Source organism: Artemia franciscana, chromosome 19 (genome assembly GCF_032884065.1).
Source record: "Artemia franciscana chromosome 19, ASM3288406v1, whole genome shotgun sequence".
In the NCBI taxonomy this organism is placed as follows: domain Eukaryota; kingdom Metazoa; phylum Arthropoda; class Branchiopoda; order Anostraca; family Artemiidae; genus Artemia; species Artemia franciscana.
Genome location: NC_088881.1, coordinates 23,058,067 through 23,170,986, shown reverse-complemented (window position 1 = coordinate 23,170,986; position 112,920 = coordinate 23,058,067). Strand labels below are relative to the sequence as shown.

The 112,920-nt window shown below is 35.6% G+C and overlaps 1 protein-coding gene and 1 long non-coding RNA gene across 6 annotated transcripts; one reads left to right on the top strand and one right to left on the bottom strand.

Annotated features, from left to right (window-relative positions):
• Positions 1–32,045: 32,045 nt before the first annotated feature.
• Positions 32,046–93,942, top strand: LOC136039441 (S-adenosyl-L-methionine-dependent tRNA 4-demethylwyosine synthase TYW1-like). Of its 5 annotated transcripts, none has more exons than XM_065723192.1 (13): positions 32,046–32,111; positions 38,513–38,824; positions 44,777–44,878; positions 46,762–46,956; positions 49,651–49,935; positions 53,807–54,061; positions 57,199–57,427; positions 59,648–59,825; positions 73,337–73,472; positions 76,752–76,862; positions 77,832–77,999; positions 80,659–80,763; positions 93,721–93,942. In XM_065723192.1, exons 2-13 carry the CDS (start codon positions 38,531–38,533, stop codon positions 93,835–93,837), a joined length of 2,175 nt encoding a protein of 724 aa, XP_065579264.1. In that variant the 5' UTR covers positions 32,046–32,111; positions 38,513–38,530; the 3' UTR covers positions 93,838–93,942. The 5 variants fall into 5 exon arrangements, with proteins under 5 accessions (XP_065579264.1, XP_065579265.1, XP_065579263.1 ...); XM_065723193.1 differs by having other exon boundaries at positions 32,083–32,352; XM_065723191.1 differs by having other exon boundaries at positions 32,091–32,209.
• Positions 93,943–98,944: 5,002 nt separating this feature from the next.
• On the bottom strand, positions 98,945–104,163 carry LOC136039442 (uncharacterized). The gene is made up of 2 exons (XR_010620449.1): positions 103,117–104,163; positions 98,945–99,114 (listed from the first exon to the last, which is right to left on the bottom strand). It is a non-coding gene; the product is annotated as an uncharacterized LOC136039442 (long non-coding RNA).
• Positions 104,164–112,920: the final 8,757 nt, after the last annotated feature.

Sequence of the window (112,920 nt, the reverse complement as noted above, 5' to 3'; positions counted from 1 at the left end):
CTTTTAGTTTTTTAGACTTTTTTACCTTGTGTTTTTTTTCTTGTTTTTTTTTGGGGGGGGGGTGTGTTTACCGTATAATGAAATCTGTTTGATTATAGCTAGCCTTTGTGTCGAGCTTAGCTTTTGCTTATGTATTTCTATTTATTTATTCTCTACGTATTGAATCAATAACATCTACCATTATTTTTTATAATGGTATTTTATTATAAAAAACCGAAGTAAAAAATCCTTAACACTAAATTTCCCCTTACCTTGAAACTGGTAGGCAATCCAGGCAACACTTCATTAACTTTGAGAATGATCTTTTCTTCGGCTTGATAACTATAGGGAACATTAGTTTAATAGCTTTGTCAATTCCTCTTATTCAAGCTCTATAAATGTTTTTTTTTGCTTTATTAAATAAAGACAACAAGTTTTTTTAAATGAAAGTAAGGAGCAACATTAAAACTTAAAACGAACAGAAATTACTCCGTATATGAAAGGGGCTTTTCCTCCTCAACGCCTCGCTCTTTACGCTAAAGTTTGACTCTTTCTCTTAACTCTATTTTTAAAATAGTAAGAAACTTTAGCATAAAGAGCGAAGTGTTGAGGAGGAAAAGCCCCTTTCATATACGGAGTAATTTCTGTTCGTTTTAAGTTTTAATGTTGCTCCTTATTTAATTTCTGGACGTTTTTGAATTAATGCATGTTTTGATCATCTTGGCTCTCCGTACACAAATAATTAAAACGAAATTTGCATATTAATTAATTGCAATTAATCGGTAGATTTTGAGAAAAAAGTAGCGAGAGAGGAGGCCTAGTTGCCCTCCAATTTTTTGATTACTTAAAAAAGCAACTAGAACTTTTAATTTTTTACAAATGTTTTCATTGGTAAAAAATATACGTAACTTAAGAATTAATTTAAGTAACGAACTTCTATATTCGTATGTTTTTATTGCGTATATGAGGCGGTTCAACCCTCGTCGATACCTCGCTCTTTACACTAAAGCTTAAACTTTGTCCCAATTCCTTAATCCAATTTTTGATTTTCTGTTCAATTTCAGTTGAAAGTGCCTTTTATTATATTTAATCCTATGTACAGAGTACAGACCTACGTAGGAATTGCGTCAGATTACGATTACGTCAGATTACGATTCAGATATGTTTTTATGAACAGGATGGACGAGGATGTGTGTTAATTGTTTCTTTTTTTCCGGAATTAACGTATTGGATGGGTGGTCATGGAATATTGACAGCATAGCATCCTTGCAAGATTTCTGTGAACAGAGGTTTAACCGAAATTGTAGTTTTTAAGCTACATCTACATCTAGCTACATCTACAAGCTACATCTATAAGCTACATGTAGCTACATCTACAAGCTACATCTAGGCACTAAAAAAAGATGATGCAGCAGCACAGTGTGGATTTTTGTCATCTATCATTTTTGTCGTTTTGTCATTTTGGATTTTTGTCATTTTGGCGGATTTTGTCATCAGCGGATTTTGTCACGGTGCGGATTTTGGCAAAACAGTAATTTTGGCTAAATAAAACCAAGAAACTATTGAAGGAAATTATTATACTGACAGTCATTTTAGAACTACCAAATAGCCGGTTATATAGCCTCTCACTTTCCGAAGAAATACTACCGCAAAGTTGTGCACTCGTCCTGAAAATGACAGTTAATCCATAAAAAATGAACGGTTTTTACGGCCCGTTTTTAAGGAGCATTTATGTTGCTGCGCTCCAGATATTGGGAGATCCGTCTGATTGCCCGTATTTAAAACAGTAGGCTGTACGAAAAATGCGGTGCAATCCCGCTTCCAAGAGCAGTTGTGAGAAAAAGATTGAAATGGCTATGACACGTTCTACGGATGGAGGATTACACATTGCCTGGGATTATCCTTTTTGACCACCATTCTAGGGCTAAACAGAAAACGGGTCGTCCGTTTTTGTGGTGGGATGATGTCTGAACAAAATAAATTAGCGAGAAATTAATAGAATCAAGAGCCAATGATAATAATTCTTTAATTGATTCAAGGCTAAAAAGAACACAACGGACTGGAAGGACGAGATTAACTGGCAATATACTAAAAAATGTATATAGACTCTCGGAATTATCAGGTAGTGTCGATGGGGAAGGAAGGAGTGCTTTTGATGTAGTAAGGGCATTATTTTGAAGAAGATTTAGTTTTAAGCTGATAAGCTGGTAGCTGACCCGATTGCCCCCCCCCCTCTTTGTACGGCTCTGGTGTTACCTTCCTATTGGATTTAACACTCTCCCATAGCCTTTGTTCCGTTCCCTAGGAAAAGGTCCGCCAAAATAATCCATTGTTTTATGTCTCTCATACATATTAAATATCATTATTTAATTTTCAGGGAATAAAATTACCCCCCCCCCCCCCGATGTCGAAAAATACCTTTGAATTAATGCTTTGTTTTTTCTCAAGCGAAAATTACTATTAAAATTTAGAAAAATGCAGTTTTGCATCTTTATGCATAGAATAGAACAAAATTCTTGCTTCCTCCCTGTATTTTCCCGAATTGATATCCTTGGCTTATACCCCAGTCACTAAAAAATTAGTTATCTGTTATAAAATCAAAATATTTACTTTTTCTCTTTATTTTTTCCTTGTTGATTCAAAACCCCAGTTTCCATCCCCCCCCCCAAAGAAAAAGATTATTTTCTTTTTACTGTAGTTGAGGTAGCATAATTATTGGAACATCAGCGAAAATTTTGAAAATGTCCTCTTTATACATTCATGGACAAAATTTGTCCCACCCTTCACAAATTTCAATAAGCATCGGTTTTATTGCTTCTTTTAATAAAAAAAAGCGGTACTTGGTAATTACACGGAACACACCCAAGAAGTAAAGATACGTTAAGCCTAATGAACATGACAAAATGTGATGAAAATATAGACTTATACTTTAGTTTATATAATAATAAGGTTTGGGTTACATATTTGCACATTAGGGAGGTGTGGGATGTAAGCAACGTAATTTAAACCAGCCTTACCCCTTCCCCCCTAATGCATAGGGGCCTTGAATCCTACAGTAGGGTTCTCTGATACGCCGAATCTACTGGTTTGATTTTAATGAAAAGTCTTTGAGTTTCACTGGGTGTTTCCTCCCTCTTTCGAAAATCAGGCAAATTTTCGCTCTTTTTTAGCCTTTTATGGGTGAAACTAAGCTCAGTGAATCTTGTATATTTGGAATCGGAATATTAAGCCGGTGGTATATCGTTTATTATCAAAATGATTAACATCTAAAGAGATTTAGTTACTATTGAGCAATTAGTTACTATTCCATTCTTACAGTTCGTTACCACAAAATGTTTGATAAAATCCAAAAACTTGTAGAATAGGACGTTATATGCGCTTATTAGCATGTCAAATACAGTTAAAAGAATTTGAAGAATTATTGAAGTTTCGATTACATATTAGAAGTAAAAATTAAAACCATTAGACAATTCCCAGAGTAGATAACCCCCCTTAGCTTACTCCCAACCGACTTCAATCATCAAACTACAATCAATTTGATCTATCTAGCTAGATTGTAAATCCTATTATAAAAAGCATTAAGTCCTATTTTCTTTTTCAATGATTTCTTTTTCTTTTTTCGTTTAGAAAATTATATTTAATGCATACCAAACTTTTTATTTTTCAATGACACTATTTTAGTTCTATTTGCAGATGTAGAGGGTGTATTCATATCCACCATTCCGCCCACCTTGAATGATTTTAACGGAAGAAAGTCTAGTTTAGAACCAGGGGCTTAGCTACAAAACACACGTTAAACAGTCATAGATATAAGTTCTGGTCTTTGGAATTTTACTAGAATTAAATAAAAAAAAAAACATGTTTTTTTTTAACTGAAAGTAAAACGAACAAAAATTACTTCGCATATAAAAAGGGCTGCTTCCTCATCAACACCCCGCTCTTTACGCTAAAGTTTGACTCTTTCTCTCAACTCTGCTTTTTAAAACAGTAAAAAACTTTAGCGTAAAGAGCGGGGCGTTGATGAGGAAGCAGCCCCTTTCATATACGAAGTAATTTCTGTTCGTTTTAAGTGTTGATGTCGCTCCTTACTTTCAGCTAAAAAAACTTGTTTTTTTTTATTTAATTCAAACAGAAATCAATGAAATATTGATCGTTTTTTCTGCATTACCAAAAGTCTTGTACACATGAAGCTTTACAGTTTCATGAAATGCGTTTAAACAAATAGAAAAGGTTTTTCAACTAAAGTAAGGAGCAAGTTTAAAACTTGAGACAAATATAAATTACTCCGTAGGGGGACTGCCCCTTTCTCAACACCTTGCTCATTAAACGAAAGTCTCTTAGTGATTCGAAAAATCTTATCTTTCCAATTGTAAATTTTTCAATTTTTTTTTAAAGAGCCAAACTTCACAGTAAAGAGTAAGGAGCTAAGGTGGGGACAATCCGCTTCATATAAAGAATAGTCTGTTCAAATATGTTTCAAATCTGTTCTTTCTTTCATTTGAAAAGCTTTTTTTATTTAATTTTTTATTGTTTCCCAAATCACGCCCAAGCCTAACCAAGATATAATTCGAGGTACCGGTCCCTGGTTAATCCCTGGTTAATTACTTTTATATTATCTAACTAATTATTTGAATGTTGACTCGTACCGTACTACGTTTAAATTTGTAAAATCAGTTTTGGATAAAATTTGAATACATTTAAAAAATTAGCGGTGAATAGTAATTTCGGTAAAAACTCCTTGTTAATATTACTACTCAAGAATTTCGGTTGGATGAAAAGGAAAATTAGTGTTTGTATGAATGAAATTCTGTGAGACTTTTGATATTCTACATAACTGAAGCCATCACGACTTCTACAATAGGATTTCCTTATCAACAAATACATTACAGGCATTTCTTTATATACATTAAAGTTCTTCATATAAATAGAAAAAATAGCACCATTTAAAATTGCTGAAAACTAAGCTCCTAGCAATATTTGCCGTAGCAAAGAAGTTTCATGGCAGGGCTGGGTGATGACCTGCCTTGCTTTTTTACCTCTCTGCTGGCAGATATGAAAATGTAACACTTTAGTTGCATAGCGAAATAATTTAATGAATTCTTTTTCCCATCCTAGCTTTCTCAATATTTATCTGAAACCTCATGAAGAGCAAGCAGTTTGTCCACTAAAATTTACTTTTTTAGGAATCTAGCCTACCTCACTTAAACAATGACTCAACCCCCTTCCCCCTTATAGCTGATACGCAATTACAGGTCACCAAACGTAGCCTAATTCCATTACAAATGAAGCGAATCAACTTGGGTGAATCCAGTACTGCCACCGTGAGGCATTACTTCTTTTGCAACTGGTAAGCCTTAAATATAATTATTGATACTTTTATATTAATTAGCTTCTCCTAATTTTAAATTGATTACAAATTCGCCTTCTTTGGGGTAAAGCCGTAGTTTGGATTCCCTTGGATCTTCGGTTATATACAATCACCCCTGGGAGCAAACCAAAGAAAATAATACATGTATTGACCATGTTTCTTCTGAAAAAATATCCCACATTTTGAAGTTTGGAGCTTGAAACCTCTATGGTAGGGTTCTCTGATATGATGTATATTTAATAAAAGGGATTTCAATAAGATCGCTTTTTTTAGGGGGTCTTTTCCCTTTTTTAAAAAATCAGGCAAATTTTCTTAGATTTTTGGTTTTGGATGGGTAACATTACATGAAAATTCCATATTTAGTTCCGGTGAATATTGGTCAAAGTCACTTTTTTACTTCCATTTTTTTAATCACAAACTATTTGACAAAATTCTTTTGTGACCAATTTTTTTGAACCTTTATTTATTTGAATAAATAAAAACAATATAAAGAAAGATGGTTAATTTGACAGCCGGATAGTAAGTTTAAATTTTGTTTTTCTTTCGCCTTTCTATTTTTTAATGTCTGAATGACTAAGGGATTTAAGTTCGAGGGTGAGAATTCTCCTGTCAATAAAGAGGCAAATTTTATATGGCCACTACAAAATCAAAACGTGGTATCTATGCAGCCAGGATGATATTTGAACATCTCTATTCCTTGGGTAAACTATTCTAAACCGTAGAAAATTGCATAAAGACAAGTCTACATCTGTGATATTCTACGGAAGCAATAAATCTTTCTGTATATTTGACTTGAGTTTGATTATCTTTTAAAATTAAATGTTTAATAAATAAATACATTATTGATTAAATAAATTGATCCCTTAACCAGGAATCCGTCTCATATAAAATTTACTGTATTTTGTATCATTTGCTAAAATATTGATTGCTCTTTTTATTGAGAGTTTTTTCCTAAGAGTATTTAATAACAAACTTATTCCTACAAAAAAATATTCTGAAATATATTCCCTGTCACCAAACTACCACTGATACTTTGGCGTTTGCCTTCCCTACTCTGGAAAATTTTCTTCCGATGCCCCTTGGCGCTGTCTGAGTAAAGACACATGATAAGTCAAAATATTACAACACAGATAGTGTAACATTATATAGCTACAAATTTCCAATATTTAAAATTTTGAAACATTCGAAAAAGTTGAAATTAAAATTAGAATTATTAACTTATCTGTTGGGCATTGCTTAGCGAAGATAATCCAGAAAATCTGAAAAATTCTTGGCACCTGTGACAGAAACCTTAAATTAACTAAAAATTGCCAAGGATACCAATTGTAAGGGAAATTTGACTCCTAGAGTTTGAAAATCACCTTCCGCTTTGTGTCTTTGTTTAAAAAAAAACGAATTCTATTAAAAATATGCAAATACTTTTCTTGTGTAAATCAGGGTGTGAGGGTATACAATTCCGAGGGGTGGGGGGATTACACTGGACACTGGATATTGTTTTTACGTCTACAATTACCTTTACAAGCAAAGCTCGTGCTGCATGATAAAACTGATAGTAGTAAACAAAAGAATGGGTTGGCACCGCTTATACTTTCGAACAAAGTTTCTAAATTGTGTGAAAAATATACAAATTTTGTCTAAATTCACTTTATTCTATTCTCAGTAGAGATTTCTTACGGCATGATGATGCGGAGGTAAATATCCCCCAAGTTGTGCCAGTCTTGTTCCAAATGCAACTAATTTCAGTCTTAATTCTTATCACATTTATGTCTATTGTTTTTTTTGGAGCTGGCTAAAAGAAACAGTTAGAAAAGCGATAATAGCGAGAAGTGAGCATAATATTGTACATAGAGAGGCAGTGTTACATTTTGTGGGTTAGTATGTGAATCCAAAACATAAGCATTAGGATGTTATTAGCGCTTATCAGACATTTCAATTACAAATAAGACAATCCGTTTTTCAATTAAATATTGGAAATAAAAATTTAAACAATTACCTAATTCCTAGAGTGGATCCCTCTCTAGCAAATTGCATGACCAAACTACAACCGATTTGACTTATCTAGATATAGCACAAATATCATTATCAAAGCACTAAGTCTTGTTTTCTTTTTCAATTATTTTTTTCCATTTAGGAAAATATGTTCACTGTATATCTTCCTTCTTATACTTCGGTGATTCCATTTCTGTCCTATTTGCAGATTTACGAGGTGTATTCATTTCCACCTTTAAAAGTTTTAAAACAAGAGAATATAAAGTTGAACTGAAAGATTTTAGGAAATGAAGCACTTTAAACGTGAGGGAGAAAAACTGAGTTGAGCAAATGTGGCGAATCCGAAAACATGGAACAATTTTATTTTTGCAAATAACTAGGCTCGCATTTATACTTGATGATAAGGTTTCAAAGGCAGTATATTTGGAAAAACGTTTATTTGGAACATATTATGAAATGTAATGGACTCCAATTTTTCATGTTTTCCTTATGTTCAAAACGAGTTTGGTCTAATAAAAAAAAATCTGATCAAATTAAAGAGCAAATTTGACACTTGAAACAAGCAATAGTTTTAGAGCTACTTAACAAATGATAGATTTTTTTAAATTATTGGGGATCAACTGCTCTCCTTCCCCCCTCCAAACGAAGCCAATTCTTAGAACTGATAGATTACAGAAGAAACAAGAGCTAATAGCTCATATGGCACTTTTGACGAGGCAAAAAGAGCCAAGAGCTCATATGGTATGAGCTCTAACAAAATTCTAAGAATCAATAGATTGATTTAAAAGGAAAATCAGAGGCTTAATGCCGGTCAGAATTTAAAATAAGAGCTCTGAGTCACGATGTCCTTCTAAATATCAAAATTCATTAAGATCCGATCACCCCAGTCGTAAGTTATAAATACCTAATTTTTTATAAATTTTCCTCTCCCTTTAGCCCCCCAGATGGTCGAATCTGGGAAAACGACTTTATCAAGTCAATTCGTGCAGCTCCCTGACACGCCTACCAATTTTCATCGTCCTAGCACGTCCACAACCACCAAATTCGCCAAATCACTGAACCCCCTCCTCCCAACTCCCCCAAAAAGAGCGAGCCCAGTACGGTTACGTCAATCACGTATCAAGGACATTTGCTTATTTTATCCACCAAGCTTCATCCCGATTCCTCCACTCCAAGTGTTTTCCAGGATTTCCCCCTCCAACTCCCCTCAATGTCAAAAGATCTGGTCGGCAATTGAAATAAGAGCTCTGAGACATGAATTCCTTCTAAATATCAAATTTCATTAAGATCCGATCACCTATTCGTAAGAGAAAAATACCACCAATTTTCGCGTTTTCCAAGAAGGAGGGGGAGTTTCCCCCTCCAGCTACCCCCAATGTCACAGGATCTTTTCGGAATTTAAAATTAGAGCTTTAAAGCACAAGATCCTTCTAAATATCAAATTTCAAAATTACCCCCCCCCCCAACTCCACCAAAGAGAGCAGATTCGGTCCGGTTATGCCAGTCACGTATCTTAGACGGTTTTTATGGCACTTGGTATTAACCAAGTGGCATATAGCAATCGCCAATTCTGTCGGTCTGTCGGTCTGTCTGTCGGTCTGTCTGTCTGTCGGTCCCGGTTTTGCTACTTTAGGCATTTCCAGGTAAGCTAGGACGATGAAATTTGGCAGGCGCATCAGGGACGGGACCAGATTAAATTAGAAATACTCGTTTTCCCAATTTGACGATCTGGGGGGAGTGGGGGGCTGGTTAATTCGGAAAAAATAGAAAAATTGAAGTATTTTTAAGTTACGAACTGTTGATCAGATCTTAATGAAATTTGATGTTTGGAAGGATATCGTGTCTCAGAGCTGTTATTTTAAATTCCGACAGGATCTGGTGACATTGGGGGGGAGTTGGGAGGGGAAACCTAAAACTTAGAAAAAACTTAGAGTGGAGGGATCGGGATGAATCTTGGTGGGAAAAATAAACACAAGTCCTAGATACATGATTGACATAAACGGATCCGCTCTCTTTGGGGTAGTTGGGGGGGGGTGTAATTCTGAAAAATTAGAAAAAATGAGGTATTTTTAACTTACGAACGGGCGATCGGATCTCAATGAAATTTTATATTTAGAAGGATATCGTGTCTCAGAGCTCTTTTTTTCAATCCCGACCGGATCTGGTGGCATTGGGGGGGGGGGGATTTGGGAGGGGGAAACCTTAAACTTGGAAAACACTTAGAGTGGAGGGATCGGGAAGAAACTTAGCGGGAAAAATAAGCACAAGTCCTAGATACATGATTGACATAACCAGAACGGGTCCGCTCTCTTTGGGGTAGTTGGGGGAGGGGTTAATTCTGAAAAATTAGAAAAAAGAGGTATTTTTAACTTAAGAACGGATGATCGGATCTCAATGAAATTTGATATTTAGAAGGATATCGTGTCTCAAAGCTCTTATTTTAAATCCTGACCGGATCTGGTGACATTGGGGGAAGTTTGGGGTGGGGGAACCTAAAATCATGGAAAACGCTTAGATTGGAGGGATCGGGATGAAACTTGGCGGGAAAAATAAGCAGAAGTCTTACGTACATGATTTGCATGATTGGAACGGATCCGCTTTATTGGGGGGGGGGGGGGGTTAATTCTGAAAAATAAGAAAAAATGACGGATTTTAAACTTACGGAGGAGTGATCGGATCTTCATGAATCTTCATATTTAAAAGGACCTCGTAACTCAGATCTCTTATTTTAAATCTCAACCGGATAAAGCGAAATTGGGGGGGGGGGCAGCTGGGGGGACCGGAAATCTTAGAAAATGCTTAAAGCGATGAGTTCAGGATGAAACTGGATGGGAAGAATAGAAACCTGTCTAAGATACGTGACTTACATAACCGGACCGGATCTGCTCTCTTTGGTGGAATTGGGGGGGGGTAATGTTGAAAGTTTAGGTATTTGTAACTTACGAAAGGGCGACCAGATCTTAATGGAATTTGATATTTAGAAGGATCTTTTGCTTTAAAGTTCTAATTTTAAATTCCGACCAGATCCTGTGATATTGGGGGGAGTTGGAGGGAGAAACTGGAATTCTTGGAAAACGTGAAAATTGGGGTTTTTTTATCTTACGAATAGATGATCGGATCTTAATGAAATTTGATTTTTAGAAGAAATTCATGTGTCAGAGCTGTTATTTCAAATCCCGACCAGATCTTTTGACATTGTGGGGAGTTGGAGGGGAAATCTTGGAAAAACACTTGGAGTGGAGGAATCGGGATGAAGCTTGGTGGATAGAATAAACAAATGTCCTTGATACGTGATTGACAGAATCGTACTGGATTCGCTGTCTTTGGGGGGAGTTGGGGGCAGGGGTTCAGTGATTTGGCACGTTTGGTGCTTCTGGACGTGCTAGGACGATGAAAATTGGTAGGCGTGTCAGGGAGCTGCACAATTTAACTTGATAAAGTCATTTTCCCAGATTCGACCATCTGGGGCGCTAAAGGGAGAGGAAAAAATAGAAAAAGTTTGGTATTTACAACTTTCGAGTGGGTGATCGGATCTTAATGAATTTTGATATTTAGAAGGACATCGTGACTCAGAGCTCTTATTTTAAATCCTGACCGGCATTAAGCCTCTTATTTTCTTTTTTAAATCATTCTATTGATTTATAGAATTTTGTTAGAGCTCATACTATATGATCTCTTGGCTCTTAGCTCTTCTCGCCTCGTCACAATAGCCATATGAGCTCTTAGCTCTTGTTTATTCTTCCCATCCAGTTTCATCCTGATCTCTCCACTTTATTTATTTTCTAAGGTTTCCAGTCCCCCCCCCAACTGCCCCCAGTGACGCTGGATCCGGTTGAGATTTAAAATAAGAGATTTGAGTTACGAGGTCCTTCTAAATACGGAATTTCATGAAGATCCGATCACTCCTTCGTAAGTTAAAAATACGTAATTTTTTTCTAATTTTTCAGAATTAACCCCCCCTCCCAATAGAGCGGATCCGTTCCAATTATGTAAATCACGTATCTAAGACTTCTGCTTATTTTTCCCACCAAGTTTCATCCCGATCCCTCCAATCTAAGTGTTTTCCATGATTTTAGGTTCCCCCACTCCAAACTCCCCCCAATGTCACCAGATCCGGTCGGGATTTGAAATAAGAGCTTTGAGACATGATATCCTTCTAAATATCAAATTTCATTGAGATCCGATCACTCGTTCGTAAGTTAAAAATATCTCATTTTTTCTAATTTTCAGAATTAACCCCAACCCCCAACTACCCCAAAGAGAGCGGATCCGTTCCGGTTATGTCAATCATGTATCTAGGACTTGTGCTTATTTTTCCCACCAAGTTTCATCCCGATAAATATGAAGACAAAAATTCGACTAAATCAAATACCAAGTGCCATAAAAGCCCATAAATATGAAGACAAAAATTCGACTCGAGCAAATGTTGTTAAATATGAAGTATAGAATATTTTTGCAATTTTGTGATTAACTAGATTCACCTAGTATCTTGATGCTAACAGTCTAGGATCTAATTTGGACATACGGTGGGAAATTGAAGTTTCAAAGGCTGTATATTTGCATAAATGCTAATCTGGAACATATTAAGAACTGTAGCGAATCACCATTTTGTGTTTTTGTTTATTAATTAGCTTCTTGTATGATTTATTCAGTCGAATCATGACACTACGAGCTATATCGTGAAAAATCACTAGATTTAGGAGAAAATCTCTAGCTTTAAGACAAAACCACTATAAGTCACTATGTAGAAGAAATCACAAGGCAACATAAAAAAAATCATTAGAAATAGTGATAAGTCACTAGGGGTGGCAACCCTGCATTACTGGTGGAGTTTATTTCCCGTCTGGAAGATTATAACAAAGTACCATATGCTAATATCAGGTATGAGTAACTTCAAAATTAAAACATTTTGTATATTTTGACTCAACATGAATGATTTACTACTTATTTCTTGTATTTTAATCACAACTTTGTATTAAGAGTTTTGGTTTCCATTGGCGAGGGTCACTATTTACTTGCAGTTTGCTATTACGAGCTGTTTCATCAAAAGCCTTTTCTATATATGAAGAAGGCAGCTTCTCCCTCCTTCCACTCCCGTTGCTCATATCCAATTTCCTAATAAAAACATTATTTTTAGAGATTTGGTTTCTATTAGCAAGGATTGCTCTTTACTTGCAGTTTGCTACTACGAGCTGTTTGATCAGACTTTTTTATATGGGATGGAGGCTACGACTTCCTCCTTCCAATATTGTTGTTTACAAGTAAGTTTAATAGTTGTTCAGCAATGCTTTGATATTAATTCTTCTTCAATCATTCTTGAAACATGTATCCCTCCAAAAATTAACTAGAAAGGGGGTCTGAATGCTTGGGAATTAGCTAGAAGGTCATTATTTCCGCCATTTTCAAGGATAGTTGTTCAAACATAGCGCCCCTCCCATTGGGCAAACATTCTGGTGGTACTAACCATCCTCCCTTTCCATCTCTTATGCCAGTAAGCACTGAAAAATGAACTTTCATTTTACACAGAAAAAAACTGTCTACAACAAAAGGGCGTTATTACCTGGGTTTATATGAGTATATAAATCCACTTTTTGATATTCGAGCAAACTCCCTCAACCTACCAAAAGATCCACTGTCGATTCTTCATAATGGGTGATGTGCAATTACACACCATTGTACATAATCTTAGAAATCCTCAAATGAATCAACCTAGATAAAGGAAGCTTCAATAAAAGGTTTATCAACTATTGATTTTGAATGGACTGCGTTCATGTTTACAAAAGAACGCATCACCGTACAGCATTACTGCATCTGAACCTGCTGAATCAACCCAGATAAAGGAAGCTTCAATAAAAAGTTTATCAACTATTGATTTTGAATGGATTGCGTTCATGTTTCCAAAAGAACGCATCACCGTGCAGCATTACTGCATCTGAATCTGCTGAATCAACCCAGATAAAGGAAGCTTCAATAAAAAGTTTATCAACTATTGATTTTGAATGGATTGCGTTCATGTTTCCAAAAGAACGCATCACCGTGCAGCATTACTGCATCTGAACCTGCTGAATCAACCCAGATAAAGGAAGCTTCAATAAAAATTTTATCAATTATTGATTTTGAATGGACTGCGTTCATGTTTCCAAAAGAACGCATCACCGTGCAGCATTACTGCATCTGAACCTGCTGAATCAACCCAGATAAAGGAAGCTTCAATAAAAAGTTTATCAACTATTGATTTTGAATGGACTGCGTTCATGTTTCCAAAAGAACGCATCACCGTGCAGCATTACTGCATCTGAACCTGCTGAATCAACCTAGATAAAGGAAGCTTCAATAAAAAGTTTATCAACTATTGATTTTGAATGGACTGCGTTCATGTTTCCAAAAGAACGCATCACCGTGCACCATTACTGCATCTGAACCTGCTGAATCAACCTAGATAAAGGAAGCTTCAATAAAAAGTTTATCAACCATTGATTCTGAATGGACTGCGTTCATGTTTACAAAAGAACGCATCACCGTGCAGCATTACTGCATCTGTACCTGCTGATTTGATCTGATTGCTGAGTTTCCCTAATTTAAAACAGATTGGCTTTCTCAGAATCTACATTTGTTTTCCTTTCAGCACTTTTTAGGCCGAAATCCTTCATTTAAAAAATCAGAAAATTCTGAAAAATTGCAGAAAACGTCACTCTGTTGTGGCACAATCGTTCTTGCTACTTAGAAAAGATACTGTTACTATAAGCTTCGATTTTCGTTTGGATAAGCCTGTATGATTTTCTAAGACTGCAGGGTTGAACGATTAGCCATAGGGAAAACAACACCGACAAACGAATAAACATGCATCCGTTATCTTTCTTATTGGAACAAATGAAAAATTCCACATTTTGTATAAAGGATCGAGAAACTTCCAAATTAAGGTTTTACAAAGTATTGAATTTAAATACCTAGTCTTAATTCACGCTTTTGGGAGTATCTTGGCTCTTTTAGGAAAATGGAGTAAATTTCCTCATGCTCGTGACTTCCGGTGATCAGCTTTAAACTCAATGAATTTTACATATTCGAAATAAACATAAGAATCCAACTATTTCTATATGCATAAATTACCATAAAATCCCTTTTTAAAGTGTTTATTATTATTAACCCAAGTCATTCTCTGCTTAAAGCTCATTATCATGTATTATCTGTGTTAAGTTGAAATTTTAAGAATCTGAGGAGCGAAACTGCAAAACAAAAAATATTGTTAAGTTCATAATGGAAATAATCTCAAAACCTAAGATTTTAGGGGAGGCGCAAATCAGAAGCCTCCCATATGATCTCGTCTATTCTTACTTTCTATTTCTCTCTTTCTCGCGGAAAATCTATCTTGTCGATTAATTCCAATTATTTGTTACTCTGCTTAGTTTCCGCTCATGCGGATTTCTAATGGACCGTCAGTTCTTGTCTACTTAATTACTACCTTTATAGGCAGAGCACCTGCTTTATTACTTTTGGGGGCATCTTGTTAAGGCTTGATATGTATAGACATGATGTGGGAATTAAGCAGCTTGTAACTCTGATCCGTCCACCATGAATATTCTAAATGACACGACGGTCTTGACAATGTATAACTTAATATAATATAGGTAGCAACCAGGCTAATCTTTAAGTGAACCTTTTCTGGTTTCATGACTGCATTGTGTTTATCTTTACATTTAAATCTAAAGGAGGATGCCATTTGAGGAGAGGAAGAAACTTGCTGGATATTCCTGTTGATCCTACCCCTCCCCCTTTCTTGAACTTAGAAGGTGTCCAAAATCTAAAATCACATTTTTGTTTGTGTTCGTAGAGTTTGAAAGAATGGAAACAGTAAAAATGATTGGTAATTTTTTGCTTACTATAGTATTATGTAAGACCCAAGTGCGCGTAATAACGTCTTAAAGAATATCAATAACACCTGATGGTTTCTAGGGACTCAGAATTGGTTGGTATGTCCACAGAATCCACAATGCCCCCAGTACTCTCATTTAGTTGAAAAATTAGAAGTTGTAGATCCCTTTCAAGAATCAAAAGTAATAAAGAGGAGCTATCCCCCATTCCCCAAACTACTCCTCTTCACCAAACGAATCTGATTAAAATTGTGAAAATGCGATTTTGCTAAAAAATAGTCCAAAGAACATATAACAATGCCTCTAGGGTTGAAACAAACCACACCCCACACCCGCACCCTGGGCAAATAAGGTTTTTATAAAATGGGTGTCACATAAACCGCAGATGGGGCTCAAGTGATTTGAAATCTGAAATTATATTGCCCTTTTTAAGAGTCAAAGTGATTCGAGACCAACCATCCCCCCTACCTCGCTCATCATTTCACCAAAGACAGCCAATTCCAAAATGGAGATAGTAATTTTGTTTGATATAGTTGAAGGGCCCAGAAATTATTTCTTTGAGGAACATACCCCTGCCCCCACAGCTCTTTGGGCAAGGGTTGTAGATTATTCCCCGGGGCATACAAGATTTTTATAGAAAGGATAGTCGTACATACTTCAGGTGGGACTCATTGGATTGGTAATTTGGATTTCTAGTGCCCTTTTTAAGATTCAAAGTGATCAGAGAGCAGATAACTCCCGTTCCCATCCCAACACGTCATGTTTACTCAAAATGAATCGGATAAAAATAAAATTTGAGACAGTAATTTTATTCAAAATAGTCCAAAGATCATATAACAAGGCTTTTGGGGTTGATACAAACCGCCAAAGCAGGGGGCGAGGGTTATAAGTTATGCTGCGAGGTCTTTAAGGTTTTTATGGAAGGGATGGCTGTTTAACCTAAGAAAATGCTCATTTGGTTGAACGTTGGAAATTCTAGTTCCTTTTAAGCGTCAAAAGTGATAGAGGGAATCTAGCATCCCCCCTCCCCGACAACCCTTCTTTTCACCAACGTATCTGATTGATATTATGAGATAGCGATCTTGTTCAAAATACTCCAAAGATAATATAATAATGCTTTTAGCGTTGACACGACCCCCAACCGCCATAGGGATAGGGTCGTAAGTTATGCCGTTAGGGCTTATAAAGTTCTAATGGAATTGGCGGTCGTATAAACTTCGGATGGGGCTCATTTGGTTTTAAATTAGAAGTCCTAGCGCTTTTTTAAGAGTCAAAGTGCCTTAGGAGCAGCACCCCCTGCTCTCATCATTTTTCTCAACACCTCCAATCAAAATTTGGAGATGGCAGTTTTGTTCATCATAGTCGAAGGGTCTGGATATTATGTTTGTGAGGATGATACCCCCCTAGAGCTCTCAAGGCAAGGGATATAAGAAATATCCCGGGGCATATAATTCTCCTATAGAAAGGGTGGTGGTATATGTCTTGGAGGGGGCTCACTGGATTGGTAATAAGAAGTTTTAGGCCCTTTTTAAGAGTCAAAGTGATCAGAGTGCAGCTATCTTCCTCTACACACACAAATACGTCGTGTTTTCTCAAGACACATCAAAACCATGCTTTGAGATAGTTCCTTTGTTCAAAATAGTCCAAAGATCATATAACAAGGCTTTCGAGGTTGATACAAACGACCAGAGCCTGAGGGTGAGGGCTGTGAGCTATGTCTCTGGGACATTTAAGGTTCTTATGGAAGGGGTGGCTGCATAAAATTTAGAGGGGGCTCATTTGGTTGAAATTAGACGTTCTGGTTGCCTTTTAAGAGTCAATAGTGATGGAAGTCAACTAGCTCTCCTCCCCCCCCCAACTACCTCCCTTTTCACCAAATATATCTTATTGAAATTATGCGACGTCAATTTAGTTTAGATAATCCACAAAAGACAAATAACAATGCTTCCAAGGTTGTCAGAGCCCCCCAGAGCCCAGGGGCGAGGGCTTTAAGGTATACCCGGGTGTATATAAGGTTTTTATGGAATGGGTGGTCGTAATAAATTCAGATGGGTCTCATCTGATTTTAAATTGGAAGTTATAGTGACCTGCTTAAGAGTAAAAGTTATTTCAAAGAACCCCTCACGCCATCATTTTCTAAAACAAACATCCAAACAAAGTTTTAATTAATTTATTTATTTATTTCATAACCAATCAAAAAGACAAGGCATGACGGTGGAGTATAACAAAAATAAAGAAAATGCTAAGAAACAAGCACATACAAAAACAGTAGGAAGTACTTACAAACTAAAACTTGAATAAACAAAACAATTGGGAAAAGTAAGCCACTCCAAGGGTGATAAACCTCTTTAAATAAAAGATAAAAATAATCAAAATATAAAATAACAATAACCTGGCAAAAAAAAAAGCTAGCTAGCATTAAAGCATAACATCCTTCCAATGGCTTTGTAAGCTTAGAAAAATGCTTATCAGCAGAATTTGAATGGCAACCACGGCTGCTACCATATATTGCCTTGAAAACGCTGCTGCGCCACATATTGGAGGGGAAAGCCTTGCTGGCATCAAATATTGTAATGGAATGCCTTGCGGTTGCCACTACTGTTCCGTAAATATAGAGTATGTTAGTACCATTTTACGGTATACCCTACTCCAGGGTATGGCAAAGTGATCGAACGATCAAATGGACAAAACCTTAGACCAAGGGTGGACCCAACCTGGCTCACCACTAATATCTCTAGCCATCTCTTTGGAGGGTAAACGGGTCCCCCTGTCGATATACTAGTGACAATATTTCTCGCGAACTCCTTTCCTAACCTTACTGGTTTCCTGGAAAAATAATCTAACACGGCTAACTTGTATTCTTCCAAAAGTCACTTGACAAAAAAATATACATCAACTCCCTGAAAAATAGACTCCCTGAACAGAGTCTCAATGTAGACTAAAAAGCAAAATACCACTTCTCTACAAAAGCACTTTCTTTAGGTGTGGACCTTAGATTGGCCTTGGCCAATCTGCTAAGTTAAAGTTCAAATCTCTGGATTCTTTTGAATAATTTTATCTTTCAATGGCCCAGAACAGGAGGACCAAAATATAATTTAGCTTGCAAGCTTACTTATTGCAAGACAATAATAGCTTAGCAACGAGATTTTAACTTATCATTGAAAATTGTATTATAGGCTAATTTAAGAAACTGTAATTAGGGAAACGAAAACAGCTCATTTATCTGAAAAAGAAAAGAAACAGGGGTGAAACCCCAACACTTCCCCTTGTAAGATAAATGACCATCCACGCGCTGCGCTGGTCCACCCTTATAAACTAAACACTGAATTTCAACTTGACAAAATCTAGTTGTCCTCTTTCTTTCCCAGTGTCGGTCACAGCTTAGATACCAATACAGTTATGAAAGCTTGATTTATTTTTGGGACACAGTGCGCGGTAGCGATGCTAGCGGACAACCGCGACAGAAAACCGGCTGCACAGCTTAGATACCAATATTGGTATCTAAGCTGTGTATGCAACAAAACAAAATTGCGTTCCCCTACGGTGTTGTAGTACGATCTACGCGTCGGAGCGCGGGCTTGGAGGAGGCGCCAAGTTCAGAGCTCTGTACCGAAAGCTAGGAGTTTTCATAACTGTGTATTGGTATCTAAGCTGTGGTGCTACTGCTTTAACTATTATTATAAAGGCACCAAAGAGAAATTATGTTGTCAAATCAACCAATCTAAAATTAGATACGTTTATAAAAGTAAATGATGAGTGAAAAAAAGTTAAAATCCAAAAATACAGCTTTATCATCAATGACCTAATAATTTTGGATAATTGCCATCGTCCTTTTAGAAATTACAAAAAAGTGTGAGAAAGTAAAAAAGGTTGGAACCCAGGCAACCAGACTGTCAACAAATCTAATAAAAGACAAATTGGACAAAGGGATAAATAATTCAGATCTTCATAATTAATTCCTTAAAAGTCTTTGCAATTGCTATGTCGGTATTGGTTCATAATCTTGTAAAAGCGATATGTCATGTTCAAAGAGCATGGCAATAAGACTGGAAATAGTAACGAAATACAATTGAGCTTAAACTGGATATAGAGCTTAAACACATGAAGAAAAAAAGCTACTGGCAGCAAATACTCAGCAAGCAAACCATGGCAATACCTTTAGGCCTTCCTCCCCTCACCCTCCTATCTGTTGAAGAGACAAAAGAGTCTGAAGATAATAGCGATTATAAGCTACCGTGTATGTTTTTATGAATAAAAATATGAAAAAAATTACCTTTTTAGTGATTTTTTCCGACTCTCATCGTCCAATAATAATCATATGCAACTGTCTGCGTCCCAACCTGGGTACCATTCAACAACTTAAAAAGTGACCAAGATACAAATGCTGTCCGCATAATTATGAGCAAGTCACCGTTGCGAAATTATTACCTGTTAGAGTAAAGGGGAGACCGTTCAATCTGTTAGTGATTACTAAGCAAATTAAACTCGGAGTACCTCAAAACCTCTTCCCTCCCTCTAACACTCTTCTTTAGATGAGATACAAAGAGATATGCAGAGAATCGATAAAGGGATCTAGGATTATATATTTCTGTGTTTTTGTGTGCATTTTTGTGCGTACTCCTGAACCTCAGTTCCCCCCCCTATATCCTAGTTTTCTCACACCCCCTCAGCTGAAACTTAGCTTCTCCAAAAATCTTGTCAAAATTAAGCTAAGTCTGCATATTTCAAGTATCCACAGAAACGGGTCTGTTTTCTATATTATATCTTTACCCTCTTTGGTAAAATATGGCTGATTTTTAGTTTTCACTATCATTTTCTCTCGATTTGGGAAAATTGGCTATAACTTTACCCCCAGCCCCCCTCCCGCCCATCCCCAGGATTTTGGTGAAATTAAGCCACTGCCTTAGGAAAGACTTTGTAACTCAAAAATTTACAGTAGAACAAATATGAAAAAAATAAGCGATCCTAAAAAATATACATTTTAACTACTGGATCCAGGTGCTGCGAGTTGAACACAACAATCCTATAGAAGTGAGATATTTCAACAACTGGCAGTATATCTTTTTCTTCATATCAATCATCCATTGTATATCCTTCCCAGATCCAGCAGGGAGTATAAATAAGAAATTTTACCTTGTTTAAAAATACTTAAAAGACCAAAACCCCTCCAAAGTCTCTCTTTGAATGGATTATAATCAGTCATTTGTCACGCTAACAAATCATTCCGCGTGCGACGCTGGCCGGTCTCTTAAAAGTACCTAATAGTAAACTGAATCGATAATTCCCAGGTATTTTGGGATCTAATATCGTGAGTATATTCAATTATTCCAAGTCAGTAAGCTGAACTAGAGGAAAATGAATAGGAACAGGTTAAAATGATCTCAGTTAAGGATTTGTATGTGGAGATATTAGGGAAAAAAGCTTAATGTAGAAAAATAACTAGGAAACTGTCTAGAAAAATACGAGATTTTTATAAATAGAAATTAGATAAATGGTTTAGCTTTCTATGACTCGGCTATTCTAAACCAAAGCCGCGTTTACGGTCAACAAACTTTTTTTTAATATTCCACGTTATATAACGGTACGTATGAGAAAAGTAATAGATGTAGTTTTTTATGGCATTTGGCATTAACCAAGTGACATATAGCAATCGCAAATTCTGTCGGTCTGTCTGTTGGTCTGTAGGTCTGTGTGTCCCGGTTTTGCTATTTTAGGCACATCCGGGTAAGCTAGGACGATGAAATTTGGCAGGCACATCAGGGACCAGACCAGATTAAATTAGAAATGGTTGTTTTCCCGATTTGACCATCTGAGGGAGGGGGAGTGGGGGCGGTTAATTCGGAAAAATAGAAAAAGTGAGGTATTTTTAACTTACCAAGGAGAGATTGGATCTTAATGAAATTTAATATTTAGAAGGACCTCGTAACTCAGATCTCTTTCTTTAAATCCTGACCGGATCCAGATTCATTAAAGGGGAAATTTGGGGGGGTTGGAAATCTTAGAAAACACTTAAAGCGGAGAGATCAGGATGAAACTTGGTGTGAAGAATAAAAAGAAGTCCAAGATACATGACTGACATAACCGGAACGGACTCGCTCTGGATCCGGTGACATATGGGGGAGTTGGGGGGGAACTAAAATCTTGAAAACGCTTAGAGTGGAGGGATCGATGAAACTTGGCGAGAAAAATAAGCAGAAGTCCTAGATACGTGATTGACATAACCAGACATTTCGCTCTATTTTGGGGAGTGGGGGAGAGGTTAATTCTGAAAAATTAGAAAAAATGAGGTGTTTTTAACTTACGAAGGAGTGATCGTATCTTAATGAAATTTCGTATTTAGAAGAACCTCGTAACTCAGATCTCTTATCTTAAATCCCGACCAGATCCAGCGCAATTGGGGGGGGGGGGCGGAAATCTTGGAAAACATTTAAAGCAGAGAGATTAGGATGAAACTTGGTGAGAGGAATAAAAACATGTCCAAGATACGTGACTGACATAACTGGACTAGAGCCGCCCTTTTTGGTGGAGTTGGGGGGAGGGAGTAATTCGGAAAAATTACAAAATATGAGGTATATGTAACTTACGTACGGATGATGAGATCTTAATGAAATTTGATGTTTAGAAAGATCTTGCGCTTTAAAGCTCTTATTTTTATTGCCGACCAGATCCGGTGACATTGGTGGAGCTGGAGGGGGAAACCAGAATTCTTGGAAAACATAAAAATTAAGGTATCATTTTCTTACGAATGGGTGATCAGATCTTAATGAAACTTGATATATAGAAGGATCTTATGTCTCAGATGCTTCATTTTCAATTTGAATTGGATCCAGGGACATAGGGGATTGGAGCAAGGAAAAAGAAATCTTGGGAAATGCTTAGAGTTGAGAGATCGGGATGAAAATTGATGGGAAGAATAAGCACAAATTCTAGATACGTGATTGAAATAATTTGAACGGATCTGTTCTCTTTGGAGGAGCTGGGGGTTGTTCATTTGAAAGAATTAGAAAAATTGAGGTATTTTTAACTTAGAACGGGTGACTGGGTCTTAATGAAATTAAATATTTAGAAGGAACTCATGTCTCAGAGCTCTTATTTCAAATCCCGACCAGATCTGTTGATATTGGGGGGGGGGAGTTGGAAGGGAGCCGGAAATCTTGGAAAACGCTTAGAGTAAGAAATCGGGATTAAACTTGGTGGGTAAAATGAGCAAATGTCGCAGATACGTGATTGACGTAACCGTATTAGATCCACTCTCTTTAGGGGAGTTAGGGGGTGGGGTTCAGTGCTTTGGCGAGTTTGGTGCTTTTGGACGTGCTAGAACGATGGAAATTGGTAGGCGTGGCCGGGAGCTGCAAAAATTGACTTAATAAAGCCGTTTTTCCTGATTAGACCATCTGGGAGGCTGAAGGGCGAGGAAAAAGTAAAAAATTGGGTATTTATAAGTTACGAGTGGGTGATCGGATCTTGATGAATTTTGATATTTAGAAGTACCTCGTGACTCAGAGCTCTTATGTTAAATCCCAACCGGCATTAAGCCTCCGATTTTCCTTTTAAATCAATCTATTGGTTCTTAGAATTTTCTTAGAGCTCATACCATATGAGCTCTTGGCTCTTGGCTCGTCTGGCCTCGTCACAAGTGCCATATGTGCTCTTAGCTCTTGTTTGTTTGTTCAGTGCTATCAATTTTTTGAGAAAGCCTCAGTGTTATTACACCACTGCAGCTCAAGAGATTAAAAACGTAAATACGTAAATACGTAAAAACGTATACGGAATTTCGGGTTGAATTTCATAATTATAATAATTTGCTAATTTACTTGCATATACTATAGCAAAGACTAAAGGAATTTGACTCCTACTAAACGTCCGTTTGATCTCCCAGCTCCCCAAACATAAACCTCCCATTGACTAGAAAAACAAATTCAAGTGAGTTCAGGAAGATTTAAAACAATTCAAAGAACAGCCAAAAGTCCCTGGAGGCTCTAAGAAAAAAAAAATATTTTCACTTCTTATAACTTTAATAAATCAATAATTATTAAGGTTTTAAGGAATAATTATTAAGAACCAAAAATAATTGGGATTTTAAGGAATACTTCTTTTTTTTAGGGAAGTGCAAATTATGTTCTGGCCTTGAGAAGGCATCGAGGTTGTGAGCCCTATTCATGTTAATTTCTGCTCGTGTTAAGCTCGATTCGGTTATTTATTGTAATTTCTGTTTATTTGGGTTTCATTTATTTATTGTGGCTGATTTATGTAAGTTTTACGCCTGGTAGATTATTTATTTCTATTTTTGCTCGTTTTTAGTTGAATGGAGTTCTTTACTTTTCTCAGAAAAACTTTTTTCGTGGAAAAAGTTTTTTCTGATTAATTTCTGTTCGTTTTTATTGACATAGTCTTTTTCAGGAAAAACAAGACAATAATTTAAATCCAACTAAACGTCTCCTAAAGGTTTCAACTTAATACCCTTAGTATAATTAGTTACAGTAAGCGTATATAAGTAATATTAAAGTTATACACATAGTGGAGGAAAGATACGGAAGAAAATGGCCAAACCTCAAGGAAATTGCAAAACAAAATTTTACACCGAAATGTTTAGAAAAAAACAGCTTAATCACACGAACTAAATCCACCCGAATTATGCACAAGTGTTCTAAATATGCCCTTGAAGGGGGTAAATGAGGGGTAAAATCGATTTTTGTGTTTATAAATATTTTGGAGTTAAATAGTAGTTTCCTATGAAATCGAGAAAGTTGACTCCAAATCTGACTTCAGGTTTCCCTTCTTTCGTACCCATATATCCATTTCTACCCCAAATGGACGAGGAGGGGGTCAAAACTTGAAATTAAGAGGTTGTTGTATTTGATCTATCTTACGAAACGAATAGCTGCGAATTCGAAGATGAAGTTAAAAACTTGATTTGGCGAAGTCAAGGACCTCATCAAACAATTCCTGGTAATAAACATGTAGTAAGGAGTGACCCAACTCAATAGTAATCGAAACTCTAAAAAGCGGAATTTCGACACAATATTTACATAAAAAAAATATATTTTTATGCTGATTTTAAATATATATGTTTCATCAAGTTTAGTATTACCCATCAAAAGTTACAAGTCTGAGAAAATTTGCCTTATTTTGGAAAACAGGAGGAAACACCCCCAAAAACTCATTGAATCTTAACAAAATCACATCATCGGATTCAGGGTATCAGAGAACCTTGCTGTAGAAGTTTCAATTTCCTATCTACAAAAATGTGGAATTTTGTATCTTTTGCCAGAAGGCATATCACAGATGCGTGTTTATTTGTTGTTGTTTTTTTTTCCCGGGGGTGATTGTATCAACCTAAAATGTCCTAAAATTTCACAAGAGAGCTCATTCTAACGGAATTTCAAAGTTCTAGTGCCCTTTTTAAGTGCCCAAATAACTTGGAGGGCACCTAAACCCTCCCGTGCTCATTTTTCCCAAAGTCACCGGATAAAATTTTGAGATAACCATTTTGTTCAACATAGTCGAAAAATCTAATAACTATGTCTGTGGGGACGACTTAATCCCGCACGGTCCCTGGGGGAGGGGCTGCAAGTTACGAACTTTGACCATTGTTTACATATAGTAATGGTTATTTGGAAGTGTGCACACGTTTTCAGGGGGACTTTTTCGTGTTGGGGGGTTACGTGGGAGGATCTTTCTATGGAGCAATTTATCATGAGGGAAGATAATTTCCATGAATTATTTGATAATTCCTTAACATTATTAAAAAAAAATCAGAAAATAAATAAATATAAAGTTTTTTTCAACTGGAAGTAAGGAGCAGCATTAAAACTTAAAACGAACAGAAGCTATTACGTATATAAGAGGGTTGGTTTCCTCCTCAATACCTCGCTCTATATGCTATTTTTTCTTTGTAATTTCAACTATTTATTCTACGACCTTTGTGATTCGGGGATAATTCTTAAAAAAAATGGGACAAAATTCAAACTTTAGTGTAAAAAGTGAGGTATTGACGAGGGGAAGAACCCCCTCATTTACGTAACAAAAATATACAAATATAGAAGTTCATTACATAAGTTAATTCGTAAGTTACGTATATTTATTACTAATAAAAACGTTCGTAAAAAAATAAAATGTTCTAGTTGCCGTTTTAAAAAATGGAGGGTGACTAGGCCTCCTTCCCCATTCCTGTTTTTATCAAAATCATCCACTCAAAACTATGAGAAAGCCATTTAGCCAAAAAAATGATAATAAGCAAATTTCGTTTTAATTATTCATGTCCCGTGAGCCAAAATCAAAACATGCATTAATTGAAGAACGTTCAGAAATTAAACAAAAAAACAATTTTTTTTAATTGCAAATAAGGAGCAACATTTAAACTTGAACGAAAATTATTCCATATATGAAAGGGGTCGTCCCCTCCTCAACGCCTCGCTCTTTACGCTAAAGTTTTTTGGTTTTAAAAAGTAGAGTTTAACTTTAGTAAACTTTAACTTAAAAGTAAACTTTAGCGTAAAGAGCGGGGCATTTGATTTGTCTGAGGGCAAAGATCTTTTCTTTGGTTCATTTATTCATTTGAGTCATTTGAAAATTGCACACTTAAGTGTTCGTATAAAAAGTTTCTACCTCTTTGGTCGTTCTGTTATTATGCCTTACAAAATTAGTTCTACCAATATTGCGAATGCGTAGGATAATCTTTCCATGGAGAAATTTCCTGTGGGGGAATGAATGTTTCCTCGGAGGGGTAAATGGATTTTACAGCACTATTTAAAAAAGATCAGCAATTACATAAATAAAATAAGATTTTAAACTTAAAGTAAGGAGCAACAAAAAGAAAATATTAGGTATTTAAGGTGGTTGCTTTTCCTCAATAGCGTACTCTTACGCGATTTTTTTTTATACTTTTAAAAGAGGTTATTATTCGAATTAAACAGCCTTTGTAATTCAGGAGTCATTCTTAAATAACTGGAACGAAAATTAATTTAAGTTATCATAAGGTTATTACTAGTTCAAAACAAGTAAAATTAATATGCAAATTCCATTTTAATTCTTCATGTAGCCTGTGATGAGCAAAAACTGAAACCTGCATTAATTCAAAAACGTTCAGAAATTAAATAAAACAAACAAGTTTTTGAATTAAAACTTAAAACGAACGGAAATTATTCCGTATATGAAAGGGGGTGTCCCCTCTTCAACGCCCCGCTCTTTACGCTAAAGTTTTTTATTGTTTTAGAAAGTAAAGTTGTGAGAAAGAATCAAACTTTAGCGTAAAGAGCAGAGCGTTTAGGAGGGGACATCCCCTTTCATATATGGAATAATTTATGTTCGTTTTAAGTTTTAATGTCGCTCCTTACTTGCAGTTAAAAAAAACTTGTTTTTTTTTTCTTACATAAAACGGCAGTGAAAATTGACCTATATTAACTGGTCATTCTAATGATTTGTGGTCGATTAACCGTTTCTTATCAAGCTAGGAATGGCCCTTTAGAACATGAGTTTCGAACAGTTTAATTTCAAATTTGGTGAAAATGGAGTATTTTTACGAAATTGCTGGTTAGTTTATTAGCTGGTCATTTATATTTTTCTTATTTTCTTCTTAATACTGTTTTATTTCTAAATCTTTTTTCATGAATTACTGTTGCTTATGAAGTGATGTCTAAAAGGGTAAATTCTAGTTGCAGCAGCAGTATTGATTAAACATTTCATATCCAAGGCAATCGGATTCCTTTAAGAAAAACTAGGAGAAGAAATAAAATATGAATTTGGTCACTATTTATGCTTAGGAAAAGAGACCATTAGTAAATTAAGTTTTTAAGTGAAAAGAGATTATACCGATTATAACCGCCTTGCAAAAGTGTCTTAAATAATAAAAACAAAAAAGTGTCTTAAATAATTAATTAAATAAATAATGCAAAAGTGCTCTTAAATAATAAAAACAGTTTTTGTCAACTAAAAGTAAGGAGTGATATTAAAATTTAAAACGAACAGAAATGTTGTCTTCAGTCCTTTCCTAGTCTCTTTTTCTCTTGTTCAGAAGATTACAAATCTTCTTTGGGCACCAATCCTAAAATTTTCTTCTCAGAAAACTAATATTTCTGAAAATTTATTAATTATAAAACTTTAAATAATATGATAAATATATAATATATAATAATAAATAAATAGAATAATAAATATAAATAAATATGTAAATAAATAAACATATAATTATATATAAATAAATACGTATGACACATAAATCAATAAATAAACATATATATATATATATATATATATATATATATATATATATATATATATATATATATATATATATATATATATATATATATATATATATATATATATATATATATATATATATATATATATATACAATAGATAAAATAAAATAATAGATAAATAGATAAAATAAAGTAATATTTCAGAAAATAAATTATATAAAATTAATATTTCTATTAGTAATTAAAATTAATTTCCTGACGTACTATTCACCATACACTCCCTTCTTCCAAATTTGCCAAAGTTTTTTTTTACAGAAATAGTTACCGTACGGGGCTTTACCGCTATTAGGAGTGAAATCCACGCCCAATCGTTTTCTCTTTTCATTTTTTGTTTGTCGTTTAAGCCAATTACATTATCCTCCTTTTAAATAATTTGAAATTGGGACCCCTTTTAAAAACATATTTAGAAGGCTTTTATTATCATACAGAACAAAAGTCAAGCCTTAATATTCCCTCAGTAAAACTCTCATTAATGCTTCAAACAAGAGAACATCCTGTTCAATGCACAATCTTATTCTTGACTGATAACTAAGAATCCAGCCACTCAAGTCAACAGTTTTTGTTTGTGTGGTTACCATAGCTAACTAGATCCTTTTGATGTAAATATGGTATGGTTATCCTTGGGATCAACCCAGGGAACAAAAAACAAGCACGACTTATAACCTATTTTCATAAGAAAAACTGTATTCCAAATCTGGAAAGTTATCTTTCAACCCATGCTATAGCCATAGTTGTGGTAATCTGGGTTATATCGAACAATAAGCTATTCAAAAGTTAGGGTCAGTACAAATTTCTAGGATTGTAATAAAAGGAGCTTTACGATTACTCTGCCGGGTTTAACCAATTAAAGCTGATATAATGCCAAATTGTGATAAGAGAAGTATTTATGATGTTTATTTTATCCTGGTTTTAATGTCAAACTTGTCACACGGAAGCAAAATATTTATTGACAAGAAATTAGTTTGACCAGCCTCATCATCGTTGATCTGTTCGTATTATTGTCCATTAATGCTTTGTATCTTTTGACACATTCAACCCTGTAATTTCAGCCCTTAAAAACAGCTATGGAATCGTTAATTTTTTTTATATGATGCACTGAATCAATTCAAAGCTGAACTCATTACTCCCTCCCTTGAAATACCCCTCCCTATGACCTCTTTTCACTCCATTCGATACTGTCCTCTTTTTATTTGGGAGCAGGTTGATGGTCTAAAAGTATTACATGCAAAGTCTACAGGATGTTCAGATGGGTTTTTCTGAAGAACGTAAAGCCATGCTTTGTTTCTACGAAAATAGATATGTACTTAAAGTTTAAAGTTTAAAGTTTAAAGAGAAACCATCAGTTAATTAGTTGGAAAAGTGGGAAAATGCCGTTGCATCCTTCTAAGTTTTTTTTTTTAATTCAAGAAATTTTCCTTCTTATCTTCATACTGATTTGTCAGTCACAAAGGTTATATTCCAAAGTCGAACATGGCACAATTCTCAAAACTAGCTATGGGAACGTTGTTGGCAATGTATTCGAGAGGATCTGGTATAAATATTCACTTAGGCCTAGCTTAGTTTGGGTTTTTGAAAATTTAAATCTCAGTATTTCAGTGGGATTTAAGGCCTTATCAAGGGTTTTTTTCCTAAGTTTAGGAAAAAGATTTATAGTACTTTAAGCCTTATACATTAGGATTTAGCAAAGCTATGGGGCTTAGAATACTCTTTTGTAAACACGGGTTAAAGTAACCCTTGGGTTAAAGTTCATTTCTGACATAAATGGATGCTATCCTTGGATTCAGGGTGAAATTCTTATTCAAAATGTATGTTTATTTCTTAGTACTGGAATTATGTTAACCTCATAGTAAATGGAATATTTACAAGTTTGTTTTTTCTTAAATATAAGATTTGGGTTCACAATAAACAAACAAACATGACTTCCGAGCAAAAACAAAGACGTTTTAAGTTGTCCAAAGACTTAAATTTTGTCGAAAATTTTTTGAGGAATAAGCTTCCATTTGACATTTATTTTTCTCTGGATTCACTAATATCAAAGTTGTTATAAACCTGGATTGAGAAAAGATTTTAAACTTGAATAGTAAGCAGAGTCTATTTTCCAACATCTTACTTGTGTAGCCATCTGCTCGTGTGCTGACGAGTTCACCCTACGCTATTCTTAAATGAACAAAAATATTAACAGAATTTATTACATTCCCTGTGAGTATTAAGGCAAAACAGGGTGACATGTTTTTCATATTAGAAGTAGAGTGACAGAATTTGTTGAGTTTATTCATATTTTTTTTTTTATTTCTTTACTACTTTCTTTCTTATGAAAGTTCTTTATTCTGTACCTTTCTTTTTATATCGGTTTCACTGTAGGCTCTCTTTCTTAACCATACCTCTTTTAGGTCTGTGGTAAGATAAATTTAGAAGAAGACTTGTCAGATTTTTCAGATTTTCAGAAACTGAAAAAGAGAAAAAATACAAACAAAAATATGTAAAAGAATGGGAGAACGACAAAGAGTTTACTGGTTGGTTAACGAAGAAATCTAAAGAAGAATCGGCTCGGTGCTTAGCATGCTCAGTCAAATTTTCATATGAAGAAGTGAAGACACCTTAGAGAAAACATTTCGAGTCAGAGAAAAAGACCTCGAAGCTTCAAATTCAGTTCCAAAGCCTGTAACTTTGCTCCTGGGGTTTGCATCAAAGCTTCTAGTACAAGATATAGAGGCAAAAATGCACCATTTCTCAATGAAAATAATTTTTCATTTTTGCTTATGCTTATGCATCTTATGCTTGTAAAAAGCTTCCAAAAACTTTGGAAGATCTTAATCATTTTACAAACACTGCAAAACGAGCCAGCACTTTTGGAGAGTTCCAAAACTTGCAACATGGACTGGCTGAAAATTCTTGCACTTTAACAAACAAGATGGCTCTCAGCTCATGCGTGTGTAAGACAGATTCTTCAGCTTTTGGATCCCTTGAAGCTTTATTTCAGGAATTTGGAAATTGAGGACCCCGTTTATGGAAATGAGCTTGTCTTTAATGCATTGCGGGATCCGCTTATGAAAGTCATGATGATATTTATGGAGTACATCCTTGGACTATTAACAAAGTTTAATACAATATTCTAAGCAGATACCCCAGTGTTTCATGTTTTGAAAGAAGAGATAGCAACACTTGTAAAGACTTTGTCACGAAGTTTCCGGCCGCCAAGTATGTTCAAGAAAAGGAAATGACCGTCGATTCTTAAAATAGTTTGCAGTACCTCACTCTGAAAACTATTTACCTCGGCTTAGATGCAGCAGAAGAAATTACCAAGTTGACCAGTGTTGTGAATATTAGTGATCAACCTGACCACTATAAGGAAAAGTTAAAAGCCGAGACTGAAAAAATGTATTTGTCAGCTTACGAGTTTCATCAAGAGGCTACCATTCAGATACAGAAAAGATTCAGTTTTGACGATGATATCTATAAGGTGGTTAGTTTTATTGAACCCGAAAACGTTAAGTCACGTAACCCACCCACCCTTGTCCCATATTTAAAACACTACTCATTGCCAGGGTGGTCAGAAAGTGCTATTGACAAAAAATAGCGGAAATATTCTGATAGTGCCAATGATGATGAAACAGTGACTGTGACAGCCGTCGATTACTGGAGATCAGCTTTGAGTGCAAGGGACCACTGTGAAAACAAGCGGTATCCAACTTAGCAAAGTTTGTACAATACTTGTTCCCCTTTCCATTTTTGAACGTAGCTTCAGAAAGACTGTTCAGATTACTCAGGAAATAAAGATAGACAGAGCTATCATTTGCAAAGTAACTCTGGCTTCTACGATTCAGGTTCACTGGCTTCAAGAAATTTGGAATGAAACGAGCCAGAGTTACAGCAGACACACTGATGGTTGACTAGGCCCCCAGAAAGAGGCTAAAAGGAATAGTATTGTCTGCCAGTATAGGAGAGTTACTTCATGATCAGAGTGGAATGCTTACATAAAAAGCCATGCAATAAAAACAGATTATGAATGCAATGCGGCATATGTATTTGAAAGTTTTTCTAATTTTTATACTTTTTTCAGTTATATGAGCATTAACAAGCTGCGACTTTGCGTTTTTTCTTTATTATTTGTGAATTACTGTTTGAGGAGGGTGGCAAAAAAAAGTTTCTCTAGTTAACTCAGACTTAATGGTTAAAGGCCTGGTGTCCGTAATTTGTCCAGATTTTCTGTCCCCGTCCTGAACCTAGTGGGCCGTCGTGTGGAGCCTGAAAGGGTGAGAAAAAGTAGGGGTAAATAAAGAAAAATGGCTTAATTAAACAGCTTTAGATACTGAATGAAATATGACTGCGCTTAGTTTCAAGTAAAATACATTCATTATAGTTTCAAGCTTCTAGCTGCTTCCCTTTGTCATGGTTGACTAGGTTGATCGAAAAAATCCTGTTTTTCTTTCCAGAATCGCAGCGAACAAACCATAAATTAGAGATAAATAATGAATCTTGGAATAGGTCTGGGACAAGAGGTGATTTTAGGGGGACTATTTTATTGCCTGACATAGAAAAAAAATAGTTCTTCTCTAAATAGAGAAAAGTGCCATCTATTTTAATTATTTTCTTTTTAACAAATCCTTAATTGGGTAGATAAATGTATTCTTGAAATTCTGTCAAGTAGGAATTTTGGCTATCTATAGTGTAGGATTTCACACCCATTTGAGCAATTTTGTTGACAGAATGTTGTTTCCAAAAGAACTAGTAACCTAAGATAGGTCTGGTAAAAAGCAGTTTTTTAAAGTGTCGAATTAACTTTTGGGATTAAGCAACAACACTAGGATACGCTGTAGGCAGGGCTGCTTGGAGAGAAGAGGTGAATCTAGGGGGACGGGACAACCCCCCTGGGGATAGAGAAAAGGTATTTTTTGATAAATCTTGAGCAGTTCAGATTTCTGAGCTACAAACAAATTGAACACAACACTCAATTTCTTTTTATGCTCTTTCTGAATAGCCTATAGGCTAATAATTGTATTTTGCACAAGTTTAATTTAAAAAAATTCTAATCTTAACACAAACTACAGTTTATATTAGCCAATATAGGTTTCTTGTGTGTTTTTCTACTCTTAATTCTGTCATCATTGACTTAATTTATGGTAGGTTAAACTGGATTTAACAAGAGTGATGCTATCAGAAACAGATACCATCTTAGAGGATGTGTAAAGGGTAAATATGGAGCAATTCATGTAATTAAACTTTGAATCAAGTGAATATGCCATGGGATACACATTATTTGCACATTATGGGTGGGGGGGGGGTTAAAGTATATTAGGTCTGTATGCCTAATGTGTTAGGTATTATTGTTCTGCTTATTATGAAGTAAGAATTGTTTTCTAACTTCACTGTCCAGATATGTTACGCCCCCCCCCCTAATGTGACAGCATATAGCCTAAATTATGTATTTCTGATATATTCTGTCACTTCTTTGTTTTATCTTATGCTAAGCTGAAATAAATTAAAAAAAAACAAGCTCTACAATACATCAATGAGTGAACAAGTGGTCAATGCTAAATCCTACAAGTATAATTGATGCTTGTGGATTATATAACTTATAAAAAATAGATTTTATGATGAAATAGTAAGTTTGAAACTGATGTTTTAATCCTTTTTATTCCATAAAACATTGAAAAAACCTCAACTTCCAGGTTATGCAATCCACAATATTATCTATGATACAGTTAATTACCTGTGAGGCAATTGACCAACCTTGCCTGACTCCTGTTATTACTGGAATGAATTTGCTATGACTGTTATTCACTTGCACACAGTTCTCAGTCTCTTGATGCTTGTCCTTGAGTAGACAGACATATTTTGACTGGAGGTTGGTATTTGAAAGGATGTTCCAAGGTTTAAGGTTCAATTAGGCTTAATTAAAAAAAGGAAATAACTAAACTTAAAGTACACTGCTCTGTGACAAAACTCACATTGAGACCCATAAACATAAAAGATTCTTCACTAACATGCAGTACAGCCCCACTTCACTCTTTGACACAACCACACACCTCCTCATTATATAATTTTTTTTAATCTTAACCATAGGGTTCCTCCCTCCCTCCCTGGACATACAACCACCTCACCTGAATATACTAAAAAAATATGAACTTCATCTAATTTAATTTATCTCTCTTTTTTTATCTTTCACTTACTGAGCTTTAACTAAATATTTATTTAAATTATTTTTGAAAGACTCAAGGGAGCTCCTACATCTCAGCTCTTTTGGAACATGTTCCACACTTTAGCATATGTTATATATGGGGAAAAATCTGAACATACTGTTGGATTTGTCTCACTTGAAGGTCAAAGGCAGAGCATGTGTTTCAATTATGTTGTTCATATATCAACCAAAACAGATTGTGGAAGGGAGATGGAAGTAAACTGGATAAAAATTTAAAAGCAAAAACTGAGCACAACAGACAATAAAGGGAACCAAGGGACAGATAGTCATCCACATTTCCAATAATTTTCAATGCATGCTTGTGGATTGAGTCAAGTCTCTTCAGGTGTGATTTGAAGGTTGACTGCCAAATTATGGCACAATACTGCAGGTGAGGTTACAGAAGTCCATTGTAAAGTAGATGAAGGGTTTTTTGAGGAAATACGTGCTTCAGTTTCCTGATGATGCCAAGATTGCGAGAGAGTTTCAGCTCCACAGCCTGGATGTGGTTTAGGAAGGAGAGGTTTTCATCCAAGAGTACACCTAGATACCTTGCAAAACCCGTTTCTGGCCGCCTGATCATTCCTCTAGAAGTTGTAATTCCAGTTATATCTGGATGAATAGTTCCAATCCTTGAAAAGACTAGCACACACAATTTGTTGACATTTATTACAAACCGATTTGCATCCATCCAGATCTAAGTTTCTTCTAAGACAATCTCTAGTTTTCTCTGGAGTGATGTCATGCCAGAGTCACAGGAGGCCATTGTAGTATCATCAGCGAATGTCAGCAGCTCACTAGAGTTGTTGTCATTATTTGAAATGTCTTCACTGCAGCAGAGTTTACAGCACCATGAGGTCCTGAAATTTGGGTTCAGAACATGACTTAGGTCATTCACATGAATCAGAAATAATGGTGGACCTAGGATCGATCCCTGTGGCACACCAAAATTTACCATAATATTGTTCAATGGATCTTCTCCTATGTACATGCGCTGATTGCTAAGGTAGGACTGGAACCATTTCAGTACCTCTCCTTTAGCGCTGAATTGTTCTAGTTTATCTAGTAGAATTCCATGATCCATACTGTTGAAAGCTTTTTTGATATCAAATAAAATAGCAGCTGGCAAAAGTCCCAGGTCAAGAGCTTTGTTGATAAATAAGCTCAGTGACGTCAGTGCATCTTCAGTTTAATGTCCTGGTCTGAATCCAAATTGTCATTGGTTGAGGAATCCCTTTGCTTTGAGAAAAGAGTAAAGTTGATTCTTCATAGTTTTTTCAAAGACTTTGGAAAATACCAAGAGAATTAAGATGGGTCGAAAGTTTGATGGGTCATCTTGAGGGCCACCTTTATGGAGAGGTACTATTTGTACTTTCTTGAGGAGTGATGGAAATACCCCCTTCTGCAATGAGAGGTTCATCAAATGTGTAATGGTTGTAATACAGACGGCAACACTGCTTTCAACACTTTTATGTGAATGCAGTCAAATCTGGACACAGATGTACCTCTCAAGTTTTTGACAATCATTGAGATGTCATGGGAAGTTACGGGAATGACTGTCATTGACTTAACACATGCTGGACCTAGAAAATCCTTGTAGGATTTTGCTTGGGATGTTACTGTGTTCGCCGTTTTCCCTCCAATTCTGACAAAGAAAGTGCTTTTGCAAGTTCGGTTTGTTCAGTAAAGGTTTTCCCATCAACATTAATTTTGGAGGGTAGTTCAGGTTTTTGGTTGTTGGGTTGTAACAGTGAATTAATTGTCTTCTAAACTTTCCCTCTCTGGAGTGATGTCATGCCAGAGTCACAGGAGGCCATTGTAGTATCATCAGCGAATGTCAGCAGCTCACTAGAGTTGTTGTCATTATTTGAAATGTCTTCACTGCAGCAGAGTTTGCAGCACCATGAGGTCCTGAAATTTGGGTTCAGAACATGACTTAGGTCATTCACATGAATCAGAAATAACAGCGGACCTAGGATCGATCCTTTTGCAACTTCGGTTTGCTCAGTAAAGGTTTTCCCATCAACAGTAGTTTTGGAGAGTAGTTCAGGTTTTTGGTTGTTGGGTTGTAATAGTGAATTAATTGTCTTCCAAACTTTCCCTCTCTGGAGTGATGTCATGCCAGAGTCACAGGAGGCCATTGTAGTATCATCAGCGAATGTCAGCAGCTCACTAGAGTTATTGTCATCATTTGAAATGTCAATGACTGTCATTGACTTAACACATGCTGGACCTAGAAAATCCTTGCAGGATTTTGCTTGGGATGTTACTGTGTTCGCCGTTTTCCCTCCAATTCTGGCGAAGAAAGTGCTTTTGCAACTTCGGTTTGCTCAGTAAAGGTTTTCCCATCAACAGTAATTTTGGAGGGTAGTTCAGGTTTTTGGTTATTGGGTTGTAACAGTGAATTAATTGTCTTCTAAACTTTCCTTCCATCCTTACCACTTTCAGCTAGTTTTGTATTAAAATATTCTCTTTTGGCCTTTCTGAGAATTGATTGGAGGCATTTCTTATAAGATTCATAGATTTCTATGCTAGCTATACTTGGTTGGTTACAGTATTCAGCCCAAAGCTTGTTCTTCTTATTAATACATCTGAGTAAACTCTTAGTAACCCACAGATAAATTGTTGTATTTTTTCTCCCATGTTTAGTTGTTTTTTTTTTTAAATAATGTGCTTTGTATAAAGTTGTAAGCGTATTATGGAATGCTTTGAAACCTTTTTTCAAATCTTCTTTTTCCAGAACACTATCCCGTGTAATTTTCTTCAGTTCATCATTTAATGACCTTAAATTTTTTTCACGTAGGTCAATAATTGGTACCTCTTCTCTTATTCTCAAAAATAATCTTGCTACTTTTGATGTCTTGAAGATGGTGAATAGGGGAAAATGATCAAACATAGAGTATTTTCTGTAACTTTTGTCAGGATAGTGATTGATGGATAGAGGGTAGATCCAGACGTCAGCGTGAGGAGGTCTTTGGCGTTACCTGTAAGGGGATGGGACAGGTTGATATTGAAATCACCCATAAAGACCACATCATGATTCTGTTTCTACAGCAGCTGGAGTGTGTCCGATAGTATATCCACAAAAGAACAAACAGAGCCTGATGGGAATTGGTAAATTTCTCCAATGATTACTTTTCTTTGTGAAGGAAGCAACATTTCAAGGAAAAGTGATTCAAATACACCCTCCACATTCCGAGTCAGTTGGTTATTTATATAAACTGGGTATTCACTCTCATTCTGTCTTGTCAGGAATGTTTTGCAAAGTCCAAGAACATCAGGCTGTACTTGCTGACACATAGTCATTACATCTGTCAGTGATGAACATAATCCTTGACAGTTCAGTTGAAATACACTGAGCTGAGATTTGGAGCATCCTTGGGCCATATTTATTATTTGAGTATATTTAGTTTGAGGAAACTTACTACTACTAAACAAAGAATAATCTGTTTCATTGCTTATTACTTGACCAAAAATGTCTTCCAAATTCAAAAACGATTTTTCTAACTGTTCTAACCTATTCTGAGCTATCGGCAAGGCATTACACCCCGGGGACAAAGAGTGGGAACTCAAAACTTACCTAAATCTTTTGGAGGAGTACGGTCGTATCTTGAAGCAAAGTGAAGAGCCGTGAGAAAAGTGCACACTCGAATGAATTTCTTCCAAACTACAATAGTAAACTAACGCAAACAAACATGAATAACTAATTGATGATAATGATCGATTAGCCAATTGGACTTTGGCTAATCTATACTAGCCCTATTTTCAGCCATTCACAATGCTAGTAGCTTATCTTGGCCTATGTCTATATTAGAGTAAACCATTTATTGTTTCACCACTTTCTTTAATATTTAATCAAACTCATATTGTAAACCAAAACAAAAAAGAACTTGGGAAAAGATTTATATACTCCTCAGTATACTAATCTGTAAACTTGTATACAAATGAGTGAATGAACAGATTTTATTTTTGTTAAAAAACACATAACTAGCAGAGTAAGAAGACCAAAAGATAACATAGGGAAGATTTGTAAGCATAAACAAATCATAACAAAAATTGGATTCCAAAAAGAACAAGAGCTAAGAGTTCATATGCCACTTGTGATGAGAGATTGGATCCAGTCCAGTTATATCAATTATGCATCTAGAAATTGTGCTTATTCTCAAACTTGCCAAAGCACTAGAAATCCCCCCAACTCCCCCAAAGAAATCAGAACTGGTCCAGTTATTTCAATCATGTATCTAGAACTTTTGCTTATTCTTCCCATCAAGTTTCATTCCAATCTCTCCACTGTAAGTGATTTCCAAGATTTCCCATTTCCAAGATGTCAGTTTCCCCCCTCTACCCCTCAATGTTCCTGGATCCAATCTAAATTGATAATGGTGCATCTAAGACATGACATCTTTCTATATATCATGTTTCATTAAGATCAAATCACCCACTTGTGAGATAAATATATCTAAATTTCCAAATTTTTCAAAACCAGGACCAACAGACAGACCAATGGACAGAAATTGCAATAACTATATGTTACTTGGTAAATACCAAGTGCCATAACAAATTAACAATGTAAAAAAAATACATTTTCTAGTTTTTTGTAATAATAGCTAAAAGTAAGGTATTCAATTTTATTCTTGAACTTATGTAACCTAAATCTTACATTTTTTTTCTTTTTGGACTTGATCACTTCAATGCTTAATCCTCCATATATTCTTTTTTAAAATAAAGGATAAAATTCTTTGCCAAAAATGAAAAAAAACTCATTGGCCATCCAAAATTGAATCTTGTTGTGACTTTTAGACATATGATATAAAGTGTATCTTGATCTTGGGCTACCATTTTTTCAATTCTAATTTTTTTTATCAAGACAGAAGTTTGGCTAAACATGGATCTTTCAAGGCAGATACCTCTGAATGGACGTTTATTTTTACCAGCTGTTGGAGTATCAGTAATTGTTGGACTTTTTGTTTACATCAAAAGTAGGAAAAGGGCTGATGTAAGAAAGGAAGAAGTACTATCCCTTTATGACGAAATCCAATTAGTGAAGAAAGAAGAGACACTGCAGACTGGGTGTTGTTCCACTACTGATAAAGAAGGCAAAGGATGCTGCTCCTCTGAGCCTGGAATTACCTCTAAAGTTGTCAAAATTTATTTTGGAACACAGACTGGGAACTCTCAGGTATCACATAAGTTTTGATGTTATTTGTTTTATTAAATGGCTTTAGTTACGAGAATTGGTGAAATAATCTGGATATTTATCAGAAAACCTGTCAGGCTGTTTACCATAGTAGGTTGGGATTTTCTTTGTTTTTTAATCTGATTAGAACATTTTAGAATATTCAAATTTAAGTTAGATAATGTACCTGTTGCTGGCATGCTACCATTTCCAGAAACTATTGTAAATGTGCTACATATCAATATAATATAAGAGAGTTAGTTATTGGACTGGAAGTGAGTTGGTGTGGAAGTGGACTGGGAGATGCTCCATTCTTTTTTCTTTTTATTTTGTTGGTTTGGTATTGTTGTTTAATAGCTAAAATAAATAGCATTCAGCATTGCTTCTTATAAAAAACTTTTATATATTTAAAAGGTTGTGAGATAAAACAGGATTGAAATTTGGCTGTGATGTTCCTGATTCATCCACTAGAATGGAAAAATATTCAAAAAGTCCAGTATTTTGATGCATCCATTCAACTTTATCTGTTTAGAGAATCAACCCTTTTTATATCAAAATTTCAGAAAACCTAAAACTCACATAGTGGTTTGGTTTATCATATAGAAGTACCTATGTCAATAGATTATTTGAATAAGGGGTAGAAATAGTCCTGTTGTACAGTTTTTGTGCAAGATTTATTTGGGATAAAGAATGAGATGTAAAAGAATTTACTTTTTACTCCTAAACGATTTACCAAAGATTAAAAAGAGCTCAACAAAAATATGAAAACAACCTTTTTTTTTACCAAATGTATGTAAACCTTATTTTCTAAGACTAAGAATGTAACCATTGGGAGATACAAAGCTGTGCATAAATTCTTGCCAAGGGGTAAAAACAGCTTGATTGTTTGCTAGTATTTGAACCAGAGCCTACACTTTGAGCCGATTTGGAGTTTTATAGTCAATATTGGAGAGAACTGTCTGAAGTTATGCTCTTAAGCTTATGTTCCATTCAGTCACGTTTTTGCTTTCAATTGAACGCTTGACTTTAGCAGGCATGCACGGGTTCCAAATGGAAGCTGGGAGAAAAGTGCTTAAGCTGTGTGTTGTTTACCTAGCACTATTGCTCAAGAAGTTGGAGCTTTTCTTTGGCCCCTTTATAAGTAGTTATGTTAGAAATTTTGCATGCAGCAAGAAAGTATACTTTTGCCCCAAGATTTTTTTTCCCTGTACTGATCAATATTCCTTAATATCAAAGTGTGTGATATCTGTCTGTTCTTATAAAATTCACTCATGCAATACATTATGCATGTTAAAAATTTTGAGGGGTTGACAGCTTCTGTGTTGTGGTAACCATGAGAAAAAAATCTGGTTCAAGTTTTATGACAAGCAAAGAACATCTAAGAAGTAATCAGCCACTTTTTTTTACCATCTTTGTCATAAGGGTTTGGCAACTTTTGCTAGTTGGTGTATTTATTATTTGCTTTTGATGCATATGAGGGCACAAACGATTTGGTTTCATATCCGCTACGGAAAGAAACCTGCAAGTAAGAATAGCTTATCAAACCCCCAGTCATCTTTTTGATGAAGAGACTTAAAGCTTCTGCAAATTAGTTTACATTTTATTTATCAAATGAATTGGGAACAGAATTAAAAGACAAATTAGGGATCTTTAATTCCAAATTGGTTGCTGGATGCCAGTTGTCGTCAGGGAGAAGTGGTTATGTACTGGCGAATCCTTCTTTCCTTTTTGAAACATCTATCTATAATAGTATGATTATGAAAAGCGACGGATAGCTTTGTAGTATGTACTAGGTTGAATCAGACTATATTACAAGTTTTGAGGTTTTTGATGAGAATCTAATGATGAGATATACCATTTAAGAGGTTCCAAGGGTTTAGCAACTTCAATTTTATTTTAATTTTATTTTATTGTACAGATTGAAAGAACAAATTTGGATTAAAAGGGCAAGGCAATTTGGAGAATGAGAGTAACATTTGGCTGTTGGTAATCTCTATTGACGAGGGGCTTTTACGTTTCCTTATTTATTGTACCTATTATTGACTCGTGGTATGCATTTAAGGCTAAGACAAATAATTTGTGTACATTTTCTTTGTTTTTCACATATTTGAGGGTAAAAAAAATCTCCATGTGGAGACAAACAGCGACTGTGTAACACAGCGATTATAAATGAAGTGTAAGACAATGTCGTAATTTCGCAAATAGTATATCAAGGAGCAGCTGCAGCAACATGATTTAGTGAAGTTAAGGATAGATGCATAATAGCCTACTAATTAGGGAAGATGATATTATAAGTTTTAGTCTCTACTGATGCCAATGATCGAAAAGGATAACGTTGACTACAAACTCAGTTTGTACTTTTTTTAATTCCTTTTTATGCCATGGTCATATTTGGTGATGAGGGGTTGGTATTTTTTGTTTGCGGGTGTACCTCTTATTGGCTTCTGATACATTTTGGGGTACTAACAATACGGTTTCATTTCTGCTACGAAGAGAGACATCCAAGCAAGAATAGGCTATTAGAGGATGGTCATCTTCAATAGCGCCTCATCTTCAAAGATGGGATGGTAGAAACTGGTGCAATTTAGTCTACTTATTTCTGGTGTCCTGGCTGGATTTGGCCTTGGTGGCGGGAAGTCTGAGGGAGCACCATCTTGTCTTCGAATAGAAACTAATGACTTGTAAAATCTTAGGCCCCAGGTATCCTATTTATAGGTAATCGATAGTGACGAATAACTCCAAAGTATTTATTAATCGTTTGCCACAGGTGGTTAAGAACTAGTGCTTGTTTTTTTTTACGCACTTGAGGGTAAGAAAAATCATTGTAACCTAGAATTGAGTGTTAAAAACAATTATAAAACTTAAAACACATATTAAATCACAATGATATATTTCCTGAGTATTAGTAGTTCATTTACATTGCATGATTCTGAAAAGGCTGGCTGGCCTTTTCACAAATGGCTGGCTGTCTTCATGGACGTCACTCGGGAAATTTCTGAATTGATTGCTGAATAGTCCAACAGTGATATTAATAATTGATAATCATGATATGGTGCACTAGCTGGTTTTGGAGCTGTCATCCGCGCTCTTAGATAAACATGTGCTGTGAAGATACATACATCTTGCAGCACAGATTATCTTTGACAGCCACCGTGCATGGTGTGTATCTCCAGGTGCCATGAATCGAATTCCTCTCTCAGGAACGAAGCCCAGAAAGATTATAACTAGCTCCAAAAATTCTCTATAATCATCCCTTGGTTGACTTTCTCTAAGGTAACCCTTAGCAAACTCAGTGGTACTCTCCTTGATATCTTGAACTGACGTAGATACTGCATCGCTTGACATTCCTGTTTCAAACCTGGATTGATCAACAAACATTCAGTACTGTTGAAAACGAGTGAATATTGGCACTTGAAGAGCAGATTGTTGATCCAAGACAAACTTGAAATACGGCACCGATGAGTAGCTCCATTAATTGATGCCTGCATGCAAGGGACGAAAGCTCCTTACCAATCTTCTGTTCCAATAGAACACATGCTCCAGCCAGTCGACCGGTGTTAGAGCTGGTTTTGTCAAAGCACATTGCATGGATGTTTTCTGTGATGCCCCAGTCTTCTATTGGAGAGTATACAGCTGATGCCTGGGCTTCACCTGTACCACTAGTCAGTTTTGCAACTGTCAATAACTAGGAGACCCCTTTTTCTGAAAATATGACGGGTAGTCGATCAACTTGCTCCAAGCTTGTTAAGTCAGCAATGAGCTTGCCATCTTAGTGAACTACTAGTGGTACGTTACCTCGAAACTCGGCTTTCAAGGTGGTTGACTGTACGGACTGGTGTTTTATTCTTAATCCAAAAATTTAGTCACGATTAAGAGCTAGATCAGTGATGATATGTCCCAAACATTTGGCAGTTTCACTAATCAAGAACATTGCTTATTTTGGTTCTGTCTAACGTTGCTGCAAGTTGTGGATTTATAACTAATTTTCTACCTCCCTTTCTTTTTTCTTGTGTTGGTCCTGCCCTCGCAGTATCATCATCACTATTGTCTGTATCTTCTTCATCACTGTTAACTGGCAATATCTCCTCCATCGTTTTGCTGTCATTTTGTCCGTTTTCTCCTTCTTTGCTAGTCTATTGTCTCGCTAATGTCTTTTCTAGCCTTTTAACAACTTGTTTCTCCTTTCTGGCTAATTTTTCATCCCTACCAACCATTGCTCCCTTTCTAACTTTTTCTCTTTGAGCCAGTAAAAGCTGTTTATCTTCTGGTATTTTCATTATGTTCATAGCGTTTGCGTGAGCGATGTCAAAAAGGTTGTCCAGCTTACAGAGAAACTCTGTTTCTCTTGATTGTTGTGTGACTGACTGCCTACCTTTGTTCTTTTTCAATAAGTGCCATTCTTCAAATAACTTCTCTAGTTTAATTCGACAATTCTGCACATCTCTAGTTGGAATCCTGGCTTTATACCAAAATATAGCTTTATCTTTGATAGTTAAAGTCAAAGATCGTCTAATTGTTTCATCCTTTTCCAGGTAGTTATGTAGAAATAGACCAAGTGCCATACGTATGGATGGTAATTTACTTCCATTTAGTTCAGTCACAGTGCTGCCAAGGAGACTCGCGCCTGAGACCTGGTTGATGGTGTCATTTGTCATCTATACTAGATCAATCATATTTGTAAACAGCATGTCAATGGCAATGGCACATGAAAATATGTAATTTAATATCAAAAATATCAATTGATTTTTTAAACACTGTTGAACTAGTCTAATATTATAAAATGAGAAGTATTTAACACATACCAGAATTCTGATGGTAAGAGCTTTGTAAATACAATATATAGATTAATAAAATGTTTCGTAATTTAAAAAAAATCTATGCTATTGCAAAGAATATTAAACTAGTTTGAATTTCTTCAGTTAAATAAGTAAGACTGAACCAGGCTAATAATTATTGCTTACATTGGAAGATGGACATAAATTGTGTTTTTAAAAAATATGTGAAATCATTGTATTTTGGTATTCAAAACATTAATGTCATTGAGCTACTCCTAAATATTCAAATATAAGGGTGAAATTTTGCATGGTGTATTATTTTATGTACCTGAACAAAATTTAGGGGTAAGAAGGTGATATTTTCAAACTTGAAAAATAAGCCCCACTCTAATATATATATATATATGTATATGTTAAATATATATTATATATAGTATATCCTCGACCTATTAATCTCCTCGGATCGCTGGCCAAAGTTTTCCTCCTACTACACTTTTTTTTTGGCAAAGTCAACAATGGGTTGCTGCAACACTTCACGTTGCCTAGACAATGATGCTGTAGTTTAAATGTATATCATTTTTATAAGCTAATTTGAGACTCACTCGACTTAATATCATTTTTCTAAGGGAGAGAATTAACGATTTTGTAACTCGCATATAAAATTTTGGTTGGTTGGTCTTATTCTATTAATTTTTTTTTTTTAATTTCGAGTAAATGTCAGCTCCCAAACTGACATTTTCTATCAGTTTGGTTATGCTGGATTTTCTCTAGCTTACTTGTTTAACTTGATCTCTATATGCAAATAATAGTTAAGGAAATATTAGGGTTTCAGGGTAGGTTCCTTTGAAAATGTGGAGGTAGCATATAAGTGCTGGAAAGTTTTTTTTTTATATTTTTGTAATCTTTTAAGAGTGTTTTTTTTTAGACTTTTAAGCAACAATAACTTGTAAAAATCGTAATTCAATATTTGTTCCTGTATCTCACTCATTTGTCTTGAATTTTGTTCTAAAAATCTGCATGTGGTTAATAACTGATATTTTGAGTGAGATAACTAGCAAAACCTCAACATTTTTTACTGCTAAAGATTTAACAGACTCAAATTTAATGGGTTTATCCTTTCTATTTTTAACTAACTACTTAGTTTTTAAATCATGATTAACAGTCGTTATATTTATTCTAGAAATTTGCTTACATTCTTCAGAATAAACTTCATGTTTTGGGCTTTGAAACAGAGGTTAGCAATTTGGCAGATTTGGATCCTGAAGATACATTGACTGAAGAGGTAGGTTATATAATGATGGTTGTAAACACACACAGGTCAACCAACAGACACTTTAACTCCACCTTTTTAATTCCTACTTCATGCCCAAAACTTCACTGGAGGGGGCTTGGTGTCAAGAGTTCTCGACTTTGCCAAAATTTTGCTAGAATCCTTAATCTTTAGGAAGTTTTACAGAAAAAAATCGCTCTCATCTCACTTCTAAAGATCGGTGGGGAGCCTTTCAAATGGAATTAAGACTAATTGCCTATGAGCAAACGAAGATGGTTAATTTGAGATGGGACAAATATGTATTTTGAGCACTAAAATTTACTTCATCAACAAATGCATGAAGCCATGCAACAACCGAATTATTAAGAACCCAGGATTTTCAGTTTTAAAGCTCTTAATACATCACATTCTGTGGTGTTATTGTCAAGTTATTGTTTTTGTCCTTTTTTTTGATAAAAAATTACTACTACTTGTTGTAAATTCCATCATGTTTTGTTGTTATATTCCTTCTTTCTTTTTTTTATATTGTACTCCATTGGTCGTTTCATTTACAGCAGATTATAAATAAATTCAATTTAACTTTAGCGTTAAAGTTGCCATTCGAGAAAATTTATATTACACATGGAATTATTATTACGTTTTTTGTGGTTAACTTCTATTTGAGGTTAAGCTGTTGGGGAAGGCAGAAGGAATTGTTCCAAGTGTAGGTTCAATTCTGAAAAGTTTGACTTGTGTTGACTCCCAAAAACATGAGAGAAAGGCAAATGGCTAGGTGAACCCTGGTTGGTCATGGCTACAGAAAACCACGTGGGTAAAGGTCACTGTGCCTTCGAAAAAAGAAGTGATAAGAAGAGTAAGATAGATAATTTGAAGAAAGGATAATGTACCGTGGGGTTGGTGTTCCTATCCCCTCCCCTGTTTGCAAGTACGGCTAATATATAAGTTTTAAAGAGTGAGCAGGCCAGGTGAACCTCTATTGCGGGTCTTTAATGCTGTTGCGTCAGCACTTTCTGCAATATTTTAAAAATTAGGTAAATTCTTTCCTAGTTCCCTTCTAATCGCTTCACTTATTTATTATTGTTTTAAGTTTTAGTATAACTTTATGTTTAATTTTCTTGTATATGAAAAACGAATTAACACAGTTTGGTAAAAAAATTACAAGACGAAGAAGTTTTGATGTGATGTTATTGTACTGTCATCGAAAGTGCATATACGGATAAAATTAGGAAGTAATTGAACATTCGGAAGCGATCAAAAAATTGGTCACCCTTTTGACAAACAAAGACACCAGAGAGTGAGTTAAAAAGAACAAGCTAAAAAAACAAAATATTTTGGTCAGTTGACAAAAGCCGCTTAGGTCCAATATGAAGCAAAAGCATCAACCAATCATTGTATTTGCTTGACAACACAAGGGGTCTCTTTCTTTCTTTCTTTCTTTTTTTTTCAGGGATAAACTTCAGTTGCCTCTTATCAATTTCTCTTACGGCTGTGATGCATTACCTTCAAAATTACGAATCAAACTTGAAATTTCACCAGGCATAAAAAAAAGAACTATACAAATTGGCTAAAAGATTTTCCTTTAAAAACTTGTTTACCAGATGTGATTCTATGTCTTTTACTCTCATCTTTAAACAAACAGCAAGACTTGGAACTGACCCATATTTTTTTTTCTGACATTTAGTATTCCGTATGAAAAGTAAATGACAATATTTGGCTTCAACATTGGGTTGGAACAAGACAACAAGCATATGGAAAAAAAAATAACAGTTTCCAGAATAAAATGCTCATTAGGAGCAAGAGGTTTTCATGTCCCCATTGGTTATTTTTAGCATAACAACGTAAAAAGTTGCTCTTTAAATGTGATTATGTTCAGTTAAATTGGTGTTTTATTTTAGGCCAAGAATGGACATCTATGTGTTTTCATTGTATCAACTTATACAGATGGCTCTCCCCCTGAATCAGTAGCCTGGTTTTGTAAATGGCTCGAAGAATCTTCCACGGATTTTAGGGTGGGAAGAACTTTTCTAAAAGGACTCCAGTATAGTGTTTTTGGACTAGGAAATTCTCTATATGAACAGAATTATAACACGGTAATTTTCGCTTTAATTCTTTAGTCAAGATTTCCATTTTTACTTATTAGGTCGAGCTAGGAGTCTTTGCTTTATATTGCTATTTGTAACAAACTTATATCGATTGACTACTAACTTTTGCAACATGATAATATTGAACAAAAAATAAAGCTTGAATAAATACATACAAAAAAGAAGTATTAAAACCGAAGTTTCTTCTTGAGTTGTAGTTAGTCAGCACTTGAAAAAATATTTACAGTCAAAGTTCAGTCTATTGACAGTAGGCATCAAATTAGAATGTGAAAACTATAAAAGTTGGATCTTTTGCTGCAAGATCCAACTTTTAAGTAAAAGGGGAAGTCCCTTCCATGTATAGTCTGTTGACAGTAGGCATCAAATTAGAATGTGAAAACTATAAAAGTTGGATCTTTTGCTGCAAGATCCAACTTTTAAGTAAAAGGGGAAGTCCCTTCCATGTATTTTTTTTTTCAAGCCCACTTCGTATGGAAGGGGTGGTCACAGAAACATCGAAGGGCTCATTCAATTGGAGATAGAAAGAAAAGGGAAATAGTGCCCCTTCTAAGAGTCAAAAGTGATTGGAGGGTGACGAGCCCTCGTCCCGTGCCTTTTTTGCTACCCGCTCTAGGCAAGGACTGTGACTTATGCAAGTTGCTCATTATGCACATATGGGTTTTCTAATGGAAAAAAGGGGTACGTCTGAACATGGGTGTCCAACTTTAGCTCAAAACTTTCAGAGATCGTCCTCTGGGACGTGAAAATCACACGGTTTGTGGGAATCGGGAAAAAGTGTATGTTAGGGGACCCAGAAAGGGTACAAGAGCTTCTTTTTCCTTATTAGCTCTACTTTGGGCAAGCGCTTATGGATACAAGGTTCCTAAGAGAACACCCTGGAAATAACACACCTACCCGAGTAAATCAACATACTTTATGTGCGCCTTATTTTTCAAATTATTTACAATGTTTTGGGAGCTTAAGGGATCAAGTTGAGACTCTGAAGAAGAATTAACCTGGGGAGATGGGAGCTCAATCGTACTTTCAGTTTTGACTTGGGGAGGGAGGGGGAGGAGTAAATCGAAAGACGCTATCGTTTTTGTACCCGGTTTATCAAGACACCTTTGCAGCCAAGACTTATTTGTAGCACTCTGTTCGCCTTTTATATAGCATTCAAATCGGGTAAGATAAATACCATAAGAGGCATTTTCACTGAAAACTCTCTAATAAGTTGATAATTCTGGACTTTATATATGCATTCTGCTGACAATCTAGATAATGAAAGTGCTATTCAACTGACAGTCGGGATGGTGAATTCGACATTTTTGGAAACTATTGACATGTCCTGCTTAAAGTAGTTGTCTTTTTCAATTCCTCAGGGAGTTGACCTAGATGGAACGGTACTTTCAGGAATGAGACGGTTTGTCCTTTAACAGCTTGTTTTGTCCCTTGTACTTCCATGAGTTGTTTACTCGCAGTTGATGGTCGACCCTCGCTGACTCGAAATCAAAAACTCATCGAAAGTATAAGCCATCATATGTTAAAGGTAATTTTATTTTACTTCATGGTAAGAATTTATTGAATAGAACAACACATACAAAAGGCTCAATTGCCTGTTTGACAAAGGAATTATTAAAAAAGATTTAACAAGAGTAATGTACACTTGAATAACCAGAGCCCCCCCCCCATATTGAAAATAAATAAAAGGCATCAGACGGTAAAGAAGGCTTATAATACTTACTAAGAAACTGTTAGCAAAATTCACTGAAAAACTATGGCCACGCTACCAGCTGATTCGAATATTTAGTCGCGGAAGGTGTTGGTTTGCCTTTATCTCACTTAGACTTAGAACCTCCAATGCCGAAGTGGATTTTATTGGGTTTTGGGTCAGTTTTGTAAATTTGGCTGTTACATGTTTTGCAATACATTATTTTAGTTTTGAAAACCTGTTTTATAAATGTCTTTGTTACTCTGATACTTCTGAATTTTGCTTTCAGAACCTCGCTCGTCTGTGGAAAATCCCTAAGATATCTACTAATATAGCTCACTGCAGGACCAAGCCGCCTGAGGCCAACACAGCTGTGAATGTTCCCCCCTCCCAATCTGTTCAAACCTCCCCTCTTTAAATCCTTCCATGAAGTTCCAATTCCCTTTCAATTCTTTATTACGACCTCCTCTCATGCCTCTCGGAAACGACTGCTTTTCGCTTGGCCCGAGAGGGCCGGCTGAAAAGAACGATCTTTAGCAATCTGTCACTGTTCACTTGGAGAACGTGTCCTAGCCACCTCAACGTTTGTCTCATTATACCCTTAGAAAATGGGATAGTACCACACTTTTGGCATAGCTTATTGTTTGAAATACAGTCAGCCAGACCCGAAAAGAATACACAAAGGAATTCTTAGCAATTTCTCCGGAAAACATCCTACAAATCCTCCTCCGTCGTTTGGGGCGCCCATCCGCTTGTTGATAAACTCAATTAAAGTCTCAGTTATGGATTAACGACGCTTCTTGACTGCAAAGGTCCTTGCGTCGGCCCTGCAGTAGATGGGATTGAACCTTGGGCCCCATCTTCCCAAGCAGAAATCAATTCGTTGAGCTTGAGCTCTAGTATTAGATCTAAGCGTGTTTTTAAGCGTGTTTGTTTTTTAAATATCTCTTTGTTTGCCTTTTTTTTTACAGACTAATTTATTTTTCTTCCTTCAGGTAGCCAAAAATATTGACCAATGGCTATCCGAATTGGATGCCGAACGACAATTTGAGCTTGGATTAGGTGATGAAAACGTAGTCAAAAGTAAGAATGGCAGCATAGAAAATGATTTTGATGTCTGGTCAGACAAATTTTCATCGAAAGTTGGAAAGGCATTAGGAAAACTAGAAATGGATGCTTGTTCTTCTGAAGAAGAGGAGATGGACACGAGTAAAAAAAAGAAGAAGAAAAAGAAATGCTGTGGAAGTACATCTTGTTCATCAAAAAAGAAAAACAAGAAGGTAGTTTTTGGTTGAATACCTTTATTTTTCGTTGTCACGGACACAATTGTTATGTAGAATGCACAGGAATTAACACAAAATTAAATTCAGTTAAAAGCACATAAATGAATATTAAAATGTGCCGTAAAGTGATCTGAGTGTACATAGCGAAACATGATTAACGTTAGTTGGTGGACTAATGAGTATGTTATGGAAGCCAATCAGAGCACGCTTTGTCAACAAAGCCAACTTTTAGCCAACAAAGGAGCCTACTTAAATGATGTACAACGAATTTTGCCTCGTTTAATTTGTTAACCTATGTTCAAAATTTGATCTTATTACCAAGGCTAACTTTTAGCTAGGCAGCAAGGTCCGACCTTTCCCTGATTTATCGAGCTAAACCTATTAGACTCAATAAGCTTGGGCTGATGTCTCTCTTTTATTAAGACAATTTTTTTTACTTGAAAGAATGTTACATTCAATTTAATTAAGCGATTAAGAAAGATAATGAGCTTTGCCGCTTGGGAACCCATTTCTAAACTGTTTTTCTTGCCCTTAAAGGCTGGGAATAATCTCCAAAAGTCGCTGGCGATACAACTGGATCAATCCTCTACACAATCCCAGCACAGCAGCTATTAATTAGTCAATGAATTATACCAAATTACAAATTGTCTTTGAAAAAAAAAATTATAAACTAAATTGAACAAAACGAAATTTCTTTTTGTGTGCTGTTGGGGTTTGAAAATAATATTGGGTGATTCGAACGTTGTTTGTTCAAAAAATGTGAATGATGATCCTTAGAGAAGGGTATTCTAGTGGCCCCTACGTTATTCTGGTGGTTCCTAGATGTCCATCGAATAAAACTTATTTTCTATCATATTCATATTTGCCTGTATAGTCCATGGTATTTCATGAAATACTCCTCGACTTATTAGCTAAATCAGTTTTTTCCATATCTTGTTTGGTTCTCAAAATTATTTATTTATTTATTTATTTTTTTTCATCTGCTTTCTCACATAAAAAATAACTGACTTTTGTAGCTGTTTATGTTAAAATTGTTTTGTCTTATTTAGGAGGCCAAACAGAGGCCTTTCTTGTACAGACAATTGTGATTGTAGTAACAATGAAAAACTAATATATAATATATCTTTCCATTTTCTGTATTCATGTAAAATTTGTGTCGCGTATTCTTATGATGTATGTTGCCCATAATATATGTAACCGAGAAACTTATTTCGCTTAAAATTTTTACCGCCTTTTGAATTGCCAGAATAAACGTACACTACGGACATTGCCAGATGCTATAACCATATTATCCTTATGGATATATCTATCTACTGACATGTTTCGCTTTATTAGAACGCTGTTTATGGTTTTTAAAGTCAGCATACGCAGAAACTTATTTAGGGAGGGATGGTAAGTTCGAAAACGACTTTTCATGCTGACAAAATATGTAACTCGTATTTGTGAAAATTGTAAAAATTTGAAATTTCAGGGAAGGGAGTACTGGTCCAAAGGTCTCTCAATTGCACACGCTTGATGACGGGCCGAAAGATATATTGCTACTCCTTACAAAAACAAATCGAAGATTGTAATCGAGCAGTGTCCAGAGTTTGATAATGGTTGAAGTAACATAAATTTTATCTTCCTAATAAAAGTTTACCTTTGCGGGTGGAGGAAGTGGTATCCAAAATCTTGTTTACACTTGTTCGTTTGTTCTCAATAAAATTTTGGGGCAATCCTTTAACCATGTTCCTAATAATATATTTTTTTTTTTTGGGGGGGGGGGTAGAAAAGCAAAACAGATATTTTATACTTGGCTTATAGAGAAATACGAAAAAACATAGCAACCATATAATTTTATGTGATTGTGCATAACGTCCTCCCCACGCACCTACGCACCTTTTAGTTTTAACCAAAACTTAAAACAATTTTCTTTGAAATTTTTCTGCTTTTCGCTTTCGATCTTAACATATGAAATTGATCATTTCTTAAACCCCAATTCTTATGATTTTTTTTATTTTTTGTATAGGATATAGAAATTGCTCCTTTCGTAATATATATTGGAACACTGTCACTTTTGTTAATGTCGCTAATATGGAAAGGATATGATTTTTTTTCTATTCATAGGTGATATTCATCTATTTGATCCAAAATAAAGCTAAATCTTATGAAGTCATTTATCACTGGAATGATTTAGACAAGAGAAGACTTTGAAAGGGAGAAAATGCAGAGGAGTGTGATTCGTAATAAAGAAAATTGAGGCCATATTATTCTAAAGTTACAAAAACGTAACATCTATTCAGCTTGAAACATGTTTGACATCGAGATTGCCTACTGGTTTTACTGTTTCCCTCTCTGCCATTGGACGTAGTGTTAAGCGCCTAAAGCGGAAAGCTTCTTGCAGGATAGATAATGTTGGCGCTGTGATTTTGAAGAATGAAGGAATCCATTTTAGATACCATCTTGCTTTTTTAATGCAGATGATTTCACATCGGGAATTGTTCCATCATCTCTCTGCATTGGTGACCTGACGCCTAATCTCAAGAAAGGAAAGTCGACAACTCGGCGTTCTTTGTTCCGCCTAATAACTGTACCAACTACCCTCTGCAAGCTTTTTGTGCTGTTGTTTATCGACAAATTGAAGCATAAATGTAATGCCACTCCATATCAGTTTGGTTTTCAGCAAAGCTTAGGGTGGTCTGATGCTCTTACATTGAAACTGAATGTCTTACTAGATGCAGGTGATAGCGGTGAAACGCTTGTTTTGGCAGGATATGATGTCGGTCAGACTTTTGATTCTCTGGGGTATGTCTCTATGCCTTTTTGCAGCAAAACGAGGAGTGAATACGTCCATCATTAGTGCCTCGTGAGACCATTATTCGAGGCTGAAAATTTACATTTTCCCGACAAACATAGTCCTTCCGGACCGTATGACGGAACTTTTTGATGTTGCCAAAGGTGCCAGACAGGGAGCTGTCTCCTCCTCAACACTCCTTTAATTATTACGTCCTGGATTTTCTAGCGTAGTATCCCTCATTTTGTTTCCTGCTTGGTCATAGCCTCTCTCTTGTTTCTTATGCGATAAAAAAACTGAATATCAGCCGGCCTTTCAGAGGATTCCTAATATTTTTGAAATATTGAAAACCTGTGAAGCAGATATCATGCCTAGGATTCCCAATTGGCTTATCTCTTAAACATAATCGTCAGCTGCCATTATCCCATATTTAGTGCCATATTTGCATTATATGTGCTTCATTCGTTAAGGCAAAGCTTCTACTTAACAGAGCAACACTCGCAACTCAACACAATTCAATACTTTATCGCATTACCTTTCGGAAAAATTGGGTGATTTATTTTATTAGTTGTATCGTTTAATTGTATCTGATCTTTGGTTTATTTGTTGACTCCTTTGTTGTGTCATGTTTTGTTTGTGATTTTGTTCAGTTGTTCTTTTTTTTCTGAACTCCCTCATTATTTCCTTTTAATTCGTTGAGTTATCAGTAAATTCATTTATACAATACATATATATATATATATATATATATATATATATATATATATATATATATATATATATATATATATATATATATATATATATATATATATATGCAAATATCTCTTTAATGCCAATAAAGATCTGAGCTTGAATAAAGATGGAAGTTTAGGCTTAAATGTTGGATATTTTATATTTACACAAAATTTCTCAATTTTGATTCACCCTTTGTTTCCTCAGCTCTTCTAATGTGTTAGAAGCTCGGTTCTTTAATGTTTTCTAATGTTTTAGGTAAATTTTGATTCGCCCTTTCTGTCATCGGCTCTTCCAATGTAAAATTCTCGGTCATTTGTTGTCTACTGATGTATTAATATATGTTATTAACTGGTTTAGGTTGAAGCGGATGAAATTGTTGAAGAAAACGGTTATCTTAGCTCAGATTGTGGCACGGACGGAGATGAAGACAAGCTAATGGATTTAGAAGAGCTAGGAAATGTGTTGGGGGCAGCTAAAAAGAAGCTGGAAGAGAATGGTCTGAATGGTGAATTGAAGGAAATGATAACACCACTTTTGAGGGAATCTCTGACTAAGCAAGGATACAAATTGATTGGTACTCATTCTGGCGTAAAGCTATGCAGATGGACTAAGGTTCTTATTTTTTTTTTCAAAGATTTTCTTTAAAGGAACTGGCTGGTATTTTTTTTCTAATTGATTGAATAATATGTATGCCACAGACACCCAAACAGTATAAAATTGGAAGTAGAGGAAATCATTTGCGTTCAATAAGTTTTTGGAATTATTCTGGGAATGCCTAGGAAGCTGTTCTGTGGGGATAGGGTATGCTGGCTGGATACTAAAAAATATGGCCTTTCCAGTGCTTTTGGGGAAGCCTGTTGGTTTTTTTTTGTGATCCTTAAAGATCTTAAGCAAACAAAAAAGAAGAAAATGAGTCAACCATAGAGGTTTTGCTTGAGGTGGATATCCCCTGGGTGAAAACAATTAGTAAGTCATAATCGACGATTAAAGTGTATAAAAACCTTAAGATAGCCTGGTTATAATATACCAGGGACAGGGATAGTGTTCAATAATATATATCAACTCCTGTCATGTCGTTGAATGTTATTCGCATGCCGTTCCGATTGGGGAGTTACCAGTTTGAATTCTAAGTCCGAGCTTAATTCATAGTATGCTCAGACATTTTCCGCTATGAAAAAAACCAGAGCTTTTATCTGTACCTTCAAAAAAGTGTGATAATCGGAACCCGTTGGTTATTTGACCTATTGATTCTGAGGTAAAAATTGGGCTGGGTTTCGGCTCAAAACATGGTTGGAATATGATCGGCCAAAATCGGTCGCAGTGTGTAATTTAAAAAATAATACTAAGCGTGTGTATATGAAACATTTGCATGCAATGTGTAATAAGGATTAGTATTTTCCCCGCGGTCAACGTGATTGGCAAAATGTCATAAATTCTTCGAATTTAAATTATATGTCTAGCAACAATTGGGTTGATTTGATTACTGAGTCTATGTGGGTTTCTCACTTTACTTCCATTTTTACGTGCCTAAATAAAATATTCTTTATCGTTTTGAAAAATATCATCAAATTTCATCCCACTGAGTCTTTTTCAGTACCAAGTTATACCCATTTCTGTTGATGCTGCGCATAATGCCATTCTTCAGTTAAAACCCAAGTCCATTGATTTAAATGGAACTAGTAAACATCGTTTGCATGTTGATTGCAGTCGATTATAGTCGATTGTAGTTCGTTGCAGTTGCTTTTTCAAACGTCACTTTATTGCCGGTAGTCCTGGATAGCTTTCTGTGTGACCTGGTCAGTTGTATTTTAAAGCGGGACAAGGACCCGTTTTCTTGTTCTTCATATTGCCCTATAACCTGTTTTGTAGTCTCGGCAAAATGCTTGGATATCTTTTGCTACCAGTGCGGGAATTTTCCACAGGGATAATCTTCCGTCAGAAGGAAAGTTTCTGGGGTATTTTTCCGTGGAGATTTTAAGGAAGGAAAGTGATTTCATGGAATGATTTGAAGACCAGTCAGAGATTAAATCTAAAAAAAAATTGAACTGAAAGTAAGAAGCAATATGTAAACGTAAGCCGAGCAGAAAATTTTTCTTATATGAGGAGAGCTGCCTTTTCTCAACCTTCGCTCTTGACGCTAAAGTTTGAGTTTTTTTCACAATTCCTTAAGAAAGACTGCCCAAACACAGGGGCCCTTGAAATTGAATGAAAAGCATTATTAAAGGACTTAAAGACTTTATCGTAAAGTGCGTGGGTTGAGAAAGGGGAAGCCTCCTTCATATACCGAATAATTTCTGTTTTTTTTAAGTCTTAATTTGTTTTGTTTAATCTCCTTACTTTCGGTTGAAAAAAACTTTTTGAAAATGTTTTTCGAAATTAGAAAAAACTGAGAGACTTGGCTCATTACTAAGTTCTTCTATAACTCAACAAAATTTAGATTTTAAAAAAGGTTAACGGAAAGAAGAAAGAAACAGAGACTATTCAAATAGATTCCAAGATGAAGACCATGGCTGCAGTGGTAGCTTCAATCGTGGTAAACTGTGGTAACCAAAAACTAAAAACGCTTAAAAAAAACTGGCTGGTGAGAAGAAATTGCTATTTATGGCTGATTCAAGAATAGTAACTGTTATATCGATTAGCTTTAATATCAAAATGTTTTCTTGAAACCAAATCTATGAGAATTTCAAAATGTAGACTAAGACCCCTCAAAAGTGATGTTGGGTCGAAAAGAAAAGCACCCCATAGGAATCGCCAGTGCCGAAAACACTTCACAGTTAACTTACAGCCCCTTGCCTTGAAGAACATGGAAAATCACTTCTTAGGATGTGTAACACTGATACAGTGTCTTCTTTTTTCCTGTCTTCATTGTTAGCGAGGCATTTCAACATAATAGATATACAAAAAAAGAAATAACAAATTTTAATTGCGTGCTCTCCTGATAATGGTAAAGAAGAAGTTGCAGAAAAGAAACGTTAAATATTGTTGATCAGTTATTTTTTTTTCTTTAATCTTGCCTTATTTTTCTTCCCTTTTTGCAAACAAAAAGTTCTCTGTTTTTGGTTAATGTTGGAAAAACAATAAAAACCACTAGCTTATAGGAGTACATAGAGCACATTTCTTGAATTGGGCCTTCATAATCCAATTTGATCAAGTTTCCTTTTGGCGCTTCGAAATTTTAGTCACTTGATTTATTCGTAACTTCGATCAATCAGAGGGTTCTTCCTAGATATTTGGGTAATACAAAAAAAAAAAACAACAAAAGATTTGTGTTTTTATTGAACTTTTGTAAAGGCAGTTTGATTATATCTACTGTCAGGGCTGTTTGTAGGGTTGTTGGTGCCTGGGGAAAAATATTAATAAAAGCACCCGCCTCCCGAGTCGAACATAAGCAAAAAAGCTGAATCAAAGGGAAAAATCGGATCGATGTCGGTAATACCCGAGGCACAGTGCCCCCCATGCCACGGCAACCATGATAGCTGCCCCGGTTGCCCCTCTAGGAACGGCTCTGTCCTCTGTAAAATGCAATTAACTTTATTTTTCAATGTCAAGCAGAGATTCTTTCGCCACCAAAATTCTGGAGTTCTTCCTTTTTTTCACCAGACTATTGGTTTATTAAATTCAAAAATCGTACGGTATTGGCTCTTCTTTTTATAAAGCGTTTGTTTTAGGGACTAGGTATTATCTTTAAGTGGCTCTATTTACTCTATTACATATTGATAAATTGACAAATCTTTTCTTTAATTTTTTAGTCTATGTTAAGAGGTCGAGGTGGTTGCTATAAACACACTTTTTACGGTATTGAAAGTCACCGGTGTATGGAGACTACACCATCTTTAGCCTGTGCCAACAAATGTGTGTTCTGCTGGAGACACCATAGTAATCCAGTGGGAACAGAATGGAAGTGGAAAATGGATCCACCCGAAATGATTATCAAAGGAGCACTAGAAAATCACTATAAGATGATTGACATTTTTAAAGGTAAGGATGTTTTTTTTTACTTCTGGTGCTAGTTTGTCATTCACTTGTGTGTTTTTACGAAAAGTAATAGTTGTCCTAACATACCTGTGGATAAAAGTCAAATTATAAGAATTTTGTCTTGTCATGCTTGTTAGAGAGCCCCACCAAGACTGACTCAATGATCCCTTTTCCTCCTCTCTCTTTCTTATTGTTGACAAATCGGCAATCAGTGTGGCTTGATACTACATTTTTGTTTTTTGACGACCTCCTCCCCATCTCTTCTCAGGAAAATCCTCTAATAACCTCCCTCCCTTCGAAAGGTAGGACCTGTCTGTACCTAAAGCTGTTGCACTAGTATGTTTCCAGGAACAGTGTTTTCCGGTGGTCGTTTTTTTTTTTTTATTCACTAGGCTCTGGTTCGTATGTTATAACTTTTAGGCAGAGATCCATCTTTACAATTTTCTGATGCGAATTATAGTTTCAAATTTCCATGGATATCTTTTTATAATTTATACGTGTATAGTTTTATGCTGTAGAATGTTATCATTCCTTTTTTGTATCAATTTTGTGTGTAGTAATTCTAAAAATAGATTCTAAGAAACTTAATTTAAAATGAAAACATGCACGATACATTCTCTTAAAGCTCATATTGGAAATATGTGGCAAGACAAGATAATCTCGTAATTCTTAGTGTTCAAGTGTACAGTCTATACACTCTCATATAATATTGAAAAGTCTATCACAAATACCAGATTTATCCTAAAGTTTCTGTTACATGCTTTATTCCTGAAATTACTTTATTACTGAAACTCCTAAAATATAGTTGATCTATCTCCGGTCAGCCCATGGTTACAGATATCATTTGTCAACGAAGAGAGCGAAACCTTGGGTACATGATCCGTATGAAGGACGATAGGATCCCAAGACATGTCTTAGAATAGCAACTTCAGGAAAACCGCAGGAGAGGTCGACCAAGAAACACCTGGAGTCGTAGATATCAACGGGACCTGTCCAACATTCACACGACGATACAACCCCAATGGGAAGATTTTCTTTTAGCGGCGACACACATATAGGACGACTATCGGCTCTTTGTGGATGCCCTGAGTGTATCTGGCAGCACAGGAGGATCTATGGTCTAAGGGTCCTCAGATATGCTGTAGCTTTGTAGGATATAACGTGCCTGAAAATTTATCCGATAATGTTGTGGAAAATGTGGTTAAAATTTGTGAAAAATGTCTCTTGTTTTGAAACAATTTTAGTGTTGTTGCTAGCAACAAATCTATGAGTATTTTGCGTAAATCATTATGTTGCCTATCATACACTTTTGTTGCGTAGAATATTTTCGTCTCAATACTTGTCTTTACAAATCATGACCTGGCCTAAATGGTTAACATTGCCTAAAATAACGACCTATTGCAAGAATTAAAAACTAGAGAAAATATTAAAAAGAAACACAAAATAAGTCCGTATGTAACTGACATACATTTTTTTAGCCTAGTAGATATTTACCCCTATAGCAATGGCTCTAGGGCTTTTAGATCTATAAAAGTTATTATATTGGTATTATACAATCAACAATGTGTCCTCAGTGCAATCGAAGAAGAAGAAACAGAAATTAAAACAGTGAAAAAATAAAAACATTGCAGACTTAAAGGTATATAATATTTTTCTAAAATGTTTGAAAGGTATCCTGCTTGGGATACTCTCGGAAAGAGGGGTGGTTAGCCCCCTTATGTGTGCTATGATTCCAATCCTTGAATCTGCGTAATTTCCTAAAGATAAGAAGAATTATGGCGAATCACTTAAGGTTTATGTTCTCTGTCCATGTCTTTGGCATATTATTTGTATGCAATCGTACCGTTATGTTCCACGTAATAGGACAGTTTTGATATCATAGAAGAGATTCAGCTTATAATATCTATCGAATTATATTTTGAAAATGTGATTTCCTTTTTTTTGTAATGAAAAACATGTTGCAAATGATAGAAAAGTATTTGAAAATTAAGTAAGTTGATAATATTTTTAGCCTTTTTTGGTGTTTTGATCCTGAGAGAAAGTCAAAACAATGTCGTAAATACGGCTCGTTGAAAGCATAGGTGCGAAACTAGTGAATCAAATGAGATAAGCATTTTGTCCCTTTCGTTCAAATTACAGCTCGGGGCTTGAGACTGTACGTTTCACAGGGGAGATAAACCAAATTATAATGTGTTGGAAATGTAAAAAATCCTTTTTTTATAGGTGTTCCGGGTGTTCTTCCAGAAAAGTTAGCAGAAGGAATGCAAGTAAAACACTGTGCACTGTCCTTAGTAGGAGAGCCCATTATGTACCCTGAAATCAACAGTTTCGTTAGAATGCTTCATGACCGGCAAATTTCTTCTTTCCTAGTCACTAATGCTCAGTTTCCAGATGCCATTAGGTAAGTCAGCTATTTCCCTTTTTTTGCTAAATATAAAGCGGTTTTTTGAAGACTAAAATAATAATTTGATTTAATCAGCCATTTCCTTTGGTTATTATTGTTGTTTAGTAGCTGAGCGAGAACAATCCAGTGGCGTCATTTGGAGAAGATTGTGGTGTATGTTCTCGGCCATAGAGTCAGAAAAATGTCTTGGGGGGGGGATATTTTTTATTGAAAATGCCTTTTTTGGGTATTTTTATTGAAAATAAAATAAATTTGTCCCCCCCTCCTTTTGTAGATTTTTATTAAAAAAATATTTTTCCTCCCCAGCGCCGAATCCAGTATTTTTGTTACGGGAGGTGGGGAGGTTGCAAAAAAAAAACACTTAAAAACACATAAAAAATTTTACCCCCCCCCCCCCCTGGATACAGCCTTGGCTCTCCTCTATCCCTAGATTTTCATGAATCGGGTAATCCCACATGTTTTTTCAAATCAAAACAAATAAAAAGGGAAGTTTTTAAGATAGATTAAACTATTTTTGCTGATAAATTTTACTACTGGGCTGTATGAAACTAAAGTTTTTAAAACAAGTGATTTAACATTTCAGACGCCAATATGAATAAAGTACTTGATTGACTCTCAGTTTTATACAATTACATGTATATTCCCTAAAAATGAAGATTAATTATCTTCGCCATTCTGTAGTGTAAGCTAGTTACTGCAATAATGTAAAACTTTCTTTACCAAAACATTCTACCAATCAGCAACACGGTTGCATTGTTACGAAACTAGTAGATCTTAAGGAAGCTAGTGTAATCTGGCTTACTTAGCCGATGTGAAACCACTGCAATACCAAAAATTAAGATTTTTTGCCATATAACAATAAATAATTCTTTAAAAAATATTTGCCATGTCTACTCTAAAATGCAGGGGGAAAAAAATCTTAGCAGTCATGTGCAAGAGAAATAAAAATTACTGTAAATTTTACATTTTAGACCATTTGTGCATTAAAATATTGAAAAATATCTATCTACTCATTAATAACAACTATATTTGCTTTTCTTGTTTCTTTTATTACAGTTAATACATAATATGAAAACATTCAAGTGACGTTTTTCAATCTGAGTCTGTCTGTTTCCAATCCTCGCAAGAAGCTACGCATTCTTTTCTATTGCCTGTCTTTCGACAGGCTTTGCTACCGCTAATTATATATTTAATTTGTATACACTTGGGGATACGTGTGTTCCCCCGGAAAATTCCCTGTGAAAAATTACTCCCCGAAAAATTCTTCCTCCCTCCCCTCAGTGGATAATTACCCTCTGGAAATTTCCCCTCTCCCGCCACATGCAAAATTGAGCAGCCTAAGGGGACATCTGACCAATAAAAATAAAGAAAAAAAACGAAATTCGAAACATATTCAAAAATATTGGCAGAATGTTTGGCGTAGAATATCCTATAGTATTTATTTTTACATTTTCTTTTCTTTTAGTTCTTTTTTTTCGTATCTTAGTGGTTGAGTTATCTTGGCGGGGTAAGATAAAATCTAAAGGAGATAATATTTAAATTTGAAATTAAAGGTAACTGTAGAAGGGTTGTCCTATGCTCGAAGCGCACAGAGATAACAGGGTAGAACTAAGAAGTACCAGTAATCACTTCCTCAGTACCAACAACTATAATACATAATACCAGTTCACCGCTAGTGATCGAAAACGCCTCCACTAGGCATATATCAGAAGATTTTCCCGTCTGAAATACCTTTAACGAATATATATTTCTGTTAATCTAATTCAAATAACTAGCAGTCAAACTCCAAGTCAGAAACAAGCAAATTTTAAATTGATGGAACCCTATTCTATATGAGCAAGCAAAAGTTAACTAAGAAAGTTTTCAAAAATTTTTCAAACCCTGTTCATAAAAGCTTATTGGGTGTCATCCACTAAGCGTAGATGTGAAGGTTTTCCCGTTTGAAGTACATTTAAGAGCCCCTTTTTTAGAATCGTTGAAAACGAAGCCCTTGGTATTACTTGCAACCCCCTTCAGCGGAATTTGTGGCGAGCTCATGATGCCTTGTCTCAACTTTTCCACCTCTGCACTGATAGGAATGTAAATGTGAAATATTTTGCGACATAAAAAAAATATTGTCGCGATGGAAAGGGTGCTATAAAGCCCAATACATAATTTTCTAATACTTATAAATTCATTGTTTCTTTTTAGAGATTTTAATTGATAGCAGCTTGGACCGCCAGGGGGTGAAATCGTGGTTTGTGTCACAAAATGACAGAAAGTGCCACTTTTCTGTGGCACAATCTTTTTGATCATTAAAAGGTCACTAGATCTTCTAGGACCATTGGTTCAATACGATCACCCTTGAAAAAAAAAAAAAAAAAAAAAAAAAAATATCAGTTGAGAAAAACATTCCAAAATTCCAGGATTCTGTAGATGGGAGTTTGAAACCTCCAAAGTAGGGTTCTCTAATATGTTGAATCTAATAGTGTAATTATTTTTTAGACCAATTGCCTTTTGGGAGTGTTTTCTTCCTTTTTTTTAAATCAGACAAATCCTGCTCGTTGTGGAGGGTCACACATATCAACAAAAGATGAGCCATGCATTGCTGATCCCAATTGCGCAAATTGCGGCCAAAAACACCCTTCCTATAGCTTTTCCTGCCCCGTTATTAAGAATCGAGTAAAGTGCAAATCCACCTTTCAACCATGGGTGCATCAATCTCAGTTATTTCGTTCAATATAAATGGCACCAAAGATAAGGATTTTGCTATTGATGAGTTGTACGGTTCCTACGATTTGGTATGTTTCCAGGAGCATCTTCTCACTACTTCAAATTTGAATTTTTTGCGTCGAAGTCAGCATCATACTGAGTTCCTGAGTCCAGCAAAAGCTACTGGCGGTCGCCCTTCCGGTGGACTAGCCTGTGTCTTTAAACGGGACATTCATCTACCCTCCCCAGTACTCTTCTAATCCGACGAATTTTTTTCGGCTGTGCGTGTCGGAAGTATTGTATTTATAAACTCTTATCTCCCATATGAAGGATACTCGGTCAGATCCTTAACTAAATTTGGAAAGGCGTGTGGTCTGCTTAAGAATCTTGTGAATCAGGTACTGTTAAACTCTCTACAGTATATAATAATTGGGGACCTAAATACTGATATTAATCGATCTTCTGTGAGAAGGGAACTGCCTTTTGAGCGTCTTCCTTCATACCGCGTTGTGCCCAAATCCCACAATTTTTCATATGTTCATCGTTCTGGAAACACAAGTGATATTGACCATATTATTTCCTCGCCTGGTATTATCTCTTCTTCTGCTTCTGTTCATGTTAACGAGCAAGATACTGACCACATGCCAATTTCAGCGACATTTACGATGGATATTGATCTATCGGAAACCAATTGCTCGCGAGAAAAATCGAAGTGGTTTGAAAAAAGTAATTGGAGTAAAGCCAATATACCGCACTACATCTCTACCTTGACAACCCTTCTTTCTACCATACGTGTTCCATATCATCTTCTTCAGCGCCAGGTACCTACGAATGGTAAAGCCGATATTGACTGTTATTATAACCAACTTGTGATGTGTATAAAAAGGGCAGAAGAAGCTGCCGTACCTCGACAACGTATTCGTAAAAGAACACAAAAACCTATCTGGTCAATGGACCCTTGTTTAAAGTCGATAAAAAATAAAGCAAAATTATGGCTACAGATATGGAATGAATGTGGTTGGCCAAGTTCTGGGTGTGCCGCTGATATCAAATGTAAAACTAAAACCAATTATAAACGTTATCTTAGGTCGGCACGTTACCGCGGTATGGATTTCCCTGTAAGTAGGGAGGATTGGCGAAAAGTGATCAATTCTGACAAGATAAATGATGAAACTATGACAAGTAATTGCCTTCCAACTTCAGCTTGGTATAAACATTATTCTTCGATTTTTTCAGTGATTAATTATTCAGTGCATTCTGTGTATACTCGCCTTCTTACCTCCCTCTTTAGTACAACGTTTTCGCAACGCCATATAGTGCCCATATCTTTTTCTTCCGTAATTAATGCTGTTAAAAGTTTAAAATCTAATTCAATAGATAAGGATGGTATTTCTAAGATGCATATGCCGATTGAATGCACCCCCCTTATATCTCACTTTCAGCTTCTTTTTCAAATGTGTCTATGTACTTCATACGTACCTGAGAGTTTTCTGTGTGGCACTGTTTCGTCAATTTTAAAAAGGGAAAGTCACCGATTGATTGTTCTTGCTATCGACCTATTACTGTATCTTGTAATATTAGCAAGGTTTTTGAGTATATCCTTCTACTATTTTTGACTAAAAATATTATTGAGGATGAGAACCAATTTGGTTTTCGGAGTGGGGTGGGTTGTCAGCATGCGCATAAGATTCTGTCTTCTCTATTGGCTGATAATTCTTCCAAGGGAAATGGGCTTTATATTTGTGCTTTGGATCTTTCGAAAGCGTTTGATAGTGTGGTCCATAGTCAGCTCATTTTTTCCTTGTATAATTCCGGGGTCAATCTCTCTATTATAATGCTTCTTAGGTTTTGGTATTCCAATTCGTTTCTTCAATTAGGATCTGCACCAGACACTATTATAAGAATGCGAAGAGGTGTTAGGCAGGGTGGTGTTCTGTCCCCTACGCTTTTTAAGATTTGTATTTCTAGTGTGCTGGCTAAGATTTCAGGTACATACCTTTCTGGTCTTGCGGATGTTTCTTATCTTGCGTATGCTGACGACTTGCTTCTGATTAGCCGTTCCAAAAAAGGGTCTTTCCAATATGGTCTCTATAGTTTCTGATGCTTTCTCTGATATTGGCCTTTCAATTAATATAGATAAATGTGAGTTTCTTCCCTATAACTGTATTACTGCTATTCCCCTTCACTGTAATAACTTCACTATCCCGATTGTTGATTTTATTCATTGGCTTGGTATCTCTATTACTAGCAATCTTTCGAGCTTACGTCAGCGTACTGTTTGTGATATAAGTAAAAAGATTCAGGTTGGTTATGCAAAAATTGTTGCAAATAGAGGGAAGTAAAATAGACGTGCGCTGGCTAAACTTTATTCTACTTTCTGTGATCATTCTGTCCTTTATGCTTCAGGTCTTTTCCCCCTTCTTAATAATGGTAATTTAAAAAGAATTCGGATAAATTATTTCAAATTTTGCAAATTTCTTCTGTATCTTCCAAACCGGACTCTTGTTAAAAAATTCTCAGTTCCTGACATAACTTTAAAGTTGGAGATTCTTCACAGACAACTCTCCAGTACAGCTTCTGCGCGCCTATCCCCTCACCACCGTCTTATCCGTTTTTTTCGTTGACTTTGTGTATGTATTTTTTTTTCTCTTTGTGTTTTTTGAATTTCATTTTTTGTGTGTATCTAATGTTCATTTTTTTTTCATAGTTCGTTATTTTGTGTGTTTGTTTAATTTTTTGTATTAACGTAAAAAATTTCTATTGTCATTACTTTTCATTTTTTGTATGTTTTGCTTTTTTTTTGTGTGTATTTAATTGTTTGTACTCCACATTTTAATACTTTTATAGTGTTGTTGTGGGTAAGAAATAAATTATTATTATTATTATTATTAAACATAAGATGAGCAGAAATAGAGTCAAATAATTTTTCAATCGAGAGACTATCATAAATCACTACCAATAAATAAATGAAACCAGAACGAAGAGAAATTGCAATAAATAACGAAGTCAAACTCGAAACAAGCAGAAACTATCCCACAGAGGAGTAGGGCTAACGCTTCCTGTTCCTGCTAAAGAAAGGGGGTAGGTACTGAGCTATAACGTCACTAAATCCTTCTGAGAGTTTTTATTTACGGCAACATTTTTTTTAACTAGCCCTATATTTGTGACAAAGAGGGGCTCTTGGAGTCCTTAGGTGCGTAATTCAGCAGTATACCTCCAGTTTTCAACTGGTGGATTCATTCTTCTTGATAATAACGTGGCTTCGTCCTATAGAATCAAACCACAAATCAAATCAAACAGTAGTTATTTCTACAATTAATCGGTGAATCTTGGAAGAAAGGAAGTATTGATGCAAATTTATTGAAGGCTAGATTAGTAATTTTGGATTAGTTGCTCAAAATATCAAGATATATAAAAGAAAAAGTTCCTGAAAGTCTTATCAGTTCTTTATTTTCTATATTAACTGTAATTCAGCTTGGTCATGATACCCGTTGTATCCATGGTCATTCAGGTACAACAAGATCCCATAAAAAAAATTTATATTTTGAATAAGAAGAGGCCAGAAACTCAGAAACATACAAGATTTCAAGGGAGGGGAGCAAACTCCCCTCCCTTGAAAAATATATATATTTAGGATTCAAAATCAATTCTGTCCTTCCTTTTTAGCTCCCTCCTTCTTCCTTTTAAGCCCCCTCGTCCTTCCTTTTTGGGTTTGGCTCACAATTAAAAGAACCAGTGGCGTCAATGGGGGGAGGGTGACGGCCTATCTCTCCGTAGATGTCATGTTCTGCTGTCTTGTATTCCTCATGAATTTTCAGGTTCGATCCAATGAAACTTAACACAGCAGTTAAAATCTGAATCCTAGTTAATTAAAATTCAGCTTGTTCTGATTTTATATAGTTTTGCTTTATAAGTGTATGTGGATCTTTGCTTCTTCAAAGCCAGAAGACTATCATTTCTCTCAGTTTTGCATGCTGTTTTTAATTCTTGTTTAGTCCATTTCAAAGATTGAGGCTCCTTTTACATTGGTTTTCCATGCTTTTTGAGGGTTCACTTTGTGAAGCAGTTAGGCGAAACCCAACATCTCGAATTATGTGCGTTCCTGGTTAGTGTCAAATCCAATGCTAATATATTTATCACTGTGACATGGGTTGACGTCTTCTTCCTAGTAATTACCGTATAATTTTCTTAACATAAACATGGAATCACAGAGTGGGGTGCTCAATCCCTGAAGTCTATGTGCACCTGTGCCTAAACTACGTGTCTGAAATGATTTATTCAGGTTAACAATTCTCTCACTCCTGCAATTTGAGTCATATGAGTCTGGCATGGCTCTCTTCCCCTCCAGCGCAGTGTTTTGTGACTTTTTAAGACATCATCATATTTAACATATGTTACCGTAATCTCTTACCAAAAAAGAAAATCCCAGCAAATATAAGAATTTGAAGGATATATTCTTTCTCTCACCATCTTCTTCTGACATTTAAACAATACAAAACGGGCTAACCACTGGAAAGACTTGAGTGAGAAATAAACCATTTATGACATGCTTCGTCTTTTTTTTACAATCAAATCATTTGCATGATCTAAGTCTTGGAGAGTTTTACCATCCTGCTTTGAAACTATTTTCACATATGCCTTACTCATGATTCTACACTGAGCCAGCTTCTAACGTTACATCTGACTTTAAAAGCAGCAATATCATTCTCATACAAGGTACGAACCACTTTAATATACCTATCTGGTATACCATACAAGGATAGGACCTTCATTAAAGCTTTTCTATCAGCTGTGTCTAATGTCTGCCCATAATCTATGAAACGAGGACTGAAGGGGTCTGTTGAAACAGGCAGTTTTCAATTTCCTAGCGTTCGATGGTGTTCCAAACGTTTCAATGCAAACTGCAAACTACACATAAGAAATACATAGATGCAATAAGATTAGTGCGATGCAAATACAGTTAATCTTAAATACTGTACAAATAAGCAAAATGACAATACACTATTCCTGTAACACATCCTATCGGCTTTAGTATTTTGGAAAACACAAACGAACAAAAGGAAAAAAAACTGAAATATGATAAATTAAGATTTTGGTTTTATTTTTTATTTTTATTTTTTCATTTTGATAAGGGCTTTCAGACGTTAACCAGAAATATTTAGACTATTATTAGCATGTTAGGAGCAAACCCTGTTAGACCACAGTCTTAAAAAACGGTACTTTTTTTGATAATCAACATAATGGTTTAGCCCCCTCCCTCCTCCAAAAAAAAACAATGAAAAAAGGATGTGAAGGTGCCTTAGCTTTTATTTTTAATTCAGCTTTAATTCTTCCTGGTCGTTCGTTCTTACATTTCTTTATCGCGCTCCTATTAGTGCATTCTCATTCTGTATAGTGTCTAAATAAACTATCATTAGTAATAGTAGCAGGAAAGAAAATGGATTAACACTAAGATCTTCCTTGTGTCTAATTGTCAATTGAACGCATTTTTCCCAGCATAGACGTTTTTTTTCTCTCTGATCCTAAAAATATACAAATTATTATCATATGCAACAAAACAACCATGTACAACTTACGGCAAGGGAATCTTGGAGGATGCTAGAGGATTTGCTCTTTGGGTGGGGGTAAAATACTCCCACTATTTTTCAATTAAACGATATGGAGGACTTCGGGGCTATCTTGCGAAAGGAACTCTCACGTTCCCGTTCTGTCTTTTTTGTGTTCACTTGTGACCTTGAGATACAATTTCGTCAACATAATTTGATGTATCCTTCATTGAGTTCTAAGCGGTTGACAAAGGCCCTTAATTGGTCTTCATTCGCCCTTCGTATTATATAACCTTTAGGAAAGAAGTCAAACGCTCGCGATTTGCATCGCATTGTCACCACCCCGTGAGATGAGATTGTGAATGGCGTTTATATTCACTATGGTAACAGAAATCTTATCTATCTAAACTAAACGAATCTATCTAATACAGAATGCATCGTGGTCCGCAATTTGGCCGAAAAAAGTTATTTTATTGCTGCTAAATGGGTGAATCTTTGCTTGGTTGCCAGCCAAGGGCTTGTCTAGATGCCGAGTATATGCTTGTTGACTTGTAACTGTGATTTTCAGAGGCAACGCTATAGCGTTGCCTATAGTAAAGACCATACGGTTCCAATGTTGTTTTTTTGTAGTTTTTTTTTCCAGAGGCATTTCATATAGAAGGGGTCGTATAAACTTCAGAGAGGGCTCATTCGATTGAAAATCGAAAGTTATAGCGCCCTTTTAAGAGTCAAAAATGATCAGAGGGCAAGTAGCACCCCCTCCCTCTCTATACGTCCTATTTCCCAAATGCATCCAATTGTTTATTTTTTTTTAGATAGCCATTTGTTAAGAATAATTCAAAGTTCAGGTAAGAAAAACTCCGGTGTCGTCGCAACCCCTAGGGTCTGGGGGCAGGCTTTGTAAGTTATGCTCTGGCGGCATATATGGTTCTTATGCAAGGGATGCTCGTATAAACTTTGGAGAAGGCTCACTTGATTGATAATTGAAAATTCTAGTTCACTTTTTAAGAGTCCAAAAAGATCTGAAGGCAATTGCGCGTAGGCAAGTATTTTAAGTCATGCCCCGGAGGCGTATAAGGTTTTTATGTTAGGGGTTGTCGTATAAATTTCGAAGGTGGCTCATTTGATTAAAAATTGAAATTTTTAGTTCACTTTTTAAGAGTCAAAAAATACCCGAGCACAACTACTCTCCCTCCCCCCCTCCTAGCCCTTTTCTCCCTAAATCTATCCGATACAAATTTTAAGATAGCCATTTTTTAAAAAATAGTTCAACAACCAGATACAAAAACTTTGGTGGTCGACACAACCCCCCAGAGCCTGGGGGCAAGTGTTTAAGTTATGCCCCGGAGGCGTATAAGGTTTTTCTGTAAGGGCTGGCCATATAAACTTCGAAAGTGGCTCTTGTGACTGGAAATTGAAAGTTCTAGTTACCTTTTCATGAGTCGAAAGTTAACGGAGTGCATCTGACACAAATATCCCCTTTTCCCCAAATGCATCAAGTTAAAATTTTGAGATAGTCAATTTGTTTGAAATAGTCCAACGATAAGATAACAAAAACTTCGTTGTCAACACCCACCCTCCTCCCAGACACAGGGGCATATAAGGTATCTGTGGAATATGGGGTTGTATAAACTTTAGAAGGGATTCAAATGATTAGATATTGAAAGTTCTAATTCACTTTTTAAGAGTTAAAAGTGATCAAAAAGTAACAAGCCCCCCTCCCCTCTATGCCTTTTTCTCCAAATGTATCTTATCAAAATTTTGAAATAGCCATTTTGTTCAAAATAGTCCAACTACAGTGCGACCACTTACTGTTCAAAATAGTCAAATTACAAACTTAAAAGTTCAAAATAGTCAAATTACAAACTTGACAGACTTTTATTACGCACCGAGATCCCTAGGACCCCTTCTGAATTCTGATCACTTTATCATCTTCTGGGAAGCCAGTTCGGCAATTCCGAAGCCAAAACGAGTAAAATATACAGTGCGACCCACTTACTGAGGACTCGACATCTACATTTGGTCGCTGGATCGGTAATTATCAGTTTGAGGACATTTGCTCTGAACAGGATATTAATATCAAAGTCAATAAGCTGAATACTCTGCTTCAGGAGCAATTTTAGACTTGTTTTCCCGTAAAAGCCATTACTGTGAGTGACACTGATAAACCGTGGATAACCAATGATCTAAAGAATTTAATAAAAATCTGTTGTCGCCTTCATGTCGCTGGTGATACCGTAGCTTCAGCCAAGTTGCGTATTCATATTGTTAAACTGAACAAGCGCGCCAAGAGGCAGTATGTGAGGGATAAAATTACTCCCTTACTCACGATAGACCCCCACAAATGGCATTCCTCAGTAAAAAGACTTACCGGTAAGAAAAGACTCAGAGATCTAAGGCTGCTCTAAGAGGACGGTACCTTAACCTCAGCTAATGAAGTCAATTCTTTTTTTGCTGACATTTGTACCACATTTCCATCAAGTACCGAATCAGAAATTGATACTATTATTGCTGGTGCAGAGATTGAGGACGTATGTGAAGTCTCTGAATTCACTGTTTATAAAGAACTCCTTAGACTGAAAGCGAACTGTGCGTCCTACCCAGTTGAGCTTCCAGTAAAGCTGTTACGCAAATTCGCCATTTTTCTTGCTAAGCCACTCTCTTCTATAATCAATCAATGTTTCCGTCAGCAAGTATTCCCTAGTGCTTGGAAAAGAGCATATGTCCGCGTTATTCCAAAAGTAAGGTGTCCAAAATCTTTTGATCAACTCCGACCTATATCAATAACTCCGAACCTTTCTAAAGTTGTAGAAAGGTTTATTTACCGCAAACTTATGTCACAGGTCTCTGCACATCTAGACCCGTATCAGTATGGATGCTTAAGAGGCAGCAGCACAACTGTTTATTTAGTACGGATGTACCATCTCATTGTCGAGTGGCTCGACCGAGGAAGTGCTATAGTCGAACTTCTCCTCGTAGACTACCGAAAAGCTTTTGATCTTATTCGCCATTCCGTTGCTATCACATCAATTTTTTACAAGCCCGCTATCAGTGCGTTTACAGTCTTTTCCCAGGAGATACCGACTCCGAATGGATCGAGCTTACATGCGGAGCCCCACAAGGTACTAAGCTCGCTAGTCTACTGTTTTTGGCAGTGATAAATTTCATCCTTTCCAGCTATGAAGAAAGATTTAAGTATGTAGACGACTTGTCAGTCCTACTGAAGTACATTGTTGAGAAGTCTGAGGCTGTCCCCCAATTCTGTAACGAAATAATCAACAACTTTAAAGATGAATGTACTGCGAACAGCCTCCAAATCAACGAAGGAAAGACTAAAATCCTTCGCTTTAATCCCCTGAAGAGAGACTTTGTGTGTCCTCCTCCTCCTTATCCTAGTGAATCTTCGGCAGTAGTGCTTGGTGTCAAGTTTAGCATCGACTGCTCTTTCAGCCTTCATGTCGATACAATTATCAAAGAGGCAAATAGTGCGATGCGGACACTTATACTAATGCGTCGATTTGGTTTCTCATTGACACAACTAAGGATAGCCTATCTCACTTACATTCGACCAAGTTTAGAGTATGCATGTCCCGTATGGGGCACACAAGTCAATAACACTATTTACTTAAGTTACCAGCTTGAGTCAATACAAAAAAGAGCAGTCAAAGTAATATTGTGCGATGCTTTTACCGAATATAATTTAGCATTATCCACTTTACAAATTCCCTCTCTTCAAGAGGGTCGTCTCAGTTTGATCCTTGAATTTGGCCAATATCTTCTCAGAAGTGATAAATACAGATCGATACTACCACCAGTTGTAGTGAAACATCGAAGTACCAGGTTGAAGAAAATTGACAGATTAGCAGCACCTCCTTCACGCACAAATCGTTTTTCCAACTCATTCATCCCTTTCTTTGTATCAAAGTATAACAGTTGTTGATTTTATCCTATTTGTCTTCTGATTTTTTTTTGTCGTTTGATTTAATCCTTTTTTTTGTAAGCACAAGCGCCATTTAGTTTGACTACGAGAGATTGTGCAAATAAAACGGATTCTATTCTATTCTATTCACTAAAAACAGAGTTAGGATACTGCCTCCTTTCCTAAGCGTAAAAGTCTAAAACCTACTGCGACATTGGTGCTTTACTGAAAACGAATTATATTACAAATACTTTCTTTTGCACTTATTACAACGTTGAACATAAACATAGAAATTACAATAAAATTAAACTTTGAGCTGATGAGCTTTCAGCAATTAATGTCAAATATTAATCAAATATATCAAATATTTAGTTTAATTTTATTAGTTTTTTCCGAGACTGTTCAAGACAAATATAGCTTCACTAAAAACAGAGTTTGGATACTGTCCCCTTTCCTAAGTGTAAAAGTCTAAAGCCTACTAAGTCATTGGTGCTTCATTGAAAACGAATTATCACAAATATTTTCTTTTCCGGTTATTGCAGCATTGAAAATGAAAATAAAATTAGAGTGAAATAACATCTTGAGCTGATGATATTTCGAGAAAAATAGCATTATATATCAAACATTCAGTCTGATTTTATTTGCACTTTTCAAGACGGTTCAAGACACATATAGATTTTAGTAAAGCGCCAATGACACAGTAGGTTTAGATTTTTTACAGTGAAAAAAGGAGGCAAAACCCAAATTCTTCTTTGTAGATATTTTTGTTTGTTTCAAGCTGGATTTGCATATTCAATTTAAGCTTCACTAGTTTTAAGATTTCTTTGCTCATTTATATTAGTAACTATTGTTTGTTTGTTTGCTATGGTTGTTTATTTAATTTTAAGTGAGGCTTGAGAAGTTTATCAGTTTTTCTTTTTAAGTGAGTGAATTTTTTTCTCAATATCCCTAATTGTTACTGCTTCTTAAACCTATCCCGGCTAGAAAGGGGATTCTTGGTTACTACATTGTACAAGTATTCACTCAGTGGTTAGAAAATGGCTATAGAAAGACTTTCCATAGTTGTACCTTACTATTTTTGGTTCTTGCTTCCCTTTCTTCATCCTTTCAAAAAAATATTGACATTCCATTTTTAGTTACGACGTCGTCGGTCAAATAATTCTCCCCTTTTCAAATTGTTTTAAAAAACAATACAAGGACAAAGTGTTTAAAATAAACAAAGAAAGAAAAAAGCTAGCCGTCATTGTGATATTCGACTCTTTTTTCTCCACTTAACCATTTGGGATATTCTTTTCAAGAATCTCTAATGATCTCATTAACTGAAGTGCTTAAAAGGAATTCTTGTCATTTAGATCCATGGATCCCTGTACTCAACTGTACGTGAGTGTAGACGCTAGCACAAAATCAAGTTTAAAGAAGGTGGATCGACCTCTTTTCAAGGACTTTTGGGAGAGATTCTTAGAAAGTCTGAAAGCTCTTGGAGAAAAGGTGGGTATCTGGATCAATACCTTTCATTTTTGAAAACCATCTTATAGCTGTTGTTTCATCTTTAAAAGCAAAAAGAAAAGTTTTTTGGGAAGAGGAGAAACCTACGTATAATGTTGTTTACATCCTTATTATATCAAAGAATTACAAAATAAGTATAATTTTAAATATTTTGACTGTATTTTAGAAGACAATCTTCAGAAGAATACGGTTTTCAATATAGCAAATGTAAACAAATAGGGTAAAAAGGTATTATAATGTTAAGTTTTTCAGTCAAAGTACCAATATCAGTGAAAAGTAAATCTATTTTTTTAATTTTTTAATCAATGTGGGAAACTTACGCAACCATATGTCCTAAAAAATTAGGAAAAATCCAAAGTTCAGATTTTGATAAATGAGACCATCATATGCAGTTATTCAGTTTTTCAAAGACTTAATAGTTCTGAAACTAAATAACATTCTTGAAAATTTGTGGTTTTCAGGGGAAGATAGGTCTAGGGGCAGAATGTTTATTTTGAAGTCCTTGGTATTTTAATCAAACAAAATACATGCTTTTGCCACAATAATAGTTTCGGGATTTTTTTTTTATTTTCAGAAGAAACAAACTGTAGACTGTTTTGTTGATTCGATTAGGCAGAAAAAAAAGAATATCTCAAATTATGAAATTTTTTGGGCTGAGCAGCTGTAATTAAATTTCTCTTAAAATCGCTTTTCATTTCCTGTTGGTCAGAAACATAATATTACCTTCATAGTCCCGGGTGCTATTAAACTAAAAGTTTTTAAAATTCAGAAAAAAATGCTGCTTCTTTTTGTCAGAAAAAAAAATCTGGCTCGAGATAATGGTGTTAAAGACTTGCACCTTTTTTATATTTGATACATGATAATGATTTACGGCATATCCTCTACTTGGATATATGTTCCTGAATTTTCGTATTAGCCTTCTGGTTTCTTAAAGTTTTTTTTTTTATATATATAACTGCCAATTGTTTTTTATAAATAATAAGTTTCTACTTTTAATTGATATTGTAAGGTGCTAAATCTCCTGGCAAAATATTCTAAATTTTTCTTAACTCTTGAGCTTTGTTTTGACTAGACATTGGAAAGGGGTTACCAACTTTGTTTCAGTGTGCAAATACTCCTTGTCTTTGAGAGTCCATAATCCTGGAGCACCAAAGATCACCATTTGGATTCCTGAGGTTTTAGGCCACATCTGGAGTCTTGGGGAAAAAATAAGGAAAAAGGAAAAAAACTCCCAGCCGAAGTTTCTATTTCTGAGGGTTTGATGTGATACCGGTGAAAAAAAAAATTAAGAAAAATCTGAAACAAGATTTATGAAGACTAGGAAACTTTTCTCCCCCTGAAAAACAAACTGTAGATCCTATCTTATGTTAGGAATACGAAAAAACTGTCTACTATTCGTTTTTAGTAAATCAAAATTTTGGAAAACTTTGAGAATAAATTATAAAATTATTATATAAAGTATGTGGATAATGGAAAAATTATAATTGCATCTTCTCAATCAATGAAAAAATTCTATGACGCTTGAATCATTGTGGTGAATGTTGCATCAAACAGTTCGTAGTAACGAACTGTTGGTAAAAAGCAATTTTTAATGAAAATCACACCACTAAATTCAGCATATCAGAGAACCCGACTGCAGAAGCTTAAAGCTCCTATCTAAAAAAAATATTTTGAATTTTGTTTATTCCCAGAAGAAAGATCAGGAATGCTTGTTTATTTGTTTTTTTTTCTTTTTTTTATCTGGGATGATCATATCAAATCAAGGAACCTAGAAGATCGGAAAAGGGTTCGTTCCAAAGGAAATTAAAATTTGTAGTGCCCTTTAAAAAAATTTCATTTCAAATGACCAAAGTGATTGAGTTAGGAAATTCACCTCTCGTGAGATATTGCAGATACACCCTTTTTGACTACCTTGGATGCGCATAGTCTCTTTGGATTTAATTCAGCTTTCCGCTCAACATGCTCTGGCAGTTTTAAATGAATGCTTTTAGCCATTTCTGGATGTCACAGATAGGCCCTTTTGACAAATTTTACAACGTAATACTCTTAGTTTTCCTGGGATATTGCACAGATACCCTTCTGACAATCTGGATATTGGTAGTTTCTTTTGATTTAGTTAAACATCCCGAACTTTCCCTGAGTGTTCCAACCTAATACCCTATTCTATTTCTGAGATTATGCATGTGTCTCATTTTGAAAACCTGGATAGACTCAACCTATTTGGATTCAGTTCAATTAGTAGCTGTTGTAGTATTAGTAGTAGGGCCATGAAACAGAGATCAGCACCGACGGTTTGGACTAGAGTCTAGTGTCACATCCTTTTTTTCATCGTAGTAGTAGCAGTTTCAATTAATTGTAATTGTAGTTAAAAGTAGTTACAGTCGCGAGCAGACGCAGTCGTAATTTTTTTTTTTTTAGCTAGGAAGATACTAGCTGCGTGTTATAATGAGTTAACAGCATTTTATAAAGAAATATTGGTATTTCGTGAGAGATTAATGGAATTTTATTAGAAACTAGTTGAACTTTTAAAGCAATAACGTTGTATAAAGAACTGATGGCCTTTTGTAAAGGATTTTTACACCAACTGCTACCAAAAGAATTGTTGGTTACTATATTTCACCTTTTTCAACCAAAACTCATGTTCACTTCTTTAATTTCAACATTTGAGTTGTTGTAAATTTAAAAAAAAGAGCAAAAATTGATTTTGAGACGCAAAGTTTTTCCTACAAATAATACATAGAGGCCAAGTTCTCAGTTAAGATAAAACCTTTATACTTGACAATTGTATTCGTTTTTTGGAGCTCATCTCTGGGTTGAACTTTAAGCTGCGGTGTTTATAGTCAATTTTTACTGATTAGATACAACAGAAAGTTAGGTCGACATGCCAAATTACGAATTTTAGAAAACTATTACTGAAGAAAACCCCAACTGACAGTATTCATGACAATCAGGTTTTCTTGAAATGCCTTACTAATGAATTTTCTATAATCCACGAAAACAGGCGAATTCTCTCAGCCCATAAACATCTGAATTTTTAAATAAAACGAGAACGAATTCATTTAAGGGTGTTATTCTGTATTATGTTTATCGAATTTTTTTCCGATTTCGTCGAGTACAGAATCACTGACGACTGTCAATAATCTTACCATTTTCCTCCTCCGTTACGTCAGTAAACTGTGAATTTAGATTTAATAACAGTATCTAATGTTAGTTTAGTTATACTGGCATAATTAATTCAAACTTTTATTTTATTTTGTATAGGGTCAGCGTACGGTTTATCGTTTAACGTTAGTGAAGCAGTTTAATGTTGAAGAGATTGAAGGTTATGCAGATCTGGTCAAGCTTGGCTCGCCTGACTTCATTGAGATAAAGGTATGGCCGTGTCTTTTCTTATTCTGAACAAGAGTAAATATGGTTTGAATCGTTTTTATATTTAGTCCTTGTTTAGCTTTTCGGCATTCCGGATGCTTATGATTTGCCTTTCGCTGAAATTTAAGGTGGTGTTACGAATGCTTAAAAAAAGGGCTGTTTTCAGGACTGTGAGCATGAATTCTTTGGGGAGAAGGGGTAACTTCCAAAAAACCTTAAATAAACTAATTACAAGGAAAATAAGCTGTGCTATCTTTTATACTCCTTCATCAATAAATTCCTTATAGAAAATACCAAACTTAATAAGTGTTACAAAAATACCAAACTTATTAGTGGACGCTGCATATCCCTCTACTATCGTAGGATATTAAATCCAAAATGTTCCATTTTCAGAAATCACAGCCAAACGTTAATACTTTTAGTCTCATGTATCGCTGGTACATCAATAAAAAAAAACAAAAAAAAAAACAGATACGAGTCGATCGAGAACTCTGTTTAAATATGGCTGGGTGGATTGAAAAGTCCTTCGGTCTTTTGGGGAAAGCAAATAGTGGTATTATATTTAATCTCTAGTGAAATGCTAAAGGCCAAATTCAAAGGACATTAGACTCAGTCATGTGACTATTTTGTGTTTAATATCACTGGTTTTCCATTTGATATGCTTTGATCTTAGAAAGTGTTATTTCTTTGTGGAGTGTTTGTCCTTTGATTTTTGCTTTTAACAGCGGTGAAAATTTTTATCAAAGCAAAAGGAAGTCGAAATTCGATGTCTTCAATTGAATTCTACTTGGCAGGATTATAATCTGAAGGATTATAATCCCACTATTATAATCCTACAAATAATTCATACTTAACTCATTTTGACGGACTATATCTTTTGGTTTTGGTGGATAAACATTATATAAACTATTAAAAGAGAATATGTATTGGATTTCTTCTTTTAAGCTAATTACTTGTTAATACTTTCCTTAGGGAGTGACATATTGTGGAACTTCGAAAGCAAGTACGCTGACAATGGAAAATGTGCCTTGGCATGAAGAAGTGGTCAAATTCTCCGATGAGCTCTTAAGTCGAATTGATGGGTATGCTCTGGCATCTGAACATGAGCACTCAAATTGTATACTCATTGCTAATAAAAAGGTTGGTTGCTTTTCCTTTCTTCTTTTTTTTTATAAAACTTACTCTCTTTTAGAAGGTATTTATCTTTCTAAAGATTTATTGGAGGTCAAGCTCTGGGAATATAAATGATAAAACTAATAAGAAGATAAACAACCTGTAATAATATTAACAACCACACACATTTTATCGACAAATACATTCGAGTTAGTTTAAAACCTTTTTTTCTGCTATTTTATAAATTATACCAAAAAAATGTTTTTTTCTTTTGTCTTGTATCTTTTTTGTTTGTTTTCCTTTCCTTTTTGTTTTGTTTTCGTCCTTTCTCTTCTATTTTTTCTGCTTTTATTTATTTCTTTCTTATTTTAAGTAGAAAATGCGTTTTCTATTTTTTTTTTCTTAATAGTATATCTCTGTTTCAAATGGGGACTGGGAGCCATTAATATATTGCAAAACATCCCTGCTTTCATTATCAGTTTGATTTCACTTCAGGAAGGATAGTTACCCTTTAGGTTTTATGATAGACAGTATTACTCAATATCTTCTCTGCAGTCATATTTTACTTCATGTAATTCCAAGTGCTTGTAAGACCAAGCGTCCAGAAAGGGTAGACGAAGCCAGTGCTTTGCCAGAGTTTTCTACCATCTTAGTCTAGTTGGTTTCTGGCTATTGCTTGGGAGTAAAACTTGATTTTTGTTTGTTTTTATGCCTGTCGTCCTACAGGCTCTTTGGCTAATTGACTATATAAAGCTATATATTTGCTGCTCTGGAATCTTCCGGCGTGTTCCAGAAGCCCTACTTCCTTTCATCTCGGATTTTGCTCCTAATTTACTTCTGTTCTCTTTTTAAGAAGCCTTTATTTTTGGAAGAAGCCAACGTTAATTTTTATGCTGCAGATTTTGTATTTTATGTTTTAATTTTTTTTCTCTTCTTGTTTTCGGTTCCAGTTTTCATTTTTTTTTCTTTTCATGGTCAACGCTATAGACTATGGTTAGTACAGAGCGATGTCTTCCAAGTACTATCTCAAGAACAGGTCATTTTTTTTCCACTAAAGGACTCTTTTTACTTGGGGTCATTTTGGGATGAACGCTCCCTAATAATTAAAATGATGATCATCAAAACTCTTAAAGATCCCAGTATGATTGTCCTAAGTCGAAGCACAATGAGTACTTTTTTGATAAATGTTCTTTGGAGTCCCTCAAAATTGGTTTGTAAAAAAAAACTTTTAGGATGTGGAGAAGAAAGACCACACATCCCTCGCAGGGAGGAAGAAGGGAGATCGATGGAGTCTGTATTCACGTGTCTGGTTGTCTGTATCCAGGATTGAATCACTATTTTTAATACAAGCATCCCATAAAGAAAGAAAACGTCGAAAATGGGGTTTTTAAGGCCAAACGAAATTTCTGAAGAAACACAGAAAGCAAATATTTCGAGAGAACAACTGCCTCTCTTCTTCAGCGCGAACGAAATAATATAATAAGGAAAATACAGAAGAAAAAAACAAAAACAAACGTGGAAAGTCAACAAAAACAATTAAAAACTAATGAAAATAACAGCTAAAAAATTAAAAGGTAAATAGAATTCAGTAAAAGACCAGAAATTGTAAAAATTAAAATCAAATACCTAACAACAATTAAGTGAGTCATTCGCCAGTTGTTCGTTAGTATCCGCCGATCGCAGATAAGAATTGTTCGGATTTCGTGCAAATCGCGGATATTGGCGACTGACTCACTTTATTGTTGGAAATACTTACTGGGTATGGGGTAAATAATTATCAAAATACTTACAGAGATACATAGTGATTGAAAAGAAGCTGGATCACTTTAAAGCTAATCTGACCTAGCCAAACTTTTATGTAGAGGCTTTGGGGTAAAGCACTTGATGGCTCTAGACTATTTAGTGTCTGCAGTACAGAATTGAATGTATTTTTTTTTTTTTTTACTAATTTAGCCAAGTGAATTTTCGAATTCACTTGAAAGCATTCACCTTATTAGTTGAATCCTTTGTACATGTAGGAGTCACGAATTATCCATGGTGTGGGAAAATGCCGATTAAGGAATGTAATATTGGAATATTCAAACTTGACTGAAAAATAAATCCCAAAATTTACCAAATGTCAGATGTAAATTGGTAGGTCTTACACAATATGAGTGACAATCACTGAGGCAACGTAACCCCAGATACGAAATAATTCAAAAGTTTACTATGAAGAAAAAAATTTGTAAAATCATCACCTGCATATATATGTGATGAAAACAGAGCTATGTGAACCCAACTATTCTGTATCAATTATGTGTGGCCAAAATTGAGAGGCATACTTTTGACCTTGTCTCTCTTTTTTGTGTGATATGATTTTTAAGCTCAAAGGATGTCTGTCAAAAAATTTCTGCTTTTGGCAATGAACATTTTAGTCAATGATTTTGTTAATGATTTTGGTCTTTCCCAAGTAATATTGTTTTGCTACCGATTTATTGGCTGAACGGTTGATGGATTCCTCAGTGTTCTTGAAGTTTAAGAATTGCTAAAATCGAGATCAATTTTTTGCATTAGTAATGTAGGATAGGTTTTAAAAGTAACTTTGAAAGGTAAAAATCAAGAACTGGTTAAAGTAAATAACTTTTTCAAGGGAAATTTTTCTCTTACTTTTTCGCGTTGATTATTCTTTTTTTTTCTTTTTTTTTAGTTCCTAATCGACAATGAATGGCACACTTGGATAGACTATGAAAAGTTTCAAGAACTTATACGAGCATATTACAAGACCAATGGAGAGAAAACATTTACATCTATGGTAAGTTTGTTGTAAAAAATATATTCTTTCTAAAGGCTTTTTATGCACCCCTCCATTTATCTTTAATGACTTTGTGGACGATAGTTTCAGAGTTGGGTTCGCTTACATCACGTTTATTTGACCCTGAAATAATAAATCACACCTTCTGCAGCTCGTCTGCATCGGTAGAACTTAGTGCATGTTTTTTGCACCCTTTATATAAATAAGCTTCTTTGAAGCTTTTAATTTGTGCATCTTTTCTACGGTTTCATGGGTTTCCCCCTTCTTTTTTCTAATTTTTTCTTTACTCCTACCGACAACTCATTGCATCACGAAGCTGCCTGAATCCAACACAGCTGTGCACGCCCCTCTTCCATCCCAATCGATTTAAAGCTTCACTCTATCCCCCTTCTATGAAGTTCCAATTTCTTTTAAATAATTTATAATGAACTTATCCTGCCCCATTGGAGGACGATTTGCTTTTCGTTTGAACCTAGAAGGGTGGGCAAAAACTTAATTTTCGGCAATCTGCCATCCTTCATCCTTAAAGTGTGCCATAGTCATCTTTACTTGTCTTTCATTATAGCACTAGAAAGCGTAATCGAACCACAGTCTTCGCTCACCTTATTGTTTAATAAAACTAAAAGTTTCTCTACAATTCCTCTGGAAAACGTCTAACAATCTTCCTTAGGCTTTTGAAGTGTACAGGTTTCAAGAGATATTCTTGACCATTGTCTGTAATGTGGTTTCCAAGATTTAGTGTCTTAGTTCACAGACTTTTCTTTCTATTCTTCTATATTTTTTTTCAAGTGTAAAAAAAAAATATTCCTCGGCTATTCTGCTTTTTACATCTTCGCAGCTTCGGTCTGCTTTACCAATAATACTTCCCAGGTACGCGAAGCTTTTAATCCGTTCGATTTCTCGTTACCGAGCTAAAACTTGAAGACTTAGTCTTCTTAACGTTAGTGTACTAACGGATTTTTGCACCGTTAACTATCGAAACTTCAAAACATTCATATGTTTTGCTAGAATACTTATCTAGGGCACTCAAATCATTTGCATTATTTAAGTCTAATGGAATTACCCATTGCTATCTCTTTACATACTTTTCCATAGCCTTTGCTGAGCTCTTTAGGACAAAGTCCGTCAAAATAATCTATACAAAGAGGGATAGGACATAACCCTGCTTAACTCTTGATTCCACACCAAACCAACGACTATGTACAGTACTGAACATAGTAGTACACAGCACTATGTATTATGTACATGTACCATGTATATATATACACTATGTATATATGTATTATGTATTGAATGCCCTTTACTGCATTAGACTAAACTGTAAATCTATATAGTAAAAAAATCCCAAATGTGTTATTTTTATAGTTTAAGATGATTTAATGTATTTGAACCTACAATTTTATTTACATGTTTTAAAAAGTTATCAACAAAATTTTAGCGTCACAATTCTATTTTCTATATTCACAATCAGCCAATCAGGAAGAGGATTTAGTTACTTCTCATTTTGTTTGGTCGTAGCAGTCATATTTTATTGCTAGTCTTGCATGCGGTAGTTTCCTTGGATTTACTTAATTGGTTAATTTGCCATTTGAGTTCTGAATAATTTAAGTAATTTAATGACTATCTATGGGTTTGTTTTTGTAGTATTAGTATGAATTGGTAGTAGTGTTTTGGTAATTTTGTAATATTGCCGCATTAATTTGGCAGACTTGTCTGGGTTTGGGGTACCAAAATTCCTTATAGTCTGCCATATTTAGAGTAAAATTTTGTCGTAGCATTACCAAGTGAGGCACTTCTCTCCTTCTTCGGATTATTCCTCTACTATTAAAATTATCCGACTCTACACGTCAATCATTTTTTTTTTTGTCTTCTGCTGTATTATATTTTTCAATTTTGTTCAGGAATGATTAATTATTAATCTAAGGGTGAAAATTTGGTAGACTTTTATGCGAATTTCGAAAGATGTTCTAAAACCTCAAAAAAATTGTGCCGGATCAAAATGAAGACTACCATTAGAATTACCAACGCCAAAAACTTATACAGGAGAATTACAGTACTCCATCTTGAGCAACAAGAAAAGTCACTTTTTCCCATGGGAAGCAGTGATCTGTCCTTTTCTTTCCTCGCCGCAAATGGTAAAAAGAGAGGTAAAGGATACGGCATTAGACTTTACAGTCCGTACCGGCGGTGCTGATCTCCGTTTCTTGGCCCTTCAGCCAGGAAGTGCAATGGGGGGCTGGGGGCCAGCCATCCTGTGCTTTCGCACACCCTTCCTGTTTACCTTCCCCAGATTTCTCCAGGAACCCATTTAGAGCTGGGTCGACTCTGGCTAAGCTTACAGAGTCACGCCACTGACCCCCGTCCCAAACTGAAGAATTGGGTACACTGGGATTCGAACCCGCGTCCCCTCAGACAAGGGATCCCGAATCCAGCGCACCAATCCACTCGACCAGGACGGCTCAAATGGTGCCCTTTAAAATCATAGAGAGAGGCTTAAGGGCTCATTTGGAAGCGACTCTTTATGCCTACGTACTCTTCGTAAGTAACTTTTAGTAAAAACCGGTGAATAGCAAAGCCAAAGAGTATGAAAATCAAGTACAGTGAATGTGAAGAAGGAAGTGTTTAGCTTACTAAAACAGTCCCGCTAATTTGTATTAAGGTACCTTATAACAGTGCAATAAATAAGGATACGATAGCTATTCTGAAAAACGTAGTCCAATTGTTTCTGTTGTAAGGAAAGTAAAACTCCTGCTGAATTCTAAAAAAAAACATTGTGCCTTCTGCAACAACATACTTATTCTTTCTAAACCTAAAGTAGAAATTGATAAACAATGGCCAATAGTGAAACGAAAGAATTCTGAAGGAACGTCGCTGTAAATTTAATTGTTAAAAGTTTTTTATTAGAAACATGTAAATTTATATTTAGAACAAGAGCTAAGAGCTCATATGGCACTTGTGACGAGGCAAGAAGAGCTAAGAGCCAAGAGCTCATATGGTATGAGCTCTGACAAAATTCTAAGAATCAATAGATTGATTTAAAACGAAAATCAGAAGCTTAATGCCGGTCAGGATTTAAAATAAGAGCTTTGAGTCACGATGTCCTTCTAAATATCAAAATTCATTAAAATCCGATCACCCACTCGTAAGTTATAAATACCTAATTTTTTCTAATTTTTCCTCTCCCTTTAGCCCCCCAGATGGTCGAATCTGAGAAAACGACTTTATCAAGTCAATTTGTGCAGCTCCCTGACACACCTACCAATTTTCATCGTCCTAGCACTTCCAGAAGCACCAAACTCGCCAAATCACTGAACCCCTCCCCCCATCTCCCCCAAAGAGAGCGAATCCAGTAGGATTACGTCAATCACGTATCAAGGACATTTGCTTATTCTATCCACCAAGCTTCATCCCGATTCCTCCACTCCAAGTGTTTTCCAAGATTTCCCCCTCCAACTCCCCCCAATGTCAAAAAATATGGCCGGGATTTGAAATAAGAGCTCTGAGACACGAATTTCTTCTAAATGCCAAATTTCATTAAGATCCGATCACCTATTCGTAAGATAAAAAATATCCCAATTTTCGCGTTTTCCAAGAATTCCGGTTTTCCCCTCCAACTCCCCCCAATGTCACAGGGTCTGGTCGGGATTTAAAATTAGAGCTTTAAAGCACAAGATCCTTCTAAATATCAAATTTCATTAAGATTTGGTCACCCTTTCGTAAGTTACAAATACCTCAATTTTCAAAATTACCCCCCCCCCAACTCCACCAAAGAGAGCAGATCCGGTCCGATTATGTCAGTCACGTATCTTAGACAGGTTTTAATTCATCCCATCCAGTTTCATCCTGATCTCTCCGCTTTAAGTATTTTCTAAGATTTATGGTCCCCCCACTGTCCCCCCAATGACGCTGGATCCGATCGAGATTTAAAATAAAATATCTGAGTTACGAGTTCCTTCTAAATATGAAGTTTCATGAAAATCCGATCACTCCTTCGTAAGTTAAAAATACGTCATTTTTTCTCATTTTTCAGAATTACCCCCCCCCCAATAGAGCGAATCCGTTCCAATTATGCAAATCACGTATCTAAGACTTCTGCTTATTTTTCCCACCAAGTTTCATCCCGATCCCTCCAATCTAAGCGTTTTCCATGATTTTAGGTTCCCCCACCCCAAACTCCCCCAATGTCACCAGATCTGTTCGGGATTTAAAATAAGAGCTTTGAGACACGATATCCTTCTAAATATCAAATTTCATTGAGATCCGATCTCCCGTTCGTAAGTTAAAAGTACCTCATTTTTTTCTAATTTTTCAGAATTACCCCCCCCCCCCCCAACTACCCCAAAGAGAGCGGATCCGTTCCGGTTATGTCAATCATGTATCTAGGATTTGTGCCTATTTTTCCAACCAAGTTCCACCCGGATCTCTCCACTCAAAGTGTTTTCCAAGATTTAAGGTTTACCCCTCCCAACTCCCCCCCCCAATGTTACCAGATCCGGTCGGGATTTAAAATAAGAGCTCTGAGACACGATATCCTTCTAAATATCAAATTTCATTGAGATTCGATCACCCGTTCGCAAGTTAAAAATACCTCATTTTTTCTAATTTTTCAGAATTAACCCTCCCCCCCAACTACCCCAAAGAGAGCAGATCCGTTCCGGTTATGTCAATCATGTATCTAGGACTTGTGCTTATTTTTCCAACTAAGTTTCATCCCGATCCCTCTACTCCAAGTATTTTCCAAGATTTTAGGTTTCCCCCTCCCAACTCCCCCCAATATCACCAGATCCGGTCGGGATTTAAAATAAGAGCTCTGAGACACGATATCATTCTAAATATCAAATTTCATTGAGATCCGATCACTCGTTCGTAAGTTAAAAGTACCTAATTTTTTCTAATTTTTCATAAGTAACCCCCTCCCATCTACCCCAAAGAGAGCGGATCCGTTCCGATTATGTCAATCATGTATCTAGGACTTCTGTTTATTTTTTCCACGAAGTTTCATCCCGATCCCTCCACTCTAAGTGTTTTCCAAAATTTTAGGTTTCCCCCTCCCAAATCCCTCCCAATGTCGTCAGATCCTGTCGGGATTTAAAATAACAGCTCTGAGACACGATATCCTTCCAAACATCAAATTTCATTAAAATCGGATCAACCGTTCGTAAGTTAAAAATACTTCAATTTTTCCCGAATTAACGGGACCCCACTCCCCCCCCCCCCAGATGGTCAAATCGGGAAAAAGACTCTTTCTAATTTAATCTGGTTTGGTCCCTGATACACCTGCCAAGTTTTGTTGTCCTAGCTTACCTGGAAGTGCCTAAAGTAGCAAAACCGGGACCGACAGAATTTGCGATTGCTATATGTCACTTGGTTAATACCAAGTGCCATAAAAACTGAAATAATAGTGTTTTGTTTATTTCAAATGTTTGCACTTGGAAAGTTTGCAATTCTTAAGTTGGCCTAAATAAACCGATCTCTGCGGGAGAGCTTTATCTGCTCGCAAAATAGATAAATTTTGTCATAGTATTCAGCCGCAAAAATATAAAGCACATCCGCATATTAAAACGGTTTCATAAAGTCTGTTTCTTAAATACGGTAATAAATGGCTAGTGTGTTTAAAGAAAAGTGAAAAAAAACTTATAGAGGAATTTCTAAACAATATCCTAAATTATTAAGTCGTCCAACGTTGGTAAAAGAACTTGACACTATGATGAAAGAGAGATAAGCGAAGCATTATGTTTCAATTCCTGGGAATAGGCTTCTTGTACCGTCTTCACTTTTGAAAAGCAGAAATTTAGTGGGATTTTCTTTTCTTTTATGAATATGGGAATATTTGATACGAAAAACAAGTCGTGACTCTAACCCTTAAAGATCGTACCTGATGATGCTACACTTCTGATATAATTGCCAAAAACTGTTTGCTAAGCCGTTCTCAAAGGGAGGCTCTGATAATCAATCTTGATCAGGAGGATCAAAGAGCACATATTTCTTGACTGTTCCTCCTTTTGAGCTCAGCTTAGGAAAGATACCACCTTTAAACGTAACTCTAACAAAATTAAAAGCTGTTTGTTCGACTTAATTATCTTTAGGCCTAAAGAAAATTATTTTATAATTTCTATATCTATAGTTGCATATCTACATATATAATTATCTATAGCTGCCACAAAAAAAAAGAAAAAAAAATCCAAATCGACGAATATTAGATAAGCTGTTGTTCGACCTTTCCTTGGTCAATCACTTTTAGTTTTTTTAATACTGATATAGGGTAGTTTGGGGTATTATAAGGTAGTTGGGGGTAAGGTGGAAGCCTTCATTTTTATTTGAAAATACACACTAGAAAAGGACAAAAATGAAACCTTTCTTGGTTCTAATTCTGCAAAACAAAAGAAAGAAATCAAAAGAGTTGCATGAATTTGTTTATTTGCATGCCAGTTTGAATAGTACTGCGTAAAGTAAGCAGTTAGTGCTACAACTCCTGGAGAGGCACTTTTGAGGTTGCAGTGACTCTTTCCCATTTCTATTGAATTACTCACTACCTTTCGGAGGGGTGGAGTTATCCGGATAGCCAGAAGTAATAACCGTCCCGCTTTAACACTCATATTCCTTTCTATTTATAGAATATATATATATATATATATATATATATATATATATATATATATATATATATATATATATATATATATATATATATATATATATATATCATGAAAAGAGAAATCACCAATGCAACAGCACAAACACAATAAAAAGAGACAGAAGGAGAAAAGGAAGACTGTTTTCCTAAATTAGTAATTAATATAGACCAGCACTTGAATGAGGCCTTAACCCTACTCATCCATACAATCACATAGGTCAAACAGCATAGCCATACACAATCAACCATAAAGAATAATCCATGGACATGCAGTCATGTCGTCAATAAGTATAAGTCGTCATTTACCAAACAATAGAAAAAATAATATAGACAAATAATTCAGAGGCAACACCCAACATAAGGGCTCATCAGGAGAATACACTGGCCTATATAGGGTTTCGCCATTTTATATATATATATATATATATATATATATATATATATATATATATATATATATATATATATATTATATGCTGTTGTATGTATTACCTCTTACGAAGATCGTTTTGTTGTGCTCTATTTGTCCTTCTGTCCTTTGTTCAAAAATATTTAACCTCGTACTGTTGTGTTCTTATCCATCCTGAAAACAGGGAAAGCATCTATGAAAGGGTTTTGAATATATCGATTTCATTTTCTTAATGAGTCATTTCTAATGAACATTTTGTGAAACTCTCTCAAGCGTGCTTTGGAGAAGAAAATAACGGACTAATCGCAGTGCTGACATATAATTAAATGCAAAAATAATTTTATAGAAATTTTAAGGACAAAACATGTTGTGTGAGTTCCAGACAAATCACAGAAGAAAGCCTAGCACAAGGCGAATCCTTTAATTTTTGCAATTACAGAGGAGATTGAAAATAAACTTTTCAGGTGTCTCACGATAATATGGTAATTTTGAAGATATAGATACAAAAAAAATTGAAAATTTGCGAGTAGCCACAGAGAAAGCGACCGATTATTGCACTGTCCTTCATTGTTAATAAGTGTCTTTATTAAATGGGTTAAGCAGCCAATTATATTATTCCTTAAGCGTATGTTTGAATGGCCAGCCGAATAATCCCCCTTTTGTACCTGTTATTGTATTTAACGCTTTTTGGCATGTTAAACTTTGAGCTTGTAAAACGAAAGAAAAGTAATAGGCATACATTTGAACATAAGTTTTTTATTGATTAAATCTAAAGTATAAGCACATCCTACCAGGAAATACCATAAACTTATTTTTGGCCATAACAATGTTTAAAAGTAAAATTTATGTTTCTCTGTGGTGTAGGTAAATAATCTGGCTTCATTTTGGTGTATAGTACATAAGGAGTGGGTAAGTAAGCCAGAGGTATTGGAACATTTTTGTGCGAAGCACTACCCATAACCCTAACCTCCTTGGAAGTATATTTGACTTTGTGAACGTGTCCAGCTAATAAAGACCCACCATATGAATATCCAACACTATAGTCCAGGACTTTTAGCTAAAAAAAGGGTCGAACCTGAACAAAATTGCAATATAAACGAAAATGGTACCAAAATGATCAGAAAAAAATTCTGTACAACATACTAAAAGTCCCCATAAATCCGAGTGGGGTGAGTACCCGAAAAACAGGGGAAAAGGGAGAAATGCGGGGGAAAATGGGAAAAATGCCGAACATGCCCAGAAAATAGTTTAAAGTGAGTTTTCTGGGGTTTTCACATACGCTGATTACGAAATTGACATCTAAAATTCAGTATAGAAAAAGAGTACTACGGAAAACGGGGGAACAGGGGAAAGAGGGGAGAAAAGAGAAGAATACAGGGTAGGGGTAGAAAGCGGCTTGAAAGATATTTTCTGGGGTATTCCTATCTGGTGATTACGAAATTGAGAAATAAAATGATATAAAAAAATCGATTAACATAAAACGGGGAAATGTGGGGGGGAGGGGAAAAGGGAAATATACAGGGTAGGGGTAGAAAGCATGTGGAAATGTGTTTTCTGGGGTTTTTCTATCTGCTGATCACGACACTGACCCCTAAAATGAAGGAAAGAAAACGAGAACCATGAAAACCGAACAAAACTGGAGGAAACAACGGAAAAGGGGAAGGGAGGCCTGACTCCTGAGCCAGCTGCTAATGGCTAATAAGTAGGCCTATGGACAAAATAACTCGCTTAAGTATCAAACTTGTACTTTCTTGAATCACAGACATTTCTTACAACCATTTGAATTACTAAACATAAAGAAAACAACCGCTTGGCAGTTATATATAAAATGGCTATTATATGTAAAATTTGCACTTTCGAAGGTAGTATAGTTGACTTGAAAAACACAGCATTGATATCACTAGTCGAGCTCCTCGTCTTCGACAATCTCCTTGTCCCTGTTCAAGCAGTTGATACCCTGACATTCTCCGCACGCGAACGTACACGCTAATTCATTTTTCTTGCAGCTGCATCGCGAGTTCTCGCAGCCTGTCTTACAGTTGCATCTCACGACACTCAAAAGAGTCTGAGGTGCGGGCAACAAATGGGTCATCACAGGTGAGTATTTATGGTCTCTGAGGACCCAATCCCAGTCAGCCGGGTCGAGGTCAGCTGGTTCCCCTTTCCAACAGGATACCTGGAGGCGCACTCGCTGGGAGTGGAATGAAGCTGCAGCTTCGGTTGGCGGAAGCCTTTCAGGCTTAACAAACGCCGTAGTATTAGACGAAGAAACTTTTTCCAAGAAAATTCGATGTCGCAGCTTAGTGAGATCTTCGTTTGGTCGTGCTTTATACAAGCTGAGGAGAAGATATTCACCCGCTTTCACAATTTCATCTTTGGACGATGATTCATCCAGAAACACTTTGCATTTTTTTCTGAACACTTCGCTCTTCTTCAAAAGAGGTAGCACAGCTTGCTTTCCAAGTCCGAAAACTCGTGAGGTCGTGTCACATCCCAAGAGTGCGTGCCCTACCAGAAGCAGCCTGGATACTTCTCCCATTTTTTTTTGCACTTCGTTGAAACTCTGTTTGCTTCGCTGAAACACTTCGTTGAAAGCAGAAAACTCTGAAACAATAGTTCTTGGCAACGACACTGACCTTCTGATTCTACTCTTGTATCACCTCCCGCCTAATGCAAAAACACTTTACTTCGAATCGTCAACGAACGCAAAAGAAGCGATAACACGGTTCTGGTGCCTCAACGAAGTGCAAAAAAAAATGGGAGAAGTATCCAGGCTGCTTCTGGTAGGGCACGCACTCTTGGGATGTGACACGACCTCACGAGTTTTCGGACTTGGAAAGCAAGCTGTGCTACCTCTTTTGAAGAAGAGCGAAGTGTTCAGAAAAAAGTGCAAAGTGTTTCTGGATGAATCATCGTCCAAAGATGAAATTGTGAAAGCGGGTGAATATCTTCTCCTCAGCTTGTATAAAGCACGACCAAACGAAGATCTCACTAAGCTGCGACATCGAATTTTCGTGGAAAAAGTTTCTTCGTCTAATACTACGGTGTTTGTTAAGCCTGAAAGGCTTCCGCCAACCGAAGCTGCAGCTTCATTCCACTCCCAGCGAGTGCGCCTCCAGGTATCCCGTTGGAAAGGGGAACCAGCTGACCTCGACCCGGCTGACTGGGGTTGGGTCCTCAGAGACCGTAAATACTCACCTGTGATGACCCATTTGTTGCCCGCACCTCAGACTCTTTTGAGTGTCGTGAGATGCAACTGTAAGACAGACTGCGAGAACTCGCGATGCAGCTGCAAAAAAATGGATTAGCGTGTACGTTCGCGTGCGGAGAATGTCAGGGTATCAACTGCTTGAACAGGGACAACGAGATTGTCGAAGACGAGGAGCTCGACTAGTGATATCAATGCTGTGTTTTTCAAGTCAACTATACTGCCTTCGAAAGTGCAAATTTTACATATAATAGCCATTTTATATGTAACTGCCAAGCGGTTGTTTTCTTTATGTTTAGTAATTCAAATGGTTGTAAGAAATGTCTGTGATTCAAGAAAGTACAAGTTTGATACTTAAGCGAGTTATTTTGTCCATAGGCCTACTTATTAGCCATTAGCAGCTGGCTCAGGAGTCAGGCCTCCCTTCCCCTTTTCCGTTGTTTCCTCCAGTTTTGTTCGGTTTTCATGGTTCTCGTTTTCTTTCCTTCATTTTAGGGGTCAGTTTCGTGATCAGCAGATAGAAAAACCCCAGAAAACACATTTCCACATGCTTTCTACCCCTACCCTGTATATTTCACTTTTCCCCTCCCCCCCCCCCATTTCCCCGTTTTATGTTAATCGATTTTTTTATATCATTTTATTTCTCAATTTCGTAATCACCAGATAGGAATACCCCAGAAAATATCTTTCAAACCGCTTTCTACCCCTACCCTGTATTCTTCTCTTTTCTCCCCTCTTTCCCCTGTTCCCCCGTTTTCCTTAGTACTCTTTTTCTATACTGAATTTTAGATGTCAATTTCGTAATCAGCGTATGTGAAAACCCCAGAAAACTCACTTTAAACTATTTTCTGGGCATGTTCGGCATTTTTCCCATTTTCCCCCGCATTTCCCCCTTTTCCCCTGTTTTTCGGGTACTCGCCCCACTCGGATTTATGGGGACTTTTAGTATGTTGTACAGAATTTTTTTCTGATCATTTTGGTACCATTTTCGTTTATATTGCAATTTTGTCCGGGTCAAACCCTAAAAGTCCTGGACTACTAGTTCATTAAAAAAAAAAATAGTCAAAGACTTTTGTTTTTGACGTGACGGCATGACGCTTGATATTAAGGACATTCTTGATCCTGTTGTCCTTTGTTCAAAAATATTTTAAGCCTTTCATTCGTATTCTCTTTTTCCATCTTCAATCATGAATAACGTAAAGTGCATGAGCTACTTTAGAATATATCGATTCCATTTTGTTAATGAGTCATCCCATATGGACATTTTGTAAAATATTCTATGGGTGTCGCAAGTTCTCCAACTTTGTTAAGAGCCGACGAGTTTTATCTAATGATAATAGTGTTAACTGCAAATTGTATAGAAAAGTCAGGTAGGCTATCTAAGAGTTAGGCGTTGTTATATTCATATTAGTGTATCTACGGATAGGCTGTTTTTGCGAAGAAATAAGTTTTTTTAATTTCACTTTTTCCTAGGAATCATTGATGGAATATATTAGTTTTTGAATCTTGTTAAGTTAAACAAAATCTTATATTTTTCCCTTTGATGCAGTTAGCGGTAAGTTAAGAACAAAAAAAAAGAGTTGTCGCTATGATTTATCCAATCGATGCTGTTGACATCGTTTATCCTCGTTTAGGGGATTTCATTGTTTTTACCAGTAATTTATTTATTAGATTTTAATCATTGGAGATGTCTCCCTGGTGCCAGGCTCCAGGACTAATTTCACAATAATGACAAACACAGGACATGTAAATATGGCAATGTAACCATACGAAATATTGTACTGCAAATACAAATATGACAGTAATGACAATATTTCACTATGACAATAATAATAGTATTCTCATAATGACAAAATATTCAATGTAATGTTCAATAATCAGAAACAATTGAGTCATTCTAAGTCATCTTATTGAGTCAACATAGAGTTATGTTGAGCTGGACGTACCTGATTCTGTGAGAGCCCTGCTTCGTGCGAAACATTGGGTGTGTAAGTTTCGATGTATCATTAAAAGAAAAGTCGCTTGAATTTCAAAAAAAGATGCCTGGAAACTACTGATGTGAAATAGGGCATAAATTCTTCTGGATTGAGAAGGGGATAAGCTCAGAAGATTTGTCGGGTGCAATTTAGATGTATTTCGCATCTTCCTGGGGCAGCTACCTCTTTTTATCCTCCTCTTTGGACCTGCCTTCTCCTTGAAATTCAGGAATATGACGATTTAAATGTAAAGGCAAGGTTTATTTTCATCTTCTTAAAAGTGGTAGACCTAGATACTCAAAGACATATTTCTACTGTTGGAAGAGACTCTAGTGTGAATGGGCCTTTAAGCCATAAAGTCTAGATCCGAGGGCATTAACCTTCTTTCTCAAGCTATTCAAATCCTCAGGGGACCGACCCATCGCAAGAATGCTTCCTTAATGGGCTAAAATGTCCTCTTTTTGCGAAGAGGGGAGAGGGGAGGTAGCAGCTAAACCGTGTAAAGTTCTAAAAGGGTTTATTAATTTGATGTAAAGATTATATTAGCAAATGAATATACTGAATGGATGCTTTCCAGACTTTCATTCTTTGACAGAAGAAATCAATTTAAGTGAGTGTTGAATACTTAAAATAGAAACTGAACTTGATGTCTTTTGGTGTTGCACAACCGTTATTCTTTTACCATCAGAGTAATTTTTATCTGTTCTACAACAGGATATTCTTTTTTCAGGACTATGTAGCCAAAACCCCAGGCTGGGCCGTTTTTGGTTCGAATGAACGTGGGTTCGACCCAAATGAGACAAAGTGGAAGAGGAAGCAGACTAAAAAAGATGTGTCCGGCTGTTAATGGTGCACGCTCAGAATTTGGATTGGGGGAATTGTACGCAAGTGGCCTTTTTAGCTTTTTGTTGGTAATTTATTAAATAAAATCCCATATCTTTGATGATATAAATTTTTTTCCGTTTATCTGTGTTTTGACGCTCAGTTTATCAGTGGTGGCAGAATGATAATGGATATCAATACGCATCGATTTCACTCTTGCAAATATACATGGATTTTGAGCTTGTTTGTATGAGCTAGTGAGCTTTAGTTGTATTTTACCTACTACGGGCGGATTGTTACAAAAAACCAACTGTGGACCAAATTCTTAAAAAGAGATAAATGAACTGGAAATAAAAAATTATACATTTTATTAGAATGCTGAAATTCATAGATTCGACCTTTAAGTAAATTCGTGTCACCATATTTACTACCCTGGAGGTGGTGTTTTCAGAAAATAGATTTATAATAAATAAAATAATGGATAAATTCACTTGAATGGGCTCAAGCAAATATGTTTCTTATTCTTAATGTATGCCAACGATGTTTATCACGTTTTTTCCGATGATCGAATCCAATTTTGACCATCAATCCACATTCCAGTTGGTTAATAGCTTGACTAAGATGAAGAAATATTGCTGTACGTATTTTTGCTAAACTGTTGAATTCTGCCTGTAGAACTTGAAAATATACAGTGAAGGAGCTGTTTAGTATAGTTTCCTAAGGTCAATAGACGTGAGAAAATTTAATCAACCCCATAAGGGTTCATGTAGACCACTTATTGTTATTTTAGATTGTTTGTCCGAGTGTATTATTCAAAGAGCCACTTTCTTTTAGCTGATGAGAACAAACAAATTTTCAGGATCAAAATTTTTGAAGAGCGTGTTGCTGGGCTTGAAGTAACAAAAAGAAAAGGCTACGAGTTATATGCAGCAAAAATTTCTTTGTTCGACAGTCTGGAATAGCAAATTACCTTTGTTTTGAAATCTGGAAACGCAATTAGGGAACCTCAAAGAAATCAGAACAAAAAAAAAGTGTTTCCCTATTTGAACAAAAGAAAAATTTCCAATTCGAATATTGCTTTTTAAAATTTGTCAAATTTATATGAAAACCTGTGAGAACCTTATATGAAACTGTGAAAATGTTGATTTTCCACTTTTTTAGCTTTTGTTGCAAAACTTTGCAGAATGGATTTGGGTATCTTTGCTTCTTTCCTTTTATAAAATTAATGAAGACAACCGGACTTAATCTAAGTAATAAATTATGAAAAAACCTGCGATATTTTTTGGGCGTGAGTCTAGAGCTATTTGGGCATAACTGGTAAGATTTCTAGCCTAAGAGGCTCCTTCAACCCTCTATAAAGTCCAGGATTCAGAACATAAACCATTTCCACTTTTTTCCCAAGAGAGTTTTTTTTTTCATTTTTAAGTGAACCTTTGGTGTACTCCTATGAACTAGTCTAGCCCTGGATGTCATAAACAGATTTTCATATAAATTTGACAAATTTTAAAAAGCAATATTCGAATCGGCAATTCTTCTTTTGTTCAAAGAGTGAAACACTTTTTTTGTTGTTCTTATTTCTTTTAGGTTGCCTAATTGCGTTTCCAGATTTCAAACCAAAGGTAATTTGCTTCACAAGGCCTGGAGACGGCTTAATAAAAGGTAGGACTAGAGTAACACAGCAGCTTCAAAATGTCTCAGTCTTCCGAAAATCCAGATACTGTGGGAAATGTAAGTACTTACCACCTTTAGCTCTGAGTTTCTTGACAATTCGAACTATTCTGATGATGCGTAATATGTTCAAACATGGACATATCGGGAGTGAAGCCATGAATGGTTTGTCAACACTGCTAGTCGAGTAAATGTATATCATGCCCGTAGATCAAAGTGTGTGAAAGTGTACATAATGTGGTTTGCTGCTGGATGACGCACTTCTCCCTGTGAGTGAAATCAGAATCCCATTCCACACATTAAATAGCTCGTGGTTGGAAATAGCAAGTAAAAAGCGACTCTATAGCAGTAAAAACTGACATGGTTTCCTGAAGCCTATTACTGACTCAGACATTTCTGAAGGCCATTGCTCACTCTAGGTGAGAGCAAGGAGCGAACTTAGCCTGGAAATTTCTGCGGTGGTGGTAAGGTCCCAGGTAGTGAAGCTCAACCTTCCGTCCCTAGGCAGCATAGGAATTCCGTCAGTGCACCTCAAAGTGAGAAGGGATACAAACAGCACCAAGTGTCATGCCGAGTAAGGTGATGTCTAACGCTCTCTTGGTGACTGCACAACAGGGGACCTTGTGATGAATTTTATGATTAAGAAATGTCCAGTAAACATAATTATGAATGCGATAGATAGTAAAAGTTTGGCTACGACATCCTGGTTTGTTTGCGATGCAAGAAGACCTGCCCCTTCGTCAAAAAGTGGGCTAGTTACCCTCATATCAAGAAGACAAGTCCTAACATTGGTTGCTGAAACTTTTGTTCGATAAAATAACCTCTGACACAAGCTCTTATTCCTGAAGAATTTTATATTTATAACCTTGACCTCCTATGTGCTTCTAAGACGAGGCTGAATATACCTGACATCATTAGTCTAGAAGTGCTGTCTGGGGAAGGTCATATTTTACTACTCGAGGCCATCTGAAGGCTCAGTTTTAACATGTGTAAGTCTCCTGTTGGCTCCTAAATCCGCGAGTGAGCTCCTCGAATATAAAGCACTATCAAGTAGAAACCACATAACCGTCCTTAGCGTATATGCCCAAACTAGAAATGTGCCTGAACAGTGAAAGGTCCAGTTTAGACCGAAATTCAGATGGTCATTGACAGGAATCCCCGAAAGGCTATACTTGCGATTGGAGGCGGTTTTAATGCAAGGATCATTTGCATGTAATCATATCCTCAGTTAAACGTGCTCCAACGTAAACAGACTGCTCCTGCAGGTGCTGACACCGATTCGAAAAATGAAACTGACCACTTCCTTCTATAGACAAGGCTAAGGTACAAACTTCGTATGAAAAAGGCATCCATACCAAGTCAGAAAATAGATATTGCTAAACTGAAATTAACTAAATGCCAATAGTCTTTTGTTCTTGAACTTTCTAATCGCTTCACCACCCTACAAGTGAACAATGAAGGTATTGATCAGGGTTCTAACTCATCAGGATGTCCTGCTACAAAGATAAAGAAAATACAGCAAATTCAAAGGCTAGGTGCAAATATTCTTTATCTACTGCTGACAAGTTACTACAGCACCAAGCCACCTGACGCTGATACAGCTGCGCATGCTCTTTTATTGCAATCTAATAAAGTTTCCCTCTTTACACCCTTCTAAGACCCCAACTAGGGACGACCCTCCCCATCTCGCCCCATTCGAGGACAACTTTTTTTTCGCTTGGACCTAGATGGGTTGCCAAAAGAACGATCTTTGAAAGTCTGTTGCCCCTTTTCCGAATGCCAGAAATCTGTCTTCCCCCTCCATGGAACATTCTCCCCACGAATAATTTCATCCTTGCTGATAATTCTCCTGGAAAATTTCCTACGGATAATTTCACCGTGAAAATTTTCCCTAGCTTACTTTCATTTGAAAAAAAAACTTTCTTTTTTAATTTTGATTGTTTTTCAGACCATGGTGGATACCCCCCTTCCCTGGGAAATCTTTCCTGGAAATCCTCTCCCCTCCAATGGAAACTTTCTTCCATGGAAAACTCCGCCAGGGAGAATTTTTGTAGCCGAAAATTCCCCTATAGAGAATATCTTCCATGGATATCCCCCCATGTAAAAATTCCCCAGACAATTTCAACCTCGTAGAAAATTTTCTTCGGAACATTTCCGCTTGTAAAAATAAGTCGTCAAAGAAAAGAAAGACAAATAAAAAAAAATCTTGTATAAAATTCTGGTGGATTTCTCCCGTGTAAAATTTATCCTAGGAAGTTCACCCCCCAAAATAACTTCCCTCCCCATGGGAAATTCTTTCCGTAAAAAAATACCCCATCCCGCAGAAAATTTGATGGGTAACATTAAAAGTAACGATTTTTGTATATTTGGAATCAGCATAGCAAGGCAATTCTTTTGGTGCGTCTGTTGTTATCGAAATTTCATTTTTAGAATTTCAATTACTCTTGGGCCGAGACAATCGTGCCGTTGAAGTAAACGGGGTTTAGTTACACACAGGCTCTAAATCAGATTGGTTCTTTCTAGGAAATACAGAATACGAAAAGAAGAAAAATCAAAAACAAGGAATTCATAAGGAAATAAGAAAAATAATGAAATTAATATTCAAGTCTGCCAATGCCTCTCATCAATTAACGCTCCGATAAAATAGTTAATGTAAAGAAACTATTTTATTCAACTGTCTTTGTGCATTGGGTATGTGAACCTATAAGAATGTGTAAAAGAATTTATATTCTAAATAGCGTGTGCCCTAATCAGACTAATATAATAAAAACGACGTTAACAGCGTTCATTTTGACAAGTTTTGAGACTCTAGTTGGTGATCCGTTTGATTTTGAAAATGGTAATTGTTTGTAGGAAGTTATGAATGTTGACGACTAACATACAAAAACGGGAGAAAAATGTGATAGTATTTACCGCTAAAATTAGGGTTAAGTTAAAAAGGATTACAAGTAATTTTTAATTGGAATGTTATGTTAGGTACACGACGATCCTAAAACGATTTTGTAAGTTGGAGACCATCTGACGTTATGTTAGAGTCTTTAAAGTAAGTTAAGTACTTTCAGTAAAAATCGTAATTAAATATATTTCTGGAAGTGTAAAAAGAGTATGTCTGAAATTCTTAATCTTGCAAAAGTATAGCAATGTAAGGACTGAGGTTCACCTTCTCTGTTTTGTTTCATTGGTCTTCTCGCTGACTTACTGTAACATTTACACTGATGAAGATGTATATTCAACGTCAACTTCAAATGGTCTTAGAGTTGACAAATCACTTAGCATCTAGTAGGTCATCCAAAAGTCTTATCAATACATTTTTAGAATTATAAGAAGGAGTGACTTCGAAATTCCAAGTTTTGGAACTTAGTTAGGCCTACAGCAATGTCAATAATGAAATTAGTTTTTTCTAATCTTCTGTATCATCTGGCTAATCTTCTTAAATCCTCACTAACTTCAATCCTTGAATTTCAGGCTCACACTCTCCGCTGATAAAGGTGCATATCCAGTGCCGACTTCGAATGGTGCTAGAGCTGATAAATCATCCAGCACCTATTAGAAATCAGCAAAGGTATGCAGCAGCTGCACTTTCATCTATCTAAAATTCGTCTCCAAAGTAATTTCTATACCATCCTTTACTCATCTGAAAAAGAACGATATGGCTTCACTTTATATTCACCAGATGTCTCGTCTCACTACCAAAGAAGTATACAATGTAAAATTAGTTAATTTGAGATCCATGCTCCACAATTATGACGCTTGATCTTCTAGGGAGGTTAATATTCCATTGACTGTTTCGGCCCGGTCGACGTTTTCTGTGCTTCATAGGGGGATTTGAAGTTGGAATAATTTTGATATAGTGATATTTCTTTTTTCGAGAGTGAAATAAAAAAAAAATCCTTTCTATTAAGCATGAATTTTAGTGCTTTTGTTTTATTTTTTGGGGGAGGGGGGTGTAAATTAATAATTCAGTAATTTGTTCTGGCCTCTAGGGGTATGATTTTATTAGTATTGTTGAATTTGTTTGTTGTAAGGTATGTGGTCCCAATTAGTTCGTACTATTGGTTTTATAAATATTTTTTTCTTTGTCCTGTTTTATTTTCTAATGTATTTTTGCCACCCCCTTGGACAAATTTTTTACTTCTCGTAATTTTTTACTTCTTCACCTAACCTTGACTGGGCTGCCCACTTAATTGAACAATCTGTCTTGGCTTTTTTCTACAATTGGCCATGACTTTGACTTTTCCCACAACTATTCCCTTTTTTTTTTAATTCAAAAATCAACGGATCTCGGTTTAATAATTTTGGTTTAATAATAAATGTTTTCTCTCTAAAAAGAATGCAATAAAAATATTACAATCTTCATTGTTTGATTATAACTTAGCTAGTTTTGTACTTCGCTAGAAGCCAAACTTCTATCAGTAACCCCAAGGAAAGTCGATCAATAACGACAGAAGCCTTTTAAATTCCAATAACTTTGATCATTATACCTTATTAGCTATATAGTAGGTAATAAACCGTTGATCCTACAATATAAATGCTATTAAGAAATGTTTTTAAATTTTCTACAAAACTAAACTTCCTTTCTGAGATCAATGACAAACCGATTTCAGTTTGGGGTGTTTCTGAAAAAGAGGCCAAGGAAAAATACGAGTAAATGCCTTATATATAAAGTCTAATATAAAACTTTAAAGGGAACTGTCTTGACCCGGGTTTAACAAATTAAAACAAAGCGATCAATTCTTTCACTTTTTTTTCTTAAAGTAATGCATAATAAAAAGATTTCTTTACTAAATAGTAAGGCTCTCAAACCAAGCTGTTTTTTCACTTGACTTTTTACGTCCAAGCTTTAAACCATCTAGTTTTTTTTCAAGGTATTGGTTATTGCTTTGCAATTGGATGATCGAACGTAGGCTTTCTTCTGTAATTGATTGTATAGTTATATTCCAATTAGTAGCAACCTTCGTCAGCTACAGCTTAGGCATAGTTGCAGGGGTTGAACTTATTTGATCGAAGAATTAAATCTTCGATATTAGCGAAAAACTGGGATTTCCTGGTGAGTAGCCTGTGATATAATCTGAAAAAATCGAAGGTTTTTCTTGCTCTTCAAGTTTAGACAGTGTTCTTCTTCTTCTTTTTTTTTTCTCTTTTTTTTTGACTGTTTTGTTACTTTTATTGGAACATTTATCGTCTGTGTACTCTCCAAATATCTATTTTTATATTTAAGGAAAAAATTAATAATCAATACTGTTAAAATATTGCTCTTGCATGGCAATTTGTTCTTAACATATTTAAAGAAAAAATCTGTGATTTCATTTATGTAAATTTCAAATTTTGCAAATTTTCAAATAGTGTTCCTTAGCCGAAGACCCTTTTTTCGAAGTTCCCATGCATAAAACTGCTCAAAATCTCCTGGTAATAACTTGTGGTTTTAATGAGTCATTCGAGTATTTACTTATTACGTAATACGTCAACTTGACAGAAACTTAAAAAAAATAAAACACTAACAAATAAAAGAATTCAAATGTCTATGTAGAAATACTATATCGGTCAAAATTTAAATGTCATACATAATCCTAAACAGAAGAATCTGTTATTATCAACAGACATTAGAAACTCCCCTATCAGCACTTCTATTGTTCTCAAGAGTCTTAACTATTTTTTGTCTAGTTAGTTCTGACTTACCCTCTATTATCTCTTGTTCTGATTATATTGTTCGTCTTCCTCTTAGGTTCTATACGAGAACAGACAACTGAGAAAAAAGAATTTGAATAGCTTTAAATGATTTTTTCCTTAAAGTTCTAAACAATCTTGTTTAAACACTCTATTTCCTAATGGCTATTTGTTCTCTTTTTTAAATCAGCTTTTAAGAATGACCCATCTCACCTGGCTTTGATGAGGCTTAAATGATCAATTTTGTGTATTTTTACAAAAACTTTTACAATTCTGTCGATAAAAATGGGAAAAAATGTCTTTAAAATTCTAGCCTAGGAGTTACTGAGCAACAGAAAAGAGTTATCAACATTTTTGCGGCTCCACTGGCCCAACTTTTCCAATATACTTCTGTCTGTTTAATATTTGCTTTAGTGAATAAATGTATGGCTTTGGTGGAATATTCCCTTAAGAGAGGTGGCCAGTGCCAAACACTGGTAGTTTCCCATTATTCTGACATATATGTTTTCTCCTTCTGGTAACCAGAGTGAGCTATATGCCTATGTGTTTGTCTTATGAATAAAAGCATGTTAGTCTCAACAAAAATTTTCGTGGTCAATTGCCGTAGATTTTATTATTCAGAGAAAACCTTTTTCTTTGCTTTTAGGTCTAATACCTCCATACCAGTAACTCAGTGGTTCCTAAGGACCCTCTGTGTCTTAGTTTTCATACACCCTCAGTCGTCTTTTGTTCTTACTGTATTGTTTGTCTTCCTTTCAAGTGTATTATGAAAAGCCAAGGGAATGAAGCTTGTATGTTAAAATATAGATATATTTTTAAAGGACCATCGAGGAAAAAATTATAAAAAAACTGAAGATCAAGAACAATCGGAAAGGAATCAAAATTGGAAATGGGTTCCTGTTGAAAAGACATTGTTTTGGATTAGATTCATTTTAATACCCAGCCATCAGCTGGGTATGATATTAGAGTTTTCTCTATGCCTATTTTCAAAAATGAAGCACTGACGCTAATCTTATTGAATAGAATAAAACGTTTCCTGAATTTAAACATGCAGCAATTGGGAATTAAGCAAAAAATTTCTTATGGTATATATATATATATATATATATATATATATATATATATATATATATATATATATATATATATATATATATATTATATATATTATATATTTTTGGTCACTTAAAAAGGGCACTAAAACTTCTAATTTCTATTCAAATGAGACCTCTTCAGATATTCTAGTATTACTGCGTCTAAACGATGACCCCTGGAAAAAAGCAAACGAATAAACACGCATCTGTGATCGTTCTTCTAGCAAAAAATACAAAATTCTACATTTTTGTAGATAGGAGCTTGAAACCTCAACAGTATGGTTTCCTGATACGCCGAATCTGATGTTGTGATTTTCATTGAGAATTTCCTCATTTTTTGAAAATCAGATGAATTTTCTCAGGCTTGTAGCCTTTGATCGGTAACACTAAACTCAATAAAGCTAACATTTCTGGAATTAGCGTAATAAACGAATTATTTTGATATATCTATTGGTATCGAAAATCCATTTTTCAGAGTTTCGGTTACTACTGAGTCGCGCCACCCCTTTAAATTTCATTCCTATGTTTAAGGGGTCACACCAATCAAGCAAAAGTTCAAGGGGGGTTAAGTGTTTTGTTACATCGCTTTTTTTCTTTTTCTTTTTTTTTGTTGCTTATTTTTTTTATTAACTCCAGTATATAAGTAAAAAAAAAATAGGTAAGAAAGTAATCTAAATCTTTGTCTTTATGTATATATATATATATATATATATATATATATATATATATATATATATATATATATATATATATATATATATATATATATATATATATATATTACAAACTAAATTTCTGTGTTCCTGAATAAGTCGCCTGTTAGTGTTATGCCCGTTTTAAAAACATGTGGAATGTTGCGTTTAGACTTGTTACATTACCTAATGGTAATATCCCTTGAACCCAATAACATATTCGTTCTCTTCACCAAACTATAATGCTTTGGATCATAAAGTTTTGTCCTTTTAAACTTATTTTATGGGAAAAAAACTTGTTGTTTACCTATAGCTAGAATTCCAGTTTTCTAAAATGTACAATAATCTAGAAATATGATATTGCCTCAAAAATCGAATTATTTCATGGTTGAAAAAATATCATAAGCTAACATTCAGGAGTGGATGTTGAGCAAGGATGTGGAAACCACAAAAATATATTGCAGGCACTGCCAGCTGGTGGTGTAAATTTGACTTCTATGTAATTTGTGTGAGTGTGATTATTTCCTCCTGAAGATTATAACTTAGTTTTTCCCGAATGTTATGGATTGTTGCCATTTTTCAACTTTTTTGGTTTTCCATTGGGGGGTTTCCCAGTATTCCCCCGCCCCTCCCCTTAGCTCTTAATCGGGCATAAATTTTTGTGCTTTAAACATGTAATATCTAGAAATGAAATTTGAGAATTAACTAACAATGTGGATGGCCCATAAAAAAAAGTACTTTAACGTGATAGAGAAGACAAAATGTTTCGAGGGTGGTATTTTTTGATCACACTTGACAATGGTATGTTAGAAGACAAAAACTTCATTATAGGCACTTTTTAATAAAAAAGTAAAATTCAAGCTTAACTTACCTTCCTTTTCCTGAAAGATAATCAAAATGACTTAAAATATATCTTTTCGTTAGGATTTGTGGAAGAAAATTAAAATACGTTAGTTTTCAGGGCTTTTTAGAATTATTTTCCAGGGGAAAAGATAATGGGACAGTTTCCCATTATATACAAGACTTCGTGTCTAAAAGGGCTGTTGAACCCTTTTGGCTTTATTTTACTTTTATTATGAGACAGATGACATTATTTTATGAAACTTTTATACACGAGGCCTAGACCGAAGCTATTTGTTTAAAAGAAAGTCAAGGAAATTTTATATTGAAAAAAGTGATTGAACTTAGCTGGTTTTTAGGAGGGGGCTGGGAGAAGGGGTTGTTGGGTGGGGGAGGCCGGTAAGCTGCGAGGGAATAAATTTTTGTGAATATTAACTACCTTATTTCTTTTTTTGAAAAATAATAGTTAAATTTTTGAATTTATTGAATAATTTTTATATCAAAAGGTGGTTAGAAGATCTAGTCACCCAGTGGACTTTTATCTTTTCTGCGGATCTTGAGTTTATCATATAATGTAGATGGGTTTTATTTTTTGGTGAAGTAATAAATATCTGAACCTGAACATGAAAAATTCATTAATCCTACATTTTACCCAATCCTGTTGAAACTCACCAAGTTCTTTTTTAGCACATTTGTCAGGGAATCATGACACAATCATTTTTATATCCAACAGAAGCTAAAAATTCATCAACGAATCTGTTTGTTAATTGCCTTATACAGTCAAGACGCTTTGGTCTTGGGAAATTTGATACAGAAGAAACTTCTGAATATTTCCTTTCAGCATCTAGATAACTTTGAAATAGATACTGCAACCGCTTCTCAGTTTCCATGCTGATTTACAAGCCCGACTTTTTGTTCAAGTATTATTACAAAGTCATTTTTATCAATAATTAGCAATCAAAATACTAATATATGCCGTGCTAATACATGTTAAATCATTGTGTCTTTTTAACCTTCCAGTTGCTGCATATAGAGTTCCGTTTTTTTGCATCTATGTCATAGTCTTTTAGTTTGTATCTCAGTCATAGTCCTAGTCTTTATTGGATCAGCGTCAGGAAGTATCCTTGGCACTCCCTTTGTTATTAAAAGTATATGAACAGATGAGATGTTGCAGTACCTAAAACCATGGGGTATGAGAAACACATTGCAAAAGTGGCACTAGACTCGAAAAAAAAAACCATTCAGTGTTAAGTGGTATTTTTTTTTTACTACTACCTCTACTAAGAACTCACTGCAGCATAGAGCCCCCTGAGGCCAACGTAGCTACGCATGCTCCCCTTCCACTTCAATTTTTCAAAAAGCTACCATCTTTACTCCCACCGCCCCTACCAAATGAAGTCCTCATTTTCTTTAGATATTTCCGTGTGATCTTTTCCATCCCATTCAGGGACGACCTGCTTTCTTTTTAGCCCCAGGATGGCTAAAAAGGACAATTTTTGGTAATCTGTCACCCTGCATCCCTAAATCATAACTTACCCATTTTAAAATTGTTTCATTACAGCCCCAGAAAGTGGGATAGAACGATATTTTTGTACAACTTATTGTTTGATATGTGATCAGTCAAACAAGTACCTAAAGCTATCCAGTTATATGAACATAGTTTGTTTGCCCTTAATACGATATATTTCGATAAGAAGTATTGTTATTTAATTATGTAACGTGGAAGAGAATAGTTCAACAGAGCTCATTGAAACAGCATATGTTTTTGGAGGGGGGGGGGCTGTTTTCATACTTTCTTTTGCTTCGAACCCTGATGTTTTAAACAATTTAGAAAAGTATATATATGAACGGTCTAATATCCTGAAAATGAAAGAAGTGTTTTAAAATAAAATTAAAAATATTTAAGGGTGTGCTCATTAATCCCAATCCATGGACCGATACACATCCTCTTGTTTTTATGGCACTTGGTATTAACCAAGTGACATATAGCGATCGCAAAATCTGTCGGTCTGTCCCGGTTTTGCTACTTTAGGCACTGCCAGGTAAGCTTGGAAAATGAAATTTGGCAGGCGTATCAGGAACCGGATCAGATAAATTAGAAATAGTCGTTTTACCAGTTTCACCATCTGGGGGGGGGGAGTGGGGACCCGTAAATTCGGAAAAAATGAAGTATTTTTAACTTCCGAACGGATGACGGGATCTTAATGAAATTTGATGTTTGGGAGGATATTGTGTCTCAGAGCTTTTATTTCAAATCTTGATCAGATCTGGTGAGATTGGGGGGATTTGGGGGGACCTAAAATCTTGGAAAGCGCTTAGAGTGATGGGATCGGGATGAAACTTGATGGGAAAAATAAGCAGAAGTCCTAGATACGTGATTGACATAACCGAAACGGATCTGCTCTGTTTGGGGGCGTTGGGAGGGGCTTAATTCTGAAAAAAGAAAAAAATGAGGTATTTATAACTTACGAAGCAGTGATCGGATCTTAATGAAATTTGAAGTTTGGAAGGATATCGTGTCTCAGAGCTCTTATTTTAAATTCTGACTGGATCCGGTGACATTGGGGGGAATTGAGCGGGGCAACCTAAAATTTTGGAAAACGGTTAGAGTGGAGGGATCGGGATGAAACTTGGTGGGAAAAATACGCTTATGTCCTAGATACGTGATTGACATAACCGGAACGGATCCGCTCTCGTTGGGGGAGTTGGGAGGAGGGTTAATTCTGAAGAATTAGAAAAAATGAGGTATTTTTAACCTACGAAGAGGTGATTGGATCTCAATGAAATTTGATGTTTAGAAATATATCGGGTCCCAGAGCTCTTATTTCAAATCCCGACCGGATCCGGGGACATTGGGGGGGATTTGGAGGGGAACCTAAAATCTTGGAAAACGCTTAAAGTGGAGGGATCGGGGATAAAACTTGATGGGAAAAATAATTGTAAGTCTTAGATACGTCATTGACGTAACCGGAACGGAGCCGCTCTCTTTTGGGGAGTTGGGGGGATGCGGTTAATTCTTAAAAATTAGAAAAATGAAGTATTTTTAACTTACGAAGAAGTGACTGGATCTTAATGAACTTTGATTTTTGGAAGGATACCATGTCTGAGAGCTCTTATTTTAAATCCCGACCGGATCTGGTGATGGGGAAGCTGGTGGGGGGGGGGCGGAGCCTAAAATCTTGGAAAACGCTTAGAGTGGAGGGATCGGGATGAAACTTGGTGGGAAAAATAAGAACAAGTCCTAGATACGGGATTTACATAACCAGAACAGATCTGCTCTCTTTAGGGGGATTTGGGGGGGGGGTAATTCTAAATTCTAAAAAATTAGAAAAAATGAGGTATTTTAACTTACGAAAGAGCGATCGTATCAATGAAATTTCATATTTAGAAGGAACTCAAAACTCAGATCTCTTATTTTGAATCCCGACCGGATCCAGTGTCATTAGGGGGGGGGGGGAATCTTGGAAAACGCTTAAGGCGGAGATATCAGGATGAAACTTGGTTGAAAGAATAAGCACAAGTCCAAGATAGGTGACTGACATAACCAGACCGGATCCGCTCTCTACGATGAAGTTGGGAGGGGAGGGGGGTTATTTCGGAAAAATTAGAAAAAAATGAGGTATTTGTAACTTACGATTGGGTGATCAGATCTTAATGAAATTTGATATCTAGAAGGATCTTGTGTTTTAGAACTCTCATATTAAATCCCGACCATATCCGGTGACATTGAAGGGAGCTGGAGGGGGAAACTGGAATTCTTGGAAAACGTGAAAATCGAGGTATCTTACGAATGGGTGATAGGATCTTAATGAAACTTGACATATAGAAGAATCTTATGTCTCAGATGGTCCATTTTCAATTCGAATCGGATCCGGGGACAAAGAGGGTTGGAGGGGGGAAACAGAAATCCTGGAAACTGGAAATCTTGGAAAACGCTTAAAGTGGAGAGATCGGGATAAAACGTAATGAGAAGAATAAGCACAAGTTACAGATACGAAATGGCATAATTGGTACGGATCCGTTCTCCTTGGGGGAGCTCGGGATTGTTAATTTGGAAAAATTTGAAAAATTGAGGTATTTTAACTTAAGAACGGGTGCCCGGATCTTAATGAAATTTAATATTTAAAAGGAACTCATGTCTCAGAGCTGTTATTTCAAATCCCGACCAGATCTTTTGATATTGGGGGGAGTTGGAGGGGGAAACTGGAAATCTTGGAAAACGCTTATAAACGTCGTAGATACAGGATTAACGTAACCGGACTGGATCCGCTCTCTTTGGGGGAGTTAGGAGGTGGGGTTCAGTGCTTTGGCGAGTTTGGTGCTCCTGGACGTGCTAGGACGTTGAAAATTGGTAGACGTGTCAGGGAGCTGCACAAATTGACCTGATAAAGTCGTTTTCTCCGATTCGACCATCTGGGGGGCTAAAGGGGGAGGGAAAATTAGAAAAATTGAGGTATTTCAACTTACGAGTGGGTGATCGGATATTAATGAATTTTGATATTTAGGAGGACCTCGTGACTCGGAGCTCTTATTTTAAAAGCCGACCGGCATTAAGCCTCTGATTTTCCTTTTAAAGCTATCTATTGATTCTTAGAATTTGCTAGAGCTCATACCATATGAGCTCTTGGCTCTTTGCTCTTCCAACCTCGTCCCAAGTGCCAAATGAGCTCTTAGCTCTTGTTTAATTGTAAGATATGATATTATATAATATTTATTAACACTAAAAGCCTTTGTGGGTTATTGTTAGTGCGTAAAATATGGCAAAATAAAAATTAATATACAAAGACACACCCTAAAATGCAAATTAATATACAGAAAATCCCAGGAACTTGCCCCTATTAGCCATAAATGTGCTGATCAATTTTTCAACTTCTCAATGTCTTTTAGAATTTTATTGCTTAATATAAGATCCACCCAATCCTCCCTTGCATGCAAATCGGGAAAAAATTCTTCCGTGAGTCCATTTAATTCCTTACAAAAACCCACAAAAAATGTAGTAAGTCGTTCTCCCTCTACACATATCAGGCAAATATTTGCACTTTACAAAACCTAAGGGTGTACGAAAACCCTAGGGACCCGCCAGTCAAGTGCGGAACCTTCAAGTCATTGTTATTGATTATGTACACCGGGGTGTTATGTAATCCTATAGGGAGGTGCTTGTTAGGTAATAGGGAATGTTTTCTTCTTTGATTGTTATATAATTGCTTAAAAAAACCTAGGGGTATAAAAAATCCGCAGGAACACCACCAGTCAAGTGGGGACGTAGTCCAAGTTGGTCATATTGATCTTAGTCCAATATTTACATAGGTTTTTCTGGTTTACACACAGGCCCTTTGTTTTCATTGATGGTAACAGACAAAGGAATTCCCATTATGTTTTGATTTCCAATAAGAACAAAGGCACATCGTTATATGATCTAGACGTCTATTGATTTTCAACAGCATTATGAAAGAATGTTATTCGCATAGCGAGTAATGAACCGGGTAATTTTCTTTATTCTCCAAGACTATAAGACCCGGTCCCAGAAGAGAAAATTGATCAGTCTTACTTTCGAGATGGCTAAGTACAAGAAGAAATTTTAAAAAGGATTTTGCCCGAGATTCTTTGTAGGTAAGCATATATGCATATTAAGGGATGGTTCCCCCTCCTCCGTCAAACAGGGGTGATACTAAAGTCATTTTAGAGCTAATATAATCGTCTATATGAAAATAACTGGTAAAACCTATGGTCCTCCCCCGATTACATAGCTTCATCGCTGATAAAATAACTTTATTTCCTCGTAAAATCTAAGCTTTTACCCCGTGTGCAATTTCAAAGCGCTTTTTCGCTAATCGAAGCCTCTTCTATCAGATGGGTTGAACAGAAGTTAATTAGCAAGCGTGGCATATATGCCTGAATCATGCTTAATTCTACTTGTTAATAAATAAGGGTCATTCCCGTATCCACTGTTAAATTGACACATTCAAGCCAAAAATACATTAAGGTTTTATGATACTATTAAATATGCCAAGGTGTCCAAGCAGAAATAATTTTCTGATCAAATTGACTCAGCTACATTTACATTAGATCTTTGAATTTTTTAGAGGGATGGAGTAGGCTTTGATTAATAATTTCATACAAAAAATACGATTAGATCTAACTTAAGTAGTAAATGTTTATTCTAATAAGGGGGGGGGGATGGACAGAGCGTAAGTTATTACCCGTTGGTTAATTGCCAAAAGTGGTAACTTTTAAGATTTGCCATTGTGTGGTAAATTATCTACCTAAACAAATTGAATCTTTGCACTAAATGGTTATGTAAAAGTGTTTCATATTTAAGGGTAAACATATTATTTACGTAAAAATATTATTTGCGAAAGAAAACACGGATTTTTATTCGATTGAAAATGTTTTTTCTCTAAATACTTAACCAGTTAACATTTATTATTTTTAATGTTTGGTGATTCCCTGAAAGTTCCAGCTTAATACTCTAAGTCTTTCCGGAGATACGCCTCTTTGACAACCCAAAATCAAATAGTCTGTCTTGGGTTACTTTAAACACTCCCCTCAAGTGCGAGTAGTGTTATTAGTACGCATATTGAATCTTCGTTAATTGATCATTCCCCTCATCCCCCTGAAAGTTCCAGCTTAATACTCTAAGTCATTCCGGAGATACACTTCTTTGACAACCCGAAAGCACATAGTGTATTTTAATTTACTTTTAACACTCCCCTCAAGTGCGAGTAGTGTTATTACTACTGAATTTTCGTCAATTGATCATCCCCCTCATCACCCTGAAAGTTCCAACTTAATACCCTAAGACATTCCGGAGATACGCCTCTTTGACAACCCGGAAGCACATATTGTGTTTTAATTTGCTTTTAACACTCCCCTCAAGTGCGAGTAGTGTTATTAGTAGTGTTGTTACTCGTAAACAAGCAGTAATATTAGTTAAATTTTACAACGCTCCCCCTTTGTATTTATTCGAACCTTAAATATCAGACATAATGTTTGAATTAATAACTCAAAACAGAAATGCTTTCAAAGGAAAGCTATGCCTTCTTCTGCTGTTTTGTGCTGAGGTTTTAGTTTGTTTTTTTTTTGTCAAAATTTCACCTACTTTCTTTTTTTTTAATTTGTCATCTGCTTCTACCAAAATATTTTCTACAGCATACGGATCTTTTTCATTGAAGAATAATTTCTATTGTTTACTATTTTTAAAAGATACAATAGTTGTGTAAGTTTCCACTTAAGCGATTTAAACATATAGATTGCATTTTACTCATCTTGATACACTGAACCGTGCATATGACGAGCTAAAAAGCCGTTTAATTAAAAAAAAACACAAGAGCTGTCAGTTATTCTTTTGTTTGTTATCAAAAGCTAAACTACTAAAGCACAAAACAATTAATGAACAATAGAAGTGACTTGAGCTTTTTCTTCTTTATTTTTAAAGAAAATTTGCGATTTTTGTCTAATAGTTAGTTGTAAAATTAAGAACACAAAGGAAATCGCCAGCCGCTGATAATTTAATTTAAGCGTAGTATTGTTGTAGGTCAAATAGTCTTGTAGTTGCTGTACTTATTGCTCATTTCAACCAATCAAAAAAAAATGTTCTGTAATTAAGTTTTGTTTTGAAAACTATAGAAATGGATATACGTCGGTCCGATTTGCCAGACGTTCTAGAAATGACTTTTATTATGGATTCTCAGAACGAAAAAATTCATTTTCTTACGTTCATCTACTTCGAAAGTTTAGGCCATGAAGACACTTCAACAAAAAGTTGCAGGATCAGACGAGTCTTATTTTAGAAAATTAAATAAAAAGAACTAGTCTTTTTAACTGAAAGTAAGGAGCGACATTAAAACTTAAAACGAACAGAAATTACTCCATATATGAAATGGGTTGTCCCCTCCGCAATCCCTCGCTCTTTACGCTAAAGTTTTTAATTGCTTTAAAAAGCAGAATTGTGGCAAAGAGTCAAACATTAGTGTAAAGATCGAGGGATTGCGGAGGGGACAACCCATTTCATATACGGAGTAATTTCTGTTCGTTTTAAGTTTTAATGTCGCTCCTTACTTTCAGTTAAAAAACAAGTGTTTTTTTATTTAATTTCTGAACGTTTTTGAATTAATGTATGTTTGATTTTGGCTCTCCGCACATAAATTATTAAAATGAAATTTGCATATTATTTTTTCTTTTTTTGGCTAAATGGCTTTCTCTTAGTTTTGATCAGACAATTTTGAGAAATAAGGGGTGGGGAAGGAGGCTTAGCTGCCCTCCAATTTTTCGGTTACTTAAAAAGGCAACTAGAACTTTTAATTTTGAACGAACGTTTTTATTAGTAAAAAATATACGTAACTTGAGAATTAACTTACGGAACAAACTTTTATATTCTTATATTTTTATTATGTATAAGAGGGGGTTTGTACCCTCGTTAATACCTCGCTCTTTACACTAAATCGTATGTTTTGTCCCAATTCTTTAAGAATGACCCCTGAATCAGAAAGGCCGTAGAATAAATAATTGAAATTACTAAAATACTTTAGCATAAAGAGCGAGGTATTTATCTCCTACTTAATACCTCGCTATTTATACTAAAGTATTTTTAGAACCCCTCATATGCGTAATAATCTAAGGTTTCAGTGCTACTCCTTACATTCAATTGAAAAAAACGTTTTCATGTTTATTTTTTCATTGTTTTCTTTTATAGTAATGCTAGAAAATCCTGCGCCCTTTTCATTGAATTTTTCTTCCCCCATGACATATTCCTCCAAGAAAAGATCCTCCCACATGGCTTCCTCTCCTCAACCCCACCCCCCAAACCAAAAAAATCCTCCTGAAAACGTCTGTACACTTCCCAATAACTATTACTGTATGTAAACACTGGTCAAATTTTGTAACTTGCAGCCCCCCCCTTGGGGACTGCCAAAGACATAGTTATTATGGTTTTCGACTATGCGGAACAAAATGGCTATCTCAAAATTTTGATCCGTTGACTTTGGGAAAAAATGAGCGTGGGGGGGGGGGCTCGGTGCCCTCCATTTCGGTCACTTAGAAAGGGCACTAGAACTTTTCATTTCCGTTAGAATGAGCCCTCTTGCGACATTCTAGGACCACTTGGCCGATACGATGACCCCTGGAAAAAAAAATATAAAAAAATAAAATAAA

Bases quoted from the DNA above. Each gene is read 5' to 3' on its own strand.
- LOC136039441 (XM_065723192.1), top strand. From the start codon at position 38,531: ATGGATCTTTCAAGGCAGATACCTCTGAATGGACGTTTATTTTTACCA. The intron at 44,879-46,761 runs GTAGGTTATATA...GTTTTATTTTAG, and splicing joins AAGATACATTGACTGAAGAG to GCCAAGAATGGACATCTATG. The intron at 59,826-73,336 runs GTAAGTCAGCTA...CTTGTCATTTAG, and splicing joins CAGTTTCCAGATGCCATTAG to ATCCATGGATCCCTGTACTC.